This window comes from Oryctolagus cuniculus, chromosome 13 (genome assembly GCF_051225735.1).
Source record: "Oryctolagus cuniculus isolate XC-2025 breed Fujian yellow rabbit chromosome 13, ASM5122573v1, whole genome shotgun sequence".
Taxonomy (NCBI): Eukaryota; Metazoa; Chordata; class Mammalia; order Lagomorpha; family Leporidae; genus Oryctolagus; species Oryctolagus cuniculus.
Window position 1 is genome coordinate 78,983,692 of NC_142879.1, and position 134,363 is coordinate 79,118,054.

General features: G+C 38.4%; 3 protein-coding genes and 1 pseudogene across 5 annotated transcripts; all 4 read right to left on the reverse strand.

Annotated features, from left to right (window-relative positions):
* Nucleotides 1–1,321: 1,321 nt before the first annotated feature.
* LOC138843187 (aldo-keto reductase family 1 member C1) lies at nucleotides 1,322–25,508 on the reverse strand. 2 transcript variants are annotated; one of them, XM_070054968.2, is made up of 9 exons: nucleotides 25,380–25,508; nucleotides 22,822–22,989; nucleotides 21,963–22,079; nucleotides 21,061–21,138; nucleotides 20,190–20,312; nucleotides 9,367–9,476; nucleotides 8,439–8,604; nucleotides 5,477–5,559; nucleotides 1,322–3,909 (listed from the first exon to the last, which is right to left on the reverse strand). In XM_070054968.2, exons 1-9 carry the CDS (start codon nucleotides 25,461–25,463, stop codon nucleotides 3,867–3,869), a joined length of 972 nt encoding a protein of 323 aa, XP_069911069.2. In that variant the 5' UTR covers nucleotides 25,464–25,508; the 3' UTR covers nucleotides 1,322–3,866. The 2 variants fall into 2 exon arrangements, with proteins under 2 accessions (XP_069911069.2, XP_089168513.1); XM_089312387.1 differs by lacking the exon at nucleotides 20,190–20,312.
* Nucleotides 25,509–31,263: 5,755 nt separating this feature from the next.
* On the reverse strand, nucleotides 31,264–65,610 carry LOC100352716 (prostaglandin-E(2) 9-reductase-like; annotated as a pseudogene). The gene is made up of 8 exons (XR_016218793.1): nucleotides 65,551–65,610; nucleotides 53,452–53,619; nucleotides 37,660–37,776; nucleotides 36,931–37,008; nucleotides 36,393–36,515; nucleotides 33,345–33,454; nucleotides 32,923–33,087; nucleotides 31,264–31,365 (listed from the first exon to the last, which is right to left on the reverse strand). The product of XR_016218793.1 is annotated as a prostaglandin-E(2) 9-reductase-like (transcript).
* Nucleotides 65,611–65,688: 78 nt separating this feature from the next.
* PGER2 (prostaglandin-E(2) 9-reductase-like) lies at nucleotides 65,689–81,840 on the reverse strand. The gene is made up of 9 exons (NM_001287559.1): nucleotides 81,757–81,840; nucleotides 78,469–78,636; nucleotides 77,144–77,260; nucleotides 75,953–76,030; nucleotides 75,278–75,400; nucleotides 71,315–71,424; nucleotides 70,905–71,070; nucleotides 67,023–67,105; nucleotides 65,689–65,946 (listed from the first exon to the last, which is right to left on the reverse strand). The coding sequence occupies exons 1-9, from the start codon at nucleotides 81,838–81,840 to the stop codon at nucleotides 65,904–65,906; spliced, it is 972 nt and encodes a 323-aa protein (NP_001274488.1). The 3' UTR covers nucleotides 65,689–65,903.
* A 19,616-nt stretch (nucleotides 81,841–101,456) lies between these two features.
* On the reverse strand, nucleotides 101,457–120,651 carry LOC100352971 (aldo-keto reductase family 1 member C1). Its single transcript, XM_070054969.2, has 9 exons — nucleotides 120,490–120,651; nucleotides 115,448–115,615; nucleotides 114,591–114,707; nucleotides 113,683–113,760; nucleotides 112,811–112,933; nucleotides 109,070–109,179; nucleotides 108,144–108,309; nucleotides 104,903–104,985; nucleotides 101,457–103,324 (listed from the first exon to the last, which is right to left on the reverse strand). Exons 1-9 carry the CDS (start codon nucleotides 120,571–120,573, stop codon nucleotides 103,282–103,284), a joined length of 972 nt encoding a protein of 323 aa, XP_069911070.2. The 5' UTR covers nucleotides 120,574–120,651; the 3' UTR covers nucleotides 101,457–103,281.
* Between the last annotated feature and the right edge of the window lie 13,712 nt (nucleotides 120,652–134,363).

The window sequence follows — 134,363 nt, forward strand, 5'->3', positions numbered from 1 at the left end:
AATTTCTTCACCCAAGAATACACTCCATGAATCAAGGGTGATCGATGTGGGTTTACTTAAAATTCCATCAGGTTGTGAATTTCATGTAATACCATAGTTAAAACCTCTCAAGAATCCTCAGAAACAGCCCTGCTATTTCCCTCAAATTCCTCGAGGGGAAAAATAGTGCTTTGTCTCCCACCTACCCATATTTATATCCCATATCTTTTTTCTACACCTCCTGTCATGCAGCTTATAACATCAGTCCCCCAGTCTTGACCACCAATTTTCAGCTTAGATTAGTTTCAGGTGTTCACTTGTTCCTGTCACCTCCTGCAAGATCTCTTTATTCCTGTTACTTAAATTGGTATGTTGTTGAATAGAAGTGTTAAAATGGACATTATTTGTTATTGAACAACGGGAAATACCTATTCAGTTTTTGACATCAACAATTATGGCGGTAGTGGGTTTTATAATTATGGACTTAATTCAGTTGAGAAAGACTATTTTTCTTTCTAGTTTGTTTCAAGTTTTGAACACGAATGAATGTTGAAGTTTTTCAAATGCCTTTTCTGCTTGAATTGAGATATTCTGGAGGTTTTTCCTTCATCTTACTAACGTGTCATAATGATTGACTGATGTTTGTGTGCTGGATAACCCTTAGATCACAGGAATGAATCCTATTAGGTCATGATTTATATTCTGTATTATGCCACTGAATTGGCTTGCAGATATTTAGTAGGGAATATATGCATAGTAGTGAGTAGTATACTTACCTGTATTTTTTCTTTGATCATGTCTTTGCCTGACTTTTTGTGGTTGGTAATGTTGGCTTCGTAGGATGCCTTAGGAATTGTTTCTTCCTTTGCAATTTTGGGGGAGATTTTGAAAAGAATTGATATTAACTCTCCTCTGAATTTCTGGTAGAATTCACTAGTGAAGACTCTGGTTATGGTTTTTCTTTTTTTGGTTTGAGGGTGGGGGGGTTGTGCTTTGATTTAATATCCTTGCCAGAAAAAGAGGTCTTTTCATGTTTTCTATTTCTTCATTTTCAGACTTCAATATTGTATGTTTCTAGAAATTTGATTATTTACTCTGGATTATTTAATTGCTGTCATATAATTGTTTATGATGCTCTTTTTTCTATGTATACATTGATCTACTACTTGTTCTAACAATTGCTATAAATTGAATGTTGATATTTCTAGCTAGTATTGTAGTGATCCCTTTTTCTTCTTGCAGTTCTCTCAAGACTTCATAAATACTTCATAAATTTTGGAGCTATGGTATTTGTTACATCTGTGTTTTTACTTAGCTACACGTATCTCAATGGATTGACAAATTTCTCAACATTTAAGGCTTTTATTTCTTGTCACAGTTTTTAAAATAAATTATATTTACTTTGACATTAGTACACCTAACACAGTTCTCTTTTGATTACTAGTTGCATGAACTATCTTTCCATTTCAGGTACAAACTATTGTGGCCTTAGATCTAAAGTGAACCTCTTAAACACCAAGTAGTTGAATCCTGTTGCTGTCTATTCACTCTGTTGTTTTATCTTCCGTTTGATTTATAAGTTCAAGTCACTTACAATTCAAGTAACTACTGATAGTATTAAAGTTGACATTTATTTTTAAACTAGAAAAAAGTCATGAACATAGAGCTAATATTTGTGGCAATTCAGCAAGCCAATATTTTTTTGCTGTTGTTTTGCTTTGTTTTGTTTTCTTTTTGACTTTCTGGACCCCAAAAGCCAAGCAAGATCCCTGGATTTCCTGAAAATCGTAATTGAAGAATCTGACGCTGAGCTCTGGCTCATCAATTCACTATGAAAACTTTTCTTTGATATTCAGGATATGATTATTGAAAGACCAATTATCAATATTTCCAAACATAGATGTGCTCAACTCCATACTCATCACATTTTCCTCAGTCTAAAAATAAATATGAATTTATAAAATTTATCCTCTTAAATGTTTTAAATAGAAAATAAGGCAAACTTACAAATATGTGTGCAAGACACAAAATAGCCTTCTCTTCAACTTCCCCTGTGTCTAGTTCCTAGTCAACTAACCAAGTTGGCTCACGTTCACTTCCCTAACCAAATTCAATATGGATACACTTGAAAAACATCACATTTAGTGAAATAAGTCAACCCAAAATACAAATACCATATGTTCTCCCTGATCTGTGTCCTAAAAGGCAATCTATAACAGAGAAATTGACACGTTGCAATCTGGTGATTTAATAGGCCTTGTCTTGACTGTTCAGGACCAGTATTTTTTTTTTTCCTTCATTCTATTTGTTGAACTTTTTACTAGGCATAGGATTAATCTTAAGAGCATAGAGTTAACTAAAATAGGTCTTTGTAAAAAATAAAAAGTGGTTGGCTGGGGCTATGGCACAATGGTTTAAAGACCCAGCCTGCAGAACAGGCATCCCACATGGGTACCAGCTCAAGTTTCAACTGTACACTTATGATCCGGCTCCTTGGTAATGTGCCTGGGAATGCAAGAGGATGGCCCAAATTCTCAGGCCCCTGCACACATATGAAGATGTAGAAGAAGCTCCTGGCTCCTGGCTTCAAATCAGCTCAGCTCCATTCCTTGTAGCCATTTGAGGGGTGAACCAGCAGATGAAAGACCACTCCCTCTCTATATCTAACTCTCTCTGTAACTCTGTCTTACAAATAAATCTTTAAAAAAAAGTGGAATATCAGAGGGGGGAGGAATAAGGATGGGAGTGAGGGTGAGAGGGGTTGGTAGGGTAGAAATTATAACTATGCTTCTAAATCTGTATATTTGAAGTACATGAAATTTGCATACCTTAAATAAAAGTTTTCAAAAAGTAGTTTCAAAAAAAAGAGAATATCTGTTTTCCCAGTTTCTGCACCTCTTATGCTTGAGCTTCTCACAGGGACCCCTGGGTTCTTGGTTATTCTTGTAGTATTGCCTTACCTTCCAGGGTCTATGCAGTGAGTTTTGTTTTTCCTTGAAGCACTGGAGAAAAACTGACTGAAAAATGCCTACTAGCGGTTAACTCCCTACAGGCCAACAATTCTGCCTGCTTCTACTTCAGTAAGGTCAATGGAATGGCTTGAAACTCCCACCAATGGTTTTCAAACTTCCAGGAAAATCAGTTTGGGGAGTAAGGCAATCAAAGGAAAGAAATCATGTAAGTCGGAATCTTTAAAGAAGAAGTCAATGTGCTGTGAATTGAGATTTAATGCTATAACGAGTACTCAAACAATATATTTCACTTTGTGTTTCTATGGGGGTGCAAACTGTTGAAATCTTTACTTAATGCATACTAAACTGATCTTCTGTAAAAAAAAAAAAAAAAGAAAAAAAAGAAATTATCAATTCCCAACTTGACTCTCACGGGGATTAAACATGACAATAGGTCTGATCTGATTTCATCATCATTTAAAAAAAATCATCTATTATTTTTCACTTTATGTTTCTGTGTGGGAGCAAACTGTTGAAATCCTTACTTAATGTATACTAAGCTGATCTTCAGTATATTGAGATAATCGAAAATGAATCTTGATGTGAATGGAAGGGGAGAGGGAGTGGGAAAGGGGAGGGTTGTGGGTGGGAGGGACGATATGGGGGGGAAGCTATTGTAATCCATACGTCGTACTTTGGAAATTTATATTCATTAAATAAAAGTTAAAAAAAAAAGAAGAAGTCAACATTAACTATTTTATGAAAGTGACAAAAATTTAGTGTACATGCTTCCTCTACTGTGAATTTAACTCTAGCTTCTTGTGAGGTGTTTAGCATCATGGATGATCCAGAAGAGAGGTCTCTAATCATCAGCGTGTGAGATGTCTGCCATATCACAAGGAGCTTCTGGTAGAAGTCATGATGAAGATCTCCATGCTAATATTCATCAGAGAATGGATAATTAGGGTGGCCATTCAAACTAAAATGAGAAAAAATGCATAATCTGAATTTAATACCTTTACATACATGGTAATTACTAGTGATTTTTCTGTAACTGGCATTAGGGAGATTAATCATTGTATATTCTTACTGGTTAACAATTCTGCCTTTCTTACTCTCATGATGACTACCTTATAATAAATACTTTTACAAGTATAACCAAATTATTCAAATTAAACTTTTTCCTGGAATTTAACAAACAACACAGAGTCAAAATTCAAACATACTTCTCTCCCTAAGCCAGATATGCCAATAAAGCCAAGTGATATCAAGTCTTAACATTTACAAATTCAAGTTGATGCTAGAAAATTCTCTCCAATCTTAAGAACGTATTAATTTTACTGACTGTCTGTCTTATATAAAATACCATGTTAGATTCAGAAATGGAAAGAATGTAATTTATAAGAGAGAGTTTCATGCCTATGAAGTTTACAGTATGTTTTTGATATGTACATATTTGATAGCAACAACATATGTAGAGTAACAAATATGACCAATAAATACTACCAGTTAAAGAGGTAGTAGTATTACAAATGGTTATCTCTCTTTGTTTATGTTATGTCTCTATTATTCTCAATTTTTCTCTATAATAGTGAGACTTCCGGCCTTGATGACCAAATATCCACAAATTTTCAGTACAATCGATTTTACACCACGCTAATGTCATTTCATAAATCATCCCTTTTTTCTATTATAAATCAAAATTACCACAGACAGAAAGAATACATATTAGAGCTAACCGTCAATAACGAAATATTCCCTTCCTCATATTCTATCACGTTCAATCTTGAAGAGTAAGTAAAAATTTTTTGACTACAAAATCTTTCCATTTATGGTTCTTTTGCTTATGTACTCTTCCATTCATTTTCAAATCTTCCCCATAACTTATCTACTAATTTAACATATCTGTATTTCACAGAATACAAACTAAGGGCTCCATTGACCAAATCAAGACCAACCTTTCTGCAGGCAATTGTGATTGGGGGTCTTGATTGAATATACAATGAAACTGAAGGGAGAAATAGGGTAATATTCAAAACATTAAATGGATGGGATACAATCAATGATTCCATAGGAAGATGATGGGAATTTTAGGCATGGAATATAGTGGTAATGTAAATGCCTTCAATCTGTGAAAGAATTCATCAGGTTCCTGGAAGGTGATATTAACTGGATTCTGAAAACACTGAAGAAGCCTCGTGGATAATATCCATAGTGTATGCCTACCAAATCACACTAGATTACAGAGATCTTTGTGGAGATGTTGATTCAACAATGGTATTTCCTGATCTGAAAAGTGCCACGGAATGAGAAGCACAGTGGGGGATGTATGAAAGTCCATACTGACATGGACTCTCTCAACCAGTTCCTGTGTCAATAACTGGAGCTCTACTGAGAAACTGAGAAGACAATTCCAGAAAGTTCCTGTCTCACGCCAGGCTCCTTGTTCAACTCTAGCTTTCTGATGTTGAGGTAACTTCCAACACTCATTCTACATTCTTGCTCAAAAAATAAGTTGTGGCAAGATATAAGCCAAAGGCACTTACAAACTCGCAGAAACATATCGAATATTTCTGTTCAGACCATCTAGGACTCTCATATCTTCAGGAGTCAAGTGGAATTCAAAAACCTATCAAAAAGTAAAATTTTTTTAATTATTTCTACTGTGTTTTGTAAGAAAGAAAATCCTGGGGGATTGCATTGAATGGTGTAAGGACAATACATAAATATCTAAGAAGTTTCCAAAACTTATTAAAGACATCAATAAAACATTAATGTGATTAAGAGCTAAAAGTAAATAGAAATCAATACCTAGATTTAGTTAATTTCAACTGCACAAAACTACAGACAAAAGATCCCAAAAGAAGCTGGAGATGAATCAAAGCTGACAAAGTACAAAGATAAATGGACCATGTATCATAGAATCTAGAAAAATCTAGGGGAATACTTTTGAAATATATAAGATATTTTACCAAGTTGCATGGAGATAGTTGGATTTTTGTACTCCATCCATTAACATGTAGAAAGTGAAAAATATTTCTCAACATAATTCAAATGCAGTGACATCAGGTGCAAAGGTTAGGAGAACATCCTTGAGGATATGATTGTCTAATTTGAGGGTACTTTAAAGATCAAAAATATTGTCACTAACTGATAACATATTAAAACAAATGGAAGCCTGACAGGTTGTTTATTAAGACCCTAAATTGAGGATTCAGAGTAGAGAGACAGAGAAAATGAGAAATGTCAGAAGCTTAAAATTAAAAGAATCCAGCAAATAGACTTTCACTACTATATTACTGAATCTCTTTTGCATATTTAAAATTCTCCTTTTAGCCTTTTTTGTTGGTTTTTGGAAAATTTTGTTATTTCATATTGCTTTTAAATTTAAAAACAAAAAAATGTAGACTCGTACATACACTTCCCATATTACTCACATCCACCTGATATTAGTATGTGGTCACAATTCATAAACCAAACCAAATTCAAATTTCCCTGCTTTTTAATCCAAACTCCCCATATTCTTTCTGTTTATTGTGGGCTCTAGTAATCAGCATCCTGTGTTCTTATTTAACTCTCATAAGTTTTGTAGAACATGCAGCAAAAGTCCTTTTGTACATGCCTTATCAACTAACATGGTATATTCTGGTTCCAGCCATTTTGGTGCAAGTAATAGGATTTCATGGTGCAAAAATACCACATTTTTTTTTATAAATTAACCTACTCATGTACACTTAGGATCCACAACATTGTCAATCAGAAACCAGTTCTTCCAAATAGATTGACAATCTCAATACACACCACTTAAGGACTTTAGGTGGAAGTTGATAAAGTCATTGTAAATTTTATAACACTGAATAGTCAGTGAAGAATAGCCCAGATATTCCTCCAAAAGATAATACAGAGGCTTGTTTTGTGGCACAGAAGGTTAAGCTGCCACTTGTGATACCATATCCTATACTGGATGGTTCGGTTACAGTCTGAGCTGCTCCACATCTGAACCAACCTCCTGCTAATGTGCAAGGGAAGGCAGCACTCTCTCAGTCTGCCTTCAAATAAAATAAGTAAATCTTTTTAAAAATCAATAAAAGGATGTAGGAGAAAATTACCACTCTTCACAATATAATGTATTTTTCAATATAATTAAGATAGTACAGAAAAGTAAGTCAACACAGTGAAGAGAAGCAGAGTCCAGAAATGTTATTGTTGTTAAGTATATCTGCTATTCATTTAGTAAACATATAGGTGTATTTGTATCATTATTCCAAGTAATATATAAATAAATTCCAGTGGGGTGAAAGTCTAAATTTGGAAGGAAAGACAACAACAATTTTGTAAGCTAATGTAGTATAATACTATACTTTTCCCTTATAGGTCAAAACATGACACTTATTAACCACAAAAAAGGCAAGAATAATTTGATGACCCTGAGAATTAACTTTTGTTCATAAAATGAGACTATATAGAGAATCAAAACTAAGGCACATCTTGGAATAAAATGCCTCAACAATTACATCTGAGTCTGAAAATGATATGCAGAATAAATCAATATGAAGGGTTGTTTATAGTAATGTCACTCAAAATTTCACACATCCCAGCATCCTTGCTCTTGTTAAATGCAGCTGGCCTATCTTACAACTCACGTTTAGGATAGTATTTAACAGAAGTAATCGTGTATCTGTTCCCAGGAGGCTTTGCAAATATGCACAAAATGCCTCAGCACTCTGCAATGGGATGATATAAAGCCTGATATAATTTACTGAAAGGAGAAAAACTGTATGGGGAGAAGTGAAGCAGAACAGAGAGTGTCTCAATAAAAACTCTGAGTCAGAGCTCACGCATTGTCCAGCAAAGGCAGCAGAGACTCAGTGAGAAATACATAAAGGTTGCAGACAAGAAGAGAAGCAGAGGACTGAGTGCAAATGGTCAAAGTTAATTGTCAAAATACAAAGCTGGGAATCATAATAAAACTTTTTAAATTAAATCTCTACCTTGGGAAGATTGTGTTTTACAAATACTATAGCTACTTGTATTATAGTTGTCTCCTATTTTAAAATAAAAAACAATTCACTTAAGTAAGACTTGGTTAGATGCCAGACTAAAGAGATAAAACAGAGTGAAAAAATATATAAATTTTAAACTACATGAGAACTAAGGGAAATACAAAATAAAATTGAAAATATTGTAGGCAGAATAATAACCAATTCGACTACCTTATTTAAGGAATTGAAGAAAAAAAAAAGTGGCCAGTTGACAGGACTACACAATAAATTGCAGAATTCACGCTGAAACACAAACCTCAGAATTCTGCACTCTTGCAATTCAATCTAAGCATGTTGGCTTCCCTCCTCTACAGCAAAAGAAAATACTTACAAGTGAGCAATAAGAAGAAACACACAGGAGATGACAGGGACACCAAGATACCACAAAGGTAACCCGAGTGCCTACAAAGAGGACACACGTGATGGATACTGTAGGAGCCCCAGTGCCCACAGCCCCACTCATCACCTGCAAATTCTCTTTCATTCGCTCCTCATTGAAACTCTTGGCCAAGACCACAACCCCACGCTGTAGCAAGTAACGAAGGGCAATCAGTGCTGGACTTCGCTTGTGCTTTTTCGCCAGGGCACCAAGAACTGGATCATCTAAGAGAACCGGAGTGTTCTGATCCACCCTAGGAGGAAAGGCAACAATGCTGAATTTCTGAGTTCGTGTATTTGGTTTGTTAGGAGGATTCCAAAACAGACTACAGTGCCTACTCCAGACCAGTGCTACTCAAATGTGGTCTCAGGCAGCAGAACCACTGTCATCTGTGATTTAATGAATGAAAAACTACTCATCCATCCAAAACAATGAAATCCTTCTTTTGCAACCAAATGGATGCAACTGAAAACCATTATACTTAATGAAATAAGCCAGTCCCAGAAAGACAAATAGAATGCATTTTCCCTGTTCTGTGGTAACTAATTGAGTACGAAAAACATGTAATATGGATGCACAAAATTGGAATTTTGAGATCGATTGATTGTTTACAGCCCTTGTCCCTACTGTTGAGGAGCAGTGTTATTTTCTGCTGACTATCTATTGAATTATTTATTATTTAGTATATTTAGTCTTATGAGTATAAAATAAACCAAAAGTAGATCATCATAAAAATTATAAGAAAGAATAAAAAAGGAAGGAGAAGAAAGGGTGGCAGTGTGGTCGGGAGGGAGGGTAGCATGAGATGTATCACTATGCTCCTAAATCTGTATATGCAGAATACATGAAATCTGCTCACGTTAATACTGAATAAATTATTTTTTTAAAAAAGAAATGCAAATTCTTCCTTGTACTGCAACACTTCAGAGTTAATGCCAGAAAAGTGGTTATGCTGTGAATGCAAACGTTTCAACAGCAAAGGTGTTTTAGGTAAGTTTGCTAGTGTGCACATTACCATTCTCCATATTTTTGACTTCCCAGAACACCATAGGCAACCAGAACAATGTCTTTTGACTTGCAGAAATCCAGTAGTTTTCTCTGGTTGAGATACAGATGACATTCCACCTGTAGACAGACAACACAGAGAGTTTAAGATTACTGGAAGTACAAATATTGATGTGAAGGAGAAATATTCAAATTGAAAAGAAACAAAAAGAAAACCTGAGTAACAAAGTTTAAATTGAGATTAACAGCTTCCAGGGATGATATTTTAAAAAGAATATTAAAATTGCTATCACCTGCAAGGATAAATAATAAATTCCTGATATGAACCAACTCTGTGAACCAGATTATAGATGTTTAACATTTTTTTCAATAAGAGGAACCATGAAATTTTCCTTTTTTGGAAAAAAGAAGGAACTCTTTGAATATTTGACATTGAATTGTGCCAGAAGGCAAGTATTTGTTCAAGGATTCATGACAGCAAGCCTTTTGAACAAAATAGTTAGTTTGCTAGGCGTCCTGCTACTGATATTCATGTAGATTTCCTCATCATAATAAATAATGAGTAAAGTCAAGTTTAATCCACAGAATAAATACAAACTCACATCCACAATAACAAGCATAGTGAGAGAAAGCCAGAGGAAAAACTATTTTCCCCTGCTGGTGGTGATTATTACATTAACTTCTTTCTAGGAACATGGTTAACTAAAGGGAAGGTGTTAATGCCTACTCCATCACAGAGGAATCATTGCAGAATATCATGGAAATAGTTTTACATTCAATGTAATACAAGAAAAGTAAAAAGAGCAGTTAAAAATGAAAATTAGCGTTTACAAATTCTAATGAAATAACCAATCCAGTCTGGGGCTCCATGGGATGGGCAGCCATGGAGCCCCCACGTCAAGGTCGGTCTGATAGCTGTTGCTGTGTCTTTATCACAAGGTGGATGTTGCTAGTTTCGGTTAGGGCAATGCTTTCCCATGGTCGGGACTTTCCAGAGGAGTTGAGAATGTTGTAAACAACAAGATGGCGCCGAGGACCGCGCGGTGAGCCTGCCTGCTGCATGACACCTCATCTGATTGGCCCGAGGACGCGTGCACACTGCGTGAACAGACAGTGGATTGGAGTGTTCCATGCATGGACTTGAGCCTGCTTGCAATTGGCCAGATTTTGTATATAAGCTGTGTGCTGAAGAAGGAGGGGGCTTTTCTGTCCACTCTCCTCCCTTCATTCTTTCTCTGTCACTGTTGTTTTCTCATTAAAAGTCTACTGAAGACCAATAAGCTGTGAACAGTGTCGTTCCTTTGCGGGCAAGGGAGCGGCAAGTGGTCCCGTGACTCGGATTCGGACCACTTTCTACACCCACGAATAGGTAAGGAACAAAAGGTAAGCGTGCGTGTGCACAGAAATCCAGCTGGGGAAAGAATAGAAACCGCAGTTCCTTCGAGAAAGACGGGGAAATTAAGCGCCAGAAAAAAGGGTAAAAGAATCCCTTAAAAGGCAGGAGTACAAAGTGTTCAGAAACGCCAGGAAATAGGCGGAAACTTCCTTTTTACCTCCATATGGACTATTCTCTGTCCACCACTAGGTTGCACATGCTGTTGAGCTGCTTGTTAAAAGCTGTGGGGACGCCCTTTAAGGCGGCTACAGTATGCGCATTCACTAGGGCTGTTGCCAAGACATCACCATGGTTTGTGGAAGGTGGCGAATTAGATGAGCAACAGTGGCGGAGAGTAGGGAGACAGTTGAGAGCAGCTGGAGAGCTGGTAGAAATACTTAGATTATGGCAACTCATTGAACAGACACTTCAGGACCCCACTGAGAGCATAGGGCTTTTACTTGATGAAGGATGCGAGCTCCTAGAGAAAGTTCAGGAGGAGTCTCGGCATGATAGTCAGTCTAGTGACTGTGGTAGTCAGTGGGACAGGAAACAGATGGACAAAGGTCCCTGTAGGGACAAACCACTGGATGAGACAGAGAAAAATTCAGTGAAGGACCATCCCCCATCGAGTGCACCCCTGCGCTCAAGGGGGCCATCTCATTTATATCTCAGTTTGACTAGGCTAGCAAATTTGTCCTTAGAGGACGAACCGCCGCTGCGGTATCATCCATTGACTCTCCCTAAATCGGCCCCTAGGAAAAAAAAAAAAAAAGCTATAAAGACTCCATTACATATACAGGGAATAGGGTTAAAAAAGGCGAGCCATAGAACGGTTCATTAATGCTATAAAAATAGTCCTTGGTTAACAAAAGGAGTCGTGAATGAGCAACATTGGGATTTACTGGGGGAAAAAAAAAAAAAAAAAACAACAAAGCAAGCCGTGACAAAGGCTGTGAAAACTTTGTTGCAGATATAGAGAATAGGGTTAAAGAAACAAACTGTAGAGCAGTTTATCAGTGCTGTTGAAACAATTAGTCCTTGGTTTGCTGAAGAGGGTGCTGTGGATAAGAAACACTGGGAGTAAAAAATATAGATCAGTGTACACTGGACAGCCCTCACCTTGCATTTAAATATTTCATTTGAAGTAAATGTTCTCTGTTATAAAGTTCATATTACTATGTGAAATGAGAAATTGTGGTGACAAAGTGTCCGGACTACCCATTCTGTTTTTGTTCTATGTACTAACTCTACCCCTATTATTGATAGGAATGCTTGAGCAGATTATGCTTGGTTTGCTTTACAAAAAAAAAAAAAAAAAATGTAAGTCAAAACATGCCGCAAGTAGTTAAGATTCCACACACCTGCAGAAATATAATAATTACAGATAATAAGAGGCTAGTTCCCTCAGATATGTTTCAATTTATCCTTAAAACATATTGAATATTATTGTGTTTGATTGCTGGATGTATACTTGTATAGAAAATTTGTATTATATTCTTATGATATATTAATTATGCCTATACCTTGGTGCAACTCTAGGGCCAAATGTAAGGACAGACTTTTGGGATGGAGAGGCTTGTGTCTTTGTTTGGCTCTAATAAACAATAACTTGTCTGCCAGATGACCTTCTCCTGCTCCTCGGGAGCCTGGCCAGCTCCCGGGGAGGGGGATAAAGGAAAGTTTTCTGATAAACAGGTGGGCATGCTTCGTGTCTTGGCTCTCTGGCCAAGATCCGGGATGGGACACACTGCTTGCCTAACATCTTGGCAATGAGCCACCCTTGTCCTTGGGGGCTTTAAGGGGCAGCCGGAGCAAGCCTCTGAGCTGCTGTTTTATCCCGGGGGAACACGCAGTCAAGCTGAACGTTAAATGTGCCTGTGATGATTACTAATGATGTTTAATTCTCAGTATGGATCCTTTTCTGGTGCTATGTGAAAATTGCCTAGTAATGCCCATAGTACTGTAAATTCTACAAAACATAAGTACAACGCAGATATGAATTGATTGGCTATTGTGGCTGAGGTGTTCTGTAATAGTCCCTTTAATAAAAAATTAACAAAATAAATTAATTTAAAAAACAGAACATTCAGGACCTGCCACTCTGCTTGGTATGTCATTACAAAAATCAACAAGGAGGGCTATACCTGATAAGTGAGGATGCTATAAATGTGGGCAGCAGGGACATGTACAAATATTGTCCAAATGTCAAACATCAAAAAAGCCCCTCCTCCTGGGATTTGCCCCTGGTGCTAAAGGGAAAGGCTTTGGACCAATAAATGTCACTCCAAAACTGATAAAAAAGATAATTCCTTAAATAAATAAAGTTCAGAAAACTAAAAGCGGGGCTGGTCCCAGGCCCCATCCCAACAGATTTTGGGGGCCATGACATTTGTTCCTCAACAGAACACCCTAAATCCATCAATTTCCTCCACGGAGCCACAGAGGGTAGTGCAGGACTGGATCTCAGTGCCACCTCCTATACAGTATTGACCCCTGAGATGGGCCCACAAGGCCTCCCTACTGGGATTTTTGGTCATTTGCCAACTGGGTTTTTTGGTCTCCTACTGGGCAGAAGTAGTATAACTATGAAAGGGTTACAGGTTTTTCCTGGAGTTATAAACACTGACTTTACTGGTGAGATAAAAATTATGACTCAAGCCAATAATGTAACTTTACCTCCAGGACAATGCATTGCTCACTTGATTCTGTTCCCCTTCTCTTCAATTGGTCAGTCTTTTTTAAATAAAAGAGAAAATAACGGTTTTGGATCTTCTGATGCTTATTGGATACAACCCATAACTAAGGACCGACCCAAATTTTTCTTAAAATTAAATAAAAAGTTATTCAGTGGCCTTTTAGATACTGGAGCTGGTGCCTCTGTTATTTCAGCAGCAAGCTGGCCCACAAATTGGAAAAAGAAAATTACCATAACTCAATTTCAAGGTATTGGTCGGAGTCAAAGATTAACACAAAGTTCCAAATTGCTGCAATGGGAGGATGAAGCAGGTAGTGCTGGAGCCTGTCGCCCCTATATTTTGGCTGCATTATTTGTTAATCTCTGGAGACATGATATTCTAACTCAAATGGGGGCTTTAATACATAGTCCAAGTAAGACTGTTACCATTAACATACTTCAACAAGGTCATTTGCCAGGTAAGGGTTTAGGCAAACAACAACAAAGCATCACATCTCCAGTTCCTTTAACTGTCAATCATGACCAGAGAGACTTGGGTTTCCCTTGATGGCTACTGGTCAGCCTGTGCCCCATACAAAAAATAAAATAAAATAAAAATCAGATAATCCCGTGTGGGTAGATCAGTGGCCTTTACTACAGGAAAAAGATAAATGCTGCACAGATATTGGTGGAAGAACAATTAATAGCAGGACATATAGTTTCTTCTAATTCTCCTTGGAATAGTCCTATTTTTGTTATCAGAAAGAAATCTGGGAGATAGCGATTGCTTCAAGGCCTTAGGCCTGTTAATGCTACTGTGGAAATTATGGGGGCTTTACAACCAGGTTTACCATTGCTTACTGCAATTCCAAAGGACTCTTATATTGCAATAATAGATTTAAAAGATTATTTTTATACTATACCTTTACATCCAGAAGATTGTCCCCGATTTGCTTTCAGTGTTCCATCAGTAAATTTTAAAGAACCTATGCAAAGATGCCAATGGAGGATCTTACCTCAAAAAATGGCTAATAGCCATACTTTGTGCCAACAATTCATTGATGCTGCTCTTCAAAAAATTTGCAAAAAATATAGCAATTTATATATTATATACTATATAAATGATATTTTAATAGCTGGACCCGAGGAATTTTTGGTGATACAATGTCTGACAGTAATAAGAGAGCAATTATCTGCTTTTGGTCTTATCATAGCCCCTGAGAAAATGCAACTTCAATATCCTTATCAATATCTAGGCTTCCAATTGTACCCATGAAAAATACTTCCACAAAAAGTCACCTTACAACTGGATTCTTTACAGACTTTAAATAAGTTTCAAAAACTTCTAGGGAATATTAATTGGCTTTCTGTACATCTCCACCTCACAACAGGAGACCTTAAAACTTTATTCAATATCCTAAAAGGAGGTCAAGCTTCTGTAATTTGTGATGGCACCATGCAGTTATTAACACCTCTTTTTCATCTCTACAGCTAGTTGAATTAGCTGCTGTTGCACTTGCATTACAGTCTATTTTGGATGTAGTGGTTAACATATACACCAATAGCAAATATGTGTTCCTATTGGTGCCTCAATTGGACACTTGTTCATTCCTTCCTGAATCCTCAGCTGCTTCTCCTTTGTTTTCTCGCATTTGCACTGTCATTCGACAGCATACCTGTCCTTTCTTTATAGGTCATATTCGAACACATTCCAATATTCCTGGACCATTGGTAGAGGGCAATCATTTGGCAGATTCTGCTCTATGCATATATTCTATTGATACAGCAACAAAAATCCCATTTTACATCATTTAAATGCTCATACGTTATGCTTAAAACATAATATTACTCAAGAACAAGCTCGACAAATTGTAAAATTCTGTTCTACTTGCTCCATCCAATTACCAGTACCTCACTTTCAAATTAATCCTCGTGATTTATTCCCCCAATCAACTATGGCAAATGGATATCACCCACTTCATGAAATTTGGTAAACAAAAATATATATATGTGTCCACTGATACTTGTTTTAAATTTATTTTTGCTTCCTTACATACAGGTAAAGCTACAAGACATGTTATTGCCCATTGCTTACAAGCTTTTGCTTCCCTAGAAACTCCAAAGCAGATTAAAATGGATAATGCACCTGCTTATATTTCTGCCTCTTTTAGAAATTTTTTGTGTAATTTTCTATCTCATGTTACTGACATTCCTTATAATCCTCAGGGTCAAGACATTCTTATACGTACACATCACACTTTAAAACAATATTTTAATAATATAAACAAAAGGGGGAGTTTAGGGTTCTTGCCCATTCTCCTAACAAATGGCTCTCACGTGCTTTATTCATTTTAAATTTTTTCACATTGGATAAAGATGGTCGTTTTGCAGCTGATCAACAGTGGCATCCACAAACAGCTGGGGTAAGAACAATGGTAAAATGGAAGGATCATATCACCAATCAATGGAATGGACCTGATCCAGTACTGGTATGGGACATGGGCTCCTAAGGGATGGGTATTTTTATGCAACCAATTTGCTGTTACATTGTTAACCTCTGATGATTTTTGCAACTGCTCATTGGGCCGTGTGGCCCCAATGCTAACATCTGTATTTCCAAAGGCACAACAGCGATGCTCATTACCTGAGAACTGTGATGATGATGTCATCTTAATTGGAGACCTGCTTTCACCATGGCTAAACAGCTAGTGGGAGTTCCTGGATTGGCTTATGGAAATAATCGTGGCCTACGAAGGCTTACAGGTTTGGTGACCAAAACAAGCAATCTTACTGCTACTGCGCTACCCAATATAGCTGAAGAATTGGATCAAGTTCGTTCAGGAGTACTCTTAAACCGAGCAGCTATCGATTATTTGCTGTTAAAAGATCATATAAGCTGTAAATCTGTTCCAGGGAAATGTTGTTTTAACATTACTAACAATGCCATATATAGAGTGTTATTGATAAACTTAAAAGAGTAAAATGCAACATATATTTATTGCTAACCCACTAACATTTGTAGGGTTTCGATGGATTCATTGGTTATTAATGCTGGCTGGATTGTTACTGCTTTTCATACTTTGTATGGGATGTTTTCCGTGTGTTCTGCAATTTGTGCTAACTTTGCTACAGTCTGTATGGACTGACATTCATCACTTAAAACTTTGTACCAAACCTCCTTTGTAATCAAAAATAATTTATATTTGGCTGTATGTTTCATCTCTCACCTAATGTTGGGCTAAAATGGTACTCAAAAATGGGTAAGGCACTCCACATCCTGTACCTACCTAAGACAGGGCTCAAGTTAAAGAATGGGTCGCTATCGGTTGCTTGTTTGTCATAGTACTACTGGGCCTTGCCTTCATCGCCAGATGGATCAAAGTCTTAGCACTCCGTCAGCAGAATACCAACTTGATAATCCAACAGGCTATGCTGGCCACCTTGCGATCTCACCCCAACAAAGAAGTATGGCTTAGCATGATGGAGCGGTAGTCAAAGACGGGTAAACACTGATGGGCGCTACTAGCAACCTAAGACAGAGGGTAGGACAGGCTTCCTATTACCTCCATGACGGGTAAGCAGGTAGCGCGCCATTGGGTACCTAAGATAGGCATGTTTCCATGCCATTTAAATAATAAAGAAGGGGGAGATGTGGGGCTCCATGGGATGCGCAGCCATGGAGCCCCCACGTCAAGGTCGGTCTGATAGCTGTTGCTGTGTCTTTATCACAAGGTGGATGTTGCTAGTTTCGGTTAGGGCAATGCTTTCCCATGGTCGGGACTTTCCAGAGGAGTTGAGAATGTTGTAAACAACAAGATGGCGCCGAGGACCGCGCGGTGAGCCTGCCTGCTGCATGACACCTCATCTGATTGGCCCGAGGACGCGTGCACACTGCGTGAACAGACAGTGGATTGGAGTGTTCCGTGCATGGACTTGAGCCTGCTTGCAATTGGCCAGATTTTGTATATAAGCTGTGTGCTGAAGAAGGAGGGGGCTTTTCTGTCCACTCTCCTCCCTTCATTCTTTCTCTGTCACTGTTATTTTCTCATTAAAAGTCTACTGAAGACCGATAAGCTGCGAACAGTGTCGTTCCTTTGCGGGCAAGGGAGCGACAATCCAGGAAAACATACATCAAAGGATATTAAAATATTATTGAAAATAAGTTTTGTCATATGATTCCTTGTGACTGTTAAAACTCAAAAGATTATTAGTAATTACAATGAAGGAAGGGAATAATGCTTAAAAAGGTGAGTTAACCAAGTGACCAGTTGTGATCTAGTGATCTTGTGAGTTAGGTCACCAACTTCAGGCCAGCATTCCTTATCCATGCCCACTTTTGAGTCCTGGCTGCTCTGCATCTGATTCATATTTCAGGTAATTGTCTGGCAAGCAGCAGCAGATGACTCAAGTAGTCAGTGCCCTGCTACCTGTACGGTAGACCTGGATGGAGATCCAATATCCAATATCCTTGCTTCAGCCTGGCCCAGCCATAGCTATTGTGGCTATTTAAGGATGAACTACCAGATGGGATCTCTCTCTCTCCCCCTCTCTCTGCCTTTCAAGTAAAGAAAAAAGTTTTTATAAAAGAAATCTATAACATTGGGAAATCCCATCATTCAATGATTCTCAGTGCAGTACAACTTGAAGAACACAACATGATAAGTTTATTTTCCTACTAAATGTGTTCAATTTGGAAATGATGACACGTTCAAATCTAAATTCTAAAGAACAGAAAATTGGAATGGACATTGACATATTACCTGTCAATTTAGAGCAACAATCTGTAAAATCCAGAATATTTTACAAAATCTTTTTGTTTATATTGGGGATGGGGAAGGATCTGTAATCAGTCTATACGAAAAGGGATTGATAGGCAGGCAGTCATCTGCATCCCATATCAGAATGCCTAGGTTTGTTCCCTAAAAGATCAACTTTTAATTCTAATTTACTTCCAGTGCAGCTGTTGAGAAGCAGCAGGTAGTTGGATCCCTGCCTTATGCATGGGAGAGTTTGGTTGACTTTCCAGCTCCTTGCTTTGGCCCGGTCTGGTACTGGACATTGTGGGTAAATGAAGAATCGAGCAGTAGAGGAAGCAATGGGAAAACACTGGAAAATTTAAATGTGGCTGTATTTTAAATGATATCAGAGGACAATCATCACATTCCTTAGATCTAACATGGAAATGCAACATTGGGGGATAATCTATACATTCTTAGATGTTTTGGAGGTCTGTAGGGATGAGTAGTCATGTCTCCCAAATATTTTGAATGAGTTCAGTAAATTATTGTGCATATTTGTAAAATCCGCATGTATTTACACACATTTGACAACCTGGCAAAATGGCAACAATTTTATATATAAACAGGAAAATATGAATTTTCTCCAAATTGCTTCAAAACTTCTGATTATTTGAAAGCTTTCATAATAAAAGTGTAGTGATAATAATTTGAAAAAAAACATTTAATATTATATGTAAATTTTTGAGATTTTTGTATTTATTTGAAAAGCAGAAATACAGAGAGAGAAGAGAGAGAAAGAGAGAGAATGGGGGGAAGAGATATCTCCCATCTACTAGTTCACTCCCCAAATGGCTGAAACAGCCAGGGCTAAGCCAGGTTGAAGCCAGGATTCAGGAGCTTCATCCTGATGTCTCACATGCGTGCAAGGGCCCAATTACTTGTGCCATCTTCCACTGCTTTCCCAGATGCATTAACAGGGAGCTAGGTCAGAAGTGGAGCAGCTGGGATTCAAATTGCAGACCACATGGGATGCCAGTACTGAAGGTGGAGGCCTAATCTTCTAAGCCACAACACCAGCATGTAATATTATATTTTAAAGCATCATCAGTAAATAAAAAATTTGCAAATGTTACGAGCTATATTTTTCTAATTTAGAATCCTTACAACAGAGCTACCAGATCTTAAGAAGTAAGTTAGGGCACAGAATCAGAAACAAAATAGATGAGCTGGAAGAGATACTTGATGGCAAAAGCAATGGAGGAGATACAGATTTAGATAGAGTCAGGCATAGGATTGGCTCTGGTTCTACTAAAAGTATCTGAGTATTCATGCACCACTGGTACCACCATAAACAGATTCACATTCTACCTCAAACCTGTATGACTTTTTCAGTTTCTAGTTCACATGTTATGGATCTGTGGCTGTGAGACATCTAAAAGCAGATGTCAAGAGAAAAACTAGGGCATTTGAATACACACAAACCCATATGCTCTATCTACCTAATATTATTTTCAGTGTCTCCTGATGACTGACTATTCCAGGCATTTATCATCTTCCTTTCCCTCCACATCACATGTACACATCTGAACTCTGGTCATGCTTAATAACTCAAGGGTAAGTCCACCCTGCCCAGAAGATCACATTAAGAACTGTAAGCTGGCTGGCACCGTGGCTCAATAGGCTAATCCTCCACCTGCGGCACCTGCACACCAGGTTCTAGTCCTGGTCGGGGCACCAGATTCTGTCCCAGTTGCCCCTCTTCCAGGCCAGCTCTCTGCAGTGGCCCGGGAGTGCAGTGGAGGATGGCCCAAGTTCTTGGGCCCTGCATCCGCATGGGAGACCAGGAGAAGCACTTGGCTCCTGCCTTCGGATCAGCGTGGTGGCTGGCTGCAGCACGCCAGCCGCAGCAGCCATTGGAGGGTGAGCCAATGGCAAAAGGAAGACCTTTCTCTCTGTCTCTCTCTCTCATTGTCCACTCTGCCTGTCAAAAAAAAAAAAAAAAAAAAAAAAAAAAAAAAAAAAAGGAGGCTGAAGGCCCTTACCTGGTTGCAAACAGGTTTATACTTGAGCCCTGGCTTATTCAGGATCATCTCCAGCTGCTTGTGGTTGAAGTTAGACACCCCAATGGACTTAGCCAACCCTGCATCCTTACATTTCTCCATGGCCTGTAAAAGTGAAGAATGATTGAATAATATTTACAAATGAGAAGTGTTGTTAATAAGAACATTGTTGAATGTTGACAAGATAAATAACATTGCACATCCTGAAGAGAAAACTAGTAAAAAAAGGGGGAGGGGGAGGAACAAGGTGGGCAGTGTAAGAAAAAATATTAATATGTCCTCCTTATAAAACTGAGAGAAGTTTGGGCCGCTGCTGAGGCACAGTGAGTTAACGCCCTGGCCTGAAGCGCCAGCATCCCATATAGGTGCCTGTTTGTGATCCGGCTGCTCCACTTCCGATCCAGCTCTCTGCTATGGCCTGGGATAGCGTAGAAGATGGCCCAAGTCCTTGGGACCCTGCACCCACATGGGAGACCCGGAAGAAGCTCCTGGCTTCTGGCTTCGGATCAGCGTAGCTCCTACCATTGCGGCCACTGGGGAGTGAACCATCGGATGGAAGACCTCTCACTCTCTCTCTGCCTCTCCTCTCTGTGTAACTGTGACTTTCAAAAAAATAAATAAATCTTTAAAAAAAAACTGAGAGAAGTGCAGATGGAGGAAAACATCTGCTTAATCCTGATTTTGATTTCTTACTATTATATCGCGGTAGTGTATTCCCTGCCAACACACAGCAAAACATCCACTTTCAAAATCAGGAGTTTCTGTTTCCAGAATTGTGGATATCATTCAAAAGGTGGAAGAGGACCTGACTCTCCCTCCCCAGCATTCTCTTCTGGTATCTCCTCAAACTCACCTCCCATGTGGCACAGAGATCCACGGTGTCATACATTACTTTTCCATTTTCATCTTTTGGAATTCGCTCTTTACTTGGCTGGAATAAAAGCAGTCATTAAAGTGATGGCTAGAAATTGAAGTTTCCACCCATGAAATGCTCCTGGGTATACCTAGGATGAGACACTAAACCTTGTAAAGTAGATGCAACAACATCCCCTACACACACATTTAAAATATTTTAATGTCTTTTGATGACAGATTTCCTCTATTCTCTCAGAACTCTGCATGTGTGTGTGTGTGTGTGTGTGTGTGTATACTGTTTTCCAGAGCCTAATAATGTCTCCTGGCTGACTTGTTACTTTGCTTATTTCTATAGTTTCATCTCAGGAACTGTGTCTCTCTCACTAGGAAATAAGATATATAGCCTTGATCCTCAACAATAATAAATTGCAGTATTGACGAAAGCTGAGGAGTCAGTGTTCTCCCTGAACGCATTTATTCCAAGGACAAGTACATGACAAAACCACGGTCAATCAAGGTGCTATAAAGATTAATTTTGATGCTGTAAGATTAGAGAAGCTACCAAGAACCAATGACCATGAGCCTTTAATGTCTCAATGTCAAATTCTCCACCAAATTAAAAGACTTTGCCACACTTGTGGTAATGCAGAAGTAAGGAATTGATATAAACAAAATCATTTCTGAAGACTACTTTAAACCATGATTTGGACTCAAATATTATAAAATACAGTAAGCTCTGTTCATAGGATGTCTTGAGTAGTTTCTGTAACTTACATGAATTAAGTTCTCACACATTTATATAGTTTTAATTCAATCATGACTAAAAATGAGGGCCCATTACTGATAACTATCCATGCCAATAGCTGAAGTGAAAAAGATTTATTCATTCAAATTGCCTACCTTCAAAGCCATTGGAAAATGAATAATGTAGAGGTCCACATAGTCCAGTTGAACTTTTCTCAATGATTCTTCCAAGCTCTGCTGAACTAGCTCTGGTCGATGGGAAGTACACCAAAGCTGCAAAGGTTAATTATTGAAAGTTGTGCTGGATTAATACATTAATCAAGGTTATTTTTCATTTCACCTGATGTTGGGACATGAATCTACTAGTTAGAGACTGACCAGCACAGTGAAAAAATGCTCTCTTCTGTATTGAATATCCTTTTATCTGACCTATTCAAGTGACATTACAATGCATACATTTGATTATTAATGATCAACGGAATAATTACTCAAAAGATAAAATATTTCACAAGGTAATATAATGTCCATTTTCTGAAAAATGTTAGATGGAATTTACAAAGTAATTAAATAGTCTTGTTCTCCCTTCTTTTTACTGGTTGACAAAGAATTATTGTCAGTATTAGTTGCATGACTAAGGGGAAAAATGGTTTGAAGATTTAAACATGTGTTAAACACAATTACAAAGCACTTAGCAAAATCATGTTTAAATCCCAAAGAATTCTTTGATAGTGCTTGCTTTTATTGATACAATTGAAAATTTGTATTCAGAATAATAAATGAGGAAAGAAAATAAGGACAGTCATAATCTGATGGTAGCTCTCTTATTCTGTGGACCTTTGTGAAATCATACTGCTATGAAGTAAGGCTCAGATAAATAAGGGGACATCACTTTAAAGATTTAAAACTGCACACATCTCTTATCAAACTGGATGTTATATTATTATGCATGAATGTATTTGTGAGATTTAATTGAAACATTAATTACTAACACACTTGAACAGCATATACAAAGTACCTTTGAAGTGTAGAATATGTCTTTTCTTTCCACAATGCCTTCTGCAATCTTGCTCCTGATGGCCTGTCCTATCTCTTCTTCATTATGGTACACAGAAGCAGAATCAAAATGGCGGTACCCAGCATCAATAGCTAACTTGGTGGCCTCTAGACCCTCTCTTTTAGGAACCTAAGACAGAAACAAATAATAGTATGTGGAGATCCAGGCATGAGACGTACCTCACTCAGATGGTGGTAAGGACTTCTCTAAGAATCAGTGTTTCCTCAAACTTTGAATTATTTCTACAATTGGGGTCAGTAATCCACTTCAGTTTGTCTGGATCTTTTGTCCTTTTTTTTTAAGATTTATTTATTTATTTGAAAAGCAGAGTTACAGACAGGCAGAGGCAGAGACAAAGAGATCTTCCATCCACTAGTTCACTCCCCAGATAACTACAATGGCCCAGAGCTGCAGGGCCCAGAGCTGCACTGATTCGAAGCCAGGAGCCAGGAGATTCTTCTGGGTCTCCCACACTGGTGCAGGGGCCCAAGGACTTGGGTAATATTTTACTGCTTTCCTAGGCCATAGCAGAGAGCTGGATTGGAAGTGGAGCTTGAACCGGCACACATATGGGACGCCGCACTGCAGGCGTTGGCTCTATCCACTATGCCACAGCACTGGCCCATCTTTTGTCCTTAATACAAAGAGCTGGTCAACCCAGGAAATTATCAGATTCAGGAAATACATGATTAATAATGTATATCTAAGGTTTGCAGATTTGCTTGAAGGACTCAGAGAATTTTCATGTAGTTATTATTTGCATGGTGAGATTACAAAGCAATATTAGCACAGCAAAAATGCATATAGTAGGAAGTACAGAAGAACCAATGTACAAGCTTCAATGCGCTCCCTTGCAGTGTAGTCATACAAAACACACCATATTCCTCCACCAAGAAATTCTGACAACACATAAGGAATGCTGTTTAAATTAAGTCTTGAGACTTAACTTAATTATTCACTGGGGGCAGGTTATATAGGCCTTCTGAACCAACCAAAATACCACTCTCCCACAGGAAAGCACAGCAACCAAAGTACCACTCTTCCACGGGAAAGCAATTACACTTAAAACTCATTTCTCAAAGGAATTCTGATGCAACAACAACCTTATCACTTAAGGAATGGGGTAAACTATGTTCACCAATCCTAAACAGGAACCACTATGATAATAATCAATTCAAGAGACAACAGTCATTTATGTTAAATATTTTCTACACAGACTCTCGGTTTGCATGAAAAAGCTAAACATTTAAGTAAATATGCATAATCCTATCGTATACATTTATGTGTAAGAACTTAGCCTTATCACACAAGAGTTATTTAATCTAGGTGTCAGTCTTCAAATAAAAGGCACTTGTTTTAGGGTAGCTATAATTAGGGCAAAATCAAAAATTTTGGTTACATCTACAAAATTTCAATAAAGATTTGACAGTGTATTGGTAACAGATCAGAAAGGAAATCAAGCTCACACTATTTGCTTTAAGAATTTGAGAAATTGATCATTTCTAATGAAATCCGAATGAAGTAGATACTGAATGCTACTGTTCTCTCCTGACACCAATCTGGTGCTGACCTGGGGTTAGGGCAAAGAAATGAACTAAGGCTAAAGGTCTGCTGGTGTCCTTCATTATCCATGCCCTTCATGACACATTGCCCTGAAAATAACCAAGTCTTGTCACATGTCTCCAAAATTGCCACTTTAAGATTTCCTTTTATCAAAGACAGGAGAAAATGGGGACTTCAATTCTGAAGTAATTGGTCCTTTGTTACACAATTTCAGGACCTAGGGATAATATTAGTCCTAAAAAATCTTCCTCACTCTAATAAATTATTCACTATACTGACTTTCATTTCAGAGAGCCCCAGATACCAATTTCCTTAAATACAGCATACATTAATGAGGACTAGTAATTTAGACATACTCTTATTATGTTCCAATTATCCTCTAACATGTTACCTTTTCCTTTCTGGTATTTTCCCAGATGACACAGTACTACATGAGAAAATCTGCTTAACCCATGTCCACTATTTACAGCGTGATTCTCAAGGTTACCCCAGAGCAGTTGACCCGGACTCTATTAATGATCTATCCCAGTAGTTCATCCACAGAAATTTCCATCTATCTTGTCTACTTGCAAGGAGAAAAAAATGTTTCAGCCATGAAATGGAAAAGAAACCACTCCCATGGCTGCCAACCTTTAAAAAGACAGCTTCTTGACTTGACTTTCATCTTTTCTGCCAAACTGGGAAAGATTAAAAAGGAGGGAATCCAGCACTGGTGAGAAAAATCAACAGGTGATCAAGAGATCAGAACCTGATGCAGAACTAAGTCTAAGTACCCTCTGTCTTGTGCTCCAGGCTGGTGAAACTTAGAACATAACCATCCCCCACCCCTGCTCAGAGACACTGGAAATCGGGTCTTTAAAGAGATAACTAAGTAACTCCAAAACTGAGGTTGGTTTCCACTAATATACATTCTATTTCATTTTACATTCAATCCTAAGAACACTATGCTTACTTACCTCTATAGGTGCAGCAGTGCCAAATCCCAGTACAGGTATGATGTTACCATCATTTAATTCCATCACATAACGTCTGGGATCCATTGTCTCCTCTAGGTAACTGCACAGTTCCTTCTGTCTTCTCAGTGTAGCCAGTCACGTGTCTTCACTTCTTAGGCCTTCAGGAGATGGTACCAGTATGTGAATGACCTAATACTGTGCAATCATTAACCAAAGGCATGTGGACAGAATGGAGCTAAAGCAAATTCAAACACTGTGGACAGTATTTCAACCAGTTAGTTGTTCATATATATATATATATATATGAAAGTTTATTCTTAAAAGAACTACATGGAAATAAGGAAAACACACATTTTCAATAAAATTTCTGTTTATAATATCATACCTAGTACTGAAAATTATTATTAGTTTAAATAATTGCAGGCTATTGATTACACTAGAAAATTCTGGATATGTGTTCTCCTTTTTTAAAAAAGATTTAATTTGTTTATTTGAGAGGCAGAGTTACAAAAGAACGAAGGGAGAGGAAGAGAGAGGTCTTCCATCATCTGGTTCACTCCCCAAATGACCTCAATGACCAGAGCTGGCAATCTAAAGCCAGGAGCCAGGTGCTTCTTCCTTGTTTGCCATGTGGTTGCAGTGGCCCAAGTCCTCAGGATCTTCTGCTTTCCTAGGTCATAAGCAGGAAGCTGGATCAGAAGAGGAGCAGAAGGGACACAAGCTGGCATTCATATGTGATGCCTGCGCTGACAAGTGGAGCCTTGGCCTACTATACCACAGTGCCAGCCCCTCTCCTTTTGTTTTGATTCTCTTAATTTTTCCATAAATATCATATTACTTAAACATTCAATTGGATATCTAACACCGCGTACACACACACACACACACACACACATGCACATAAACACACATAAACACAATTAGAATTAGGAAAATGACTAAAGAGATCATTTTCAAATTTGCATCCTCAACTTTAAAATTTCCTGTGTTTTGTAGTCTTGTAGAATTATGTTTATTGTTGTTGCGTATTACAAAGATGTTTCCTTCTAAACAGAGCAAAGCTCTCCCTTGACAATCTGCATGGAATGGAATTTTCAAGCATGCACTCAAACCCTAAACCCTGTTTCAGTAGTAGGCTTTTGACTCAGCAGCTAAGACATCTCCTGGGGTGCCCACATCTCATATTGAGGACCTGATTCTAGTCCAGGCGCATGCATTTCTAACCCAGCTTCCTGCTTATGTGAACCCTAAGGGACAGCAGATCATAGTTCAAGTACTTGGTTCCCAGACACCTATGTGGAAGACCCAGATTGACTTCTAAGCTCCTGGGTCATCCTGACCAACCTCTGTTGCAAGGATTCATGGTATGAACAAGCACATACAAGATATATCTCTCTCTAGATCTCTGTGTATATGTCACTTTTTTTCCTGTGTTCCTTTTAATAAATTCAAAACAAATTAAAAAATATTAAAAATATTAAAAATGTCTTCAGTCAAAGCCAAATCTCTCACTTAGAATCTCTCATCACCCAGTTTAGAGAATGATCATATAATCTATAATATGCAAATTTTCCCAGTCTTTCCTGCACTTCAATGTGCTGTTGCCTAAATTATGATACTTTTATGTCTCTGGTGGGATTCTAATAATTTTCATGACTTCAACTTTTAACTAGTTGTCTTGCATAGATTTGGTAATAGAACGCTAATTTTTTGTACTTGAATATGACAGCCTTAACTGCTCCTGTTAGTCACAAATCTCAGATGTGCTGTCTTGTTGTATGTGAGCTTTTCACAGATTTTCAAAAATATGAGCATTGAGGCCAGCCCTGTGATGCAGTGTGTTTAGCCCTGGCAATTGAGCCAACTTTTCCTGCTTTCCCAGACTATCAGGGGGGATGGATTGAAAGTAGAGCTACCAGGACTTGAACCGGTGTCCATATGGCATGCCAGTGACACCTAACCTACTATATCACAGTGCTGGCCACATCACAATTATTTCCATCATAAATTTAAAAACCCAAAGATAGCAGGAAGGCATATTTCTTGTTATTCTTGTTTATAGTGTATTTTTGCTTAAATTCTATAAGGCTAGAGCTCAAAAGGAGAGTAAAGATATATTATTGGAATAGCACTCTGACCTCAGAATCAGGACTTAATGCATTCCGAATTGGCTAAAACGCCCATGAGAGTTTTTCAGGCATGGAAACCAAGAAACTGTGGCAAAAAATGATCTAAATGAAAGAGCTCTGCGAGTGAGATCCCAGTAGAACAGGCCATCAAAGAAGGAGGTAACTTTCTTCAAGGGAGGAGAGAACTTGCACTTTGATTACAGCCTTGTCTAAATAAGGTCGTAGTTTGTGAACTCAAGAGGCTTCCATAGTCTTGTTAGCTCATGACTTGAGCTCGGGTGATCACTGATATCATAAATAAGAGTGTCAATTGTTAAATCAATAACAGGAGTCACTGTGCACTTACTCCCCATGTAGGATCTTATCCCTTAATGTGTTGTACTATGAGAATTAATGGTGCAACTAGTCTTCAGACAGTACTTTATACTTTGTGTGTCTGTGTGGGTGCAGTCTGTTGAAATCTTTACTTAGTATATACTATGTTGATCTTCTGTATATAAAGATAATTGAAAATGAATCTTCATGTGAATGGGATGGGAGAGGGAGTAGGAGACGGGATGGTTTGCATGTGGGAAGGAGTTTATGGGGGAAAACTGTTATAATCCAAAAATTGTATTTCAAAATTTATATTTATTAAATAAAAGTTTTCTTTTTCTTTTTTCTTTCTTTTTTTTTTTTTTTTTTGACATGCAGAGTGGACAGTGAGAGAGAGAGACAGAGAGAAAGGTCTTCCTTTTGCCGTTGGTTCACCCTCCAATGGCCGCCGCGGCCGGCGCGCTGCGGCCGGCGCACCGCGCTGATCCGATGGCAGGAGCCAGGAGCCAGGTGCTTTTCCTGGTCTCCCATGGGGTGCAGGGCCCAAGCACCTGGGCCATCCTCCACTGCACTCCCTGGCCACAGCAGAGATAATCACATATACAGGTTGAAAAAAAAAAGATATATATTGGATATACTTTGTCTCCCCTTGTATGCTTTTGACTCTTTCACTTTCAATCTAACTTTAAGATTTCACTCTCTGCATCATGGTCACCATACTTCAGAAAATCATAACAAAGTGTTTCTATTGACTTTTTAAGGCCAAACTCCCTCAAGAGAAATGCAGTGTTTGGATCCTTAGCAAACGTAGTGAAAAGGAAGGGAGAGATTTCAAACTACTAAATCATTAAGTTGCAAGTATCTCAGGGGAAATTCCACAGGGAGGGTGAAGTATTTCTGCCTATGTAAGTCCCAAGTTGACTTATTTTGTACTTCTTTTAATAATAGCACGTATGTGTTAGGTATATATTACTTTTTTTGTTAAACTTTTATTTAGTAGATAGAAATTTCCAAAGTACAGCTTATGGATTACAATGGCCTTTCCCCCCCCATAACTTCCCACCCACCCACAACCCTCCCATCTCCCACTCCCTTTCCCATTCCATTCACATCAAGATTCATTTTCGAATATCTTTATATATTCTGTGTGCTCCCCACACAGAACACAAATTGCCAAATACTGTTTGAACACTAGTCATATCATTAATTCACTTTGAACTAAACATTAAGGACAGAGATCCTACATGAGGAGTAAGTGCACAGTGACTCCTGTTGTTGACTTAACAAGTTGACACTCTTGTTTAAGGCATCACCAATCTCCCAAGGCTCTAGTCATGAGTTGCCAAGCCATGGAAGCCCCCTGAGCTCACTGACTTAGATCTTATTTCGACAAGGCCAAAGTCAAAGTGGAAGTTCTCTCCTCCCTTCAGAGACAGGTACCTCCTTCTTTGATGACCCTGTTCTTTCCACTGGGATCTCACTCGCAGAGATCTTCCATTTAGGTCTTCTTTTTTTTTTTTTTTCTTACAGTGTGTCTTGGCTTTGCATGTCTAAAATACTCTCATGGGCTTTTCAGCCAGATTTGCATGCCTTAAGGGCTGATTCTGAGGCCAGAGTGCTGTTTAGGACATCTGCCATTCTATGAGTCTACTGTATATCTTGCTTCCCATGTTGGATCGTTCTCTCCCTTTTTAATTCTATCAGTTAGTATTAGCAGACACTAGTCTTGTTTATGTGATCCCTTTGACTCTTAGACTTATCATCATGGTCTATTGTGAACTGAAATTGATTGCTTGGACTAGTGAGGTGGTATTGGTACATGCCACCTTGATGGGATTGTATTGGAATCCCCTGGCACCTTTCTAACTCCACCACTTGGGGCTAGTCAGCTTAAGCATGTCCCAAATTGTACATCCCCTCCCTCTCTTATTCCCACTCTTACATTTAACAGAGATCACTTTCATACTTATTATTAGTAAGATATCTATAATTTACAGACTAGGAGTGTTACCAAAATATTTCTGCAAACAAAGTATTGTCTAAAGTAAAGTATGTTTTGATCTATTTCTGAAGTGATATTTATAATGAACAGTGTAAATACTTGTGGACCATTGGATATTTGTCTTAGGATACCCAAAGCCATAAGAGTGCCACTGGGGGCCGGCGCTGCGGCTCACTAGGCTAATCCTCCAGCTGCGGCCCTGGCACCTCAGGTTCTAGTTCCAGTCAGGGCCCTGGATTCTGTCCTGGATGCTCCTCTTACAGTCTGGCTCTCTACTGTAGCCCGGGAAGGCAGTGGAAGATGGCCCAGGTCCTTGGGCCCTGCACCTGCATGGGAGACCAGGAGGAAGCACCTGGCTCCTGGCTTCGAATTGGCGCAGCGCACTGGCCTCAACGTTCAGTCCATAGCAGCCACTTGGAGGGTGAACTACTGGAAAAAGGAAGACCTTTTTCTCTGTCTCTCTCTCTCTCACTGTCTAACTCTGCCTGTCCAAAAAAAAAAAAAAAAAAAAAAAAGAAAAGAAAAAAAAAAGAGTGCCATTGGGTTAGTTTTCCTTATGATTTCTTTATTAATGATTGTGTATCAAAATTCACCAAATAAATTTCACATTATGATAATATCCATTTATCTATCTTCTTTCCCCAAGAAAATATGCTCATAAATAAACTTTCAAGACCTCTGAAAATAGTATTCATTTCCTTTAAAATGCAGATGCAACTTCTTCCTCTCACTTTTAGGTACTTAAATAAGCAATTTTAAAGAAATACTCCACTACCATAAATAAAAGTCAAGTCATGGGATTGATGCTGTGGCATAGTAGATGGAACCTCCACCTGCATTGTCAGCAGCCCATATGGGTGCCGGTTTTTAGTCCCAGCTACTCCTCTTCCAATCCACCTTCGAATCAGCACAGCTTGCAGCCTTTTGGGAAGTGAACCAGTGGGTGGAAGACCTTCTCTGTAATACTACCTCTTAAATAAATAAATAAATCTTTAAAAAAAAAAGAAATAAGAAGGCAATTCACATGATGAACATTATAAGCTAAAGTTTTCCAAATTCTCAAGGTTTCAAGACAATGTTGTTTAGAAAATATACCAAAAATAAATCAGTCATTTACAAAAGTCAGGATTTGATTTGCACATTATGGTCCACTCAAATTTTAGTTTGTAAATTCTTGGAAGGAAAATATTCTTCTTGACTTATGAAATAAACCAACATGCTAAGTAAAAAGATTTCTGCCTATGACCACAGATTTGTTGGATATACCTTCAATCTGGTAAGAATTGAGAAGGTTTGTGGAAAGAGGAAGTAGTCATCATTTTGCAAACATTTAATTAGGCAACACGGGGGTTCCCCAGAGTTCATGCTTACAGATAGTTGGAGAATAGAGGCTAATACCCATCCTACATGCCTCTTCAGGAAATAAATGTAGGGAATGCCTTTACCAAAAAACTTACAATTCAGCATCAGCATAGCGAAGATTTCTGTTCAGACCATCTAGAACGTTCATGTCCTCTGAAGACAATTGAAACTGAAAAAACTATTAGAGAGCAGAAATTATTATTATTTTTATACTGATAATCTGAAAAATCCTGGAATGCTTCTCAGCACTTCAAGACTTCACAAAAACAGTAATAAAAAACACTGACCTAACATCTTTCCTCTTCTTATTAATATTACATTAAAATGAAACTATAAAGTATGACAAACAATAGAAATTAAAAGGGAATGAAAAAATAGTGACAAAAATAAAATATTCATTACTAGATTATTGATACTGTACAATCCTATAGATAGAGGATAGTAGTGGGAAAACAAAGCTGACATTATTTAAAAATGACTGGGCCATGTGCTTGCAAGATACAGAAGAATTTATAGCAAGCTTTGAAATATCTGATAATTTATGGATTACAATGGCTTCCCCCCCATACCGTCCCTCCCACCCACAACCCTCCCCTTTCCCACTCCCTCTCCCCTTCCATTCACATCAAGATTCATTTTCGATTATCTTAATATACAGAAGATCAGCTTTGTATAAATTAAGTAAGGATTTCAACAGTTCGCTCCCACACAGAAACATAAAGTGAAAAATAATAGATGATTTTTTTAAATGATGATGAAATCAGATCAGACCTATTGTCATGTTTAATCCCAGTGAGAGTCAAGTTGGGAGTTGATAATTTCTTTTCTTTTTTTTTTTTTTTTTTTTTACAGAGGATCAGTTTAGTATGCATTAAGTAAAGATTTCAACAGTTTTCACCCCCATAGAAACACAAAGTGAAATATATTGTTTGAGTACTCGTTATAGCATTAAATCTCAATGCACAGCACATTAAGGACAGAGATCCTACATGAGGAGTAAGTGCACAGTGACTCCTGTTGTTGACTTTACCAATTGACACTCCTGTCTATGGCATCAGTAATCTCCCTATGCTCCAGTCATGAGTTTCCAAGGCTATGGAAGCCCTCTGAGTACTCCGACTCTTATCTTGCTTAGACAAGGTCCTCCTCATGAAGGATCTCTGTGAATGGAAGGGGAGAGGGAGTGGGAGAGGGGAGGGTTGCGGGTGGGAGGGACGTTATGGGGGGGAAGCCATTGTAATCCATATGTCGTACTTTGGAAATTTATATTCATTAAATAAAAGTTAAAAAAAAAAGAGTCTCTTAATGAAAACAGAAACATGATCTGTTTAAACAAAGACTTAAATACCTGCTTTACAAGACAGGAAAACCTAACTAATAATATATAGGTATTAAACTATATGAATTCTGAGAAATTAAAAATAAAATAATCATAAATTAACAACCAAAAATACATAGTCTGGTGCCCTAATTTCAGAAAAGGAAAACAAGATGCCCCTTTGCGATTGACTGCAGAGTATACTATCTTTAATGCTGCAACACTATTCTCTGCTTTCTGTTTCACCATTAATTCTATTTAGCCCTGATGTGTCAGAAATATATACAAATCTCAAATGCATCATCAAAACCAGAGAAATAGACTTGGCCTAAAGATGTCTTGACATCTTGCTAAGAAGTACACAGTGAAAGATACTGTGTAGGATCCATGGTGCCTACAGCCCCACATGTCCATCACCTGCATGTTCATTTGATCCGCTTCTCAGTGAAACTCTTGGCCAGGACCACAAGCCCACGCTGCAGCTGGTAGCGGAGGGCAATCTGGGCTGGAGTTCGCTTGTGCTTTTTTGCCAAGTCACAAACGACTGGATCTTCCAAGAGAACTGGAGCACTCTGGTCCACCCTGGAAGGAGAGGTAGAAAAGCTAACTTCTGAGGTTAAGTTTCAGACTGTCAGAGGCGTCCAAAAACAGATTAGCAGACCCATTCTGAACAAGTGTTGCTCAAAAGCGGTTCTTGGGCCACCAAAATAATATCATCTGACCCTGCTTGAAATGCAAATTATGCCACCCCCCTGAGCCAGTTGATAGATAACTCTGCAAAACTAGTAATATTTCATCAACAATGATATTTTAAATAAACTTGCCTGTTTTTCTCTTACCATTTAGGGTCTCTATGTGATCCCAGATCACTGTAGGCAACCAGAACAATGTCTTTTGACTTGCAGAATTCCAGCAGTTTTCTCTGGTTGAGATAGGAATGACATTCCACCTGTGGATACACAGATTGAAAAGTATGACTATATAAAAGGTTAATATTAATTTTAAAGAAAATTTTAAAGTAAATGTAGTTGAACTAAACAATGTAACATGATATTTAGACTGGACATATCTATAAATATAAATTTTAAATTTTATTTTTAATATTCATCTTTTATTAGAAAGGTAGAGAGAGAGAGAGTGCGTGTGTGTGAGAGAGAGAGAGACTGAAGTTGAGACCTTCCAACTGCTAGCTCACGTCCAACAGCGATCACTACATTCAGGGCTGGGCCAAGCTGAAGCCTGGAGCCTAGAACCTATATGTGGGGGGAAGGCCCAAGTTCTACAGTCATCTAGTACATTTCCAGACACATTAGCAAGAAGCTGGATTGGAAATGGAGCCCCTGGGAATATAACTCTAATATGGGATTCAGGTGTCACAAGCTTAGGCTCAGTATCCAGCACAACGCTGGCCCCCAAGTAAGAATTTTTAAAGCAAATAATTTAATATTTTTTGGAAATAATTTAATATTTAATATTTTGTGGAAATATGAAAATATGAATTCCTGAAAAGAAGTACATACATGCTCAGTTCTTGGGTGGCTAAATAATTGTTTCTGTGTTAAGCAGACAATCAACACTTCTGGGACAAGGTTATCATTCTTTGATCTTTGGCACTGAATATGCCACAAAGCAAGCATTTTTAAAAGCCTCATTAGGGCATCTCCGATGGACTAACATATCTATATGGTAGGAATTGTATTGATAGATTTCAGCATCCAAAGTATAATGAGTAAAAATAATTCTAACATAGAGTACATGAAAATCCATGGTTCCATAGTTATCAATATATAAAAATGGAAGAGGGAATATAAAAATTTGCCCCTAGTGACAGTGATTATAACATTAACTTCTTTCTAATTAAAGGGAAAGTATTAATGTTTCTCCTATCTTACAGGAATAATTATGGTTTATACTGATTTAAGGTGCAAATGTCAAGTAACAAAAGCAAAAAGTGTACTTTAAATGCAATTAATTATTTACAAACAGCAGTGCAATCATCAGTTAAGACAAAAGTCATCAATGGCTACTTATCCATTGTGTAAAAATCGGTTAAGGAATATTTCATTCTTTGTTGAGTATTATCACCTAATTGACTACTGTTAATTGCAATGAAATGTTTTTCAAAAAATAAGAAAGAAATCTTAAAGCATTCAAATCTAACGTCTCATTTATGGAAAGTTAAAATAAAGAAATATTACTATAAGTCAACAATCTGAGAAAAAACAGAACATCTGCCAAAATCTGTCTAGATATTACAGGAAGAAAAGATTGCTGACCATTCTAGGAAAAAACAAGCATGACAAACCTAACAAATTCTATTTGTGAACTATAAATTTACTGCACTATAGAAAGACATTTGTGGACAACAAAGAAAAGTTACAGTATGGAAAATGTTAAATTATATGAAGAAGAAATTGAAAACTAATTTAGGCCCAATTGTGAAACTATATCTATGTGGTATGGTGTCTTCTATCCAAGGAGATATTTTCTGAGGTCTGTGTTGGATGAATAGCCCTTTTCAGCAAATAGTATCAAGAGGATCAGCAAAATGTTGTAGATATGTATTAAGACATATTGCTATATGCCTATTAACATTAGACACATAAAAAATATCTTCAATTGTGGGTTTGGGAGATAAATATGGAATATCTGTATTATCAAATATCCTGAATGTTTTAAATTTCAAATAAAAAATTTTGGAGTTGGGTCTGGCACCGTGGCTCACGGTTAATCCTCAGCCTGCAGCGCCAGCATCACATATGGGTGCCAGGTTCTAGTCCCGGTTGCTCCTCTTCCAGGCCAGCTCTCTGCTGTGTCCCGGGGAAAGCAGTGGAGGATGGCCCAAGTGCTTGGGCCCCTGCACCCGCATGGGAGACCAGGAGGAAGCACCTGGCACCTGGCTTCGGATCGGCGTAGCTCTGGCCGTAGTGGCCATTTGAGGAGTGAACCAATGGAAGGAAGACATTTCTCTCTGTCTCTCTCTCACTGTCTAACCCTATCTGTCAAAAAATTGATTTGGAGTAAAATTCATATTGAAAGCCATATTAATTTTACAATATTTTTGTTGAGAATCAGTGTTTCATCAATATATGAATTATATGCCAGATTTTTCATTGAAAGGTCTTTATGTGTGATTGTAGGTTGTTACATACAAAGTTAGATCATGGAACCAGGCACAGAATAGATGTGGTTAAACAGCTGATTTGGTGGCAAAAAAGTGAGGCAATGCAGACTAAAATGTGCTCAGGGATAAGATCACTTAAGTATTGCTGAAATTTTCAGAGCACTGATGTAATCCACAATACTATCACCATCAACACCTAACTGCCACCTTCTTCCCCAGATTATCTTCAGTTATTTTTTTTCCTGTTTCTAAGTCTCTGTTCAAAAAACCTGAAAGAAAAGATACCAACTGGAAGGGTTCAGGTCTTTCAACACCAAACAAACCTTCACCGCCTATTTGACATTTATTATGTCTTTATTTACTACCGATCAGATATCTTCTTGGAGTTCTTTCCTATATAGAGTTCCTTCAACATCATCTTCAGCAGTCAATGCATCTGGTCATCCTCCAGATCATTGATCTGGGAAGAATTAATCTTCCCACTGAGGATTCATTATTGGCTGCTGCCTTTCTTGATCATTGTTACCACTCTCACACCTGCTCCATATTCTTACACATATTTCAGCTTAACATCTCCTTGCCATTTCACTAAGACAAGGACAGGCACAGAAACAATTGAGGGCACTTCCTTCCCTTGCTTACAGAGGCTCGGCCTGCAGAATCTTCTGTTTCACACAATACGTTGACAGAAGTGGCAAACAGATGGACAACTACCAGAAGCACAGGGAGCAGGGAATGAAAAGCAAGAAGAAGAGAATGTCACCTGGTTGCAGACAGGCTTGTACTTGAGCCCTGGCTTGTTCAGAATCATCTCCAACTGCCTGCGGTTGAAGTTGGACACCCCGATGGACTTGGCCAATCCTTCATCCTTGCACTTTTCCATGGCCTGGGAGGAACGATAGTGAAGAAATATTTTCACAGCTGGGTAGAATAATACAAAGGCATTTAACACAGTTAAGAGGAACATTATCCTGATTATAATGAAGGTAAGGGGCACTGACAGACACCAAAGAGAAAAACTAATAAAGAGCATAGGGAAAGACACTGACAACAAGACAAAGAATTTTGTGTCCTTCTTAGGAAACCAGAGGAAGTATTGTACATACACAGAAAAAGAAGCCTGCTTTGAATTCCACTAATTCTTTACCTTTCTGTTTCTCCCCAGTATTGTCTTCCTACCCCACGCTTTAGTACATTATCCTTTGTGCATCCATGAATGAATATCTCATTCGTTTAAGATTAATTGTGACCCGGTTTTCCCTTTCCCTGCTTCCTCTGTACTCATTCCTCCAAGTACTCACCTCCCAAGTGGCACAGAGATCCATCATGTCTAACATGACTTTTCTATTTTCATCAGTTGGGATAATCTCTTCCCCAGGCTAGAAAAGAAGCAGTTATTTCACTATACCACCGTATTCAGCTACCCAGACGACAGCAATACATCCATTGTATTTAGTGTTGCTCCACAACAGATGCAATGTGCACTGCATATGGACTAGTGGATAATGTCATGAGGCTACACTCCCCCTCTAACTGCTATTATGTGTATTAATATTTAGTATTTTTCCAGTGCATAATAGGGCCCTGTGTATTTATATTACTTCGTGTTCTTCTGTTCTTTACTCCAAACAAATATCCATTTCATTGTGAAGATCAGTTGTTAGGTGACCTTGATCTCCACCGATTATGGACTCTAGTATTGACCCAGGCAAAACATTCAGCGCTCTTTATTTTCCTGAAAATGTGTTCACCCAACAGCAGGCACTAGTACCACAGAACATGGATCAAGTTTCTATTCAATAATGATTTTGGTATTAGAAGATGCAGTGAAGCTATCAAACATAAATGAGCATGACTTGAGCTTCCCATTTATTTAATCCAATAAACGATGTAGCTTTAACTACCGTGAGCAGTTTCTATAAGTTATGTAAATTATCATTCTGTAAATTTATCAGTATTGTTCACTCATCCATGATAATGATAGCCATTCTGACTACTACAATGAAATAAATTTGATATGAACTGCCTACCTTCATAGATACTGGGAAATGAATAATATAGAGATCAACATAGTCCAGTTGAAGGTTTTTTAGTGACTTTTCCAAGCTTGGTCGTACCATCTCTGGTCGATGGAAAGTTGACCAAAGCTGCAGGGTTTAAACAGCAGAAGTAGTACCACAATGAATACATTAGTTAAAATACTTGAGTTCCTTTAATTAATATTAAGGTTATTTTTACTGGTTAAAATGTAATGAACATGGAAGCACCATGATGCCTTCTTTTCGGGTTTCCTGTGTCCTGATCTATCTGTAAGAACTCTGTCATTTTTGGATATTACTAACAAATATTCTAATCCAAGGTGAATATTACACGAGAGATATAGACTTTATCAGGTAATTACAATGACAATAGTTTATATTTGACAGAATTTAGAAAGGGAAGACCTAGAGGTATTGGAAAAAAACAAAAATTTTTAGAAATGAAGACTTCAATACAGCAAATAATATTTCAGTTGAAAACTTTAACAGCATTGGCACATGCCACCTTGATGGGATTGAATTGGAATCCCCTAGTATGTTTCCAACTCTACCAATTGGGGCAAGTCAGCCCGAGCATGCCCCAAATTATACATCTCTTCCCTCTCTTATTCCCACTTTTATGTTTAACAGGGATCACATTTCAGTTAATTTTCAACACTTAAGAATAACTGTGTGATAATTACAGAATTAAACCAGTCATATTAAGTAGAACAGACAAAAAAAAATACTATGAGGGATAATGTATTAAGTTGTCCATTAGCAGTCAGGGCTATGCTGATCAAGTCACCATTTCTCATAGTGTCCATTTCACTTCAGGAGGTTTCCTTTTTGGTGTTCAGTCAGTTGTCACCGATCAGGGAGAACATATGGTATTTGTCCCTTTGGGACTGGCTTACTTCACTCAGCATGATGTGTTCCAGATTCCTCCATTTTGTTGCAAATGACTGGATTTCGTTGTTTCTTACTGCGGTATAGTATTCTAAAGAATACATATCCCATAATTTCTTTATCCAGTCTACCATTGATGGGCATTTAGGTTGGTTCCAGGTCTTGGCTATTGTGAATTGTGCTGCAATAAACATTAGGGTGCAGACCGCTTTTTTCTTTATCAATTTAAACTCCTTTGGGTAAATTCCAAGGAGTGGGATGGCTGGGTCGAACGGTAGGGTTATCACTAGTCCAAGTGATCAATTTCAGTTCACAATTGATCATAATGAAAGGACTAAGAGTCAAAGGGAGCACATAAACAAGTCTAGTATCTGCTAACACTAACCGATAGAATAAATAAAGGGGAGAGTGATCCAACATGGGAAGTGAGATACTCAGCAGACTCATAGAATGGCGGATGTCCTAAATAGCACTCTGGCCTCAGAATCAGCCCTAAAGGCACTCGGATCTGGCTGAAAAGCCCATGAGAGTATTTCAGGCATGGAAAGCCAAGACACTCTGGCAAAAAGATCTCTGTGAGTGAGATCCCAGTGGAAAGAACAGGTCTTCAAAGAGGGAGGTGCCTTTCTCTGAAGGGAGGAGAGAACCTCCACTTTGACTATGACCTTGTCTAAACAAGATAAGAGTCGGAGAACTCAAGGGGCTTCCATAGCCTTGGAAACTCATGACTGGTGCATAGGGAGATTACTGATGCCATAAACAGGAGTGTCAATGTGTAAAGTCAACAACAGGAGTCACTGTGCACTTACTCCTCATGTAGGATCTCTGTCCTTAATGTGCTGTACACTGAGGCTTAATGCTATAACGAGTACTCAAACAGTATATTTCACTTTGTGTTTCTATGGGGGTGCAAACTGTTGAAATCTTTACTTAATGTACACTAAACTGATCTTCTGTTAAAAAAAAAAAAAAAAAAAAGAAACTATCAATTCCCAACTTGACTCTCACTGGGATTAAACATGACAATAGGTCTGATCTGATTTCATCATCATTTAAAAAAAAATCATCTATTATTTTTCACTTTATGTTTCTGTGTGGGAACAAACTGTTGAAATCCTTACTTAAGGTATACTAAGCTGATCTTCTGTATACTAAGATAATCGAAAATGAATCTTGATGTGAATGGAAGGGGAGAATGAGTGGGAAAGGGGAGGGTGGTGGGTGGGAGGGACGGTATGTGGGGGAAAGCCATTGTAACCCATGAGACGTACTTTGGAAATTTATATTCATTAAATAAAAAAAAAAAAAAAAAAAAAAAAAAAAAAAAAAACTTTAACAGCAGATATGAGAGAAGGAGGAAAGACAAATGATCTAGAAGACAGGTCTTTTCAAATATCTCAGACCAAAGAAAATAATTAAAATTAATGACAATAATGTCTTAGATCACTGGGATACCATTAATATACTTGAGGCAGGAGTTTTGGAAAGTCATGGAGTAAGGCAAAAATTAACTGCTAACAGAATCTACACAATGAAATAATAGGCAGAAACTTCCTTATTTAGAGAAAAGTATGCACACCCAAATATAGAAACTTCATAGAATCCCAAATAGGCAGGACCAGAAAGCAGTCTCACCATGGCACATTTTAGTCAAACTTTGAAAAAGAAAACATAAAGAGAAGATTCTAAAAATGATAAGAGAACAGCAGTATTAGCTTTTTTAAAAATTTTTATTTAATGAATATAAATTTCCAAAGTACAGCTTATGGATTACAATAGCTTTTGAAATAAATTTTACAAGTTGACAAATTACTCAACAGGAACTCCACAGGACAGTAGAGAATGAAGAGATACAGTCCAAGTACTGAAAGAAAAATTGCCAACCCACAATACTTTACCCATAGAAGCACTCATTCATAAATAAAGACGAAATAATGACCCTCCAAGACAAGAAGTCATTAAATAATTTATCACTATTCAGTAAGCATTACAAATGATACTTAAGAATGCAGTATATATAGAACAGAGAAAGACAATCATCATCATAAAACAGAGTGAAGTTATCAAATATACTAGTGAAAGAACAATGGATATTCAAAACAAACTGAATTTTTATGGAAAATAGGCAAGATCAAGTAATTACTTGCCAATAATAAACTTGAATTTAAATGGCTAACAAAATTCCCATTAAAAGATACAGCCTGACTGAATGGATAAGAAAACAGTGCTCCACCAAATGCTGAATACAAGGTACACACTTCACCACCAAGGACACACAAACTGAAATTGGCAGGATGGAGAAAGATATAGATGGAAAAATCAAATAAGCTATACTTACTTCAGACAAAATAGATTGTAAGGGGAAAAACTGCTAAAGAAAAAGCAAATAAGGCTATTGTGGAATGATCAAGTGATCTATTCACCAAGAAGATATGACTATTGCAGATATATATGCACCTATAGCTAGGACATCCAGTTTCATCCATATAGAGAAATACATAAGCTCCAAAACAATAGTACTGGGGATCATTAACACACAACATACATCAATAGACAGATGAAATAGACAGTAAATCAACAAATAAAAGGCAGACCTGTTCTGTACTCTTTAGGTAGAACTATTAGAAATCTATAGAACATTCCATCCCACAGCTGCAGAATATACATTATTTTTAACAGCACATAGAACATTCTCTACAATACTATTTGAGAACATAAAACAACCTTCAACAGATTTTAAAAATCAGAATCATATCTTGTATATTTTATTTTTTTAATTTTCATATTTAATTTGATTTTTCTTGAAAACAGAGATATCAATACCACAACATGAGAGATTTGTGACAATAATAATAGCATCATGAAAGAAAGGTGCATTTTTTATATGTTATGATTCCATGAAGCACTATTTATAATTACCAAATGACATAACAGCCATATAATTTGTATACTCTATACTAACTTCCACATATAAGAGAAAACTTGTCATGTTTGCCTCTCTGAGACTTGCTAACTCACTTAGCATAATAATCTCCACTTCCATTCATTTTATTGCAAATGTCCAGATTTCATGTTTTAGGGTTGATTAGTATTCCATTGTGTTATATATGCTATAGTCCCTTTATCAGGTCACCAGTTTGTGGACAACTTGGTTGCGTGTCAACCTAGACGTCCATCATACATCATATATCTTCCATCCTTTTGTTCAAACCCAAATGGCCACAACAGCTAAGGCTGCTTCAGGTTGAAGCCAGGAGCCTCATCTTGGTCTCCCACATGGGTGGCAGGGAATCAAACACTTGGGCCATCATCCACTGCTTTTCTCATGTCATTAAAATGGAGCTGGATTAGAATTGGAGCAAGTAGGACATGCGCTGGCACCCACATGAGATGCTGATGTTGCGATCTGTGGCTTTACCAGCTGCACCACAACCTGTACCCTTCACTGTATATTAAAATTTCCTTGGCACTACTGAAAATGAAAGATGGATACACAGCCTATTGAAATCTAAGGCATACAGCTAAAGCAGTATTAAGAGGAATGCTTACAAAAATAAGTACCTACATAAAAAAATGGAAATGTATCTAACAAATAAGTGAACAATGCACCTAGCAGACCTAACAAAAGAAGGAAAAAATAAACAAAACCAAAATTAGTGGAGAGGAAGGAATACTAAAAATTAGAGAAGAGATAAATAGAACAGAAATTTAAAACAATAAAAATGATCAATGAAATGAAGAACAGTTATTTCTGGGAAAAAAATTAAAAACTGATATACCATTATTGAGACTAACCAAAAAAGGAAGAAGATACAAATCAATAAAATCAAAGAAAAAGAAGATATTACATGTGATACCTCAGAAATACAAAGAGTCATTAGAAATGATTATAAACTATAGGCAAGAAATTGGAAAATCTAGAGGAAAGAGCTTACTACTGGACACAGAATTCACCAAAATTAATGCCCAAAGACAGGAATCCTGAGTAGATCAATAACCAAGAGTGAAGTTTAACCAGTATAAAAAGTCTCCCAACAAAGCAAAGTCCAGGACCAGGTGTCTCAATTGCTGAATTCTACCAAACTTTTAAAAAGAACTACTACCAATTCTTCTCAGACTATTCAGAATAATGAAAGTCAGGTAATCCTTCTAAGCTCATTCTATGAGGACAGCATTACCTTAATTCCAAAACCAGAGAAAAGTACTGAAGAAAAGAACTGTAGGCCTATATCCCTCATGAACTGAGCTGTAGAAATATTCTAAAGTATAGCAGCAAATTGAATCGAACAACACATCAAAATCATTAGCCATCATGACCAAGTATAGTATATCCTAGGTATGAGGGGATGGATACATATATGCAAATCAACAAACAAACACAGCATGTCACCTTAAAGAAGGATATAAACTATATGAAAATTTCTCAAAAAATAAAAATGGATCCACCATATAACCCAGCTGTCTCACTTCTGGATTTATATTTTAAAAAATGACATCTGTATATTAAAGAGGTATCTACAGTCCCATGTTTATAGCAGTATAATTAACAACAACAAAAATAAGAGTCAACCTAGATGCTTATCAAATGATGACTGAAGAAAGTAAATGGGTGCATATAAATGATGAAATGTAACTTGGTCATAAAAAAGAAAAAGTAAACTGTAGGAGTGAAACAGGCACCTTGAAATGCAATGATATTGGGGGGGGGGCAGAGCCAAGATGGCGGAATAGTGAGGGCGCGCACTGACAATCCGGGAAAAGATAGTTTAATAAAAGTGGAGTTACGGTAGCCTCAGGAAAAGGATCAGGGAAAAATTGTATAGGAAACTCTTCCGGATCTAGTGGCTGTGATTCGGAGGACCTACGGGGAGAGCAAGGTTGCCTAACGCGTGGAAGCCAAGCCACGGGAGCTGCCGGGGCTGCAGGACCCGCCGGAGCCTCAGAGTCTGAGCGCCAGCGCTGAAAGGGGAGGTGAGCTAAAAACCTCTCAGTAACCCCAGACATTGGCGGGGAGAGGCAGAAAAAGCCTGCAGAGAACGAGGCCTGAAACCCTATTGGGTAAAGTTCACCAGAATGGCTGGAGGAGAGAAAAAAATCTAATAAATAAGGGGAACCGGCACGGACATTTAGCCTCTCTCTCCACTCACCTCACAAAGCCGAGCAAGACAAAGGGCAGGTGCCATTTTACGTAAGTAAAGCAGTGAGCTTCATTTTGTATATGTAAAGCGGGTGCTCCTCATTAGCCAAGCAGAAAAACCTGACTCTGGTAAGCAAACGAATACACACAGGGGCCAGATTTCATACATCAACTACTCTCAATTTCACTCAGCTGTGTGGAATTACTTCCCAACTGAGTCAAAAAAAAAAAAAAAAGACAGAGAGAGAGTGAGAGAGCAAGAGAACAATCAGGGTGAATCACCTTTGGCACACCCTTAACCCTGTAGAACCAGAGCTCTCTGACCACACCCATCACAGTCTTTAAGGATCCATCAAAAGCAGACAGTCCTCTTAATCTAGAGTCACAGTATAATGAGAAAGAAACAAAGAATATCTCCAATATGCCAAAAAAACCGCAAAAGCTGAGGAAACAAGAGCAAGGAAGACACTATGACGCCCCCAAATGAAATAGACACCCCAATTCAAGATTATGAAGATGATGAGATAGAAGAAATGCAAGAAGCAGATCTCAAAAAATTGATAAGAACATTAAGAAGTTCTCAAAAACAAATTCTTGAACTACAGAAATCCTTAATGGACAAGAGAGAAAATCTCTCTGGTGAAAATGAAATATTAAGGAGGAATCAAAATGAAATGAAACAACTAGTAGAAAATGAAACTGTGAAAGTGACGAGAAATCATAATGAAATGAAGAATTCAATAGATCAAATGACAAACATATTAGAGAGCCTTAAAAACAGAATGGGTGAAGTGGAAGAGAGAATATCAGATTTACAAGACAGAGCACAGGAAAATATACAATCAAACCAAAGAAAAGAAGAGGAAATTAGAAATCTAAAAAATATTGGGAATCTTCAGGATACTATTAAAAAACCCAACATTCGGGTTCTAGGAGTCCCTGAAGGCATGGAGAGGGAGAAAGGATTAGAAGGCCTTTTAGTGAGATATTAGCAGAAAATTTCCCAGGTTTGGAGAAGGACAGAGACATCCTAGTACAGGAAGCTCATAGAACCCCTAATAAACATGACCAAAAGAGATCCTCACCACGACATGTTGTAATTAAACTCACCACAGTGAAACATAAAAAAAGATCCTAAAATGTGCAGATTACTCTCAAAGGAACTCCAATCAGACTCACAGCTGACTTCTCATCAGAAACCCTACAAGCTAGGAGGGAATGGCGAGATATAGCCCAGGTACTAAGAGAGAACAACTGCCAGCCCAGAATATTATATCCTGCTAAGCTCTCATTTGTGAATGAAGGTGAAATAAAGACCTTTCACAACAAACACAAATTGAAAGAATTTGTCACCACTCTTCCAGCCCTGCAAAAGATGCTTAAAGATGTGTTACACACAGAAACACAGAAACACGGTCATCAATATGAAAGAAGGTAAATGAAGCAAATCTCACACCAAAAGATCACAGGAAGTTCAAAACATATATCAGAAAATATCCTTGGCAAATGGCAGGGCAAAGCTACTACTTATCAATAGTCACATTGAACATTAATGGCCTGAACTGTCCAGTTAAAAGACACCGATTGGCTGATTGGGTAAAGGAACAAAACCCATCTATTTGCTGCTTACAAGAAACATATCTTTCCAACAAAGGTGCATACAGACTGAGAGTGAAAGGCTGGAAAAAGTATACCATGCCAACAGAAATGAAAAAAGAGTGTGCATAGCCATCTTAATATTGGACAACATAAACTTTACCACAAAAACTATTAGGAGAGACAAGAGGGGCACTATATAATGATTAAGGGATCACTTCAACAGGAAGATATAATGATTATCAATGTATATGCACCTAATTACAGGGCACCGGTTTATTTAAAAGATTTGTTAAGGGACTTAAAGGGAGACTTAGACCCCAACACAATAGTACTGGGGGACTTCTATACCCCACTCTCAGAAATAGACAGATCAATAGGACAGAAGATCAACAAGGAGACAGTAGATTTAAACAACACTATAGCCCAAATGGATCTAACACATATCTACAGAACTTTTCATCCTACACAGAAAGCATTTACATTCTTCTCAGCAGTACATGGAACCTTCTCTAGGATTGACCACATACTAGGCCATAAATCAAGTCTCAGCAAATTCAAAAGAATTAGAATCATATGATCCAGCTTCTCAGACCATAAAGGAATGAAGTTGGAAATTAGCAACTCAGGAATCCCTAGAGCATATGCAAACACATGGAGACTGAACAACATGCTCCTGAATGAACACTGGGTCATAGAAGAATTCAAAAGAGAAATCAAAAATTTTCTGCAAGTAAATGAGGATAAAAGCACAACATACCAAAACTTATGGGACGCAGCAAAAGCAGTGTTATGAAGAAAGTTTATATCAATAGGTGCCTACATCAAGAAATTGGAAAGGCACCAAATAGATGAGCTTTCAATGCATCTCAAGGGTCTAGAAAATCTGCAGCAAACCAGACCCGAGGCTAGTAGGAGAAGAGAAATAATTAAAATCAGAGAAGAAATCAACAGGATTGAATCCAAAAAAAAAAAAAAAATTACAAAAAATCAGCCAAACGTGGAGCTGGTTTTTTGAAAAAATAAACAAAATTGACACCCCATTGTCCCAACTAACTAAAAAAAGAATAGAAAAGACCCAAATCAATAAAATCAGAGATGAAAAAGGAAACGTAACAACAGACACCACAGAAATAAAAAGAATCATCAGAAATTACTACAAGGACTTGTATGCCAGCAAACAGGAGACCTATCAGAAATGGATAGATTCCTGGACACATGAAACCTACCTAAATTTAACCAGGAAGACATAGAAAACCTAAACAGACCCATAACTGAGGCAGAAATTGAAACAGTAATTAAGGCCCTCCCAGCAAAGAAAAGCCCAGGACCAGATGGATTCACTGCTGAATTCTACCAGACATTTAAAGAAGAACTAACTCCAATTATTCTCAAACTATTCAGAACAATCAGAAAAAAAAGGGAATCCTCCCAAATTCTTTCTATGAAGCCAGCATCACCTTAATTCCTAAGCCGGAAAAAAATGCAGCATTGAAAGAAAATTACAGACCAATATCCCTGATGAACATGGATGCAAAAAACCTCAATAAAATTCTGGCCAATAGAATGCAACAACACATCAGAAAGATCATCCACCCAGACCAAGTGGGATTTATCCCTGGCATGCAGGGATGGTTCAATGTGCAGAAAACAATCAATGTGATATACCGCATTAACAGACTGCAGAAGAAAAACCATATGATTATCTCAATAGATGCCGAGAAAGCATTTGATAAAATACAACACCCGTTCATGATGAAAACTCTAAGCAAACTGGGTATGGAAGGAACATTCCTCAATACAATCAAAGCAATCTATGAAAAACCCACAGCCAACATCCTATTGAATGGGGAAAAGTTGGAAGCATTTCCACTGAGATCTGGTACCAGACAGGGATGCCCACTCTCACCACTGCTATTCAATATAGTTCTGGAAGTTCTAGCCAGAGCTATTAGGCAAGAAAAAGAAATTAAAGGGATACGAATTGGGAAGGAAGAACTCAAACTATCCCTCTTTGCAGATGATATGATTCTTTATTTAGGGGACCCAAAGAACTCTACTAAGAGACTAATGGAACTCAGAGAAGAGTTTGGCACAGTAGCAGGATATAAAATCAATGCACAAAAATCAACAGCCTTTGTATACACAGGCAATACCACGGCTGAGAAAGAACTTCTAAGATCAATCCCATTCACAATAGCTACAAAAACAATCAGATGTCTTGGAATAAACGCAACCAAGGACGTTAAAGATCTCTACGATGAAAATTACAAAACCTTAAAGAAAGAAATAGAAGAGGATACCAAGAAATGGAAAAATCTTCCATGCTCATGGATTGGAAGAATCAATATCATCAAAATGTCCATTCTCCCAAAAGTAACTTACAGATTCAATGCAAAACCAATCAAGATGCCGAAGACCTTTTTCTCAGATCTGGAAAAAATGATGCTGAAATTCATATGGAAACACAAGAGACCTCAAATAGCTAAAGCAATCCTGTACAACAAAAACAAAGCCGGAAGCATCACAATACCAGATTTCAGGACATACTACAGGGCAGTTGTTATCAAAACAGCATGGTACTGGTACAAAAACAGATGGATAGACCAATGGAACAGAATTGAAACTCCAGAAATCAATCCAAACATCCACAGCCAATTCATATTTGATCAAGTATCCAAAAACAATCCCTGGAGTAAGGACAGTCTCTTCAATAAATGCTGCTGGGAAAACTGGATTTCCACGTGCAGAATCATGAAGCAAGACCCCTACCTTTCACCTTACACAAAAATTCACTCAAGATGGATTAAAGACTTAAATCTATGACCCGACACCATCAAATTACTACAGAGCATTGGAAAAAACCTGCAAGATATAGGTACTGGCAAAGACTTCTTGGAAAATACCCCAGAAGCACAGGCAGTCAAAGCCAAAATTAACATTTGGGATTGCATCAAATTGAGAAGTTTCTGTACTTCAGAAGAAACAGTCAGGAAAGTGAAGAGGCAACCGACAGAATGGGAAAAAATATTTGCAAACTATGCAACAGATAAAGGGTTGATAACCAGAATCTACAAAGTAATCAAGAAACTCCACAACATCAAAACAAACAACCCACTTAAGAGATGGGTCAAGGACCTCAATAGACATTTTCTTTTTTTGTTTTAATTTTTTATTTTTTTGGACAGGCAGAGTGGACAGTGAGAGAGAGAGACAGATAGAAAGGTCTTCCTTTTGCCATTGGTTCACCCTCAATGGCCGCCCCGGCCAGCGCGTGCGGCCGGCACACCGCGCTATTCCAATGGCAGGAGCCTGGTACTTCTCCTGGTCTCCCACGGGGTGCAGGGCCCAAGCACTTGGGCCATCCTCCACTGCACTCCCTGGCCACAGCAGAGAGCTGGCCTGGAAGAGGGGCAACCAGGACAGAATCCGACACCCTGACTGGGACTAGAACCTGGTGTGCCTGCGCCGCAGGACGGAGGATTAGCCTAGTGAGCCGTGGCGCCAGCCAATATACATTTTTCAAAAGAGGAAATCCAAATGGCCAAGAGACACACGAAAAAATGTTCAAGATCACTAGCAATTAGGGAAATGCAAATCAAAACCACAATGAGGTTTCACCTCACCCCAGTTAGAATGGCTCACATTCAGAAATCTACCAACAACAGATGCTGGAGAGGATGTGGGGAAAAAGGGACACTAACCCACTGTTGGTGGGAATGCAAACTGGTCAAGCCACTATGGAAGTCATTCTGGAGATTCCTCAGAAACCTACCATTCAACCCAGCCATCCCACTCCTTGGAATTTACCCAAAGGAAATGAAATTGGCAAACAAACAAGCTGTCTGCACCTTAATGTTTATTGCAGCTCAATTCACAATAGCTAAGAGCTGGAACCAACCCAAATGCCCATCAACAGTAGACTGGATAAAGAAATTATGGGACATGTACTCTATAGAATACTATATAGCAGTCAAAAATAATGAAATCCGGTCATCTGCAACAAGATGGAGGAATTAGGATACCATCATGCTGAGTGAATTAAGCCAGTCCAAAGGGACCAATATCATATGTTCTCCCTGATAGGCGACAACTAACTGAGCACCAAAGGGGAAACCGGTTGAAGTGAAATGGACACTATGAGAAACAGTGATTTGATCAGCTCTTGTGCTGACTGTTGATGTACAATGTAATATTTATCCATTTTAGTATTTTTTCTTTGTTTTGTTCTAGTACTGCTGGTTGAACTCTGTGATTAACACACAATTATTCTTAGGTGTTTAAATTTTAACTGAAAAGTGATCCCTGTTAGGAAATAAGCCAGTCCCAAAGGGACAAATACCATATGTTCTCCCTGATCGGTGACAATTAACTGAACACCAAAAAGGAAACCTGTTGAAGTGAAATGAACACTATGAGAAACAGTGACTTGATCAGCCCTTGCCCTGACTGTTGATGAACAACTTAATATGTTATCCTTCTTAGTATTTTTTTGTTTGTTCTACTTAATACTTTTGGTTGAATACTGTAATCAATACACAGTTATTCTCAAGTGTTGAAACTTAACTGAAAATTGATTGCTGTTAAATAGAGTGGGAATAAGAGAGGGAAGAGATGTGCAATTTGGGACATGCTCAAGCTGACTTACCTCAAACGGTAGAGTTAGAAACATACCAGGGGTTTCTAATCCAATCCCATCAAGGTGGCATGTATCAATGCCTTCTCACTAGTCCCGGTGATCAATTTCTGTTCACAATTGATCATAGTGATAGGACTAAGAGCCAGAGGGAGCACATAAGCAAGACTAGTGTCTGCAAATACTAGCTGATAGAATAGAAAAGGGAGAAAACAATCCATCATGGGAAGTGAGATACACAGCAGACCCATAGAATGGCAGATGTCCTAAACAGCACTCTGGCCTCAGAATCAGCCCTTTAGGCACGCAGATCTGGCTAAAAAGCCCATGAGAGTATTACAGGCATGGAAAGCCAATACACTCTTGCAAAAAAAAAAAAAAAAAACTAAATGAAAGATCTCCGCGAGTGAGCTCCCAGTGGAAAGAACAGGTCATCAAAGAAGGAGGTACCTTTCTCTGAAGGGAGGAGAGAACGTCCACTTTGACTATGACATTGTCTAAATATGATCAGAGTTGGTGAACTCAAAAGGCATCCATAGCCTTGGAAACTCATGACTAGAGCCTAGGGTGATTACTGATGCCATAAACAAGAGTGTCAATTTGTAAAGTCAACAACAGGAGTCACTGTGTACTTACTCCTCATGAAGGATCTCTGTCCTCAATGTGCTGTACATTGTGATTTAAGGCTATAACTAGTACTCAAACAGTATATTTTACTTTGTGTTTTTATGTGGGTGCAAACTGTTGAAATCTTTACTTAATATATGCTCTACGGATCTTCTGTATATAAAGAGAATTGAAGATGAATCTTGATGTGAATGGAAGGGGGGAGGGAGAGAGAAAGGGGAGGGTTTTGGGTGGGAGGGAACTTATGGGTTGGGGAGCCATTGTACTCCATAAGCTGTACTTTGGAAATTTATATTCATTAAATAAAAGTTAAAAAAAAAAGAAATGCAATGATATTGAACAGCTCTTGTTTTGGCTGTCATGGAACAATGTTTATCTTGCCTGTTTGTGTTCTTTTTTTTTTTTTTTTTTTTGACAGGCAGAGTTAGTGAGAGAGAGAGACAGAGAGAAAGGGCTTCCTTTCATAGGTTCACGCCTCAATTGCCACTATGGCCGGCGTGCTGCGCTGATCCGAAGCCAGGAGCCAGGTGCTTCCTCCTGGTCTCCCATACAGGTGCAGGGCCCAAGGATTTGGGCCATCCTCCACTGCCTTCCTGGGCCATAGCAGAGAGCTGGACTGGAAGAGGAGCAACCAAGACAGAATCCAGTGCCCTAACCGGGATAGAACCCAGGGTACTGACGCTGCAGTCAGGGGATTAGCCTAGTGAGCTGTGGTGCCGGCCCTGTCTGTGTTCTTTTTGCTTCACACCATATAGTGAACTCTCTACTTAGTTACAGTTAATCTTACGAGTATAAAACTAACTTAAAACTGACCTTTGTAAAAAATAAGAATGGGAAAGGAAGAGGGAGAAAGAAGAAAAGGTGGGAGTATAAGTGGGGAGGAGGTGGGGTGGGGGAGAATCACCATGTTCCCAAATCTGTATATATTAAATGCATGAAATTTGTATTCCTTAAATAAAATTAAAAAAAAAAAAAAAGAATGAATCTTGATGTGAATGGAAGGGGAGAGGGAGTGGGAAAGGGGAGGGTTGTGGGTGGGAGGGACAGTATGGGGGGGAAGCCATTGTAATCCATAAATCGTACTTTGGAAATTTATATTCATTAAATAAAAGTTAAAAAAAAAAGAAGAAAAAAAAAAGAATGAAACCCTGACATCTGCAACAAAATTGATGAAACAGAAAATCATTATATAAAGTCAACAGGCCAGTCACAAAACCACAAATGCCACATCTTTCTCTTATTTGTAGAAGTTAATATATATTGATAAAGCATAAAAATGTGTGAGTGCCATAAATGTTTGTACATAAATGGTGAAAACATTGTCTTCACTGCCATCCACAGGACAATATACCTTTTTTTAAACTTTTATTTAATGAATATAAATTTCCAAAGTACAGCTTATGAATTACAATGGCTTTCCCCACCTGCATAACTTCCCTCCCACTCGCAACCCTCCCCTTTCCCGTTCCCTCTCCCCTTCCATTCACATCAAGATTCATTTTCTTTTTTTTTTTTTCGGACAGGCAGAGTGGACAGTGAGAGAGAGACAGAGAGAAAGGTCTTCCTTTGCCATTGATTCACCCTCCAATGGCTGCCGTGACCAGCGCGCTGTGGCCGGCGCACCGCACTGATCCAATGGCAGGAGCCAGGTGCTTCTCCTGGTCTCCATGCAGGTGCAGGGCCCAAGTACTTGGGCCATCCTCCACTGCACTCCCTGGCCACAGCAGAAAGCTGGACTGGAAGAGGGGCAACCGGAACAGAATCCGAGCCCCGACTGGGACTAGAATCCGGTGTGCTGGCGCCGCAAGGCAGAGGATTAGCCTAGTGAGCCGCGGCGCCGGCCAAGATTAATTTTCAATTCTCTTTATACACAGAAGATCCGTTTAGTATATATTAACTAAATATTTCAACAGTTTGCACCCACATAGAAACACAAAGTGAAAAATACTGTTTGAGTACTAGTTATAGCATTAAGTCTCAATGTACAGCACATTGAGGACAGAGATCCTTCATGAGGAGTAAGTGCACAGTGACTCCTGTTGTTGACTTTACAAATTGACACTCTTGTTTATGGCATCAGTAATCACCCTAGGCTCTAGTCATGAGTTTCCAAGGCTATGGATGCCTTTTGAGTTCACCAACTCTGATCATATTTAGACAATGTCATAGTCAAAGTGGACGTTCTCTCCTCCCTTCAGAGAAAGGCACCTCCTTCTTTGATGACCTGTTCTTTCCACTGGGATCTCACTTACAGAGATCTTTCATTTAGGTAATTTTTTTTGACAGAGAGGACAACGTACCTTTATTTCCTTACTCTGGGGTCATTGCCATGAATTTCACATTTTGTGATAATTTCATGAGAAAAAAAAATATATGTGTGTATTAATGTATCAGCACACTGGGTTCTAGTCCCAGTCAGGGTGCCAGATTCTGTCCTGGTTGCTCCTCTTGCAGTCCAGCTCTCTGCTGTGGCCTGGGAAGTCTGTAGAGGATGGCCCAAGTCCTTGGGCCGTGCACCCACATGGGAGACCAGGAGAAGGACCTGGCTCCAGGCTTCAGATTAGCGCAGTGCGCCTGCCGCAGTGTGACAGCCGCAGCGGTCATTGTGGGGTGAACCAACGGAAAAGGAAGACCTTTCTCTCTGTCTCTCTCTCTCACTGTCCACTCTGCCTGTTAAAAAATATATATATATGTATCTATATATGAAAGCAAATAAGGCAAAATATCAAAACTGTTAAATCTTAAATTAAAAAAAGTGAAAAGTAATAAAAATAAGATGCATGGTTAAAGTGTGCCAATAAGAACAATTCCTCAACAACTACTGACAAAATTATGTAATTATCCTTCACACACATCACTTTTTATTAATTTACACCCCAATACATCAAGCATGCTATACCTTTGAAGTGTAGAATATGTCTTTTCTCTTCACAGTACCGTCTGCAATCTTGCTTCTGATGGCCAAACCTACTTCCACTTCATTTTGGTACAGGTAAGCTGCATCAATTTGGCGATATTCAGCATCTATAGCTATTTTGGTGGCCTCCCCAGCCTTACTCTTAGGAACCTAGAGAAGCAGTCAAAAGTATTATCTACAGACCAAATGATTAGAAATTAGTACAGGCATCATCGGTGATCTTCACAATAATCAATTTTTTTTCTCACGTCTTAGAATAAATCTGCATTTTTAGTGGATCAGTACATTACAATTTGCCTGGATCTCCCTCAGTTATTAGCAGAAAATAAACAGCTGAGGAACCTCCGCACACCAGGCAACTATGTTAATCACTGCTGGCAAAATTTCTCAGGATCTATGCCAGTTTTATTGATTTAATGGAAAGATTCAAATGACACAGCAAAAAGTTAGTGTCATGGTTATTATTCATATCATGAGTTCACAAAGGAAAGTTAACATAAGTGACAACATCTGAAAGAAAACATCTGAAAAGGAAGATGTTGATTTACAGTCTCCATTCCTGAGCTTTTCACTCGGGTTTGGTTACATATATCCCTTCTACTAGGCCACACTTATGTTCCAGTCCCTCAGTGAAAAGCAGTGATACCTAGCTAACTTGTTTGCACATGCAGTTTAGCTACAACCAACATCCTAAAATTAGGGAATACAGAAGAATGTTGGTTCATTCATGGCCAAGATTGTGAATATGTAGTTCAGTGGACAGCAAGATAGCATGTTAATCTTTTTCTACGGAGCCATTCTATATGCCCTCTGCCACCCAAACTAAAATTGATACTTAAGAAATATGTATTTTCATATGAGAAATTAACTGCATTATGTAAGGGATTATTATTATTGCCATCCTTAAAAACGGGCCAATTCTTTTTGAGAAGCTATAAAATATAGAGCAAAATTTTAAATTATTGGCTTTCCAAAATTGGATAAAGATTTGAAAGTATTTGTTAAATTATAAACAGGTAAGGGCTGGTGCCACTGCTCAATTGGCTAATCCTCCGCCTGTGGCACAGGCACCCCGGGTTCTAGTCCCGGTTGGGGCACTGGATTCTGTCCCTGTTACTCCTCTTCCAGTCCAGCTCTCTGCTGTGGCCCGGGAAGGCAGTGGAGGATGGCCCAAGTGCTTGGGCCCTGCACCCACATGGAGACCAGGAGGAAGCACCTGGCTCCTGGCTTCAGATTGGTGCAGTGTGCCAGCCGTAGCAGCCATTAGGGAGGTGAAGCAATGGAAGGAAGCCCTTTCTCTACGTCTCTCTCTCTCACTGTCTAACTCTGCCTGTCAAGAAAAAAATTAAAAACATAAACAGGTAAATCAAGCAGTTTTCCATTTATTTGGAGAATTTGAGAGGCTGGCTTTAATCGATGAACCAAATACTAGACCCCCACTGCCCTTGCCTGATAGCAGGCCTCTACTTTCCTAAAATTTGAGTATACTCAGAGTTTTATCAGGGCTGAATCTTAGTCTGGTGTCCTTTTCATTCATGCCACATCAGTCTGAAAGCAACAGCAGAGGCCAAATAATCAAAACACCTCTCATTATATCACATCTCCTTTAGGGCCAGAATGGTGTTGCAGCAGGGTAAGCCTATATGAGATTTCCAGTTTGAGTACCAGCTACCCTGCTTCCAATCCAGCTCCCTGGTAATGAACCTGGGAAAGCAGCAAAGGCCTCCAGGGCCTTTCACTGAGAGAACCAGTGGGTAGAAGATCTGTTTATTCTCTCTCTGTCACTCAGCCTATCATATAAATAATTAAAATATTAAAGATGAATCCTACCTTTCAATACTGTTGTATTAGGGATTAATTTCCAACACATGCATTTTGGAGGACATAACAGCACAGACAATACTTCGTAATTTTTTTTTTCATTTCAAAAATAGCACTAACTGGATCTTCTTTAATAGAGACCTTGATGTTTTGTGCTTACACTTACTTTACTTATCCCCTCCAGGTGGCAGTTAATTGCTATATGTCAATCTATATTCTGGTATACCTAGTGTTATCATTGATAGCTTTTTTATTTGGGGAAAAATAAGAACAATGAGTGGAATTACACAAAGAAACAGGGAAGAGGAATCAGCAGCAATTCTTAACACCTATTAAATATTTAATGGTGTCGCTTTTATCAATTTGTATTTTGGGTCACTACTACAGTGCAAAGATCTCCCAGTTATTTAGTAAGCTCCTTGGCTATGAAACTTTTATGTATGATATGTTTTTCATTTCTGAAGCTAACACACTTTGTTGTATATGAAAAGTAGTCAGTAAATAATGAATGAGTAAAATTGAAGTGAATTACTACCTGTAATCTATACACTTGTAAAGCTTTTGGAGTTGACCAATATATGAATGAGTCTATGTACTGAACAAAGCAAAATCAATTTTAGTCTTCATTGATAATTTTAAATAAAAAAGATTGAATGTTGCTTTATTAGGTTGATAATTGAGGCTAATGGGGAGGATCATGTTTGAATTGTGGGTTATTTTTGTTTGAATAACTGCTAGGCATGGGAATGTAATTTGAATAATTCATTATTATTGTTATCAAAACATTTATTATAAATTCATATTCACAATATTAAGATGTTTCTATAATCAGTAGGGAAATAACATTATCTTTCATTAAAATAGCATCTCCACAGAATTCACTTCTTCACTACCCTAGAAATAGAATAACTGAACCAAGGCAGTAAAATTTTTTATCTATTTTCACAGCTTTTTGGACATACAATCCACCCATTTTCTGGTGAATACAAACATGGAGGCTTTTGTCACAACTTCTACCAGATGCTTTAATCTATGGATCATGGTGGGGGTGATTTTCAGTTGTTGGTGATGGGGCACTTCTCTTCTGGTTAATTCATGATGCTGCTAAGCCACTCACACTCTGTTATATGTATATCTCAAGCAAGAAGCAAAGGTACTACATTTTCATTGTTTTCTCAAAAACAGTATGTTGTTGGTTTCCTTCAAAGATCCTTATCTACCACTGAACCTGTTTCTCTTAAGGTTTGTTCCCTTCTGACTCATTAGGACTAAAACTGATTTGCTTGGAAAGGTGGGGATTCATGGTGGGAAATGATAACAGCCCTTCTATTGACATTTCTGGGTTGGGAGTCTGTAAAGTTGTGAGCTTTTGGGGAAATAGCAAATAGCAGATGTTTACCAGTTAGTTAGTGTTTCTCTGTAGCCATGGTGAACAGGAAATTCTCTTCATTTAGTAAGGAAAATAAGGGACAGAGTTCAGACACTACCAACAGTCCAGAGGCTATCTACTAGAAACTCAAAGATGAGGACTGCAGGAAACTGAAGAATGAGGTTTCTTTGCGGGATATCTGTCCAAGAATATGAAAGGGAAACTGCCCAAGAAGACTGATTAAGAGTCATATATAGGGGAGGTTTAGAAGGAGGTAAATGAAAACCTATCTAATTGGGAAATATTGATAAGTACTCTTTTTAAAAAAAAAATTGGTTTATTTATTTGAGAGGCAGAGTCACAGACAGAGAGAGGGAGAGACAGAGAGAAAGGTCTTCCATCTGCTGGTTCACTCCGCAAATGGCCTCAAAGACTGATCCGAAGTCAGGAGCCAGAAGCTTCTTCTGGATCTCCCATGTGGGCACAGGGGCCCAAAAACTTGGACCATCTTCCATTGCTTCCCCAGTCCATAAGCAGAGAGCTGGACTAGAAGTTAAGCAGCTGGACAGGAACCCGTGCCCATATGGGATGTCAACAATACAGGCGTAGGCTTAGTCAACTACACCACAGAGCAGACCCCAATAAATACTCTTTTGATAACTATATTCTGCTGATCAAATGAAAACTTTGCTCATATATTATCCATGAGTGCGATTAGAGTCAAACATAGAATGTTCTTGAGATCCAGGGAGTTGGTGCAGTGGGCCACGAATCTAAGGAAACAATTGACTGACCAAATTTCTCTGAATATCTACTTCACATTCATTACATTTGCTTACACTTATTAATAAATTAGAAGTTTTTATATCTGGTCCTTTTAAATATTGCAAATATAAAACAACAAAGATTTATAAATAAAAACCCAAAATATCCCACAGCTATTAAATATTGGCATCAAAATCATATTGATCAAAGAAGGAGGTACCCTTCTCTGAAGGGAGGAGAGAACTTCCACTTTGACTATGGCCTTGTGTAAATAAAATCGAAGTTGGTGAACTCAAGAGGCTTCCATTGCCTTGGCAGCTCATGACAAGAGCCTAGGGTGATTACTGATGCCATAAACAAGGGTATCAGTTGTTAAATCAACAACAAGAGTCACCTGTGCACTTACTCCCCATGTAGGACTCTGTTCTTAACGTGTTGTACTATGTGAGTCAATGGTTATAACTAGTAATCAAACAGTACTTTACACTTTGTGTTTCTGTGTGAGTGCAAACTGTTGAAATTTTTACTTAATATATACTAACTTGATCTTCTGTATATAAATATAATTGAAAATGAATCTTGATGTGAATGCTGTTGGAGAGGGAGCAGGAGATGGGAGGGTGGTGGGTGGGAGGGAAGTTATGGGGGGGAAAAAGCCACTGTAATCCAAAAGCTGTACTTTGGAAGTTTATATTTATTAAATGAAAGTTAAAAGAAGAAAAAAAGAATATCAAAAAAATTCACATTCGAATAATAAGTAAAACATCAAATCAACTAAATTCTCCAAATTAGCAAAAATGTTTTCAGGTAGAGTACATAAAATAATTCTTTTCAAAAAATATAAACGTCTAGAAGCATCCATTACAAGTATGTGAAATTATTTTGTGTAATTTATGTATACAGAGAGAGCGAGCATTTGCCACCTGGTTATAAGGAATCAAATTTAAATTTCAGGTCATTTACCCAAAAGTTGAGACAATGTCATAGATTGTTGGCCAAAGAACTCAGAGACAAACAGAAACAAACAGCTGTTCAAGGGCTTTCCAGTACTTAAACCTGTATTTTGATTCTTCTGCTCCCCTTCATCCTATTAGAGAGACTTTCTCAAGCCATGCCTTTCATCTGAGCTATATCCAACCAACACATGCAACTACAGTTTTCTCTCAAATTATTCATTTATTAAATTAAAGGTCATGAATTCCAGAGGGCCCTGAAGCCATGTCTTGTAACTCTTTTTGGTGTTCTATATATGTATTGGTTTATTGTACATTTCCTTCAATGAAAAACATATTTCATGACAGAAGATATTAAGTCTTCTTAATTATTATTTTGCTCATAATGTCTACCACGGTGGTTCTTTTCTTAAAGATTTACTTATTTTATGTGAGAGGAGCAGAGTTATGGACAGAGAGAGAGAGGGACAAAGAGAAAGAGGGAGAGATCTTCCATCAACTGGTTGGTTCACTCCTCAAATGGCCGCAATGGCTGGAGCAGGGCCGACCTAAAGCCTGAGCCATGAGCTTCTTCCAGGTTTCTCAGGTAGGTTCAGAAGCCCAACCACTTGGGCCGTCTTCCACTTCTTTTCCAGGTCATTAGTAGGAAGCTGGATTATAAGTGCAGCCAGGACTCAGACGGGCACCCATATGTCATGCCAGCCTTGCAGGTGGAGGATTAACCTACTACTCCACAGCACTGGCACCTACCATGGTGTTTTGAACATTACACTTATTCAGAAATACTCATTTATTGAAAAACAGCTCATCACTTCTGAATATTTTACACAAGAGTAATTATAAGAAAAAAATGAAAGGAAAGATATTACAACTGATTACCACTGAAGTACAAAGATCCTGACACTGGTGTGAAAAATCATGTGTCAAGAAAATAGGCAATGTAAAACATTAGAAAAATTAAAATAAATATGCCATATAAACTGATAGAACCATGACAACATAGAAAGTATGGACAGATCAATAACAATGAGATTTAATTAGTAATAAAGACAACTATATTGAGGCCAGCTCTGTGGTGTAGCAGATAAAGCCACTGCCTGCAGTGTCAGCATCCCATGTGGGTGTCAGTTCAATTCCCAGCTGCTGTCTCCCCACCCAGCTCTCTCCTATGGCCTAGAAAGGTAGTAGAGGATGGCCCAAGTCCTTGGGCCCCTTCACTCATGTGGGAGACCCTGAGAAAGCTCCTGGCTCCTGGTTTCAAATCAGCGCAGCTCCAGCCGTTGCAGCCATCCAGGGAGTGAGCCAGCAGATGGAAGACCTCTTTCTCTCTCTGCCTCTACTTCTCTCTCTCTGTAACTCTGATTTTCAAGTAATTAAATAGATCTTTAAAAATAAGTAAATAAAAGTAAAAAATAAATACAACTATAATAGGAAAGCCAAGAACCTGATGGCTCATTAACCTCAGTCTACCACACATTTTTTATTTATACATTTATATGTTTCGTGCATTTTATATAAACAGATTTAGGAGCATAGTGATCTTCTTACTATTTGTTGAATATTTAGTAGAGGGCTGATCTTATGATTATAAAATAAACTAAAAGGATGTCATCGTGAGAATTAAAAGAAAGAATAAAAAAGGTAGGAGGAGGGAAGGTGAGAGTATGGGCAGGTGGGAGGGAACAGTAGGAAGTCTTCAACACATTTGAAGGATAACGGATATCAATCTTTACCAAACTTTTTCAGAATTGATGATAAATAATACTTCCAAACTTCTTTTATATGGTGAACATTATTTTAATAGCAAATCCAGATAAGGATGCTATAGGAAAATAAAAATAGAGCCAAACATCCCTGATGAAGATAGTTATGAAAACCTTCAATAAAATCTGGCAAACAAGATTCATTGGCAATCAGATGATCTGTCTTTGTGATCAAGTGGGATTTATCCCTGGGATGCAAATATTGTTCAGTATACAGAAACAAAAATGTGTGATATGCCACACTAACAGGAAGAAGACAAGTGATATGGTCTTCTACCTAAATGTAGAGAACACGTTTGAAAAAATCAACACCAACATCTTCTCTGAATAAAAACTTACAATGGATTAGGTAAAGAAAAAAATCTACTACACCACAGCAACACTATAATTGAAAAAAAAAAAACACAACCATATTTAATGGAAAAAATTAAAATGTTTCCCCTAAGTTCAAGAGAAAGACAAGCTTGCCCATTCTTGCCAATTATATTCAAAACAGTACTGGAAGCCATATTCAGAGCAAATAGAAGAAAGAAATAAAAGCATTCAAATTGGAAAGGAATAAGTTAAATTACCTCCAGAAATGACATAATATTATAAGTATAAAACTCTAGAGACTCTAATAAACAGTATATAACAAACAAATACAGTATAGTTGCAAAAATAAAATCAAAGCACAAAAGTCAGTAGCATATTTGTAAACTAATAATGAATTATTTGAAAATAATCCCATTTGCAGCAGCTAAAAAAATACAGAAAATTTTTTTTAAATTTTTTTAACTTTTATTTAATGAATATAAATTTCCAAAGTACAGCTTATGGATTACAATGGCTTCCCCCCCATAATGTCCCTCCCACCCGCAACCCACTCCCTCTCCCCTTCCATTCACATCAAGATTCATTTTCAATTCTCTTTATATACAGAAGATCAGTTTAGCATACATTAAGTAAAGATTTCAACAGTTTGCTCCCACACAAAAACATAAAGTGAAAAATACTGTTTGAGTACTAGTTATACCATTAAATCTCAATGTACAGCACACTAAGGCCAAGGATCCTACATGAGGAGTAAGTGCACAGTGACTCCTGTTGTTGACTTAACAAATTGACACTCTTGTTTATGGCATCAGTAATCACCCTAGGCTCTTGGCTATGGAAGCCCCTTGAGTTCACCGACTCTGATCATATTTAGACAATCCAGGCATAGAATCCTGTACACACAATAAAATTTTCCTTACTAGACACTTTTAGTATGAAGCTTGGGAATATTAAATATATTCACATTATTGTACAATATATATTTAAAATGGTTTTATCATGCAAATCAGAACACAAATCTATTAATCTCCTATTTTCACCTTTCACCATCCTTGGTAGTCAGGGTTCTAATTTCAGTACGAGTTTGAATGATTCAGATAACTTTAATGAGTGGCATCACACTCTATTTATCTTTTAAGGAATGAGTTACTTAGTATAATGTTCCCAATTTGCAAGAATTTTCTTCCTTTATTAGTATGAATAACAATTTATTGTACATATATAATACTTTTTGTTTATCCATCCATCTGTAGATGAACATTTAGATTGTTTTTACCTCTTGGCTGTTATGAATAATGCATTATAAACATTGGTGAGTAAATATTCATTGTAGATGCTGTTTTCAGGGATTTGTAAATAAATTTAGAACTAAATTTGCTAGATCATATGGCAATTGTAGTTTTAATTTGGATGAGCCATCTATTGCTTTCCATGGCAATATACCATTTTTCATTATCACAAACAGTGCACAAGGGTTTCAATTCCCTCAAATCTTCACAGAAACTTATTATTTTATGAATTTTGGATAGTAGCCATTATAGTAGTATAATGAGTTTAAAATGATATTCTATCAAGATTTTGATTTCCAGTTCTTAAGTGATTAATGATGTTTTCATGTTGAGTGTTTCTGCGTAAGTTGTTGGCCATTTGCATATCAGCTTTGGCAAATGTCTATGTAGTCCTCAGTCAGCTTTTAATTACATTTTTATGGGCTATTGTTTTTGTTGTTCTTGTTGAGTTATAGAAGTCTTTTTATATATTCTGAATATTAACCCCTTATAATGTATATGATGTGTAAATTTTTTTTCCATTATTCTGGCTGCCTTTTCATTCCATTGACTCTCTTGTTGTATGTATACAAGGCTTTAAGTTTGATCTGTCCCATTTGTCTGATTCAGTATTGTTGCTTTTGCTTTAGGTACTAGCATTTATTTTAAATACTCGTTTTTATGAAATAGTTAAAATATGATTCACATTTTATTGAAACAATCACTTTAAAAACTTTTCAAAAAACACATTTTTAAAATTTCAAAAAAAGTTTTAAATTTACAAAAGGAAATTGTGAAGTAGTATAAGAAGTTCCTATATGTCTTATATCCAGATTTTCCCATTATCAGTATCTGACATTACTATGATGACCACACCCAGTGTCCCTTTATTTTTTTCTTCTTTTCTTTACTTAACAAAGATTTTTTTTTTTTTTTTTTTTTTTGACAGGCAGAGTGGACAGTGAGAGAGAGAGACAGAGAGAAAGGTCTTCCTTTGCCGCTGGTTCACCCTCCAATGGCCGCCGCTGCAGCCGGCGCACCGCGCTGATCCTGGCAGGAGCCAGGAGCCAGGTGCTTTTCCTGGTCTCCCATGGGGTGCAGGGCCCAAGCACCTGGGCCATCCTCCACTGCACTCCCTGGCCATAGCAGAGAGCTGGCCTGGAAGAGGGGCAACCGGGACAGAATCCGGCGCCCCAACCGGGACTAGAACCCGGTGTGCCGGCGCCGCACGGTGGAGGATTAGCCTATTGAGCCACGGCGCCGGCCTACTTAACAAAGATTTTGAGGGCAGGGAATTCAGACATAGTAAGATAAGACAACAGAGGTTCTTAGTTCTTACTTCAATTTCTTCTCAAGACATACACCCACACAAAGAAAGAATGTCTGTTTTCATTCTTTTAATTTTTACAGTTACATACTTTCAGTTTAATTTATAATAATATTTAAGGCTCCAATAAGTAAAGAATTCAGCATTGTTCAATTCAACACTGTCCTCAACAGTAGAGACAGGGCTGTACACAATATTCAAACCTCAAAATGTCAATTTCATTCATATATACATTACATTTTTTGTACTCTATTAGTTACTATGGAATACTACTCATCTATAAAAAAGCAATGAAATTCTGCCTTTTGCAACAAAATGTATGCAACTGGAAACCATTATACTTAGTGAAATAAGGCTATCCCCAAAATACAAATATGTTTCTGTGCACTTATTTTTTTAAAGATTTTATTTATTTATTTTACAGGCAGAGTTACAGACAGTGAGAAAGAGAGAGAGAGAGAGAGAGACAGAGAAAGGTCTTCCTCCTTTTGGTTCACTCCCCAAGTGGTCGTAATGGCCGGAGTTGTGCTGATCCGAAGCCAGGAGCAAAGTGCTTCCTCCCCGTTCTCCCATGCGGGTTCAGGGGCCCAAGCACTTGGGCCATTTTCTACTGCTTTCCCAGGCTGCAGCAGAGAGCTGGACTGGAAGAGGAGTAACCGGGACTAGAATTGGTGCCCATATGAGATGCCGGTGCCACAGGCAGAGGATTAATCCAGTGTGCCACAGCGCCAGGCCCTGAACTTATTTTTTTTTTTTAAAGATTGATTTATTTATTTGAAAGGCAGACTTACACACAGAGAGAGAAACAGAGAGAAATCCACTGGTTCACTCTCTAGAGGGCAACAACAGCCAAATATGGGCCAGGCAGAAGCCATGGACCAGGAGGCAGGGGCTAATCCGGTTTCCTATGTGGATGAAGGCCCAAGCACTTGGCCATCTTCTGCTCTTTTCCCATGCACATTAGCAGGGAGCTGAATAGGAAGTGGAAAACTGCTGGAACTCAAACAAGTGCCCAAATAGGATGCCGGCATCACAGATGGTGGCTTAGCTTGCTATGCCACAAAGCCAGTCTCCAACATGCCTATTCTTAATATAATATCTTACCCAAAGCCTCCAAACCTCTTGTATTACAAAGGCTATGAGTTGCACTTTTGTTAGCATAGGTCCTGGCTAAAGAACATTGGCATTGGACACCCTATTTGACAGGACAAAAGTAACCACAAGAATAAAAATAGTGGGAGATTTAATCTTTTGAAAGTGTATCCAGGTCATGAACAATCGTCAGTCTCTGAGTACCTGGGCCAGCAGCCCATGACATTGTCTCAACTTTTGAAAACATTCTTTATTTTGAGTTTGTGTTTTCTATATGACATTCTGATTATATTTGTGTCACTAAAAGCTTCTCAAAATAATTCTACACCTTATAAAAGATGTTTCAAAGAATGAACACTTTTTAAGAAATATTTATTTTATATATTCGAAAGGCAGAGTCAAAGAGAGAGAGGGAGAGAGGAAGAGACAGAAAGAGATCTTCCATCCACTGGTTCTTTTCCCAAATGGTTGCAATGGCCAGGAGCCAGAACCTTCCTCTGGGTCTCCCACGTGGGATCAGGGCCCAAAGCACCTGGGTCATCCTCCATTGCCCTCTCAGGCACACTAGCCAGGAGCTGGATCAGAAATAGAGCAGCTGGACTTAAAGTGGCACCCATATGTGAGGACAGCCCCGCGGGTGATGGCTTAACCCACTAACGCCACAGTGTCGGCCCCAAAATGAACACATTTTAAAGCACTATGCTGTACTACATATAATCTTTCCAAAAATGTTTGAAATTTTGGATAAGCTTCAGAAACTTTACAGAATTTAGCATTTTAATATTACTTAACACTAATATTTCATGACTGTGAGATATTTTGTGTTTTATATTCTTATCTATAAAATTTCATGTTAATGTAATTTAAGACATTCAAATGTAATTAAGTCAAACTTATTTTAAATCCCAAAAATATTTGATAAATACGGAGCTGATAGGCAGGGGTATCTTATTGTTAGATTGTTTCTTTGATTTTCTATCATACCTCAGGCCTAGGAATTTCAGTATTTCTCCCAGGAAACACTTAAGTGAATTCTTGAGCCTCAGTCTGTCTCTGATAAAATGTGTGGAAGGTTACCTTTTATCCTCAGTTTATTATCAAAAGACTGTGGCCAATATTCTCAAGCATGATGTGCTGAACTTTTCCTCAGTCTCCCTCATGTGTGACACCTCATCACTCTTTCTGGCTGAATCCTCTCAATCTTCCATCCCTACAACTAAACCCCTCCTTGAGGATAACAAAATACCCGAGTAGCTGCAGATCTGATCTGTAAGCTGCTGGAAGAGAGCCTCTCGACTATTGATTGTCCTTCAGTATTGCCTCTCCTTCTGGGCTCTGTACAGGGAAGCACTGGGAAACATGACAGAAACGTCTGCCAAGTGCTCTACTGACAGACAACTTTCCCCACCGCATTCCCAGACACATCTATGGACTGGTTGCTCTCCTCTCTCACCACAAACATCCACATTCCCACTCAAATAAGTTAGAGGGACTCAGGAGTCAGAAATACAGAAGGCAAACAAGTAATAAAGTCAGCAAGAAATAATAATCTTTAATAAGTCAACATTTTATTTTTCATTAATTGACAACATTTCACTGACATGATTTATCTCCCGTGGATGTAGCTCTAGCTGAGTGTAGGCTGCTAAGCAGCAAAGATTAACAAGAAGAGAGGCGCCCAGTCACCAGCGTCTGAGATGTCTCTGGCATCATGATCCACTTACAGGAGCTCGTGGTTGAAACATGGGAAAGGCCTCTGTGTTAATATTCATCAGAAAATGGGAACTCTGGGTGTTCAGAAGTGCTAAAACAAGAAATGTGCACAATTCAAACTCAATGACCAGATTGCTAGAAGACTAAAGAAGTGATTTTGTGTCACTAGCACTAGAATCAAGGTGAGTAACTTATATTAGTTAGATACTTATGCTTACAGACCAGGATTGTTACCAGGAGAATTCTAAATCCTAAGAAGCTACTTTAGGAAGTAAAGTATTGTCTCAGCCCAAAAATGATGTATTTTGGTCTACTCCAGGAGTTATACTTAATATGAATATCACTGATACTTAAAGACAATTTGGCATTTTACTTGGCATAATCCAAAGTCATTTGAGTATTAGTGTATTTTTTTCCATATGATTCCATTAGCACTGATGTACTAAATTCATCAAGAAAATAAGTTTTACTGTATTGTGATAATACTCATCTGTTTTGTTTCCCAGAAAATATTCCTCTTAGTAAACTTTCAAGACCTTAAAATTATTACTGGTTTATTTGTTTTAAAATGTACATTTAATTTTTATGGTTATGTAATTTATATGTACTTAAGTGAACAATTTTCAGGAAGAGAGTGATATCTAATAAATATATTAATATAAATAAAAGGCAATTCACATGTTGAATATTTCAAGCTACAGTTCTCCAAACTCTCAAGCTTTTAAGACTATTTTGAACAGAAAACATTGCAAACATACATCAATCATTATAAAAATGAGGACTCAATTTGCACATTAATAAATTCAGTGGAAGTGGATAGTTTCCAGATTCTATTCCTATAATTATTTACTCCATTATGTCTATAAAATCTTGGAGGCAGTTTATCCTAATGGATTATGATATAAATGATTATGAAATAAAAAATACTGATTAGAAACAGAACTTCTACCTTAGACCACAGCATTATTGGAAACGATCCAATTCTGATAAGAATTGAGCAAGTTTGGAAGAAGAGGAAGAAAATATCATTTTTCAAATATTTAATTAGGCAATATTAGTGAACCCACATTTCATGTCCATAGATATATGGAGAGTAGTGGCTAATATCCATCCTTCATTCTTCCTCAGAAAACAAATGGAGGCAATGCATTTAGCAATGTTACTTACAAATCAGCCGCAAAATACCGGATATTTTGGTTGAGGCCATCCAGTGCATTCATGTCCTCTGAAGACAACTGGAATTCAAAAACCTATTAAAATATTAGAAAATTTTTATTATGTTAATATTGCTTATTTGTCAGTCTGGAAAGTTTCTAACCATTTTGACGTATATAATAAGGGACTCGGACCATCAAAAAACAGTAAGTGAAAATTATAGAAATGCATTACTAGATAAGATATATCGAAGCTTCATGACACTACAGATAAAAGGAGGTATCAAAGAACAAGCAAAGCTGAAATTATTTAAATACCATAGGATCTTGTGCACAGATGATTCAGAAGAATTGAAAATGCATAAGACAATTTAGAAAGTTTCTTGATACAGTTGATTTTTATATCCCAATAATAAAGAGTTAACATGACAGAAAGGCTTTTTTTTCCAAAATAATTTAGGACAGCAATTGTCCAAACATAATGACATTATGTAAAAGGACACAGGAACTTGCTTAAAATGGATCCCACACTCTATTATTAGGAATTTTAAATTGCAAAAAAAAATAATTACTGTTTGGAACATATGAACTATTCATAGATCCATAGCAATACTCAAAAATAAGAAGAAGAAATAATTTTTCAAAGTCTATAATTTCATAGTTGATGAATCAATGAGCAGCTTTTTACTGCCTTATGTTCTGAAATTTTCTGTACATTTAAAAACTGTCAAAAGAGGAAGTAAAAAAGTGCACTACCAAAATTACCAGGTTTCTCTGTATCATCCTAACAATATATACAAATGCCTTACTAAAAAAGGTATAAAATGTGTTATTGATTATTAAAAGAACACATAAATAATTAGAAATGTGTGCATAGGAAACCTAAACATTGTTGCAAATTTACTACTCAGGGCAGACATTTCGTTATGGAGTTTAGAAGCCACTTGAGACATCTATGTCTCCAATCAGAATGGACTCCTGTCCTGGCTCCACTTCAGACTCCTGCTTCCTGTCACTGTGCACCCTGGGTGGTATCAGGTGATGGCTTGAGTACTTGAGACCTTGCCACCCACATAACAGACCCTGATTTGAGTTCTGGACTCAGACTGTGGCCTTGCCTTCTTCTGGTTGTTGTGGGTCTTTGGGAATAAAACAGTGGCTGGAAAATACCTCTTTCTCTCTCACTTCAGCCCCGCACTCTCTCTGTATCTCTCTCTCCCCCTTCCCCTCTACTCTCCCTTCTCCATTTTAACAAGAAGAAAAAAAGGCAGGAAGGAGGGAGGAAGGAAGGGAGGTAGGGAGGAAGGGAAGAAAGAAGGAAGGAGGGATGGAGGGAGTAAAAGAATATAGGAATAAAGAAAGAAATCACAAAGAAAGGAAAATTTGACAATTTAATAAAATAAAAAAGAATTAAGAAATCTTCTCAAAAGTAATGGATAGTTTCATTACAATATCAAGAAACTACTTAAAGACTTAATCTATGTGTAAGTTGAAAAGTTATTTTAAAACCATAAACTTCTATATTCCAGACATTTCTGTAAAGAATAGCCAAGACCTGTTTAAATATGAGGATTTAGAAAAATTTTTAGCATTCTGGAATGCAGCTCTTCATTTTCCAACGCAATGAAGACACTACAGAAAAGAAAATGAATCCATTGAAGGGAAGAATGAAGGCAGAAATGTACTTTGTGTATGTGGGGCAGACAGACTTTGATGTGTCAAAGTTGGATATTATAGAGTGACAGAGAGAAATTCAGAGACAGAAAGACATAGATTGTTGCTTCTCTGGGTGTGCATTAGCAAGAAACTAGATCTACAGCACAATGAGGTTCAAACCCAGGCACTACAATATGGGCTGCAGACATCCTTAGCAGTGTCCCCAAATCTTCTCTGTGATTTCATTTTTAAACCTATAAATGTATCTTTGTGGCTATTTAAAGATGTTTCACATAGCATTGAAAAATATGCCAGTTGAATTAAAGTCCAAATTTAGAAGGAACTTTCAAAGAAGTGTAGTAGAATATTGACATGTGCTCAATATAGAAAAAGTTATAACACATATCAGCCACAAACAAATGCAGAAGATTTAAGGATATGAAGAGTAGGAACTTTTGATCATGAAAATACACCAAGAAGAGAACCAAAACACTGGTATAAACTGTGAGAACATACTTCAACAAATGTATCACAACCTAAAAATAGTGTCCAGAATACATAAACGTGGTAGATGAGTTAGAGAAATATCCTGCAAATCTTCACTGTGCTAGGCACCATGCCCTTTGGATCCAATATCCAGTACTCTACCATTTCAGTGTGGCCTGGCCTGTTCAGTGGTCAGCAGAACTCGCCAGAAGCATTAGCTTGCCAGTTCTGAGAAGGCTTTGCAGGTATAAACTTATTCCCTTTACATGGTTGGCTGGAGAATGAAAAAGTGCCTATAGCAGGACTGAGCCACCCCAGACTATATTCAGCAAATCCTGGAAGAGAGTTTACAACTGAGTGAGGGAGTTGATTGCAAGTACCTGGGAGAGCCAACACAGAACCCAACTTAGATGAGTTGAGTCTGAGCTTAGACTAATTTTCAAACCACATAATGATGAGATATGAAGTTCTTTTCAGGGCCAATGCTGTGGCTTAGTGGTATAAACTTTTGTCTGACTTGCCGGCATCACATATGGGTGTCAGTTTGATTCCCAGCTGTTCCAGTTCCATTCCAGCATCTCTGCTGATGGCCTGGGAAAGCAGTGGAGGATGGCCCAAGTCCCTGGATCCCTGCATTCATGTGGGAGACCCAGAAGACACTCCTGGCTCCTGACTTCAGGCTGGTGCAGGCCTGGTTCCGGCTGCCATTTGGGGAGTGAATCAGCAGATGGAAGATCTCTCTCTCTTTCTCTCTCTCTCTCTCTTGCTCTCTATATCTATCTCTCTCTCCCTGTTTCTTTCTCTCTTTCTGTCCATGCTTCTGTCTCTGTAACTCGGATTTTCAAATACATAAGTAAACCTATTTTTTTTTTAAATCTTCTTTTTTTTTTATTTTTTGACAGGCAGAGTGGACAGTGAGAGAGAGAGACAGAGAGAAAGGTCTTCCTTTTGCTGTTGGTTCACCCTCCAATGGCCGCCGCGGCTGGCGCGCTGCGGCCGGGGCACCGCGCTGATCCGATGGCAGGAGCCAGGTGGTTCTCCTGGTCTCCCATTTGGTGCAGGGCCCAAATACTTGGGCCATCCTCCACTGCACTCCCTGGCCACAGCAGAGAGCTGACCTGGAAGAGGGGCAACCGAAACAGAATCCGGCGCCCAAACCGGGACTAGAACCCGGTGTGCCGGCGCTGCAAGGTGGAGGATTAGCCTAGTGAGCCACGGCGCCGGCATAAGTAAACCTATTTTTATCAACTTCTTTTCATATAATCTGTCTGGAAGGTGCTTTGTTTCACAGCTACAAAATCTAATGATTAGTAAAGATCTCTCAGAATACAGACACAGTCAATCTACTTAAATGGTAAAGATTTGAATACGTGCTTTAAAAAGTTATGAAAATCAATGGCTAAAAAATTTGAGTGTTGAAATACATGAATTTTCTCAGCAGCAAAAAATGCAGTGATAATAGTTTATTATCAAAAATCACCTAATCTAACTCCCTTATTGCAGGAAAAGAACAAAGGTTGTCACTTGCAGAAGGCTACAGATTACATTGGCAATTTAATGCTGAAACACGATTCTCTGTTTCCTGTTGAGTCGTAATTCTGTCTAGCTATTATGCCTCAGTGATGGAGACAAATCTTAAATGCATGAGCAAAGACAGAAAAAAAAAAAAATATGTGACCCCTGAATGCCTTGACATCTTGCAAAGGAGCACATATGTGGGTCCTAGATGCCTCCAGCCCCACATGCTCATCACCTGAAAATTTTCTTTGATTCGCTTCTCAGTGAAACTCTTAGCCAGGACCACAACCCCACGCTGCAGCTGGTAGCGAAGGGCAATCAGGGCTGGACTTCGCTTGTGCTTTTTTGCCAGGGCACAGATGACTGGATCTTCCAAGACAGCTGGGGTGCTCTTGTCCACCCTGGAAGGAAAGGCAGAAAAATGAACTCCTAAGACTGAGTATGCAGTTCTTGGGAGGCTTCCAAAACTGACTAAGGGACACACTCTAGATCAGTGATTCTCAGATGTGCTCCTTAGTCCAGCAGCATTAATATCATCTGCACGTTCTCCCCTCCTCCTGAGCCACTTGACTATAAAACTGAGTAGTTTCCAACCAAAAATATTTCCTCAAAAAAGTGTTTGGTGTGCTTTAGTTTTGCTTTTACCATCTTGGTTCTCGATGTGACCCCAGAGCACTATAAGCAACCAGAACAATGTCTTTGGACTTGCAGTATTCCAACAGTTTGCTCTGGTTGAGATAAGGATGGCATTCCACCTGCAGAGAGACAAGACAACACATTTTCAGCATATATGACATGCAAATATTAATATAAATGGACACTTTAAAAGTTGCTGAATTTAAAAATGAAACATGAGAGTTAAACAGAAAACAGCCTTATCAATTAAGGATCTCTTACTTTGTATCAATTATTGATTGATTGATTTTAAGAGAATGCAGGAGGGAGAAGTGAATACACACACACAACAGAGGGAGCAGGTATCTTCCATCTGCTGGTTCACTCCCCTAATGACTCAAATGGTGAGTGCTGGGACAGACCTCAGCCTGAGCGTAAAGCTCCATCTAGGTCCGCCCTTTCCCCGGGTGGGTGGCAGGGGCCCAAGTATTTGAGCCATCATCCTCTGCGTTCCCTGGTGTGTTATTGCAGAGTTGGAATGGAACTGGTGCTCTAATATCAGGTACCCACATCGCAATCACCTGCTTAATGTACTGTACTGTAACCTCAGCACACAAGTAAAGACTTTTTTTTTTTTTGACAGGCAGAGTGGACAGAGAGAGAAAGAGAGAGAGAAAGGTCTTCCTTTTGCCATTGGTTCACCCTCCAATGGGCGCCGCGGCCAGCATGCTACAGCCGGTGCATTGCGCTGATCCGAAGCCAGGAGCCAGGTGCTTCTCCTGGTCTCCCATGCGGGTGCAGGGCCCAGGCACCTGGGCCATCCTCCACTGCACTCCTGGGCCATAGCAGAGAGCTGGCCTGGAAGAGGGGCAACCAGGACAGAATCAGGCGCCCCGACCGGGACTAGAACCTGGTGTGCCGGCGCCACAAGGCAGAGGATTAGCCTATTGAGCCACAGCACTGGCCCTCAAGTAAAGACTTTTAAAAGCAATAAATTTAATTTTTTTTGTGTGTCTTGGGAAGTTAAAAAATATGACATTCCAGAGATCTTGTTTGCCCAATAATTTTTTCTTTGTTAAAGATAGGTGAAAAACACCACATCTGGAACAAGGAAAATATGCTTTGAGCCTTGGACATTGAATGTGCCTGCCTGAAAGTAAAAAAAATAAATTCAAAGATTCATTAGGGAACAGCACTGTGATGTAGTAGGCTAAGCCTCCATATGCAGTGAGGGCATCCCATATGGACAGCGGTTCGTGTCCCAGCTGCTTGTCTTCTCATCCAGCTCTCTGCTATTGCCCTGGAAAGGCAATGGAATATGACCTAAGTGCTTGGGCCCCTGCACCCATGTGGGAGACCCAGAATAGGCCTTGGTTCCAGGCTCCAGAACGGCCCAGCTCCAGCTGTTTCTGCCATTTGGGAAGTGAACCAGTGGATGGGAGGCTTCTCTCTCTGTCTCTCCCTGTCTCTGTAACTCTGCCTTTCAAATAAAAAATTAATCTTTAAAAAAAAAAAAAAAGACTCATTAGTGACACTCCAGTGCTTTAAAAAGTTAGTATGCTAGGAATCTCACTGATTCCACTGTGGGTGGATTTCAACATCCCAAGGGATAATTAACAAAACCAATTATAGCACATAGAGTAAATAAAAATCTAATGATTTTGTATTTCTGAATATATGAAAAAAGAAAGACAGAAAAAGAGAGAGAATAAAAATATCTGTCCCTGCTAATGGTGGTTATTACAGTAACTTCTTTCTAATCAAAGGGAAACTAAGAAAGTTAATGCTGTCTTTAAGGACAAATTATAGTTTACAGGCACTTAAAGTGCAAACATCAAGTATGAAAAGCAAAAATCTAGTCAAAATGCAAGTAATTATTTACAAACTGTAAAGACAAAATACCATCCATATAAAAATTTACTAATACCACATTTTTGGAACAGTAACACTTAACAGATTACTAGTAATTGCTGTAGGTGAAATATATGTTCACACAAATGACATCTGTCTCTGAAAATTTAATGAAGTGATCAAAATATACATCACTAAACATGAGAACACCTGCAAATCTGTGCTGCTTCTTGGGATACAATATGATGAATACACCATTCTAAGCACATTTTCAAAAAAAAAATCTTTAAAAAAAATCAAGCGGCCGGTGCTGCGGCTCACTAGGCTAATCCTCTGTCTGCAGAGCCAGCACCCCGGGTTCTAGTCCCAGTCAGGGCGCCGGATTCTGTCCCAGTTGATCTTCTTCATATCCAGCTCTCTGCTGTGGCCCAAGAAGGCAGTGGACAATGGCCCAAGTGCTTGGGCCCTGCACCTGCATGGGAGACCAGGTCGAGGCACCTGGCTCCTGGCTTCGGATCAGCGCGGTGAGCCGGCCGCAGCGCGCCTGACATAGCGGCCATTTGGGGAGTGAACCAATGGAAGGAAGACCTTTCTCTCTGTCTCTCTCTCTCTCTCACTGTCTAACTCTGCCTGTCAAAAAAAAATTAAGCACATTTAAAAAAATCTTCAACCTTAACATCAGAAAACATTGAAATCTTATTTATAATTTATAGAGTTGACGTAGAGAAACAAATGACCTATTATTAAACAATAATAACCTGACAAATCCAGACACCTGACAAAATCTGTCAGAGCATACAAGAAAAAAAAAAAGATTGCTGACTATTCTAGGAAAATAAAAAAAAATGAGAAACACAGCATAATTCTCTGTATGAACTACTATTTTGCTGTACTTAAAATGGAAGACATTTGGAGGCAAAAATTAAAAAATCATGATATGTTCAGATGTTAAATTACATGACAGAATAATTGTTAACTACTTTAGATCCAATAATGAAATTATAACTAAGTGGGACAGTATCTTAACAAGAGTTGTTTCTGAGGTCTGTAGTGATGGATAGTCATGTTTCCCACAAGCACCATGAGGTCTGGCCAAATATTGCACAGATATATGAAGACATACTCATGTATGCCTACTAACTTTTGACACATGAAAATCAGTAAACATTTTTGGTTATAGTTGTGAAACTTTGGAAGATCTGCATTTTTCCTTCAAGTTGTCTGGTTGTTTGAAAGTTGCTCTAATAATAAAAAATTGGAGTAAAATCAATATTGAAAGCCAAAGTAATTTTGTAATCTTTTTATTTGAAGATCAGAGCCCCTGGTCATTAAATGAACAAGTTCTAGATTTTTCTAAACCATATCTCCAGTCAAGACCATGACTGGGTGGGTGAAACTGTTAGATACTAAGTTACATAATGAAACCAGGCACAGAATAGATGTGCTTAATTAGTTGATTTAATGGCCAATAGCAGGTAGGAGAGGCAGACTAAAATGGGCTCAGAGACATGACCAACTTAAGTTTTTTAAAATTCTGTGAGTGTTGATGTTGGCCACCACACTGTCACCATAAGTAGGTAACTGCTTCCCACTTTTCCAGATTATTCTCATTTTCTCCAATTAAATTTTGTTATGTGTAAGTCTCTGTGCAAGAAAGCAGAGATAACAAAGGGAAAGATTCTCTCAACACTGCAGAAACCTTTATCATGTATCTTCTACTTTCACTCTGTATTTATTTACTTCTCCCCAGATGTCTTCAAGGCTTACTTTCCTATATACAGTACTTTACACATCACCTTCAGCAATCAAGACACCAGGCAATCTTTCAATGGATCCTTCATCGATCTGGGAAAAATCCACCTTCCCACTGAGGTTTGGTTCTTGACTGCTGCCTTTCTAGATCATCTTTACCTCCCAGATTCTTACACAGATTTCAGCACTAAAGTCTGCTCACGTTTTCACTAAGACATTAACAAATATACAGACACTGGAGAGTACTCTCTGCTTTCCATACAGAGTCTCTGCATGTGAATCTTCTATCCCACACAGTACGTTGAAGGAGAGTAGAGAAAAAATGAACACTTGGGAGTAGCAAGAGAAGGAAGGAATGCAGAACAGAAGGAGAGGAGGCTGATTCCTCACCTGGTTGCAGACGGGTTTGTACTTCAGCCCTGGCTTCTTGAGAATCATCTCCAACTGCCTGCGGTTGAAGTTGGACACCCCGATGGACTTGGTCAGTCCTGCATCCTTGCACTTTTCCATGGCCTGGGAGGAAAGATTGTGAAGAAATATTTCCATGATGGCTAGAATAAGGTTTATTAATATTGTTATATTATTATTGAAATTATATATAATATTAATATAATATAAATTATTAAATTATATATAATATATGGTGTAATATAGTGGACATTATATTATTTTATTTTATATACAGGCTTTTAACACAGTTAAAAGACACATTTTCAAGAGATTATATTGAAGCCAATGGGCTCTGACTGACCACAAGAGAAAATCCATTAAAGTAAATAGGTAAAGACAGTTACAATGAGAAAATGAATTCTTGTGTTTTTTGAAAATCAGAAAAATTATTGAACATAAATGGGAAGATGTTTCTGCCCTCATTGCCCTAATTCTCTCTGTTTCTTTCTGTGACATTCCACTGTTGTCTTCCTCCCTAACCATTGAAGTACATTAACCACTACAAAGAGCATGGAGTTTTACATCCAGTAATGCATATCCCATACTTTTAAGTTGAATTTTTATGTAATGTTCCCTCTTGATTCTTCCTTTCTATTCACTCTTCCAAGTACTCACCTCCCAAGTGGCACGGAGATCCACTTTGTCAAATATTAATTTTCCGTTTTCATCTGTTGGAATAATGTCCTCCCCAGGCTAGAATACAAGCAATCATTTTTCATATGTTTCACCTTATTCAGATATCCACCCTATAGCGTTTGAACACTAAACTTCATGAAATATGTGGAGCAAAATTCCATATACTTATATTTGCCATGGATATTACATAAGAAGTGGTAAAAAGTTGTGTTACACTCCTGACTTCCTCTCTTCCCAATCAGTTATGTGCATTAAGGAATCACATGAATTTATGCTACTTTGTATTCTTCTGCCCCCTCCTCCACCCTCCTCACAGTAAAATGACTCTTTCACTGTGAAAATCAAGAGTTTCATGGCCTTGATCTCCACCAATAATGGATTTTGTCCGCATCTTGCTGAAAACATGTGGATCACACAGCAGTCACTTGAACTGCAGAAGATGGATCAAGGTTCTGTCCAAAAATATTTCAGTACTAGAAGATTAGGAGCAGTTATCAAGTGTTAAACGCTATGAGATTTGAAATGCCCAACAGCTATATATGCCAACAATGAAAAAGCTCCAACAAAAATTAAATAAACCTAGAGTAGTACAGTGAAAGATTACTGATATAAAAATAGATATTTGCCAAGGTGACTTTAAATATATACATCTAGGGGCCAGTGCTGTGGCACAGTGGATTAAAACCCTGGCCTGCAGCACCAGCATCTCATATGGGTGCCGGTTCTAGTTCCGGCTGTGCTGCTCTTCTTCTGATCCAGCTCTCTGCTGTGGCCTTGGATAGCAGTAGAAGATGCCCAAGCCTTGGGCCCCTGCAACCGTGTGGGAGAACCAGAAGAAGCTCCTGGCTCCTGGCCTCGGATAGGCGCAGCTCCGGCCATTGAGGCCATCTGGGAAGTGAACCAGCGGATGAGAGACTTCTCTCTGTGTCTCTACCTCTCTCTGTAACTCTGTCTTTCAAATAAATAAAATGAATCTTTAAACTATATATTTATATACATCTACTCATGGTTTAAAGTCCCCAATCAAATAAAATCTATTGATTAAACTAGTAAGCAGTTTATATAACTTAGATTGATTAATAAATTTATTAGTATGATTTAGTCACCCATGTAAATGATGATTATGCTCACAGCTAAAGTGAAATAAATTTAATGATGGTCACTGCCTACCTTCAGAGCTGCTGGGAAATGAATAATATAGAGATCAACATAGTCCAGTTGAAGTTTTTGCAGTGACTTTTCCAAGGCTGGTCTGACCATCTCTGGTCGAAGGAAAGTGCACCAAAGCTGCAGGGAATTAAACAGGGGACGTTGTGCTGAATGAATGCACTTTTCAAATTTCTTGTTTTCTTTCATCTTTCATTGAGACATTTTTCTGCTGCATGGGAAGTGATTAGCACTGGGGCCTGCATTATGACATAGCACGTAAAGCTGCTGCTTGCAATGCTAGTATCCCATATGGATGCTGGTTCATGTCCTGACTGCTTTACTTCCAATCTAGCTTCCTGCTAATGGCCTAGGAATAGCAGTGAGGATGGCCTGAAAATTTGGACCCCTGCCACCCACATGGAATTTCCGGATGATGCTCATGACTCTTGACTGGCCTGGCCCACTCCCGGTCATTGTGGCCACCAGGGACAGGATAAGCAGATGCAGGATCTCTCTCTATCAATACTAGTATTGATAACAAAGCATGACAGTTTGTGCAGAAAAGGATACCCTAACATACACTGTGGGAATGATGTTAATACAATCAATATGGGAAACACCTTGGAGATTCCTCAACAAACTACAAATGGTTTAGCCATATGACTCAGCTATTTCACTTCTGGGAATATATCAAAGGGAAACAAAATCAGTATATGAAAGAGATATCTGCACTCCCATGTTTATAGCACCCAATTCACATTAGCAAAACTGAGTCAACTTGCACGCCCATTAGCTAAAGACTAGTGAAAGAAAATGTGATATTTGTAAACAATGAAATATTATTCAGCAAAAAAATGAAATTCTGACAAAATTGATAGAACTGTAGATCATTGTGCTAAGTGAAATAAGTCAGATTCTGAAACACAAATATCACACTTTCTGTTATATCTAGAAGTTATTAAATAGAAAGCATAAATGTTGTGTGGATCTCATATTTTTTGGTACAGAGATTATAAAGATTCTTTTAAAATCTTGTATTTACTGCATTATACCATCTACATAACAATATATCCTTATTTCCTCACTCTGATCATTTCATGGATCCTACACTATGTGATATCCCTGTTTTCTAAAAAGTAGCATATATTAATATTTATATATCTACATTTGAAGTGAATATAGCAAATATCAAAAATTGTTAAATCTTAAAATAAAAAATATAAAAGAAAATGCATCAATAAGTGTGACAGTAAAAGTAATTAATGATTACTGATCAAATTATGTGATTACTATACCCATACATCACATTTCATTAGTTACCCAACTTCACATTCAATATACTATACCTTTGAAGTATAGAATATGTCTTCTCTCTTCACAGTGCCATCTGCAATTTTGCTTCGGATGCCCAGGCCTACTTCCTCTTCATTTTGGTACAAATAAGCAGCATCAATGTGGCGGTAACCAACATCTATAGCTATTTTGGTGGCTTCCCCAGCCTTACTCTTAGGAACCTAAATAAGCAGACAAACGTATTATTTGAAGATTCAAGTGATTTGAAGTAGCTCAGGCATGACCAATGACTCACAAAAATCATTTTCATCATGTCTTGGGATAATTCTTCATTTTGAGGGATGAAGCCGGGCCGGTGCTGTGGCATAGCAGGTAAAGCTGCCACTTGAAGTGCCGGCATCCCGTAGAGGTGCTGGTTTGAGTCCATGCTGCTCCACTTCCTATCCAGCTCTCTGCTATGGCCTGGGAAAGCAGTAGAAGACGGCACAAGTACTTGGGTCCCTGTACCCGCGAGGAAGACCCAAAAATGCCTCTGGCTCCTTGATTTGAATCTGTATAGCTCCAGTCATTGAGGCCAGTTGAGGAGTGAACCAGCAGATGAAAGACCTTTCTCTCAATTTCTCTGCCTCCCTATAACTCTGTCTTTCAAATAACTAAATACATCTTAAAAAAAAAAAAAAGGAAGAAGAAGAAGAAGAACAAAGCCATTCTTATTTGCCTGGACCTTTCTAATTAATAACAAGAGTTAGGAACCAAGCGACCACATCAATCTCTGGTGTCAAAGGTCCTCAGGAACTATGCCTGTTTTATTGAGTGGATGGAATGATTCAAATGACACAGCAAAAAGTTTATATCAAGAATGTCATTTGTATAGAGAGTTCACTAAGGAAAATTAACAAGGGAAAAATGAATGGAAGGAAAAATGGAAGAACTACAGTGTAAGCTTCTATGAGTCCTCTGCCAATGAAATAAACATAATACATTCAATTGTGTCAGAACTGAATTTGATGACCTTTGAAAATGTATCTGTAAAGAAAGCAGCTTATTTAGGGTTTCCATGCTTAAGATTTTTCATTGAAATTTGTTCACATAGATCCTCTCTGCTAAACCACACACATATTCCAGTCTTTCAAATAAAAGCAGAAATGCATACAGTCTACTACTGTCTGCACAGGCAGTGTAGCTACAGCCACCATCCAAATAAGTTGGGAACTGGTTGCAACAATGTAGGTTGCTTATTGCCAATTTGGAACAAGTTTAAAAACTGACATTTCAATGGACAACAGGATATAATGTTAATTATGTTCTACAGACACATTCTGTCTGCTTCACCCATCAAACAAACTAACTAAAAATACTAGTAATCAATAGACATATACTAAATGTGTATGTATTTTCCCATGAGAAATTAGTGATTATTAACATCATTTCACCTCTTAAAACAGCCTTTTTATTTTTGATAAGATATAAAATTGTTAAATTTAAAATTAATGGTTTTTACAAATTGTATAATGATTTGAAAATATTTGGTAAAGGATAAACATATAAACAAAACAAACTCTTTTCCATTTATTAGAAGAATTTGAGAGGCTGCCTTTATTCAATGAAATAGTAATGAAGCTGTTAGTAGATCTTACCACCCTCTCCTGATACCAGCCCTGTAACTTCTCATAAGTGTGAGTTCACTAATTTACCATGGCCAAGACTTTGTCTGGTGTCCTCAATCCTTTCCCCTCCTTCACATCACCTCACTTTGGAAAATAAGTATGAAATGGACTGGCGCCGGTGGCACTAGGTTAATCCTCCACCTATGGCTCCGGCATCCATATGGGTGCCGGTTCTAGTCCCAGTTGCTCCTCTTCCAGTCCAGCTCTCTGCTTTGGCCTGGGATAGCAGTGGAGGATGGCCCAACTCTTTGGGCCCCTGAACCTGGAAGAGACCCGGAAGAAGCTCCTGGCTCCTGGCTTCTGATCGGCGCAGCCCCGGCCTTTGCAGCCATTTGGAGAGTGAATCAATGGAAGGAAGACCTTTCTCTCTGTCTCTCTTTCTCACTGTCTGTAACTCTGCCTGTCAAATAAATAAATAAAATCCTTTAAAAAAAAAGAAGTATGAGGATGACACTGCGGCATATGGATAAAGCTGTTACTTGTGGTGCCAGCATCCCATATGGGCACCACTTGCCATTTTAATCCCTGCTATTGATTTAGGAAAAGCAGAAGATGGCCTAAGGGTTCAAGCCCCTGCCACTGATGTGGGAAACCTGGATGACCATTGGGGCAAATTAGAGAGTGAACCAGAGAATGGAGAGTCAGTCTCTTTTTCTCTCTCTGTGTCTTTCAAAATAAATAAGCAAATTCTAGAAAATGAAAAGTAAGTTTGTCTTGGCACATGTCTTCCAAATAGACTTCAGGTATTTACTTCAATCTTGCAAAACAATAAAGTAGAAGTTCAAGTTTGTAGTAAACATTCAAATGCCATACAACTGTGTAATCACAAAATGATAGTGTGCCAAATTCCCTCAATAGTGTTCACATTTTTCTTATAATTTTTTCATGTTAATGTAATATTAATACAAAGAGAACAGATTGAATAAGTTCATAGATAATTGTAGGAATGTAAGGATGTACCCTTCCTCACTCACACCCTTCCATGCTCACTTTTATTTCATAGGCCCATACACTATTTGCCTTTAAGTCCAACATTTGTTAACAACATGAATAATTTAGCCTTGTCCTCATCTCATTAGATGCACATTTTCCCCTAACATAATACTTTAATTCCTCCAGGCAGGTTTGTCAGAGGTAAGAGTAGTATAATCTACTTTATTAAGGTGAGTGCTTATGCTGTAGTGCTAAAGTTTAACCCACAGCAGAAGAGCATGAACTCTTTTCATGTCCTATGCATTTTCTTTCTCTATAGTGACAAAAAGTTCCCTGCATCATTCCATTTTAGAAGGAGGACACAGTTTTTGAATTTAAGACAAAAAAAAAAAAAGAGAGAAACCACACCAACCGCAAAGAAATACCAGGAGAATGAACTAATGACCAGTCTTGCTGAGTACTGAGTTATTCCCCTTAACCAAAGCAAGAAGTAAATGGAAACAAGAAGCAACATGAACATCCTTGTTCATCAGCAGAGCACTACAGGACCTGACTGTCACACAGAATAAACTGTGACAAAGTTCAATTTTCTGCATGAAATAGCTCTAGCTTGGGGAAATGGAGAATCAAGTGAGTCCTGCAGTCACACAGCAGCGGGCTGACTTCACATTCATCTCATGCTTCATCCTTCCTAGTCAACTCTCTTTTGTCCCCTCAACCACAGAAAACAGCTAGAATTACCTCTTCAGGTGCATAGGTGCCAAGTCCAAGTACAGGAATGAAGTGACCATCATTTAATGCCATACGCTGATGCTTGGGATCCATGGCCTTTCACTCTTCTGGCCAAGCACACTCTGCTTATTACTTCTGCCTTCAGAGGAATAACAGGAAATCAACGCCCCACTGCCTATATAAATGTCTATGACATATGGGAGGAGTAAAGTTAAATTAGTACTCCACATTTAAATAGAGACTTGGAACCAGGTCAATGATTTATATGAAACTAAACATTTTATCACTGACAAATAAACCATTACATTTAGTAAAGTTTTCCTTCTTAATACCTTACATGTTGTAAAGTATTGCAAAACATTGATCAAATGACTATTGACTTCAGACTACAAACATCCAGACACCAACAGTTTCATTTGTTGTATTTTTGTCTTGATGAAATCCCTTCTAATCACATATCCTTTGAAGCAATTAGCTTTCTTATACTACACACACGCACACACACACACACACCTCACATACAGAGAACTAAATGATTACTAAGCAATTTTTCCAACTTAGGCTGTCAATGAAAGACCACAAGTTAAAGCTGAGGAGTTCACAGCAAAATGGTTGCTGAGTAAGAAGCTCAAGTGATTGTCTCCTAGAGACATGATTTGAATAGCTATTCACCCACAAACCCACACAACAAGAGCTAAGGAAGCCAGTATTGCACTGACAGAACAGCACAGAGACTCCTCAATCCAGCACAGAGAGAAGACAAACACCGTCCTGGCCAAGAGGTGTTTCACCTCCTGCCAGCAATACAGACCAGCAGCCCTGAAGTGGGAAAATTCCACAGTTCTCACTGGTTTTAAGTCCAGCCCACAAACACATGCCTGCATTCTCGAAGGGCAAACTGAGCTCTAAGGTCCCAACAGGGCACCAGCAATCATAAAGCCCAGGACCATACATGGCTTGCCACTGTGACAGGAGGGGAGCAGAGCAGCTTGGAAACACAGCTCCTAGGAATCGCAAATAATTAGAATTGGGGATCATACTCTTCCCCATGGCCTCCCCTCCTTCCCCAGTCACTTGAAAAACTGCAGATTGTGGCTTTGTTCCTGTGCACCCATCCAGCCTGACTGTAGATGCTCAGAGCTCACTACACATTGGGGATGAATCTCACAGAAGACTGGAAGAGCACAATACAGTGTGAGTTAGTGCTTACATCTGGGTGGGTGAAGGGACTCAGAACACACCAGTCAGCTCCAACATCCCCTGCCTCCACTGATAGTAGCTGGAGTTACTCCATGACTCCTGTATCACCTACCCCTCTGAACACTTGCTCCACCCATGAACTCTGGCTGGATCTCCCTGCCCCTACCTGGGCATATCTGATAGGAACTCCCAAGTATGTCCTTTGTTGTGAGCCTAAACTACACACAGAGAGTAACTCAAAGCAGCTTATTTCCTGTTATAAAGCCAAAGTCACTCTCCAGTATATAGCCATTCCCTTGGACAGGATCTGTGGGTCCCACAACTTGCAGTCTGCATTAAAGTGACCCTTGGAGCTCTGGAAACACATAAAAGTGAACGTCTGAGCCTCAATTCTGTCTCTCAACAAAAGTTTTTTGAAAGTGGCCTTTTATCTGCAGATATTGTTATAAATAATCTGTTGAGGGATGGAGTTGTGGCATAGTAGGTTAAGCTGCAGCCTACTATGCCAGATCCTATATGGAAATGCTGGTTGAATCCCAGAAGCTCTACTTTCAATCCAGCTCCCTGCTAATACATCTGGCAAAGTAGTGTAGAATGGCCTGAGTGCTTGGGCCCCTGAACCCACATGGGAGGCAATGAAGAATTCCTGGCTCCTGACTTTGGCCTGGCCCAGCCCCAAAAGTCATGGTCATTTAGAGAGTGAACCAACAGATGGAAGATATCCCTGTGTGTATGTGTGTGATGTGTGCATGTGTGTGTGTCTGTCTGTGTCAGTCTCTCCCTGTCTCCCTCTCTTTCCAGTAAATAAAATAAATCTTGAAAAAAGAAGACCTTGCTTATATTCCTAAGAGAAGATGTGCTCAAATTCTTTTTCCTCTGTCTCCCTCATAGTTGACTCCTCAGCCCTCTTCCTGAGCCAAACCCCTCAGTATCCCAATTCCTGTGATTTAACATCCTCCAAGAAGATATAATAGCCTAAGATCTTAGCCAGCATTGCTTGAAGGGATTGCCTGTACTGTTGGTCTTCCTTGGGTATTGCTTTGCCTCCTGGGTCTATGCAGTGAATCTCCTGTTGCTGGGAACACTGGGGAAACAATGGCTGAAAAAGCTTTTCCTACTGTCTTCCAGGCTGACAACTCTTCCCAGCCATTGCCAACTACACACAAACATGTAGAATTAGACATTCAAACATATTCCTCTCACTTAGCTGCATCTTTCCATAATGCAAAGTGCTATGTTATATGAAATACTCAAAGAACGTAGAAATGTGTTTTGTCAGATCTGAACAATGACATGTCATTATAGTATTCACTACTAAAACAGCATTTAGGTTACTTCAAGCCATTTGATATGATTTTTATTAATCATTTAATTATTAACCCATGACACAGCATAATATAACAGATTAGGAAATTGAGAGAATTTTACTGATAAACTAGAGTTCAATGTCCAAAGATTTCTTGCATAATTTGTGTAGCTCTGTATTTCATAACTACTGAAAACATAAAGTGATAACAATGAATAGTTACTAAAATATTTAAAAATAGTAGGACTTATTTGTTGCTTGGTTGTCTATCTGCATTATGTCTCTGCTGCATTCTGCATTTTCCTCTATACTAATAAAACATTAGCAATTATAGCCTATCAATTTTGAATATATGTATATATTTATATTATACTAATCTTTAATACATTATCATATTTGCTTGTATCATGAATTAAAAATCTCATAGGTAGCAGGAATAGATAATCCTGTTACTCTCCCTTTATTTGTTTGCTTAGATTCTAGAACCTAGGAGCACAGTAGAAGAGTAAAGATGTTATGCTGGCTGTAAATTCTCTCCCATTGTGAAATTTCTGACTAAATGTTCATTCTTTGGATTTAAATCTACTTTTAAGACTTTGTCTTCTGCATCAAGATCATTATATTTCAGAAAATCATAGCTAATTGTTTCTAGTGCCTCTTCTACAACCAAACCTTTTCAAGGTAAATGCAGTGTTTTAGTTGTTAATACCAATGAAAAGGAAAGGAGACTTATCCACTACTACTGGTGGTAATGTAAACCACTGCTGGTGGTTCAGCCGCAATGGAAGACAGTATGAAGATACCTTAGTTATTTTCCACTATTGCATTACTAGTCCATTGTTAGTGGTGAAGTATCTTAATTCACCACTAAATAAATTTTACCCTGTTGTGGTAACACTCATGCATCTATTTCCTTTCCCCGAGAAAATGTTCCTATAAATGAACTTTCAAGTCGTCTGAAATAATGATAATCTGTTAATTATTAATTCATTATTTTTTTGACAGGCAGAGTGGACAGTGAGAGAGAGAGAGACAGAGAGAAAGGTCTTCCTTTGCCATTGGTTCACCCTCCAATGGCCGCCGCGGCTGGCATGCTGTGGCTGGCTCGCTGCGCTGGTCTGAAGCCAGGAGCCAGGTGCTTCTCCTGGTCTCCCATGTGGGTGCAGGGCCCAAGAATTTGGGCCATCCTCCACTGCACTCCTGGGCCACAGCAGAGAGCTGGCCTGGAAGAGGGGCAACCGGGACAGAATCTGGCGCCCCGACCAGGATTAGAACCCAGCGTGCCAGTGCCACAGGTGGAGGATTAGCCTATTGAACTGCAATGCCGGCCAGTAACACATTATTATTAATTCTCAATTATTAACTCAGTTTGATTCAATAATAAAACTGAAGTATGTGGTAGGTAGAGTAAATTTAACCACAGGAGATGCTTTCTCAGGTGTGCAGGGCTATTTAGGCATGTTTACCACATACTATCAAGAAGTTCTACAAAATTTTGCTCATATGTATGAAGACATATATGCCTACTAATTTTGGACACATGAAAAGCTGCCAACAATTTTGAGTGTGTGTGAAAGGCATGCAGGGTTTGCATTAATGCCTTCAAATATTCCGAATGTTTCAATGTGATTATGATAAAATAGAACTTGGAGTAAAACTAACATTGAAAGCCGTAATAATTTTATATTTTATTTAAAAATCAGAGTGCTATATGATTAATTACCAATATCATGTTTTTTATAGTTTTTTATGATTCATTCATTTTTCTTGAAAGACAGAGCTACAGAGAAGAAAGGAGAGGAAAAGATGGAGAGAGAAACCTTCTATCCTCTGGTTCACTCTCCAGAAAACTGCAATGGCCAGCGGTGGGTCAGGCTGAAGCCAGGAGCTTCATTCGGATCCTCGATATGGGTGACAGGGGTTAAATATTTGTTCCTTTTCTGCTGCTTTTCCCAGGCCATTAGCAGGCAGCTGGATCAGAAGTGGAGCAACAGGGACTCTAACCACACTCACATGTGATGCCGGCATCTCACGAGGTAGCTTAACATGCTATGCCATAATATTGGCTGTATGTTCACAACCCAAAGATCTGTACTGGGTTGTGACAACTGCAAATTGTTAGATAAAACACAACACCACGCACCGACACATGTTGATTTGATGAGAGACAGCAGGGAGGAGACGCAGACTAAAGTGGGCTAATGGACAAGACCTGCTTAAGTTTTCCTAAAATTTCATGAGTGTTGATGTTGCTCACCATACTATCATCATAATTCGATAACTTGCTCCCTCCTCCCCAGATTATTATCATAGTCTCCAGCTAAGTTTTTGTGTATCTAGCTCTCTGTTCAAGACACCTAAAATCAGAGTTGCAAAGAGGAAAAGACTCAGGTATGAACACCACACAAACCTTTACCACCTATCTCTTCCCGTCTCACATGTCTTTATGAACTGCCCATTAGAGATTTTCATGGACTTCTTCCCTGTAAATGGTGCTTCTGCATTACCTTAGCAGTCAATATTCAGGTATCCTGCAATGGATCTTTCTTTAACAAGGAAGAATTCCATTTTCACCCTGAGGTTTATTTCTGACTGCTGCGTTACACACATTTCAGCACAAAAATGTCCTCACCTTTTCACTGAGACTTTTATAAGCATAGATACAATGCAGGCCCTCCCTGCCCTTTCACATAGAGGCTCCCACTGTAAAATCTTAAATTTCCAAAGTAAATTGAAGAGGGGCACAAATGGACACCTGCCAGGAGAGAAGAAGAAAGGAATGGAAAGCAGGAGAAGATGTTAAGAGTCCTCACCTGGTTGCACACAGGCTTGTACTTGAGCCCTGGCTTGCTCAGAATGATCTCCAACTGCCTGAGGTTGATGTTGGATACCCCAATGGGCTTGGGCAATCCTGCATCCTTGAACTTTTCCATGGCCTAGGGGAAATATTGTGAATAAATATTCTATCATTGGCTAGAATAATATAAAAGCATGATAACACAGTGAAAAGGAACATTGTTAAGAGATTATAATAGGCCAGCGCCGCGGCTCAACAGGCTAATTCTCCACCTTGCGAAGCCGGCACACCGGGTTCTAGTCCCAGTCGGGGTGCCGAATTCTGTGCCGGTTGCCCCTCTTCCAGGCCAGCTCTCTGCTGTGGCCCGGGAGTGCAGTGGAGGATGGCTCAAGTGCTTGGGCCCTGCACCCACATGGGAGACCAGGAGAAGTACCTGGCTCCTGCATCCGGATCAGCGTGGTGCACCAGCCACAGCGCACCAGCCGCGGCGGCCATTGGAGGGTGAACCAATGGCAAAGGAAGACCTTTCTCTCTGTCTCTCTCTCACTGTCCACTATGCCTGTCAAAAAAAAAAGAGATTATAATAAAGCTAATGGGCACTGACTGACCAAAAAAGAGAAAACAAATGACGAGCAATAGGAAAGACAGTGATACAAAGAAAAGGAATTCCTGTGCCCTCCGTAAATAACCAGAGAAATTGTTGTAGATGAACAGAATAATGTGCCTGCCCTCCTTGCCCCTATTTCTTTCTGTTTCTCTCTGTTACATGCAGTGTGTCTTGCTAACTCAAAACTCTGGCAGATTAATCTTTATCAAGGATACTAAGTATGATCTGATACCCCTTCCCCCTGCTTCCTTTGTACTCACTAACCCAGATTTTCACCATCTATGTGTCATGGAGATCCATTATCTCAAATATTACATTTCTATATTCATCTGTGGGAAAACTCTCATCCACAGACTGGAACACAAGCAGTCATTTTCACACTATCACCCTATTCAATTTTCTTTTTGTTTCTTTTTTTTATTTAAGTAAATATAAATTTTCAAAGTACAGTTAATGGATTACAACGGCTCCCCCCCCATAATTTCCCTCCCACTCACATCCCTCCCATCTCCCGCTCCCTCTCCCATTCCATTCACATCAAGATTCATTTTCAATTATCTTTATATACAGAAGATCGATTTAGTATATATTAAGGAAAGATTTCATCAGTTTGCACCCACACAGAAACACAAAGTGTAAAATATCATTTCAATATTAGTTATAGCATTATTTCACATTGGACAACACACTAAGGACAGATCCCACATGAGAAGTAAGTACACAGTGACTCCTGTTGTTGACTTAACGATTTGATACTCTTGTTTATGGTGTCAGTAATCTCCCTAGGCTCCAGTCATGAGTTTCCAAGGCTATGGAAGCCTTTTGAGTTTGCCGACTTCAATCTTATTCTGACAGGGTCATAGTCAAAGTAGAAGTTCTCTCCTCCCTTCAGAGAAAGATACCTCCTTCTTTGATGGCCCCATTCTTTCCACTGGTATCTCACTCGCAGAGATCTTCCATTTAGGTCTTCTCCCCCCCCCCCCCAGGGTGTCTTGGCTTTCCATGCCTAAAGTACTCTCATGGGCTCTTCAGCCAGATCCAAATGCCTTAAGGGCTGATTCTGAGGCCAGAGTGCTATTTAGGACATCTGCCATTCTATGAGTCTACTGTGTGTTCCGCTTCCCATGATGGATCGTTCTCTCCCTTTTTGATTCTATCAGTTAGTATTAGCCGACACTAGTCTTGTTTGTGTAATCCCTTTGACTCTTAGACCTATCAGTGTGATCAATTGTGAACTGAAATTGATCACTTGGACTAGTGAGATGGCATTGGTACATGCAACCTTATGGGATTGTATTGGGATCCCTGACATGATTCTAACTCCACCATTTGGGGCAAGACCGATTGAGCATATCCCAAATTGTACAACTCCTCCGTCACTGATTCCCACTGTTATATTTAACAGGGATCACTTTTAAGTTAAAATGTAAACACCTAAGAATAATTGTGTGTTAATCACGGAGTTCAACCAGCAGTACTAGAACAAAACAAAGAGAAAATACTAAAATGGATAAAGTATTACATTGTACATCAACAGTCAGGACAAGAGCTGATCAAGTCACTGTTTCTCATAGTGCTCATTTCACTTCAACAGGTTTCCCCTTTGGGACTCAGTTTGTTGTCGCCGATCAGGGAGAACAAATGATATTTGTCCCTTTGGGACTGGCTTAATTCACTCAGCATAATGTTTTCCAGATTCCTCCATCTTGTTGCAAATGACCAAATTTCATTGTTTTTGACTGCTGTATAGTATTCTATAGAGTACATGTCCCATAATTTCTTTATCCAGTCTACCGTTGATGGGCATTTGGGTTGGTTCCAGGTCTTAGCTATTGTGAATTGAGCTGCAATAAAAATTAGGGTGCAGACAGCTTGTTTGTTTGGCAATTTCATTTCCTTTGGGTAAATTCCAAGGAGTGGGATGGCTGGGTTGAATGGTAGGGTTACATTCAGGTTTCTGAGGAATCTCCAGAATGACTTCCATAGTGGCTTGACCAGTTTGCATTCCCACCAACAGTGGGTTAGTGTCCCTTTTTCCCCACATCCTCTCCAGCATCTGTTGTTGGTAGATTTCTGAATGTGAGCCATTCTAACTGGGGTGAGGTGAAACCTCATTGTGGTTTTGATTTACATTTCCCTAATTACTAGTGATCTTGAACATTTTTTCATGTGTCTGTTGGCCATTTGAATTTGTCTTTTGAAAAATGTCTATTGAGGTCCTTGGCCCATCTCTTTTCTTTTCTTTTTTTTTTAACTTTATTTAATGAATATAAATTTCCAAATACAGCTTACAGATTACAATGGCTTCCCCCCCATAACGTCCCTCCCACCTGCAACCCTCCCATTTCCCACTCCCTCTCCCCTTCCATTCATGTCAGGATTCATTTTCGATTCTCTTTATATACAGAAGATCAGTTTATCATACAATAAGTAAAGATTTTAACAGTTAACAGTCTTTGCCCATCTCTTAAGTGGATTGTTTGTTTTGATGTTGTGGAGTTTTTTGATCTCTTGGTAGATTCTGGTTATCAACCCTTTATCTGTTGCATAGTTTGTGAATATTTTTTCCCATTCTGTCGGTTTTCTCTTCACTTTCCTGACTGTTTCTTCTGAAGTACAGAAACTTCTCAATTTGAAGCAATCCCAAATGTTAATTTTGGCTTTGACTGCCTGTGCTTCTGGGGTATTTTCCAAGAAGTCTTTGCCAGTACCTATATCTTGCAGTTTCTCCAGTGCTCTCTAATAATTTGATGGTGTTGGGTTGTAGATTTAAGTCTTTAATCCATGTTGAGTGGATTTTTGTCTAAGGTGTAAGGTAGGGGTCTTGCTTCATGATTCTGTATGTGGAAATCCAATGTTCCCAGCACCATTTATTGAGTAGACTGTCCTTACTCCAGAGATTGGTTTTGGATACTTGATCAAATATAAGTTGGCTGTAGATGTTTGGGTTGATTTCTGGTATTTCAATTCTATTCCATTGGTCTATCCATCTGTTTCTGTACCAGTACCATGCTGTTTTGATTACAACTGCCCTGTAGTATCCTGAAATCTGGTATTGTGATGCCTCTGGCTTTGTTTTTGTTGTACAAGATTGCTTTAGCTATTCGAGGTCTCTTGTGCCTCCACATGAATTTCAGCATCATTTTTTCTAGATCTGAGAAGAATGTCTTTGGTATCTTGATTGGGATTGCATTGAATCTATAAGTTGTTTTGGGAGAATGGACATTTTGATGATGTTGATTCTTCCAATCCATGAGCATGGAAGATTTTTCCATTTTTTGGTATCCTCTTCTATTTCTTTCTTTAAGATTTTGTAATTCTCATCGTAGAGATCTTTAACGGCCTTGGTTAAGTTTATTCCAAGGTATTTGATTGTTTTTGTAGCTATTGTGAATGGGATTGATCTTAGCATTTCTTTCTCAGCCATGGCATTGCTTGTGTATACAAAGGCTGTTGATTTTTGTGCATTGATTTTATATCCTGCTACTGTGTCAAAGTCTTCTATGAGTTCCATTAGTCTCTTAGTAGAGTTCTTTGGGTCCCCTAAATAAAGAATCATATCATCTGCAAAGAGGGATAGTTTGAGTTCTTCCTTCCCAATTCGTATCCCTTTAATTTCTTCTTCTTGCCTAATAGCTCTGGCTAAAACTTTCAGAACTATATTGAATAGCAGTGGTGAGAGTGGGCATCCCTGTCTGGTACCAGATCTCAGTGGAAATGCTTCCAACTTTTCCCCATTCAATAGGATATTGGCGGTGGATTTTTCATAAATTGCTTTGATTGTATTGAGGAATGTTCCTTCTATACCCAATTTGCTGAGAGTTTTCATCATGAACGGGTGTTGTATTTTATCAAATGCTTTCTCTGCGTCTATTGAGATAATCATATGGTTTTCTTCTGCAGTCTGTTAATGTGGTGTATCACATTGATTGTTTTGTGCACACTGAACCATCCCTGCATACCAGGGATAAATCCCACTTGGTCTGGGTGGATGATCTTTCTGATGTGTTGTTGCATTCTATTGGCCAGAATTTTACTTGAGTTTTTTTGCATCCATGTTCATCAGGGATATTGGTCTGTAATTCTCTTTCAATGCTGCATCTTTTTCTGGCTTAGGAATTAAGGTGATGCTGGCTTCATAGAAAGAATTTGGGAGGATTCCCACTTTTTCGATTGTTCCGAATAGTTTGAGAATAATTGGAGTTAGTTCTTCTTTAAATGTCTGGTAGAATTCAGCAGTGAATCCATCTGGTCCTGGGGTTTTCTTTGTTGGGAGGGCCTTGATTGCTTTTTCAATTTCTGCCTCAGTTATGGGTCTGTTTAGGTTTTCTATGTCTTCCTGGTACAATTTAGGTAGGTTGCATGTGTCCAGGAATCTATCCATTTCTGATAGGTTTCCCTGTTTGCTGGCATACAAGTCCTTGTAGTAATTTCTGATGATTCTTTTTATTTCTGTGGTGTCTGCTGTTACAATTCCTTTTTCATCTCTGATTTTATTGACTTGGGTCTTTTCTCTTCTTTGTGCTGTATCCCATAAGTTTTGGTATGTTGTGCTGTTATCCTCATTTACTTCCAGAAAATTTTTGATTTCTCTTTTGATTTCTTCTATGACCCATTTTCATTCAAGAGCATGTTTTTCTATCTCCATGTGTTTGCATATGCTCTAGGGATTCCTGAGTTGCTAATTTCCAACTTCATTCCTTTATGGTCTGAGAAGCTGCATGGTATGATTCTAATTCTTTTGAATTTGCTGAGACTTGCTTTATGGCCTAGTATGTGGTCAGTCCTAGAGAAGGTTCCATGTACTGCTGAGAAGAATGTAAATGCTTTCTGTGTAGGATGAAAAGTTCTGTAGACATCTGTTAGATCCATTTGGGCTATAGTGTTGTTTAAATCTACTGTCTCCTTGTTGTTCTTCTGTCCTGTTGATCTATTTCTGAGAGTGGAGTATTGAAGTCCCCCAGTATTATTGTATTGGAGTCTAAGTCTCCCTTTAAGTCCATTAACAAATCTATTAAATAAACCGGTGCCCTGTAATTAGGTGCATATACATTGATAGTCATTATATCTTCCTGTTGAATTGATCCCTTAATCATTATATAGTGCCCCTCTTTGTCTCTCCTAACAGTTTTTGTGGTAAAGTTTATGTTGTCTGATATTAACATGGCTACGCCCACTCTTTTTTCATTTCTGATGGCATGGTATATCTTTTTCCAGCCTTTCACTTTCAATCTGTATGCATCTTTGTTGGAAAGATATGTTTCTTGTAAGCAGCAAATAGATGGGTTTTGTTCCTTTACCCAATCATCCAATCTGTGTCTTTTAACTGGACAGTTTGGCCATTAATTTTCAATGTGATTATTGATAAGTGGTAAGTTTGCCCTGCCATTTGCCAAAGATATTTTCTAATATATGCTTTGAATTCCCTGTGATAATTTGCTGTGAGGTTTCCTTCCTTTACCTTCTTTCATACTGATGACCGTGTTTCTGTGTTTCTGAGTGTAACACATCTTTAAGCATCTTTTGCAGGGCTGGACGACTGGCCACAAATTCTTTCAATTTCTGTTTGCTATGAAAGGTCTTTATTTCACCTTCATTCACAAATGAGAGCTTAGCAGGATATAATATTCTGGGCTGGCAGTTGTTCTCTCTTAGTACCTGGGCTATATCTCGCCATTCCCTCCTAGCTTGTAGGGTTTCTGATGAGAAGTCTGCTGTGAGTCTGATTGGAGATCCTCTGAGAGTAATCTGATGTTTCTCTCTTGCATATTTTAGGATCTTTTCTTTATGTTTCACTGTGGAGAGTTTGATTACAACGTGTCGTGGTGAGGATCTCTTTTGGTCATGTTTATTAGGGGTTCTATGAGCTTCCTGTACTAGGATGTCTCTGACCTTCTCCAAACCTGCGAAATTTTCTGCTAGTATCTCACTAAAAGGCCTTCTAATCCTTTCTCCCTCTCCATGCCTTCAGGAACTCCTAGAACCCGAATGTTGGTTTTATAAATAGTATCCTGTAGATTCCCCACAATATTTTTTAGATTTCTAATTTCCTCTTCTTTTCTTTGGTTTGATTGTATATTTTCCTGTGCTCTGTCTTGTAAGTCTGATATTCTCTCTTCCGCTTCACCCATTCTGTTTTTAAGGCTCTCTAATATGTTCGTCATTTGATCTATTGAATTCTTCATTTCATTATGATTTCTCATCACTATCACTGTTTCATGTTCTACTAGTTTCATTTCATTTTGATTCCTGCTTAATATTTCATTTTCGCAAGAAAGATTTTCTATCTTGTCCATTAAGGATTTCTGTAGTTTGAGAATTTGTTTTTGAGAACTTAATGTTCTTATCAATATTTTGAGATCTGCTTCTTGCATTTCTTCTATCTCATCATCTTCATAATCTTGAACTAGGGTGTCTTTTTCATTTGGGGGCGTCATAGTGTCTTCCTTGTTCATATTACCTCAGTTTTTCGTTTGTTGTTTGGCACATTGGAGATATTCTTTTGTTTCTTCACTGTGGTGTTTTTTCTTGTTATACTATGACTCTAGAGTAAGTGGACTGTCTGTTTTTGATGGAGCCTTAGAGGCTTGAGATGGGTGTGGCCAGAGAGCTCTGTTTGGTTCCTCAGGGTTAAGGGTATGTCAAAGGTGACACTCCCAGGTGAGGCGTGGTAAATCTCTCTCTCTTTGTTTCTTTTTTTGATTCAAAAGGGAAGTAATTCTGCACAGCTGATCAGAATTGGAGGTAGTTAGCAGGCAAGTGATATACCCACAGTAGCCAGAGATCAGAAGCTCTTTCCCAAGGACCACACAGGGAATCTTTCTGCCCTCAGTGAGGGCTCAAAATCTCCTGCAATCTCCCACTGGGTTGCCAAGGTTACCGAATTTTAGCGTCTCTCGAGAGTACTCATGTGAATTCCGTGAGTTCTCTCCCCCACCTTCTCTTTTTTCACAGTCTCAGTTCAGTAGCACCACACATTCACTAAGTCCTAATCTGTGAATTCATTCCCCCCACCCCCAATGTCAGGTTTTTCTACTAGGCTCAGGTACGGTGCAGACCTGAGGTTGCCCTGCTTATGACGTATGTCCAATATGGTGCCTGCTCTTTGTCTTGCTCGCCTTTGAGAGGTGAGTGGAGAGAGAGAAACTCGTGTCCGTACCCGTCACTTTCTCTCTCTCTCTCTCTCTCTCTTCTAGTTAGCCTGGTGAACTTTTCCCCACTGGGTCATTCCCTTTAGTCTCCTCTTTCTGTTTGCCTGCCGGTGTCTCGGGCTATTGAGTTTCGGCTCACCTCGTGTTCCAGCGCTGGTGTGTTGAGTCTGCCACTGGTGTCCCAAACTGTGGGCTCCCATGCTCTCCACGCAGGTCTACTGTGAATCACTCATTCCAGAAGAGTTTCTTCTGCTGTTTCTTCCCCTACTCTTCCTTGAACCTGCAGTATCTCCACTTTTATTAAACTGTCTCTCCCCGGACTATCAGTGTGCTCCCTTCCTATTCTGCCATCTTGCCCCTATTTTATTTTTATTGCCTGTGTATCTGGTCTTAATCTAAGAAGTCTGTGCCTATGCTAATGTTTTACAGAATTTCTTTGATATTTTCTTCTAGTAATTTGATAGCATAAGATTGATCATAGATTTAGATCCTTGACCCATTTTGAATTCACTTTTGTATAAGATTTAAGATAAGGGTCTTGCTTCATACTTCTGCATGTGTAGATCTAATTTTGCCAGCATGCTTTTTAAAAAAGGTCGTCTGTTCTCCAAGGACTGATTTTAGCTCATTTATCAAAAATGAGTTTGTTGTTTCACATGGACTAATTTCTGTGATTTCTATTCTGTCCTGTTAGTCTACATGTCTATTTTTGTGCCCATACCAGCCTGTTTTGATCATAACTGCCCTGTAGTATGTCTACCTCTGGCTTTGTTTTTGTTATTTTACGTTGCTTTAGCTGATGGACCAAGAACATAAGGTTCAGCCATTGTAGGTTCTTGCCAGAAAGCAGATAAAAGCCAATTTTATCCCTTATCTCTGCCTTCTTTCCAGAGACCAGTTCAGTCTCACATTCCACCTGCTACATTCTTTTTCAGGCTTGAAAGCCCGCAGGCTACCTGAAAAACCTGTGTAGAGAATCTCATCTCCCTCTATTGCCCCCACCCCACCTTCAGACACTTAACCCACTCTAAGATATATAAGGCCCGGTCCACTGAGGACTGTACCCTCTGCCATGTGTTTGGTTGTGTGCATGCCAGCAGTTGGTCACCCAGCTCTGTGAATTTATTTTTCTTGAATGCATTCATTCCGGTTTGAATTCATATCCTACCTCCTCTGTTTTCTGTGTCCCTTTTGCTTACATTATATTCAGGTTTCTTGTATTTCAATATGAATTTTAGCATCACTTTCTAGATCTGAGAGGAATGTCACTGATATTTTGATTGTTATTTCATTGATTCTATAAATTGCTTTCAGTAGTATGAAAATTTTGATGATATTAGTTCCTCCAATCCATGAACACAGAGAATTTTTTTTCATTATTTTATGTCTTTTTCTGTTTCTTTCTTTAATGTTTTGTAATTTTCATTGTACATATCTTTTACCTCCTGGGTTAAATTTATTCCGAAGTATTTAAAAAATTTTGTAGCTATTGTGATTGGGATTGATCTTAAAAGCCATGGCATTGTTGGTGTATACAGATTCTATTCATTTCTGTGTGTTGATTTTATACCATGCAACGTTACCCAACTCTCTTATGAGTTTCAGTAGACTATTAATGGAGTTTTGTTTTGTTCTGTTTTGTTTTGCCTACATATAGGATACTGCCATCTGCAAATGAATAATTTGACTTACTCCTGTCCAATTTGTATCCATTTGATTTCTTTTTCTTGTCTAATGGCTCTGGCTAAAATGTTCAAAGCTATATGTGATAGCAATAATGAAAGTGGGCATCCTTGTCTGGTCCCCATCTTACTGGACATGCTTACAGCATTTCCCCATTCAATATGATGCTGGCTGTGGGTTTGTCATGTATTGCCTAGATTATGTTGAGGAATATTCCTCTATACCCGATTTGCCTAAGGTTTTTATTTTGAAAAGATAGGATGTTGTCTTTTATTGAATTCTTTGTCACTATCTGTTGAGAAAAATACATAATTTGTATTCTTCAATTTGTTAATGAGATTTTATCATATTTATTTATTGGGGTGTGTGTGTGTTGAACCATCCCTACATACCAGGGATAAATCTCACTTGATCCCTGTGAGTGAGCTTTCTGATGTGCTGTTTGAGTTGATTAGATAGTATTTTCTTGAGAATTTCTGCAATTAAGTTCATCAGTGATATTGATCTACAGTTCTGTTTCTTTTTGTATCTTTTTCTGGCTTTGGAATAAAGCTGATGCTGGCCTAAGAGAAACAGTTTGAGAGGTTTCCCTCCCTTACAATTGTTTTCAATATTTTGTGAATTGTAATTAATTTTTTAAAAGTTCAGTAGAATTCAGCAGTGAAGCCATCTAGCCCCAGACTTTTCTTTTTTGGGATTGTATTTATAATGGATTCAATCTCCATATCGGTTATTGGTTGATTTAGGTGTTCTATGTCTTCATGACTCTATTTTTGTAGACTGTATGCATGCAGATATCTATTCATACCAATTTGTTGACTATAGAGCTTTTTGTAGTAATTCCCAATGAATCATTTTATTCCTGTGCTATCTTTTGTAACATCTCCTTAATCATATCTAATTTTATTAATTTGGGTCTTATTTTTTGATTAGTTAGGCCATGGTACATTTTGTTTATGTTTTCATGAAAAACAGCTCTTCATTTCACTGATCTTTTACACTTTTGTTTCATTTTTATTTATTTTTTCTCTAATTTTATTATTACTTTAAAAGGCAGTAACATGACTATCATTTTACAGAATGCAGGTATTACATTATTTTACTGGATAATAAAAAGATACCCTACATATTCTTGGAGGGAGCTACCCTCTCTATATTTCAAGGCTATGTGTTACATAATCTTCTGGGAAAAGTAGGTTGGAATCAGTGCCTCTGTTTATCAATTTTCCAGAATGCTTCTAAAGCATGGAGATAGCCACCATGTCAACAGGTTAAATGAACATGAATCTGCAGCATGTGTTCTCTGATTTAGCTGAACTCATCCATGTAAATAACCCCAGAGAAATGGGTTCTGATGTGTCAGACTTGTCCTAAGTTCTTGATACAAGGATCGTCACATACCCTCAGGATTACATCAGCATGTGGAAGAAGGAAGAGCCAAGAAGAAATGAAAGATGTTCTAGTCTTCACTGAACACTATCGGGAGTATGTTCTTGTCCTAAACTTCTTATTACCAGGTGCCAAAAAAGGAAAATTAAGGATGAATGTTTGACACAGAGATTATGATACTACGATACTACTTGAAATACCAACGTCCCTTATCAGAATGCTTGGGTTCGAGACCTGACTTCACTGGATTCTAGCTTCCTGCTAATGTGTAACCTGATAGGCAGCAAGAGCAAGTGAGTTGCTGCCACTCAAATGAGAGAACTGGATTGAGTTCCAAGCTCTTGATTTGTCCTGGCCTGATCCCAAGAGTTGTGGACATATGGGTATGAATCGCTGCGTGGGACATCTCTCTCTCTCTCTCTCTCTCCCTCTCTCTTTCTGTCACTACCTTTCTCTCTCTCCTCTCTTTCTATCTCTACCTCCACCTCTAACTCTATTTCTATCATCTCTCTGACTTCAAATACATGAAAAGATAAACAGCAATTGAGGAGTTCTTGGGAAAACTGACATCACGCAAGTGTGCAGCTGAACTCTGGAGTTGAGCAATTTTGAATATGCCCACCTGAGTACACACAGACCTTGTGAACTAAATGGCAGTTATATTGCTCTAAAACAATTCACTAGCCTCTCCAAGAGTTTTCTGCAAAAGTTCCCCTTGATTCCTGAAACTCAAATCAAACTTTTTTTACATGATCTTTAATCAGCAATCACAATTACTGAAACCAGGAAATGTGATTCACCACCACTCCCCTTGTAGTTTGGGCTAAAAAATCAGACACTATTTTCTGAAACCTTGGGCACATTTTGAAGGCTGATTGGATTCTATGTCTCAAGGATTGCAGCCTAAGTAAATGCAATTATTCTTTGTTCTTAACAAGATGCTGGTAAACATCTCATGGAATTTAAGCTAATCTGCTTATATTTTTTAAAATTTTATTTATCTTATACAAGTTTCATGTCCTTCATATATCCAGGTTTAGGAACATAATGACACTTTTCCTATTCTCCTCCCTCCCACCCACGCTGCAACTCTTCCTCCTCCTACCTCTCACATTCCTACTTTTAATTTTTACAAAGATCTAGTCCCAGCTTACTTAAAGATAGGTTAGTTAACCCTATAAAGAGTTCATCAAATTGTATGAAGAGAAAAATAAATGCTTTTCCTCAACAGAAAACACAAGGTCTGTAGAACATCCTCAAATCTCAAAATGTCTACTTGACTCTAGTACAGGTACTCTATTAGTTACTTCGCATCAGGGAAATCATATATCTCTGTCTTTTTGGTAACTGGCATTGACCCAACCCTATATTAATAAAAACAACTATCAAAGCTAACAAGTTTCTCTTTACAATCTTTCCCCCTTTGCATATTGTACATATCCAGAAACATTCCAAATCTACTAAAACATTGTGTCATCATTCAAGATCATGAGATACAGTGAATGTAAGGGCTGATCCTAGTCTTCTGTGATAAGAAAAAAAACTACAAATAATGCAGAACATCAGGGAAGTCACAAAGTGCCTCCGTTGTCTCTTTGAGCATCTGGAGGGTACATTAAGCCCCAATTTCTTCACCCAAGAATACACTCCATGAATCAAGGGTGATCAATGTGGGTTTACTTAAAATTCCATCAGGTTGTGAATTTCATGTAATACCATAGTTAAAACCTCTCAAGAATCCTCAGAAACAGCCCTGCTATTTCCCTCAAATTCCTCGCAGGGCAAAAATAGTGATTCGTCTCCCACCTACCCATATTTATATCCCATATCTTTCTTTCCTATACCTCCTGTCATGCAGCTTATAACATCAGTCCCCTAGTCTTGACCACCAGTTTTTAGCTTAGATTCGTTTCAGGTGTTCACTTGTTCCTGTCACCTCCTGCAAGATCTCTTTATTCCTGTTACTTAAATTGGTATGTTGTTGAATAGAAGTGTTAAAATGGACATTATTTGTTATTGAACAACCGGAAATACCTATTCAGTTTTTGACATCAACAATTATGGCAGTAGTGGGTTTTATAATTATGGACTTAATTCAGTTGAGAAAGACTATTTTTCTTTCTCATTTGTTTCAAGTTTTGAACACGAATGAATGTTGAAGTTTTTCAAATGCTTTTTCTGCTTGAATTGAGATATTCTGGAGGTTTTTCCTTCATCTTACTAACGTGTCATAATGATTGACTGATGTTTGTGTGCTGGATAACCCTTATATTACAGGAATGAATCCTATTAGGTCATGATTTATATTCTGTATTATGCCACTGAATTGGCTTGCAGATATTTAGTAGGGAATATATGCATTTGTAGTGAGTAGTATACTTACCTGTATTTTTTCTTTGATCATGTAATGTTGGCTTCGTAGGATGCCTTAGGAATTGTTTCTTCCTTTGCAATTTTGGGGGAGATTTTGAAAAGAATTGATATTAACTCTCCTCTGAATTTCTGGTAGAATTCACTAGTGAAGACTCTGGTTATGGTTTTTTCTTTTTTTGGTTTGAGGGTTGGGGGGTTGTGCTTTGATTTAATATCTTTGCCAGAAAAAGGGGTCTTTTCATGTTTTCTATTTCTTCATTTTCAGACTTCAATATTGTATGTTTCTAGAAATTTGATTATTTGCTCTGGATTATTTAATTGCTGTCATATAATTGTTTATGATGCTCTTTTTTCTATGTACACATTGATCTACTACTTGTTCTAACAATTGCTACAAATTGAATGTTGATATTTCTAGCTAGTATTGTAGTGATCCCTTTTTCTTCTTGCAGTTCTCTCAAGACTTCATAAATACTTCACAAATTTTGGAGCTATGGTATTTGTTGCATATGTTTTTTTACTTAGCTACATGTATCTCAATGGATTGACAAATTTCTCAACATTTAAGGCTTTTATTTCTTGTCACAGTTTTTTTTTTTTTGTTTTTTTTTGTTTTTTTTTTTTTTAATTTTTGACAGGCAGAGTGGACAGTGAGAGAGAGAGACAGAGAGAGAAAGGTCTTCCTTTGCCGTTGGTTCACCCTCCAATGGCCGCCGCTGCAGCCGGCGCACCGCACTGATCCGATGGCAGGAGCCAGGATCCAGGTGCTTTTCCTGGTCTCCCATGGGGTGCAGGGCCCAAGCACCTGGGCCATCCTCCACTGCACTCCCTGGCCATAGCAGAGAGCTGGCCTGGAAGAGGGGCAACCGGGACAGAATCCGGCGCCCCGACCGGGACTAGAACCCGGTGTGCCGGCGCCGCAAGGTGGAGGATTAGCCTATTGAGCCACGGCGCCGGCCCTTGTCACAGTTTTTAAAATAAATTATATTTACTTTGACATTAGTACACCTAACACAGTTCTCTTTTGATTACTAGTTGCATGAACTATCTTTCCATTTCAGGTACAAACTATTGTGGCCTTAGATCTAAAGTGAACCTCTTAAACACCAAGTAGTTGAATCCTGTTGCTGTCTATTCACTCTGTTGTTTTATCTTCCGTTTGATTTATAAGTTCAAGTCACTTACAATTAAAGTAACTACTGATAGTATTAAAGTTGACATTTATTTTTAAACTAGAAAAAAGTGATGAACATAGAGCTGATATTTGTGGCAATTCAGCAAGCCAATATTTTTTTGCTGTTGTTTTGCTTTGTTTTGTTTTGTTTTTCACTTTCTGGACCCCAAAAGCCAAGCAAGATCCCTGGATTTCCTGAAAATCGTAATTGAAGAATCTGACGCTGAGCTCTGGCTCATCAATTCACTATGAAAACTTTTCTTTGATATTCAGGATACGATTATTGAAAGACCAATTATCAATATTTCCAAACATAGATGTGCTCAACTCCATACTAATCACATTTTCCTCAGTCTAAAAATAAATATGAATTTATAAAAATAAATATGAATTCATAAAATTTATCCTCTTAAATGTTTTAAATAGAAAATAAGGCAAACTTACAAATATGTGTGCAAGACACAAAATAGCCTTCTCTTCAACTTCCCCTGTGTCTAATTCCTAGTCAACTAACCAAGTTGGCTCACGTTCACTTCCCTATCCAAATTCAATATGGATGCACTTGAAAAAATCACATTTAGTGAAATAAGTCAGACCCAAAATACAAATACCATATGTTCTCCCTGATCTGTGTCCTAAAAGGCAATCTATAACAGTGAAATTGACACGTTGCAATGTGGTGATTTAATAGGCCTTGTCTTGACTGTTGAGGACCAGTGTTTTTTTTTTTTTTTTTTTTTTTTCCTTCATTCTATTTGTTGAACTTTTTACTAGGCATAGGATTAATCTTAAGAGTATAGAGTTAACCGAAATAAGCCTTTGTAAAAAATAAAAAGTGGTTGGCTGGGGCTATGGCACAATGGCTTAAAGACCCAGCCTGCAGAACAGGCATCCCACATGGGTACCAGCTCAAGTTTCAACTGTACACTTATGATCCGGCTCCTTGGTAATGTGCCTGGGAATGCAAGAGGATGGCCTAAATTCTCAGGCCCCTGCACACATATGAAGATGTAGAAGAAGCTCCTGGCTCCTGGCTTCAAATCAGCTCAGCTCCATTCCTTGTAGCCATTTGAGGGGTGAACCAACAGATGAAAGACCACTCTCTCTATATATCTACCTCTCTCTGTAACTCTGTCTTACAAATAAATCTTTAAAAAAAAGTGGAATAGCAGAGGGGGGAGGAATAAGGATGGGAGTGAGGGTGAGAGGGGTTGGTAGGGTAGAATGTATAACTATGCTTCTAAATCTGTATATTTGAAGTACATGAAATTTGCATACCTTAAATAAAAGTTTTCAAAAAGTAGTTTCAAAAAAAAGAGAATATCTGTTTTCCCAGTTTCTGCACCTCTTATGCTTGAGCTTCTCACAGGGACCCCTGGGTTCTTGGTTATTCTTGTAGTATTGCCTTACCTTCCAGGGTCTATGCAGTGAGTTTTGTTTTTCCTTGAAGCACTGGAGAAAAACTGACTGGAAAATGCCTACTAGTGGTTACTTCCCTATAGGCCAACAATTCTGCCTCTTTCTACTTCAGTAAGGTCAATGGAATGGCTTGAAACTCCCACCAATGGTTTTCAAACTTCCAGGAAAAACAGTTTGGGGAATAAGGCAGTCAAAGGAAAGAAATCATGTAAGTCGGAATCTTTAAAGAAGTCAACATTAACTATTTTATGAAAGTGACAAAAATTTACTGCACATGCTTCCTCTACTGTGGATTTAACTCTAGCTTCTTGTGAGGTGTTTAGCATCATGGATTATCCAGAAGAGAGGTCTCTAATCATCAGCGTGTGAGATGTCTGCCATATCACAAGATGTGTGCAGGAGCTTCTGGTAGAAGCCATGATGAAGATCTCCATGCTAATATTCATCAGAGAATGGGTAATTAGGGTGGCCATTCAAACTAAAATGAGAAAAAAATGCATAATCTGAATTTAATACCTCTACATACATGGTAATTACACAGTGATTTTTCTGTAACTGGCATTAGGGAGATTAATCATTGTATATTCTTACTGGTTAACAATTCTGCCTTTCTTACTCTCATGATGACTACCTTATAATAAATACTTTTACAAGTATAACCAAATTATTCAAATTAAACTTTTTCCTGGAATTTAACAAACAACACAGAGTCAAAATTCAAACATACTTCTCTCCCTAAGCCAGATATGCCAATAAAGCCAAGTGATATCAAGTCTTAACATTTGCAAATTCAAATTGATGCTAGAAAATTCTCTTCAATATTAAGAACGCATTAATTTTACTGACTGTCTGTCTTATATAAAATACCGTGTTAGATTCAGAAATGGAAAGAATGTAACTTATAAGAGAGAGTTTCATGCCTATGGAGTTTACAGTATGTTTTTGATATGTACATATTTGATAGCAACAACATATGTAGAGTAAGAAATATGACCAACATGACCAATAAATACTACCAGTTAAAGAGGTAGTAGTATTACAAATGGTTATCTCTCTTTGTTTATGTTATGTCTCTATTATTCTCAATTTTTCTCTATAATAGTGAGACTTCCGGCCTTGATGACCAAATATCCACAAATTTTCAGTACAATCGATTTTACACCACGCTAATGTCATTTCATAAATCATCCCTTTTTTCTATTATAAATCAAAATTACCACAGACAGAAAGAATACATATTAGAGCTAACCGTCAATAACGAAATATTCCCTTCCTCATATTCTATCATGTTCAATCTTGAAGAGTAAGTAATAAATTTTTTGACTACAAAATCTTTCTATTTATGGTTCTTTTGCTTATGTACTCTTCCATTCATTTTCAAATTTCCCCATAACTTATCTACTAATTTAACATATCTGTATTTCACAGAGTAAAAACTAAGGGCTCCATTGACCAAATCAAGACCAACCTTTCTGCAGGCAATTCTGATTGGGGGTCTTGATTGAATATACAATGAAACTGAAGGGAGAAATAGGGTAATATTCAAAACATTAAATGGATGGGATACAATCAATGATTCCATAGGAAGATGATGGGAATTTTAGGCATGGAATATAGTGGTAATGTAAATGCCTTCAATCTGTGAAAGAATTCATCAGGTTCCTGGAAGGTGATATTAACTGGATTCTGAAAACACTGAAGAAGCCTCGTGGATAATATCCATAGTGTATGCCTACCAAATCACACTAGATTACAGAGATCTTTGTGGAGATGTTGATTCAACAATGGTATTTCCTGATCTGAAAAGTGCCACGGAATGAGAAGCACAGTGGGGGATGTATGAAAGTCCATACTGACATGGACTCTCTCAACCAGTTCCTGTGTCAGTAACTGGAGCTCTACTGAGAAACTGAGAAGACAATTCCAGAAAGTTCCTGTCTCACGCCAGGCTCCTTGTTCAACTCTAGCTTTCTGATGTTGAGGTAACTTCCAACACTCATTCTACATTCTTGCTCAAAAAATAAGTTGTGGCAAGATATAAGCCAAAGGCACTTACAAACTCGCAGAAACATATCGAATATTTCTGTTCAGACCATCTAGGACTCTCATATCTTCAGGAGTCAAGTGGAATTCAAAAACCTATCAAAAAGTAAAATTTTTAAATTATTTCTACTGTGTTTTGTAAGATAGAAAATCCTGGGGGATTGCATTGAATGGTGTAAGGACAATACATAAATATCTAAGAAGTTTCCAAAACTTATTAAAGACATCAATAAAACATTAATGTGATTAAGAGCTAAAAGTAAATAGAAATCAATACCTAGATTTAGTTAATTTCAACTGCACAAAACTACAGACAAAAGATCCCAAAAGAAGCTGGAGATGAATCAAAGCTGACAAAGTACAAAGATAAATGGACCATGTATCATAGAATCTAGAAAAATCTAGGGGAATACTTTTGAAATATATAAGATATTTTACCAAGTTGCATGGAGATAGTTGGATTTTTGTACTCCATCCATTAACATGTAGAAAGTGAAAAATATTTCTCAACATAATTCAAATGCAGTGACATCAGGTGCAAAGGTTAGGAGAACATCCTTGAGGATATGATTGTCTAATTTGAGGGTACTTTAAAGATCAAAAATATTGTCACTAACTGATAACATATTAAAACAAATGGAAGCCTGACAGGTTGTTTATTAAGACCCTAAATTGAGGATTCAGAGTAGAGAGACAGAGAAAATGAGAAATGTCAGAAGCTTAAAATTAAAAGAATCCAGCAAATAGACTTTCACTACTATATTACTGAATCTCTTTTGCATATTTAAAATTCTCCTTTTAGCCTTTTTTGTTGGTTTTTGGAAAATTTTGTTATTTCACATTGCTTTTAAATTTAAAAACAAAAAAAATGTAGACTCGTACATACACTTCCCATATTACTCACATCCACCTGATATTAGTATGTGGTCACAATTCATAAACCAAACCAAATTCAAATTTCCCTGCTTTTTAATCCAAACTCCCCATATTCTTTCTGTTTATTGTGGGCTCTAGTAATCAGCATACTGTGTTCTTATTTAACTCTCATAAGTTTTGTAGAACATGCAGCAAAAGTCCTTTTGTACATGCCTTATCAACTAACATGGTATATTCTGGTTCCAGCCATTTTGGTGCAAGTAATAGGATTTCATGGTGCAAAAATACCACATTTTTTTTTTATAAATTAACCTACTCATGTACACTTAGGATCCACAACATTGTCAATCAGAAACCAGTTCTTCCAAATAGATTGACAATCTCAATACACACCACTTAAGGACTTTAGGTGGAAGTTGATAAAGTCATTGTAAATTTTATAACACTGAATAGCCAGTGAAGAATAGCCCAGATATTCCTCCAAAAGATAATACAGAGGCTTGTTTTGTGGCACAGAAGGTTAAGCTGCCACTTGTGATACCACATCCTATACTGGATGGTTCGGTTACAGTCTGAGCTGCTCCACATCTGAACCAACCTCCTGCTAATGTGCAAGGGAAGGCAGCACTCTCTCAGTCTGCCTTCAAATAAAATAAGTAAATCTTTTTAAAAATCAATAAAAGGATGTAGGAGAAAATTACCACTCTTCACAATATAATGTATTTTTCAATATAATTAAGATAGTACAGAAAAGTAAGTCAACACAGTGAAGAGAAGCAGAGTCCAGAAATGTTATTGTTGTTAAGTATATCTGCTATTCATTTAGTAAACATATAGGTGTATTTGTATCATTATTCCAAGTAATATATAAATAAATTCCAGTGGGGTGAAAGTCTAAATTTGGAAGGAAAGACAACAACAATTTTGTAAGCTAATTTAGTATATACTGTACTTTTCCCTTATAGGTCAAAACATGACACTTATTAACCACAAAAAAGGCATGAATAATTTGATGACCCTGAGAATTAACTTTTGTTCATAAAATGAGACTATATAGAGAATCAAAACTAAGGCACATCTTGGAATAAAATGCCTCAACAATTACATCTGAGTCTGAAAATGATATGCAGAATATATCAATATGAAGGGTTGTTTATAGTAATGTCACTCAAAATTTCACACATCCCAGCATCCTTGCTCTTGTTAAATGCAGCTGGCCTATCTTACAACTCACGTTTAGGATAGTATTTAACAGAAGTAATCGTGTATCTGTTCCCAGGAGGCTTTTTTTTTTTTTTTTTTTTTTTTTTGACAGGCAGAGTGGACAGTGAGAGAGAGAGACAGAGAGAAAAGTCTTCCTTTGCCGTTGGTTCACCCTCCAATGGCTGCCGCATCTGGCGCACTGCAGCCGGCGCACCACGCTGATCCGATGGCAGGAGCCAGGTACTTCTCCTGGTCTCCCATGGGGTGCAGGGTGCAAGCACTTGGGACATCCTCCACTGCAGTCCCTGGCCACAGCAGAGAGCTGGCCTGGAAGAGGAGTAACCGGGACAGAATCCGGAGCCCCGACCGGGACTAGAACCCGGTGTGCAGGCGCCGCTAGATGGAGGATTAGCCTAGTGAGCTGCGGCGGAAAGGGGAAAAACTGTATGGGGAGAAGTGAAGCAGAACAGAGAGTGTCTCAATAAAAACTCTGAGTCAGAGCTCACGCATTGTCCAGCAAAGGCAGCAGAGACTCAGTGAGAAATACATAAAGGTTGCAGAGAAGAAGAGAAGCAGAGGACTGAGTGCAAATGGTCAAAGTTAATTGTCAAAATACAAAGCTGCGAATCATAATAAAACTTTTTAAATTAAATCTCTACCTTGGGGAGATTATGTTTTACAAATACTATAGCTACTTGTATTATAGTTGTCTCCTATTTTAAAATAAAAAACAATTCACTTAAGTAAGACTTGGTTAGATGCCAGACTAAAGAGATAAAACAGAGTGAAAAAATATATAAATTTTAAACTACATGAGAACTAAGGGAAATACAATATAAAATTGAAAATATTGTAGGCAGAATAATAACCAATTCGACTACCTTATTTAAGGAATTGAAGAAAAAAAAAGTGGCCAGTTGACAGGACTACACAATAAATTGCAGAATTCACGCTGAAACACAAACCTCAGAATTCTGCACTCTTGCAATTCAATCTAAGCATGTTGGCTTCCCTCCTCTACAGCAAAAGAAAATACTTACAAGTGAGCAATAAGAAGAAACACACAGGAGATGACAGGGACACCAATAAACCACAAAGGTATCCTGAGTGCCTACAAAGAGGACACACGTGATGGATACTGTAGGAGCCCCAGTGCCCACAGCCCCACTCATCACCTGCAAATTCTCTTTCATTCGCTCCTCATTGAAACTCTTGGCCAAGACCACAACCCCACGCTGTAGCAAGTAACGAAGGGCAATCAGTGCTGGACTTCGCTTGTGCTTTTTTGCCAGGGCACCAAGAACTGGATCATCTAAGAGAACCGGAGTGTTCTGATCCACCCTAGGAGGAAAGGCAACAATGCTGAATTTCTGAGTTCGTGTATTTGGTTTGTTAGGAGGATTTCAAAACAGACTACAGTGCCTACTCCAGACCAGTGCTACTCAAATGTGGTCTCAGGCAGCAGAACCACTGTCATCTGGGATTTAATGAATGAAAAACTACTCATCCATCCAAAACAATGAAATCCTTCTTTTGCAACCAAATGGATGCAACTGAAAACCATTATACTTAATGAAATAAGCCAGTCCCAGAAAGACAAATAGAATGCATTTTCCCTGTTCTGTGGTAACTAATTGAGTACAAAAAACACGTAATATGGATGCACAAAATTGGTATTTTGAGATTCATTGATTGTTTACAGTCCTTGTCCCTACTGTTGAGGAGCAGTGTTATTTTCTGCTGACTATCTATTGAATTATTCATTATTTAGTATATTTAGTCTTATGAGTATAAAATAAACCAAAAGTAGATCATCATAAAAATTATAAGAAAGAATAAAAAAGGAAGGAGAAGAAAGGGTGGCAGTGTGGTCGGGAGGGAGGGTAGCATGAGATGTATCACTATGCTCCTAAATCTGTATATGTAGAATACATGAAATCTGCTCACGTTAATACTGAATAAATTATTTTTAAAGAAGAAATGCAAATTCTTCCTTGTACTGCAACACTTCAGAGTTAATGCCAGAAAAGTGGTTATGCTATGAATGCAAACGTTTCAACAGCAAAGGTGTTTTAGGTAAGTTTGCTAGTGTGCACATTACCATTCTCCATATTTTTGACTTCCCAGAACACCATAGGCAACCAGAACAATGTCTTTTGACTTGCAGAAATCCAGTAGTTTTCTCTGGTTGAGATACAGATGACATTCCACCTGTAGATAGACAACACAGAGAGTTTAAGATTACTGGAAGTACAAATATTGATGTGAAGGAGAAATATTCAAATTGAAAAGAAACAAAAAGAAAATCTGAGTAACAAAATTTAAATTGAGATTAACAGCTTCCAGAGATGATATTTTTAAAAGAATATTAAAATTGCTATTGCCTGCAAGGATAAAAAATAAAATCCTGACATGAACCAACTCTGTGAACCAGATTATAGATGTTTAACATTTTTTTTCACTATAAAGGACCATGAAATTTTCCTTTTTTTGGAAAAAAGAAGGAACTCTTTGAACATTTGACATTAAATTGTGCCAGAAGGCAAGGATTTGTTCAAGGATTCATGATAGCAAGCCTGTTGAACTAAAGAGTTAGTTTGTTAGGCGTCCTGATACTGATATTCATGTAGATTTCCTCATCATAATGAATAATGAGTATAGTCAAGTTTAATCCACAGAATAAATACAAACTCACATTCACAGTAACAGGCATAGTGAGAAAAAGCCAGAGGAAAAACTATTTTCCCCTGCTGGTGGTGATTATTACATTAACTTCTTTCTAGGAACATGGTTAACTAAAGGGAAGGTGTTAATGCCTACTCCATCACAGAGGAACCATTGCAGAATATCATGGAAATATTTTTACATTCAATGTAATACAAGAAAAGTAAAAAGAGCAGTTAAAAATGAAAATTAGTGTTTACAAATTCTAATGAAATAACCAATCCAGGAAAACATACATCAAAGGATATTAAAATATTATTGAAAATAAGTTTTGTCATATGAATTTCCTTGTGACTGTTAAAACTCAAAAGATTATTAGTAATTACAATGAAGGAAGGGAATAATGCTTAAAAAGGTGAGTTAACCAAGTGACCAGTTGTGATCCAGTGATCTTGTGAGTTAGGTCACCAACTTCAGGCCAGCATTCCTTATCTGTGCCCACTTTTGAGTCCTGGCTGCTCTGCATCTGATTCATATTTCAGGTAATTGTCTGGAAAGCAGCAGCAGATGGCTCAAGTAGTCAGTGCCCTGCTACCTGTATGGTAGACCTGGATGGAGATCCAATATCCAATATCCTTGCTTCAGCCTGGCCCAGCCATAGCTATTGTGGCTATTTAAGGATGAATTACCAGATGGGATCTCTCTCTCTCCCCCTCTCTCTGCCTTTCAAGTAAAGAAAAAAGTTTTTATAAAAGAATACTATCTATAACATTGGGAAATCCCATCATTCAATGACTCTCAGTGCAGTACAACTTGAAGAACACAACATGATAAGTTTATTTTCCTACTAAATGTGTTCAATTTTGAAATGATGACACGTTCAAATCTAAATTCTAAAGAACAGAAAATTGGAATGGACATTGACATATTACCTGTCAATGTAGAGCAACAGTCTGTAAAATCCAGAATATTTTACAAAATCTTTTTGTTTATATTGGGGATGGGGAAGGATCTGTAATCAGTCTATACGAAAAGGGATTGATAGGCAGGCAGTCATCTGCATCCCATATCAGAATGCCAAGGTTTGTTTCCTAAAAGATCAACTTTTAATTCTAATTTACTGCCAGTGCAGCTGTTGAGAAGCAGCAGGTAGTTGGATCCCTGCCACATGCATGGGAGATTTTGGTTGACTTTCCAGCTCCTTGCTTTGGCCCGGTCTGGTACTGGACATTGTGGGTAAATGAAGAATCTAGCAGTAGAGGAAGCAATGGGAAAACACTGGAAAATTTAAATGTGGCTGTATTTTAAATGATATCAGAGGACAATCATCACATTCCTTAGATCTAACATGGAAATGCAACATTGGGGGATAATCTATACATTCTTAGATGTTTTGGAGGTCTGTAGGGATGAGTAGTCATGTCTCCCAAATATTTTGAATGAGTTCAGTAAATTATTGTGCATATTTGTAAAATACGCATGTATTTACACACATTTGACAACCTGGCAAAATGGCAACAATTTTATATATAAACAGGAAAATATGAATTTTCTCAAAATTGTTATAAAACTTTTGATTATTTGAAGTCTTTCATAATAAAAGTGTAGTGATAATAATATGATAAACATTTAATATTATATGTAAATTTTTGAGATTTTTGTATTTATTTGAAAAGCAGAAATACAGAGAGAGAAGAGAGAGAAAGAGAGAGAATGGGGGGAAGAGATATCTTCCATCTACTAGTTCACTCCCCAAATGGCTGAAACAGCCAGGGCTAAGCCAGGTTGAAGCCAGGATTCAGGAGCTTCATCCTGATGTCTCACATGCGTGCAAGGGCCCAATTACTTGTGCCATCTTCCACTGCTTTCCCAGATGCATTAACAGGGAGCTAGGTCAGAAGTGGAGCAGCTGGGATTCAAATTGCAGACCACATGGGATGCCAGTACTGAAGGTGGAGGCCTAATCTTCTAAGCCACAACACCAGCATGTAATATTATATTTTAAAGCATCATCAGTAAATAAAAAATTTGCAAATGTTACGAGCTATATTTTTCTAATTTAGAATCCTTACAACAGAGCTACCAGATCTTAAGAAGTAAGTTAGGGCACAGAATCAGAAACAAAATAGATGAGCTGGAAGAGATACTTGATGGCAAAAGCAATGGAGGAGATACAGATTTAGATAGAGTCAGGCATAGGATTGGCTCTGGTTCTACTAAAAGTATCTGAGTATTCATGCACCACTGGTACCACCATAAACAGATTCACATTCTACCTCAAACCTGTATGACTTTTTCAGTTTCTAGTTCACATGTCATGGATCTGTGGCTGTGAGACATCTAAAAGCAGATGCCAAGAGAAAAACTCAGGCATTTGAATACACACAAACCCATATGCTCTATCTACCTAATATTATTTTCAGTGTCTCCTGATGACTGACTATTCCAGGCATTTATCATCTTCCTTTCCCTCCACATCACATGTACACATCTGAACTCTGGTCATGCTTAATAACTCAAGGGTAAGTCCACTCTGCCAAGAAGGTCACATTAAGAACTGTAAGCTGGCCGGCGCTGTGGCTCAATAGGCTAATCCTCCACCTGCGGCACCTGCACACCAGGTTCTAGTCCTGGTCGGGGCACCAGATTCTGTCCCAGTTGCCTCTCTTCCAGGCCAGCTCTCTGCTGTGGCCCGGGAGTGCAGTGGAGGATGGCCCAAATTCTTGGGCCCTGCATCCGCATGGGAGACCAGGAGAAGCACCTGGATCCTGCCTTCGGATCAGCGTGGTGGCCGGCCGCAGTGCGCCAGCCGCAGCAGCCATTGGAGGGTGTGCCAACGGCAAAAGGAAGACCTTTCTCTCTGTCTCTCTCTCTCATTGTCCACTCTGCCTGTAAAAAAAAAAAAAAAAAAAAAAAAAACTGCTAGCTTTTTTAACCATTTTACCTCCACGGATTCTTACACAAATTCAGATCTAAAACTCTCCCAAAGTTTCAATATAGGTCTTTATCATTTAGAGACCCAATGGAAGGTCCTATATTCCCTTCTAAACAGAGACATTGCTCTTAGAATCTGTCATTCCACAAATGTGTAAAAAGGGGGGAGTAGAAATGAACACCTAGCCCTAGAACAGGAAGCACAGAATGAGAAACACCAAGAGAGGAGGCTGAAGGCCCTCACCTGGTTGCAAACAGGTTTATACTTGAGCCCTGGCTTGTTCAGGATCGTCTCCAGCTGCTTGTGGTTGAAGTTAGACACCCCAATGGACTTAGCCAACCCTGCATCCTTACATTTCTCCATGGCCTGTAAAAGTGAAGAATGATTGAAGTATGTTTACAAATGAGAAGTGTTGTTAATAAGAACATTGTTGAATGTTGACAAGATAACTAACATTGAATATCCTGAAGAGAAAACTAGTAAAAAAAGGGGGAGGGGGAGGAACAAGGTGGGCAGTGTAAGAAAAAATATTAATATGTCCTCCTTATAAAACTGAGAGAAGTTTGGGCCGCTGCTGAGGCACAGTGAGTTACTGCCCTGGCCTGAAGCGCCAGCATCCCATATAGGTGCCTGTTTGAGATCCGGCTGTTCCATTTCTGATCCAGCTCTCTGCTATGGCCTGGGATAGCGGTAGAAGATGGCCCAAGTCCTTGGGACCCTGCACCCACATGAGAGACCCGGAAGAAGCTCCTGGCTTCTGGCTTCGGATCAGCGTAGCTCCTACCATTGCGGCCACTGGGGAGTGAACCATCGGATGGAAGACCTCTCACTCTCTCTCTGCCTCTCCTCTCTGTGTAACTGTGACTTTCAAAAAAATAAATAAATCTTTAAAAAAAAACTGAGAGAAGTGCAGATGGAGGAAAACATCTGCTTAATCCTGATTTTGATTTCTTACTATTATATCGCGGTAGTGTATTCCCTGCCAACACACAGCAAAACATCCACTTTCAAAATCAGGAGTTTCTGTTTCCAGAATTGTGGATATCATTCAAAAGGTGGAAGAGGACCTGACTCTCCCTCCCCAGCATTCTCTTCTGGTATCTCCTCAAACTCACCTCCCATGTGGCACAGAGATCCACGGTGTCATACATTACTTTTCCATTTTCATCTTTTGGAATTAGCTCTTTACTTGGCTGGAATAAAAGCAGTCATTAAAGTGATGGCTAGAAATTGAAGTTTCCACCCATGAAATGCTCCTGGGTATACCTAGGATGAGACACTAAACCTTGTAAAGTAGATGCAACAACATCCCCTACACACACATTTAAAATATTTTAATGTCTTTTGATGACAGATTTCCTCTATTCTCTCAGAACTCTGCATGTGTGTGTGTGTGTGTGTGTGTGTGTGTGTGTATACTGTTTTCCAGAGCCTAATAATGTCTCCTGGCTGACTTGTTACTTTGCTTATTTCTATAGTTTCATCTCAGGAACTGTGTCTCTCTCACTAGGAAATAAGTTATATAGCCTTGATCCTCAACAATAATAAATTGCAGTATTGACGAAAGCTGAGGAGTCAGTGTTCTCCCTGAACGCATTTATTCCAAGGACAAGTACATGACAAAACCACGGTCAATCAAGGTGCTATAAAGATTAATTTTGATGCTGTAAGATTAGAGAAGCTACCAAGAACCAATGACCATGAGCCTTTAATGTCTCAATGTCAAATTCTCCACCAAATTAAAAGACTTTGCCACACTTGTGGTAATGCAGAAGTAAGGAATTGATATAAACAAAATCATTTCTGAAGACTACTTTAAACCATGATTTGGACTCAAATATTATAAAATACAGTAAGCTCTGTTCATAGGATGTCTTGAGTAGTTTCTGTAACTTACATGAATTAAGTTCTCACACATTTATATAGTTTTAATTTAATCATGACTAAAAATGAGGGCCCATTACTGATAACTATCCATGCCAATAGCTGAAGTGAAAAAGATTTATTCATTCAAATTGCCTACCTTCAAAGCCATTGGAAAATGAATAATGTAGAGGTCCACATAGTCCAGTTGAACTTTTCTCAATGATTCTTCCAAGCTTTGCTGAACTAGCTCTGGTCGATGGGAAGTACACCAAAGCTGCAAAGGTTAATTATTGAAAGTTGTGCTGGATTAATACATTAATCAAGTTTATTTTTCATTTCACCTGATGTTGGGACATGAATCTACTAGTTAGAGACTGACCAGCACAGTGAAAAAATGCTCTCTTCTGTATTGAATATCCTTTTATCTGACCTATTCAAGTGACATTACAATGCATACATTTGATTATTAATGATCAACAGAATAATTACTCAAAAGATAAAATATTTCACAAGGTAATATAATGTCCATTTTCTGAAAAATGTTAGATGGAATTTACAAAGTAATTAAATAGTCTTGTTCTCCCTTCTTTTTACTGGTTGACAAAGAATTATTGTCAATATTAGTTCCATGACTGAGGGTGAAAATGGTTTGAAGATTTAAACATGTGTTAAACACAATTACAAAGCACTTAGCAAAATCATGTTTAAATCCCAAAGAATACTTTGATAGTGCTTGCTTTTATTGATACAATTGAAAATTTGTATTCAGAATAATAAATGAGGAAAGAAAATAAGGACAGTCATAATCTGATGGTAGCTCTCTTATTCTGTGGACCTTTGTGAAATCATACTGCTACAAGTAAGGCTCAGATAAATAAGGGGACATCACTTTAAAGATTTAAAACTGCACACATCTCTTATCAAACTGGATGTTATATTATTATGCATGAATGAATTTGTGAGATTTAATTAAAACATTAATTACTACACACTTGAACAGCATATACAAAATACCTTTGAAGTGTAGAATATGTCTTTTCTTTCCACAATGCCTTCTGCAATCTTGCTCCTGATGGCCTGTCCTATCTCTTCTTCATTATGGTACACAGAAGCAGAATCAAAATGGCGGTACCCAGCATCAATAGCTAACTTGGTGGCCTCTAGACACTCTCTTTTAGGAACCTAAGACAGAAACAAAAAATAGTATGTGGAGATCCAGGCATGAGACGTACCTCACTCAGATGGTGGTGAGGACTTCTCTAAGAATCAGTTTTTCCTCAAACTTTGAATTATTTCTAGAATGGGGGTCAGTAATCCACTTCAGTTTGTCTGGATCTTTTGTCCTTTTTTTTTAAGATTTATTTATTTATTTGAAAAGCAGAGTTACAGACTGGCAGAGGCAGAGACAAAGAGATCTTCCATCCACTAGTTCACTCTCCAGATGACCACAATGGCCCAGAGCTGCACTGATTCGAAGCCAGGAGCCAAGAGATTCTTCTGGGTCTCCCACACTGGTGCAGGGGCCCAAGGACTTGGGTAATATTCTACTGCTTTCCTAGGCCATAGCAGAGAGCTGGATTGGAAGTGGAGCTTGAACCGGCACACATATGGGATGCTGCACTGCAGGCGTTGGCTCTATCCACTATGCCACAGCACTGGCCCATCTTTTGTCCTTAATACAAAGAGCTGGTCAACCCAGGAAACTTATCAGATTCAGGAAATACCAGATTTTTTTAAACTTTTATTTAAATAATATAGATTTCCAAAGTACAGCTTATGGAATACATTGGCTCCCCCCCCCCAGTGACTTCCCTCCCACCCGCAATCCTCCCCTTTCCCGCTCTCTCTCCCCTTCCATTCTTATCAAGATTCATTTTCAATTTTCTATATATACAGAAGATCAGTTTAGTATACATTAAGTAAAGATTTCAACAGTTTGCAACCACATAGAAACACAAAGTGAAAGATATTGTTTGAGTACTAGTTATAGCATTAAATCTCAATGTACAGCACATTAAGGGCAAAGATCCTACATGAGGAGTAAGTGCACAGTGGCTCCTGTTGTTCACTTAACAAATTGACACTCCTGTATATGGCATCAGTAATTTCCCTATGCTCCAGTCATGAGTTTCCAAGGATATGGAAGCCCCTTGAATTCTCTGACTCTTATCTTATTTAGACAAGATCGTAGTCAAAGTGGAAGTTCTCTCCTCCCTTCAGAGAAATGTACCCCCTTTTTGAAGACCTGTTCTTTCCACTGGGATCTCACTCACAGAGATCTTTTATTTAGGTTTTGTTTTTTTGTGTTTTTTTTTTGTTTTTTGTTTTTGTTTTTGTTTTTGTTTTTTCCAGAGTGTCTTGGCTTTCCATGCCTGAAATACTCTCATTGACTTTTCAGCTGGATCCAAATGCCTTTAGGGCTGATTCTGAGGCCAGAGTGCTCTTTAGGACATCTGCCATTCTATGAGTCTGCTGAGTATCTCACTTCCCATGTTGGATCACTCTCCCCTTCATTTATTCTATCAGTTAGTATTAGCAGGTACTAGACTTGCTTATGTGCTCCCTTTTTCTCTTAGTCCTTTCATTATGATCAATTATGCGCTGAAATTGATCACTTGGATTAGTGAGATGGCATTGGTACATGCCACCTTGATGGGATTAAATTGGAGTCCCCTGGTATGTTTCTAGCTCTACCATTTGGGGCAAGTCAGCTTGAGCATGTCCCAAATTGTACATCTCTTCCCTCTCTTATCCCCACTCTTATGTTTAACAGGGATCACATTTCAGTTAAATTTCAACACTTAAGAATAACTGTGTATTAATTACAGAATTAAATCAGTCATATTAAGTAGAACAGACAAAAAAAATACTAAGAGGGATAATGTATTAAGTTGTTCATCAACAGTCAGGGCTATGCTGATCAAGTCACCATTTCTCATAGTTTCCATTTCACTTCAACAGGTTTCCTTTTTGGTGTTCAGTCAGTTATCACCGATCAGGGAGAACATATGGTATTTGTCCCTTTGGGACTGGCTTATTTCACTCAGCATGATGTGTTCCAGATTCCTCCATTTTGTTGCAAATGATTGGATTTCGTTGTTTCTTATTGCGGTATAGTATTCTATAGAGTACATGTCCCATAATTTCTTTATCCAGTCTACCGTTGATGGGCATTTAAGTTGGTTCCAGGTCCTGGATATGTGAATTGTGCTGCAATAAACATTAGGGTGCAGACCGCTATTTGTTTGCCAATTTAAAATCCTTTGGGTGAATTCCAAGGAGTGGGATGGCTGGGTTGAATGGTAGGGTTATCTTCAGGTTTCTGAGGAATCTCCAGACTGACGTCCACAATGGCTTGACCAGTTTGCATTCCTACCAACAGTGGGTTAGTGTCCCTTTTTCCCGACATCCTCTCCAGCATCTGTTGTTGGTAGATTTCTGAATGTGAGCCATTCTAACCGGGGTGAGGTGAAACCTCATTGTGGTTTTGATTTGCATTTCCCTGATTGCTAGTGATCTTGAACATTTTTTCATGTGCCTGTTGGCCATTTGGATTTCCTCTTCTGAAAAATGTCTATTGAGGTCCTTGGCCCATCTCTGAAGTGGGTTGTTTGTTTTGACGTTGTGGAGTTTCTTGATCTCTTTGTAGATTCTGGTTATCAACCCTTTATTTGTTGCATAGTTTGTGAATATTTTTTCCCATTCTATCGGTTGTCTCTTCACTTTCCTGACTGTTTCTTTTGCAGTACAGAAACTTCTGAATTTGATGCAACCCCAATAGTTGATTTTGGCTTTGACTGCCTGTGCCTCCCGGGTCTTTTCCAGAAACTCTTTGCCTGTGCCAATATCTTGAAGGGTTTCTCCAATATTCTCTAATAACTTAAGGTGTCAGGTCGTAGATTTAGGTCTTTAATCCATCTTGAGTGGATTTTTGTGTAAGGTGTAAGGTAGGGGTCTTGCTTCATGCTTCTGCATGTGGAAATCCAGTTTTCCCAGCACCATTTATTGAATAGACTGTCCTTGCTCCAGGAATTGGTTTTAGATCCTTGATCAAATATAAGTTGGCTGTAGATGTTTGGGTTGATTTCTGGTGTTTCTATTCTGTTCTATTGGTCTATCCATCTGTTTCTGTACCAGTACCATGCTGTTTTGATTACAACTGCCCTGTAGTATGTCCTGAAATCTGGTATTGTGATGCCTCCGGCTTTGTTTTTGTTGTACAAGATTGCTTTAGCTATCAGGAAATACCTGATTAATAATGTATATCTAAGGTTTGCAGATTTGCTGGAAGGACTCAGAGAATTTTCATGTAGTTATTATTTACATGGTGAGATTACAAAGTAAAATTAGCCTAGCAAAAATGCATATGGAAGGAAGTACAGAAGAACAATGGTACAAGCTTCGATGAGCTCCCTTGCAGTGTAGTCATAATAACACACCATATTCCTCCACCAGGAATTCTGTTTAAATTAAGTCTTGAGATTTAACTTAATTATTCACTGGGGGCAGGTTATATAGGCCCTCTGAACCAACCAAAATAACACTCTCCCACAGGAAAGCACAGCAACCAAAGTACCACTCTTCCATGGGAAAGCAGTTACACTTAAAACTCATTTCTCAAAGGAGTTCTGATGCAACAACAACCTTATCACTTAAGGAATGGGGTAAACTATGTTCACCAATCCTAACCAGGAACCACTATGATAATAATCAATTCAAGAGACAACAGTCATTTATGTTAAATATTTTCTACACAGACACTTCGTTTGCATGAAAAAAATAAACATTTAAGTATATATGCATAATCCTATCGTATACATTTATGTGTAAGAACTTAGCCTTATCACACAAGAGTTATTTAATCTAGGTGTCAGTCTTCAAATAAAAGGCACTTGTTTTAGGGTAGCTATAATTAGGGCAAAATCAAAAATTTTGGTTACATCTACAAAATTTCAATAAAGATTTGACAGTGTATTGGTAACAGATCAGAAAGGAAATCAAGCTCACACTATTTGCTTTAAGAATTTGAGAAATTGATCATTTCTAATGAAATCCGAATGAAGTAGATACTGAATGCTACTGTTCTCTCCTGACACCAATCTGGTGCTGACCTGGGGTTAGGGCAAAGAAATGAACTAAGGCTAAAGGTCTGCTGGTGTCCTTCATTATCCATGCCCTTCATGACACATTGCCCTGAAAATAACCAAGTCTTGTCACATGTCTCCAAAATTGCCACTTTAAGATTTCCTTTTATCAAAGACAGGAGAAAACGGGGACTTCAATTCTGAAGTAATTGGTCCTTTGTTACACAATTTCAGGACCTAGGGATAATATTAGTCCTAAAAAATCTTCCTCACTCTAATAAATTATTCACTATACTGACTTTCATTTCAGAGAGCCCCAGATACCAATTTCCTTAAATACAGCATACATTAATGAGGACTAGTAATTTAGACATACTCTTATTATGTTCCAATTATCCTCTAACATGTTACCTTTTCCTTTCTGGTATTTTCCCAGATAACACAGTACTACATGAGAAAATCTGCTTAACCCATGTCCACTATTTACAGCGTGATTCTCAAGGTTACCCCAGAGCAGTTGACCCGGACTCTATTAATGATCTATCCCAGTAGTTCATCCACAGAAATTTCCATCTATCTTGTCTACTTGCAAGGAGAAAAAAATTCTTCAGCCATGAAATGGAAAAGAAACCACTCCCATGGCTGCCAACCTTTAAAAAGACAGCTTCTTGACTTGACTTTCATCTTTTCTGCCAAATTGGGAAAATTAAAAAGGGGGGAATCCAGTACTGGTGAGAAAGATCAGTAGGTGATCAAGAGATCAGAACCTGATGCAGAACTAAGTCTAAGTACCCTCTGTCTTGTGCTCCAGGCTGGTAAAACTTAGAACATAACCATCCCCCACCCCTGCTCAGAGACACTGGAAATCGGGTCTTTAAAGAGATAACTAAGTAACTCCAAAACTGAGGTTGGTTTCCACTAATATACATTCTATTTCATTTTTACATTCAATCCTAAGAATACTATGCTTACCTCTATAGGTGCAGCAGTGCCAAATCCCAGTACAGGTATGATGTTACCATCATTTAATTCCATCACATAACGTCTGGAATCCATTGTCTCCTCTAGGTAACTGCACAGTTCCTTCTGTCTTCTCAGTGTAGCCAGTCACACGTCTTCACTTCTTAGGCCTTCAGAAGATAGTACCAGTATGTGAATGACCTAATACTTGTGCAATCATTAACCAAAGGCATGTGGACAGAATGGAGCTAAAGCAAATTCAAACACTGTGGACAGTATTTCAACCAGTTAGTTGTTTATATATATATATATATATATATATATATATATGAAAGTTTATTCTTAAATGAACTACATGGAAATAAGGAAAACACACATTTTTAATGAAATTTCTGTTTATAATATCATACCTAGTACTGAAAATTATTATTAGTTTAAATAATTGCAGGCTATTGATTATACTAGAAAATTCTGGATATGTGTTCTCCTTAAAAAAATATTTAATTTGTTTATTTGACGAGCAGAGTTACAAAAGAACGAAGGGAGAGGAAGAGAGAGGTCTTCCATCATCTGGTTCACTCCCCAAATGACCTCAATGACCAGAGCTGGCAATCTAAAGCCAGTAGCCAGGTGCTTCTTCAGGGTCTGCCACGTGGCTGCAGGGGCCCAAGTCCTCAGGATCTTCTGCTTTCCTAGGTCATAAGCAGGAAGCTGGATCAGAAGAGGAGCAGAAGGGACACAAGCTGGCATTCATATGTGATGCCTGTGCTGCCAAGTAGAGCCTTGGCCTACTATACCACAGTGCCGGCCCCTCTCCTTTTGTTTTGATTCTCTTAATGTTTCCATAAATATCATATTACTTAAACATTCAATTGGATATCTAACACCGCGTACACACACACACATGCACAGAAACAGACACATAAACACATACACTTTAGAGTTAGGAAAATGACTAAAGAGATCATTCTCAAATTTGCATCCTCAACTTTAAAATTTCCTGTGTTTTGTAGTCTTGTAGCATTATGTTTATTGTTGTTGCGTATTACAAAGATGTTTCCTTTTAAACAGAGAAAAGCTCTCCCTTGACAATCTGCATGGAATGGAATTTTCAAGCATGCACTCAAACCCTAAACCCTGTTTCAGTAGTAGGCTTTTGACTCAGCAGCTAAGACATCTCCTGGGGTGCCCACATCTCATATTGAGGACCTGATTCTAGTCCAGGCTCATCCATTTCTAATCCAGCTTCCTGCTTATTTGAACCCTAAGGGACAGCAGATCATAGTTCAAGTACTTGGGTCCCAGACACCTATGTGGAAGACCCAGATTGACTTCTAAGTTCCTGGGTCATCCTGACCAACTTCTGTTGCAAGGATTCACGGTATGAACTAGCACATAGAAGATATATCTCTCTCTAGATCTCTGTGTATATGTCACATTTTTTTCTGTGTTCCTTTTAATAAAATCGAAAGAATTAAAAAATATTAAAAATGTCTTCAGTCAAAGCCAAATCTCTCACTTAGAATCTCTCATCACCCAGTTTAGAGAATGATAATATAATCTATAATATGCATAATTTTCCCAGTCTTTCCTGCATTTCAATGTGCTGTTGCCTAAATTATGATACTTTTATGTCTCTTGTGGGATTCTAATAATTTTCATGACTTCAACTTTTAACTAGTTGTCTTGCATAGATTGGGTAATAGAACGCTAATTTTTTGTACTTGAATATGACAGCCTTAACTGCTCCTGTTAGTCACAAATCTCGGATGTGCTGTCTTGTATGTGAGCTTTTCACAGATTTTCAAAAATGAGCATTGGGGCCAGCCCTGTGGCGCAGTGGGTTAACGCCCTGGCCTGAAGCACCAGCATCCCATATGGGTGCTGGTTCAAGACCTGGCTGCACCACTTCTGATCCAGCTCTATGTTATGGCCTAGGAAAGCAGTAGAAGATGGCCCAAGTCCTTGGTCCCTGCACCCATGTGGGAGATCCAGAAGAAGCTCCTGGCTCCTGACTTCTGTTGCAGCCAGTTGGGGAGTGAACCATAGGATGGAAAACCTCTCTCTCTCTCTCTTCTCTGCCTCTCCTCTTTCTGTGTAATGCTGACTTTCAAATAAATGAATAAATCTTAAAAAAAAATGACCATCATCTTCCCTAGTGAAGAGTGGAGAGTCTACTGGAAAACCAGTCTGGAGCTTTCTCCATGAACTGCTCATTAGATATCTTTTTTTCTCCCATGGGGTGGTGGTTCCCATTAATTATTATGGCCTTAAAGTGCTCAAATGCAATATTACATGGAACTTTCCCATTTAAATTTGATCTAATGTTTTAAATAGAATTGAAAAACTGTGTAAGTCAATCAACATATCAGCTAAGTTTTCCAACATATGGTATAATGGGATTAAGACAGCAAAGTATTATATTTTTCCACCTTGCCTTTGGAGATTTGATGTGATTTTTTTTTCAAATTTACATATCTGAAACCCTTCATACTTGGTTTGCTAACCAATGAATGTTAAAACATAGAATATGCCCTACTCTAAAGAAATAGAGTAGACAGCTGAAAGCTTAATTGGTGCCTGGAATGATTCTCCAGATAGAATGATCTTTGGTTCCAAGTGACAGCAACTGCAGAGCCATGATCACTTTATCCACTTTCTGTTGCTATTATTCTCCTTCTATGTTTCATAAATACTAACCCTGTTATCTTTACAATGGTACATTCATATAGAAGCCTTACAGAAAGACCTTTTTTCCTATTTTGATATTATTACAGCATCACGGTTTGAGGCGCATTGGCAGTGTGATCTCATTGTAAACTGTTAATCAGCTGTTTACCCTGGAACAAAGAAGGCCTGGGACTTTGAACAATCCAACTGGCTCCAACATCACCTTCCCGCAATGACTCGAGCCATAAACATACTATCACAACCATCCAGGGTGTCTCACTGGACTCTGGACTCCCAGTGACACATTTACAGGGATAAAGTTTTCAATCAAAAACGAATAGCAATAGGAGACAGGAAAACATTCTCAGGGGACTTAGTAACAAGAGACTCCAGATGTGCAAAACTGAAACACAGGAATATGAACAAAGAAGGCAATATGACTCTCAAAAAGAACACAATGATACATTAATACTGCACCGTGAATAGGGGAGATTGGCAATGTGTCTAATAAGGAATTCAAAACAGTGATTGTAAGGTACTCAGAAACCATTGAAAGAAATAAGGCAATCCAAACACGGCATGGACAAGGATGTCTGCAAAGAAAGATATTGAAAAAGGAAAAACAGATGGAAGTCTTAGAAATGAAGTATTCAGTAAGTCAAACAACAACAACAAAAAAGCATTACAGTGGATAGCATTAACAATACAGTTGGTGAGGCAGGAGAAATAATATATGATCTAGAAGATAAGTCTTTTTTTACATAACAGACAAAAAATAAAGAAAGAAAAAAATTAGAAAGACTGAAAACACTGCTTGGGATCCATGGGATATAATCAAATGAACACACATATCAATCTTAGGACTTCCTAAAGGCCTGGGGAAAAATCTCAGCAAAAATATTCAGTGAAGTAATGCCTGTCCATCAATGTTAGGGCACTCGGCTTTACCAAACATCAACGTATATAAAGGGAGACATAAGCTCCCATAAAAAAAGAATGGGTGATAGCAACACCACATTTTCATCAATGGACAGATCAGCTAGACAAAAAAAAAAAAAAAAAAAAAAACAAAAAACAAAAAAAAAAAAAACAGAACACAGCAAAAACAGTGTTAAGAGGAAGTTTTAGAGCAACCAACTAGCTCTTCATTTTACTGATACTTTTCATAGTTTTTTTTAAATTTCTGTTTTGTTCACTTCTCTAATTTTATTTTTTCTTTCATTCTACTAATTTTAGGCTTGATTTGTTCTTATTTTTAGGTCCTTGAAATGTTTTGTTACATAAGTTACGTGATATCTTTCAATTATGTGATGTTGGCACAAATGAATAAACATGATACATCACATCAACAAAATGAAGGTTAAAACCATCTGATTACCTCAATAAGTGCAGAGGGTGTTTGATAAAATACAACATCATTTTCTGTTTTTTTTTTTTTTAAAAAAACCTTTAAATTTGGATATAAAGGGAATATACCTCAACACAATTAAGGCAATTTATGGCAAACCCACAGCTCGCATCATATGGAATGGGGAAAAGTTGGAAGCAGTTCCACTATGATCCAGACGAGAATGCCTACTGTCACCACTGTTATTGAATGTAGTAATGGAAGTTTTTGACAGAGCCATTTGGCAAGAAAAATAAACGAAAGGGATAGGAATTGGAAATGAGGAAGTTAAATTATCCCTGCTTGCACATGACAGGATCCTTTACCTAAGAGCACCAAAAGATTCCACTAAGAGATTATTAGAACTCGTAACAGAATTCAGTGAAGTTGCAGGGGTAAAAATCAACAGAAAAAAATCATTATCATTCTTCTACATCAACAATGTTCTAGATGAAAAAGAACTTGTAAGACAGTCCCATTCAAACAGCTACAAAAATGATGAAAAATAAGACATGCCGGTGAAGATGTGAAGAATAGGGAAACTACACGCTGTTAGTTTGATTGCAAATCAATGTAACTGTTACGGAGAACAGAATGGCAGTTCCTCAAAATATGAAAAAAGATCTACCATATGACTCAGATATCCCAATTCTGGGCAGATATCTAACATGCACTGTCATGTTAATTTCAGCAATGTTTACAATAGTGAAGATACAGAATCAACCTAGGTGTGCACTGCTGGATGAAACCAGAAAGTGGTATTACCGCACATTCAGTGCGAATGAATACTACCCCAAAATAAATTATAAAATAATAAATGCTGGTGAGGTTCTGGAGGGATTGAGGGATAGAGGGAAGTAGGGTGGAAAGTATCATTATACTCTTAAAAGTGTATTTGTTCCACCTGTGGCGTCGGCATCCCATATGTGCCCCAGTTCCTGTCTTGGTTGCTCCTCTTCTGACCCAGCTCTCGCCTATCGCCTGAGAAAGCAGTGGTAGGTGGCCCAGGCCCTTGGCCCCTGCAGCCATGTGAGAGAGCCAGAAGCAGCTCCTTGCTCCTGGCTTCAGATGGGCCCAGCTCCGGCCATTGCAGCCATTTGGAAATGAACCAGCAGTTGGAAGACCTCTCCCTCTGTCTCTTCCTATGTTTGTTACAGTGCCTCTCAAAAAAATACATACATCTTTAAAAAAAGAAACAAACTAGAAAATATATTTGCCATGTCAGCCATTGACCCCGGTACTACCCGGTAAGTACATGAAAATGTTGTCACAAAAAGTTACATACATCAGCATGTTCATAGCACCACTGTTTCCCATAGCCAAACTATAGAATCAACCATGGTGTCCATCATCAGATGGATGAATAAAGAAAATGTGCTTTATGCACACAATAATTATTATTCAGCAATAAAAAATGAAATGCTATCATTTGCATCCTAATGGATGCAACTGAAGGACTTGTTGACTGAAACAAGCCAGACAAAGAAAGACAAATATCACATGTTCTCCCTTATATATAGGAACTAAGATTTTAAAAGAAAGAAAGAGAAATAGAGAGAAAGAGAAAGACTAAGAAAAAAGAAAATGCCTGTATCTATCAGTATTGTTGCAAATATAGTTTTCTAAAAATTTATTTTATATCTTTGTCAAACTGCTGTTTAATAATGTTACACTGTGGCCTGCATTGTAGTGTAGCCAGTAAAGCTGCCACCTACAATGCTGGCATCTCATATGGGCATCTCATATGTATTCCACTTCTGATTCAGCTCCCTGCTAATGGCCTGGGAAAAACAGCAGCAGATGACCCAAGTGCTTGGGCCCCTATGGGAGACCTGGAAGAAGCTCCTGGTTCCTGGCTTCTGCCTGACCTAGCCCTGGCAGTTGCGACCATCTGGAGAGTGAACCATGGAATGGAAAATATTCTCTCTCTCTCTCTCCCTGTATCTCTCCTTCTCTATAACTCAAATAGATAAATAAATCTTTTTAAAAAAGAATGTTACACTACTACAGTTTTAATGATCTGTGATTACTTGAAAATTTACCCTGACTGTTAATGAACAACTTAATACATTATCCCTCTTAGTATTTTTTTGTCTGTTCTACTTAATATGACTGGTTTAATTCTGTAATTAATACACAGTTATTCTTAAGTGTTGAAATTTAACTGAAATGTGATCCCTGTTAAACATAAGAGTGGGGATAAGAGAGGGAAGAGATGTACAATTTGGGACATGCTCAAGCTGACTTGCCCCAAATGGTAGAGTTAGAAACATACCAGGGGATTCCAATTCAATCCCATCAAGGTGGCATGTACCAATGCCATCTCACTAGTCCAAGTGATCGATTTCAGCTCACAATTGATCATAATGAAAGGACTAAGAGAAAAAGGGAGCACATAAACAAGTCTAGTACCTGCTAATACTAACTGATAGAATAAATAAAGGGGAGAGTGATTCAACATGGGAAGCGAGATACTCAGCAGACTCATAGAATGGCGGATGTCCTAAACAGCACTCTGGCCTCAGAATCAGCCCTAAAGGCACTCGGATCCAGCTGAAAAGCCCATGAGAGTATTTCAGGCATGGAAAGCCAAGACACTCTGGCAAAAAAAAAAAAAAAAAAAAAAAAAAAACAAAAAAAAACCCTAAATGAAAGATCTCTGTGAGTGAGATCCCAGTGGAAAGAACAGGTCTTCAAAGAAGGAGTTACCTTTCTCTGAAGGGAGGAGAGAACCTCCACTTTGACTATGACCTTGTCTAAACAAGATAAGAGTCAGAGAATTCAAGGGGCTTCCATAGCCTTGGAAACTCATGACTGGTGCATAGGGAGATTACTAATGCCATAAACAGGAGTGTCAATTTGTAAAGTCAACAACAGGAGTCACTGTGCACTTACTCCTCATGTAGGATCTCTGTCCTTAATGTGCTGTACATTGAGACTTAATGCTATAACGATTACTCAAACAGTATATTTCACTTTGTGTTTCTATGGGGGTGCAAACTGTTGAAATCTTTACTTAATGTATACTAAACTGATCTTCTGTAAAAAAAAAAAAAAAAAAAAAAAAAAAGAAGAAGAAATTATCAATTCCCAACTTGACTCTCACTGGGATTAAACATGACAATAGGTCTGATCTGATTTCATCATCATTTAAAAAATCATCTATTATTTTTCACTTTATGTTTCTGTGTGGGAGCAAACTGTTGAAATCTTTACTTAATGTATACTAAACTGATCTTCTGTATATAAAGAGAATCGAAAATGAATCTTGATGTGAATGGAAGGGGAGAGGGAGTAGGAAAGGAGAGGGTTGCAGGTGGGAGGGACGTTATGAGGGGGAAGCCATTGTAATCCATAAGCCATACTTTGGAAATTTATATTCATTAAATAAAAGTTTAAAAAAATTAAAAAAAATAAAAAAATTTAAAATTTTTAAAAAAGAAATACTATGAGTGACATTAGGCTGTTTCTGTTTATCACTCATTACTATTTTGACTCTATTCATCAAGCCAAAAACTCTGAGAACATTTTCATGATGGCATCCTTACTGCTGTAAATACAAGCAGAGAGGACTGGCGCTGCAGCAATGCCACAACTTATGCCAAGGAATGGCGGCTGTCCTTGTGAGCTTGTCTGTTGCCTCCCTAGGCCTCTGGCTGGAAAATGGTGAAGATGAGTACCACTGCAGATCTCATCACACCGACTTTATTGATCTGGATAGTTCTGCAAAGTGTCTCCGGGCCATGAAAGCCAGAGCAAGCACCTCTTCTGTGCAGGAGTCCAGGTGTCACTGCCTGCTCTGTGATTGTCGATGATTTTCCCTAATTTCTTCCATGCCCTCTATCTGCTTGCAAGAAAGCCTTTAGAGATTTGAATTGAAATAAAAAACTGAACTGAAAAAAAAAAAAGAAAATTTACTTTATATGAGTGAAATGGTCATTTTTCCAGTCAATTAACATTTATAGCCATTGCCTATATTCCCACTAAATTAGGGTCTTTATTCTTTTTACTCATTAAACTTCTTATTTGGAGAAGCATAAACCCTTGTTACTGTAATATAAATTCAATATGTTAATTAAAAAGCAAAAGGAAAAAAAGAAAGGATGAAAAGTGAAAGAAATAAAATGAAGGGGGGTGGAGGAAGAGAGACTGAGGGAGGGTGGGATGGATCATCACTATTTCTTAAATTTATATCTACAGGCCGGCGCCATGGCTCACTAGGCTAATCCTCCGCCTAGCGGCGCCGGCACACCAGGTTCTAGTCCCGGTTGGGGCGCCGGATTCTGTCCCGGTTGCCCCTCTTCCAGGCCAGCTCTCTGCTGTGGCCAGGGAGTGCAGTGGAGGAAGGCCCAGGTGCTTGGGCCCTGCACCCCATGGGAGACCAGGAGAAGCACCTGGCTCCTGCCATCAGATCAGCGCGGTGCGCCGGCCGCAGCGCGCTGGCCGTGGCGGCCATTGGAGGGTGAACCAACGGCAAAAGGAAGACCTTTCTCTCTGTCTCTCTCTCTCACTGTCCACTCTGCCTGTCAAAAAAAAAAAAAAAAATTATATCTACAAACTATTTTGAATCTTAAAAACTAATTAAAACCTAAAAGAAAACACTGAAATTTAAAATACTTTCTTATATTACTTACACACTTTCCAAAAGACTTTTAGAAATCTGTACAACCTGGTTCATTCTATGTATTATTCAGTGATTTAATATACTTGACATGATAATGGTTTTAGGATGTTTTATGTATTTTAGTTTGCTTAATTTGGTGTTTATGGCTTCTATAGGGATAAAATGAAAGAATTCAAATTTATTTTAAATCCTAAAATATTGAGAAATGTGGAGTTGATATCCGGGGCATCTTATTATTTGAGGATTTCTTTAATAGTCAAAGGGTTTTTGTTGTTGTTGTTGTTGTTGTTGTTTTTCACTGTGATTTGTGAGTTTATTTCTTCCAACAAAGAAACAGAAGGAAGGAAAGGAAGAGGGGCAACCCGAGTGAGGGGCTCAGGGCTCAGGCTGTCGCCAGCCAGCTCGAGTGCGGGCCCAGCGGCGTGGGGCTGTCTGGGGTGTGCAAAGCTGCTGCGCGAACACAGCGCTGTGTGAAGACATTCCCAGAGGCTTCCAGGAAGCGGCCATATGTGCTGACACGCATGTGGACACAGCAGTTTGGCCGGCAGGCTCTCAAGACTGGTGTTTCCTAGAGCTTTCCATTGGCGAATGCTGCCTCCTGGTACTGAGGGACGAAGGTTTTGAAATAAGCCTTTGCTCTTTTGACCATTTCATTTCCATCCCATCTAGGGCTGTATGGATAATTTTTTGGGGCTTGGGAGTAAAGCTGTCCACTGTTGGTGAAATGATAGACGGACTGAAATGTGAGCGTTGGCTGGTCTCGTGGGAAAAACAGGGGCAGGTCAATGTGTACAAGAAAACAAAAATCTTTCCACATCAGCAGCAGAGTGAGTTTTGTAAAGTCTTCTGCATCATATTCCATGACACCTGTGCCAAAGTGACTGAGGAAAGCAGCAATGTACTCTCTTCTTTTGTGATAGCCTTGAATCACATAAACAAATGTCATGTGGTTCACATGTACAAATTCGGGGACATAGTGTCAATTCCCACTGGACCCTCCCTCCAGCCTGTGCCCCCACCTTTCCTCCTTCCTTTCTTATTCTCTCTCTGATATTCTATACCAGTACATCCCCAGGAATTTAACATTTTTCTAGGGAAACTCATTTCGTCAACACCTGAAATAGGTGGAAAGTTACCTTCTCTTGGAAGACGATATTAATAAGAGAATGTTGCCAATGTTTCCAGGCAGAGATGTGCTCGATTTCCTTTTTCTCCATCTTCCTCATACCTGACTCATCATGACTTTTCCTCTCAACCCCATACCCTGCGCCTAACCCTACCCCAAGGATCCCAGATACCCACATGTACTCTAGCTCTGATCCACAACTGATGCAGGGGCACCCCTGAACCATCAGTCACCCTTGCAGCACTGCCTCACCTCTGTGCTCTATGCAGTGAGTTTCTTTCTCTCTGGAATGCACTGAATAAACAACCACTGAAAACCTTTGCTAACCTGTCCTACAGGCTGACAATCCTTCACCTCATTCCCAGGCGCATCTATGGACTAGCTGCTACCATATCTCACCACAGGTCTCCAAATTTCTGAGAAAATCACTTTAAGTACTAAGGAGTCAGAATGAAACAAACCATGGAAGTAATGGAGTCAGTGGTGAATAAGAATCTTTAATAAAACAACATTTAAAATTATGTTTGAAAATGGTAAAAATTTGCTGTCCACGCTTCATGCCCGGTGGTTGTAGCTGTAGCTGAGGGTGTATTGCCAAGCAGAAGAGATGTGTCCAATCACCAGCATCTGAGACATCTCCTGTATCACATCCACATGCGGGAGATTTTTTAGAATTCATGAAAAATTCCTCCATGTCAATATTCATCAGAAAATGAGTAATTTGGGTGTCCAGCTGCACTAAAATGAGAAAAATGTACAATTTAAAATCAATAAACATATTTCTAGTGTATTGAAAGGATTGCTGTGAAGCAACCATGTTAGTAAAAATTAATATTCTTTCCTTTCTAGTTTCCAAATGTAACTTGTACATAATTTATTGTAAATGTAGTCATACTCAGTTTTTTTTTTTCAAATTATATACCTTAACCTGGAGCTTAACCTGCAGAACATGCAAAATAAGAAATTCAAACATATTACTCTGGCTTAACTATGTCTTTCAATAATGCAAGGTGACACCCAGTGCTGTCTTATAGAAGATTCTCAATGAAAAGAGAAGTGTATTTTTTCTGTTTTTGAACAAGGACACAGCGGAACACTGTTTAATACTAATATATTTCAGGGGGCATAGATCACTCCTAGGAAGTTGACAACATTTTTCTTAACTCTCTTTAATTATTTACTCACTGACCATCATGCATAGCATTGTATATTGAATTATGAACTGAAAAGTATGTCATTGATAAAACAGACTTCAATGTCTAAAGGCTTTTACTATAGTTTACATATTTACATGTCTTCTGAACTGCTGAGAATACAAAGAGAAAAATCGATGTCTATTATAATATTTAAAGGCAGTAAGAATTATAAACTGACACTCTGTATCCTTGCATTATTTCCCTGGTGTATTCTTCATTTTTCTCCATACCAAGAAAACATTACCAATTATAACATATTGACTAATTTTGAGTATATGCAATTTTGCATTATACTAATCTCTTTCATATAGTATCACAATTATTTCTTTTGTTTTAATGATTTATTTATTTATTTCAGAGTCAAGGCTATAGACAGAGTGGGAGAGAAAGAGAGAGGTATTCCATCTGCTGGTTGACTGTCAAATGGCCACCACAGCCAGAGCTGCGCAGGTCCAAAGCAAGGAGCTTCTTCCAGGTCTCCCATGTGGGCACAGGGGCCCAAGCAATTAAGCCAACATTTACTGTTTTCCCAGATATCAGAGGGGATGGATTGAAAGTAGAGCAACCAGGACTTGAACCGGTGCCCGTTTGGCTTGCCAGTGACACTTAACCTATTATATCACAGCGCTGGCCCCATCACAATTATTCTATCATAAATTTAAAAACCCAAAGATAGCAGGAAGGCATATTTCTTGTTATTCTTGTTTATAGTGTATTTTTGCTTAAATTCTATAAGGCTAGAGCTCAAAAGGAGAGTAAAGACATGTTATTGGAATAGGACTCTGACCTCAGATTCAGGCCTTAAGGCATTCTGATCTGGCTAAAAAGCCCATGAGAGTTTCTCAGGCATGGAAAGCCAAGACACTCTGGGAAAAAATGATCTAAATGAAAGATCTCTGTGAGTGTGATCCCAGTGGACAGAACAGGCCATCAAAGAAGGAGGTACCTTTCTCTGAAGGGAGGAGAGAACTTGCACTTTGATTACAGCCTTGTCTAAATAAGGTCGTAGTTTGTGAACTCAAGAGGCTTCCATAGCCTTGGTAGCTCATGACTTGAGCTCGTGTGATCACTGACATCATAAAAAAGAGTGTCAACAACAGGAGTCACTGTGCACTTACTCCTCATGTAGGATCTTTGTCCTTAGTGTGCTGTACATTGCGATTTAATGCTATAACTAATACTCAAACAGTATTTTTCACTTTATGTTTCTGTGTGGGAGAAAACTGTTGAAATCTTTACTTAATGTATGCTAAACTGATCTTCTGTATATAAAGAGAAATGAAAATGAATCTTGATGTGAATGGAAGGGGAGAGGGAACGGGAAAGGGGAGGGTTGTGGGTGGGAGGGACATTATGGGGGGGAAGCCATTGTAATCCATAAGCTGTACTTTGGAAATTTATATTCATTAAATAAAAGTTAAAAAAAAAAAAACAGGAGTCACTGTGCACTTACTCCCCTTGTAGGATCTTTTTCCTTAATGTGTTGTTCTATGAGAATTAACGGTGCAACTAGTCTTCAGACAGTACTTTATACTTTGTGTGTCTGTGTGGGTGCAGACTGTTGAAATATTTACTTAGTATATACTATGTTGATCTTCTGTATATAAGAATAATTAAAAATGAATCTTGATGTGAATGGGATGGGAGAGAGTGTAGGAGATGGGATGGTTTGCAGGTGGGAAGGAGTTTATGGGGGAAAAACTGTTATAATCTAAAAATAGTATTTCAAATTTATATTTATTAAATAAAAGTTTTTTACAAAATAAAAAATAAAGATAATCACATATACAGCTTGAAAAAAAAAGATATATATTGGGTATACATTCTCTCCCCTTGTGTGCTTTTGACTCCATTCTTATCCTTTTACTTTCAATCTAACTTTTTTTTTCCGACAGGCAGAGTGGACAGTAGGAGAAAGAGCCAGAGAGAAAGGTCTTCCTTTGCTGTTGGTTCACCCTCCAATGGCCACCGTGGCTGGTGCGCTGCGGCCGGCGCACCGTGCTGATCCGATGGCAGGAGCCAGGTACTCCTTCTGGTCTCCCATGGGGTGCAGGGCCCAAGCACTTGGGCCATCCTCCACTGCACTCCTGGGCCACAGCAGAGAGCTGGCCTGGAAGAGGGGCAACCAGGATAGAATCCTGCACCCCGATGGGGACTAGACCCTGGTGTGCCGGCGCAGCAAGTTGGAGGATTAGCCTAGTGAACTGCGGCGCGGGCTCACTTTCAATCTAACTTTAAGATTTCCTTCTCTGCATCAAGGTCACCATACTTCAGAAAATCATAACAAAGTGTTTCTATTGACTTTTAATGCCAAACTCCCTAAAGAGAAATGCAGTGTTTGAATCCTTAGCAAACCCAGAGAAAACGAAGGGAGAGATTTCAAACTACTAAATCATTAAGTTGCAAGTATTTCAGGGGAAATTCCACAGGGAGGGTGAAGTATTTCTGCCTATGTAAGTCCCAAGTTGACTTATTTTGTACTTCCTTTAATAATAGCACGTATGTGTTAGGTATATATTACTTTTTTGGGGGGGGGGCAGGCAGAGTGGAAAGTGAGAAAGAGAGACAGAAAGGTCTTCCTTTGCCGTTGGTTCACCCTCCAATGGCCGCCAAAGCCGACGTTTATCCTGGTCTCCCATGGGGTGCAGGGCCCAAACACTTGGGCCATCCTCCACTGCACTCCCTGGCCACAGCAGAGAGCTGGCCTGGAAGAGGGGCAACCAGGGCAGAATCCGGTGCCCTGACCGGGACTAGAACCTGGTGTGCCAGCGTTGAAAGGCGGAGGATTAGCCTATTGAGCCGCAGTGCTTGCAGTATATATTACTTTCATACGTATTATTAGTAAGATATCTATGCTTTACAGACTAGGAGTGTTACCAAAAG

Excerpts from the sequence above, each read along its gene's own strand:
- LOC138843187 (XM_070054968.2), bottom strand. The coding sequence starts at position 25,463 with ATGGATCCCAGACGTTATGTGATGGAATTAAATGATGGTAACATCATA. Across the intron at positions 22,080-22,821 it reads ACATATTCTACACTTCAAAG|CTTTGGTGTACTTCCCATCG; the intron begins GTACTTTGTATA and ends TAACCTTTGCAG. Across the intron at positions 5,560-8,438 it reads GAATGAAAGAGAATTTGCAG|GTTTTTGAATTCCACTTGAC; the intron begins GTGATGAGTGGG and ends ACTTTTTGATAG.
- LOC100352971 (XM_070054969.2), bottom strand. The coding sequence starts at position 120,573 with ATGGATTCCAGACGTTATGTGATGGAATTAAATGATGGTAACATCATA. Across the intron at positions 113,761-114,590 it reads ATTTTCCAATGGCTTTGAAG|CCAAGTAAAGAGCTAATTCC; the intron begins GTAGGCAATTTG and ends CTTTTATTCCAG. Across the intron at positions 109,180-112,810 it reads ATAAACCTGTTTGCAACCAG|GTGGAATGTCATCTGTATCT; the intron begins GTGAGGGCCTTC and ends GTCTATCTACAG.
- PGER2 (NM_001287559.1), bottom strand. The coding sequence starts at position 81,840 with ATGGATCCCAAGCATCAGCGTATGGCATTAAATGATGGTCACTTCATT. Across the intron at positions 77,261-78,468 it reads ACATATTCTATACTTCAAAG|CTTTGGTGCACTTTCCTTCG; the intron begins GTATAGTATATT and ends AATTCCCTGCAG. Across the intron at positions 75,401-75,952 it reads ATCTCCGTGCCACTTGGGAG|GCCATGGAAAAGTGCAAGGA; the intron begins GTGAGTACTTGG and ends CTTTCCTCCCAG.